The following is a 144,179-nucleotide window of genomic DNA, read 5'->3' as shown; positions in this document are numbered from 1 at the left end:
ATTTAAAGGAGCTGATGTTATAAAGACAAGTAACCAAAATAGTTCAGCATGGACATAAATGATTAGATGGAAAAATTGATCAAAGCAATACAGAACTCAGAAATGATGATGTCAATATAATCATTTGATTTTTCACAGCCACCAAAACAATGCAATAGGGCTAACCCAGTCTTTTTTTTTTTTTTTAAAGGGTGCTAGAACAACTGGATATCAAATGTCTCAACCCTTATTTCAAACTGCAGAAAATAACTTAATTGTTGGATCATAGTATTAAGCATAAATGCTACAATTATAAAATTTTTGAAGAAAACATAGGAGAATATCTTCATGACCTGGGATAAAACCAGGATCTCTAGCACAGGACATGGAAAACAACAGATAAAAGCCCCCCCCAAAAAAAAACCCCAAAAGAATCAATGATTATAAAATAGACTTCTTAAAATTCAAAACTTCTGTTCATCAGATGACATCATTAAGAATATGATTAGGCAAGTCACTTACTGAGAGAACATATTATAGAACAAGAACACCTGACAACAGTAACAAAGGCAAAAAAAAAAAAAAAGACAAATATTGGAAATATTTTCTAAATTATTTTTGGCTTTTGGGTTACTTAAAAATACTTTGAAATTCCACATATTTTGATTTTTTTCTGGTTATAACGTTCTTATGAATTTCTAATTTAATTCCAACCTGGTCCAAGAACATAATCTGTGTGATATGAGTATTTTAACTGAGACTTGCATTATTGGGCAAAGATAGAACAGTGTATGTACTACCTTGGTGAATGTAAAATGTGTACTTGAAAAGAATATGCATCCTGTAGCTATTGAGTATAACATTCTAGAATTATCAGTTAAATCAAGGTGCTTGACACCGTTGTTTTGATCTTTTATGTCTCTACACATTTTGGGGGGTCTTATTTTATCAACTGTATAACCATCAAGTTGGTTCTGACTCACAGGGATCCTAGCCGTGGTATTTTCAATCGTTTCACATGCATGAGAAAGCTGGACAATGAATAGAGAAAACCAAAGAAGAATTGATGCCTTTGAATTACGGTGTTGGCAAAGACTGTTGAATATACCATGGACTGCCAGAAGAACAAACAAGTATGTCTTGGAAGAAGTGCAGCCGGAATGTTCCTGAGAAGGGAGGATGGGGGATTTTGTCTCACCTACTTTGGACATGTTATTAGGAGGGACCAGTCCCTGGAGAAGGGCATCATGCTTGGTAAAGTAGAGGGTCAGTGAAAGAGAGGAAGACTCTCAACGAGGTGAATCAGTGGCTGCACCAATGGGTTCAAGCATAGCAGCGATTGTGAGAATGGCACAGGACCTGGCAGTGTTTCATTCTGCTGTATTTAGGGTGGCAATGAGTCGGAACCAAATGGATGGCACCTAACAACAACAACAATGGGAAACAAGAAATTGAGGTCTCAGCATTTTTATGTCATTTTCAGAAATACCACTACTACACATTGTATGAATCCCCACCATGCCAAACACAGCCTTGTGAGTGATAGAGTGGAGGTATGCAACCCCCTATGCTCAGGTGTTCCTATTCTCCTCTACAGAGTATGTTTTTGTAGGGCACAGACTGTGCACATGGAGGCTGTGTTTTGAGTGATTATACTTAGTGCCCGGTGTGCAGTATGGCACCTTTGCTCTCATCCCTAGCTGGCACCCTCCAATCTAGATAACCTCTATGTTTTTTGTCCCAGGAGAACAATCATCCAGTCACCAGACAAGGTGGGAGAGAAATGGCTTCAGAAGGCAGAATAAGGCAAGGGGTCCGAGGCTCTGAATTCTTCTCTCATAAATATTCACCTCATCCTTCTGATTTCTGCCACAGGCTCACCTCATTTTCAGGTGAATCTGAGGCCGCTAATTCTTGAGCTTTTGAGAAGTTTTGTTATGCAGATCAGGTAGCATCTTGACTTGCTCCAATATCTGTCTAGGATTCCATTTTCTTATACCTGCTAGGGCAGTTATCATTTTCACGTTTGCTTTCTAGTTTTTGAAATGTCATTGCTTTTCTTTCCGTTTATGCTCTCCATTTCCTTGTGTATTCATCTCTTTCAAAATCCACTGTTTTCATTGGGAGAATTTTCGGAGGCAAGGGAGGTAAATCCAAGTATTCATTCAATCGACTGGTTCTACATTAAAAAAATAAAATAAGATCTTGAAAATAAAATTTTAAAGCACTTTTTTGTAATGTTTATCATTTGTTTATATACATGAGGTGTTCTACATTGGGGAAAAAAAAAACTAGAAGGACTGTCATGAGTGTGTGTGGAAAAGAACACAGCTTGGAAGGTTATGATGACATTGTAAATGCAACCTGGATGATAACATTTCTTATAAAGAAGATTACTTTCAAAATTATTTGCTCCACCAGTCATATTCTGTTAATCACATAGAAGATGATTATGTAAATTTTAGATTAATCTAAACTCAACCATTAAAGCAAAAAACAAACCAAAAAGAAAGAAAGAAAAAAACAGTCTAAAATATTTCCGTACCGAATACGTGGTACTCCCAACGTTGTCAATGTCCTCTTCACAGTAGGTGAGCTTTGGAAGAAGCGTTGGCACAGGAGTCCAGGATTCAGTCCTCACTAAACTGACTGAAGTAGAATAAGAGGCGTACAGATCTCAAAGACTTTGAAATTGACTTGCTTTATTTTATTTAGGCTAATATTTTAATATTATTTTTTCCAGAGAATCTTGGTAAGGTAGGAGCTATAAAAATAGAATTTTTAAGATGCAAAACATATTCTTTTCATAATTAATGTTTTAATTTGAGGGGATACGAGGGTGGCTAAATCAATGTTAATTTTATCATTTGGAACTGTTTATCCTGCTGAATCTCTTTAAAATTTTGGCTCTAAATAAATTCCATAACTATATATATATATAAGTTTTTACTAATATGTAAACATCTCTGCAGCTTTCTGTTTGTTTACTGTGTGGGAGGCAATCAAATAGGTGTATAGGGGAACTGAGCAGATCCTTATAAGTGTTAGTAATTGCCTGATGATTTCCTTTCAATTAGCAAACGATTTTTCTTCCTTTGGAGGATGGAAATGAGTATGAGATAAAACAGAATTACAGAAATGTTGAAAATGAGGGAAATCAGCATAAAAGTTACAGGTAAGAGAAATTAACCAAGATTACCACAAAGCTTTATTATTTCACCGTTTCATGCCATGTACTAATGAATTGAAATATCTTTTCCATGATCTGCAGAAATTGGGAAGCCTTTGTGTTATTACAATGGCAAACACAACCTCTGTTTATGTCAGTGGAATTTGGTCATGCAGCCTGAAAAAAAAAAAGTAGAGCATCAAGAATATATTTCTCTCGTATATATTTTGAGAGAAGATTAATGCAAAGACACACATACTCACACAGAATGTGTTTAATTCTAAGAAGAAAAGTTCAAATTCCAAGACATGATGAGGAAGAATGAAGAAATATGACATGGAGAGAGAAGTAGAACTTTCTGTATATCTTCAATTTACATTACATATAATTGGAACTAAGTGGATATCTAAACATTGAGAGGATTTGGAATTGAAAAAAAAATTTAAATTGGAAACGCACTTATTGGAACAAATACAAATTAAGTGTGACTCATATATATGCAGCTTTTCATTCATTTTTACCAAGTTACACAGTATTAAAGAATCCTAATGCACTGATATATTTTAACCAAAACATCAACATATCTATTTATTTCTAAGAACCTTAATTTACTAATTTAGAATAGGATATTTTCTTATTTTAATTTAGGGTACTATCTCCTGGCAGAAAATCAATAACGAATATCAAATTACAGATCACAATGCTGATCAACTAGAAAAACAAAACAAAAAAGTGAAATCAGCGAGGAATATTTTTGTGTATCAATGATACATGTGTTGTCTTTCTATGCTCAGGTTAATTCCGTGTTTAAAATACACACACAAAAAAACCAAAACACAAAGAGATGTGTTTCTTAATCATGGACCAATGATTTCTAGACTTTACCCAGAACATACCTAACCTTTTAAACACACTGATAATGCTAATATGCCTAAATTTAAATGAAATATGTTAGTTACATCCATAGTTCCATTAATTTCCAGTCCTAATCATAAATCGATAAATTGCAAATTGTCTTGCTAGATAACAACTGTAGATGACTAATCTCATTCTCCAATGATTTCTACGAGTAACATTTCAGAGGGAATGTGTTCTGCTTGGAGCTTGGAGCCACCTATTCACTAGCTATCTGTATGTAACTCATTCCTCAGTACTGGTTGAGAAGATACTTTGTGAAAGGCTTTGATTATGAGAATGAACTACGAGACAAACGGGACAGCATATGTTAATAGTTTGGGAAGAAGAAATGTCAATTTTTGCATTTCCGTATAGTGACTCAGAAAATTGCATAGGCTATGAGGAAGGAAGGATGGAAGGTAAGGAAAAGGAGAGAGGAAATTATGTACCAGGTCAAATTGAAAGTATATTCTCTTAGATTGTGTAATGAAATATAGTTAAACCTCTCAAGGTTTATCTAACCTACTTATAGCTAAAAATTCTTAATTCTTCTGTAGAAAAATGGAACACCTGAAATAAGATAGTCAAGCATGATTAGACCAAGAAGGTACAGAACAACATTCGATGTGATGAACACATCACAGAAATTCAGAGTTCAAAATTTTAATCCTTTACAATTTTGGTAGCCATGTATTTTTCATATCACTAACTTGTATTAAAATTCATATATTCTTATGGATAAATAATAGAAAGGCAATTTGGTAAAGGATTGAACAAACTACATAAATCATATAATCTAATCTCAGTATTTACATAGCTAATCATATATATTCTAATATAAACCTAATATATGTTCAATCACTATATACAATATTAAATATTGCATAATTAACATATTAACAGTGTTGACTCTTTTGACCAACGCACAAAGTGTATCTCTCCAATTGTTTAGGTCATCTTTAATTATTTCTCAGCACTGTTTTTAGTTTTCACTCTGTTTCAAATTTTTGTCAGAATTTTCCCTGTGTTATATATATATATATACATATATTTTACTATTATAAAGGGTATTTTTAAAACTTCAATTTCTGTTTGTCCATTACTGTATATAGAATATTGTTGATTTTTGTATATTAATCTTAAATCTTGCAGCTTTACCAAACACATTTGTTCCAATAGTTTTTCTTGTAAATTCCATGGAATTTTCTACATAAATTATTATGCCATTGGTGAATAAAGACTGTTTTCCTTTGAATGACTACCTTCCCTATTTTAACTTTATGTTTTAATATATTTGGAATGAGGAAACTTAAAAAATTTCCAGAGAACAAGTATACTGAAGGGACTAAAAAGTATATATTTAGTAAAAATAATCAGCAGAAGTTAAGAAAATTAATATGAATGACTCTAATTCCCTCTAATTATGGCCCTGAAACTAAATGAGATATGGGTCTTAGATGTACTACCAGTAAAAAGATGTAGGGCTTTTACTTGATGTGATGCTGAAAGGAAGTCTGTGATATGATCTAACTTAAAAAAAAAAAAAAACCCAAATTGATCTTTGCATTTGTCCTTGTATTGGAATAAGGCCATTGCCTTTTTTTTTTTTTCCAACACATAGGTGATTGCAGTGTATTTATATGTTTATTTTTATACAACATGTCTTGGAGAGGAAAAGATAATTGTGGTCATTTATAGAGAGCCAGAATGGGATCTAACACCACTAGGTGGGGAATGCTTGGAAAAAGGTAACTGTTTACTTTGCAGAGAAGACTTGAAGCAAACGGGAGAGGAAGGAAGGTGGAGGATATGACAGCTGATAGTGGCTTCTAAATATCACACAGACAAAAAATATATCCCCATCCCACTACCCAGCTTAATGTTCCTGTTAGTAAACTATATAATAGTGGCATTATTTTAATTCTCTCATTTTTGAAGTTGCAATGTAATGGCATCTGACCCATTAGTACCTTGCTGCTGCAAAATTCTAATCCTGTTTCCCATGTTGGCCCTGGTGGCGATATTTGGCTCTGTTCTTCACAGATAAAGGGGAGATAATAATTAATAATGTTGTTTCTTGAATTTATAAGTATTTGACAGAGCTAAAACTCCTCACACTTTTCAGCATCTTGACAAGTAAATTTGAGACAAGGGGCAAAATTATCAAAAGTTGGCAGTGTATACCATGCGTTATTTACTAGTGTTTATTAGAAATACTTGAATAAGGCTATCAAAACTTGTCACAATCAGATGAAGGGGATTTGTGCTTGTTTAGACATTATTTTCAAAGAAGAATTCAGTTAAACTTTTAAATATTGTAAATACAATTTTATAAAGTTATTTTGTTGCCTTTGTGCAAATCTAAGTTCTCAGGAAAGTTTTATATTAAATTTGCTAAATGACTGACAGAGATATCTTTAGGATATGAAAGAGAAACATTAATATTTTAGCCCATGTTTTTATAGTTCCTCTTTCCCCTATTTACGCTTCTCTCAACATTATTTTCACTAGAAAAAATTATTCTTATTAGTCTTAATGTGGGCTTACATATTTTGGTAAGTATTATAGGTGATTAAAACTGAAGGTATTCTTTCAAGTTCCTAGTCTCACTGAATATTTAGATTAAATTAACTAAATGTGACCATGTTTAGGAAATAAACTGAGCTATTGAAAAAATTTGAGATGTATAATCCCTTATATATAATAATCAAATAATGTATGCATATGTAATAACAATATACTTGATTTTAAACAATGTATTTTTAAAACTACATTAAATAACTAATATTCATAAAATACTATTATGTTCCAGGAAATGTCTCAATTGCTTTACATATATTAAGTCACTGAATTATTTTAGATTTTAATTATTAGCCCCATCTTCTTTAAGAGAAAGCAATGGCACATCAAAGCTCAGATTTGCACAAGATCGCAAACCTGGACGTACTAGAGTTGGTTTCACACTTAGGCTGCCAGGCTCTAGAGTGTATTGGGAAAGTGTTTTACTTCTTTTGTGTCGTAATAACTCCTACTGTGGCACAGCAGTTAAGGCTGGCAGTTTGGTATCCTTACATACTACAACCTGGGAAACCCCATGGGGCAGTTCTGGTCTTCACCACAGGATCACCATGATTGGAATTGATTCTATGGCACCCAAAAAGAACAACAACAACAACAGTGAAGATAAAGAGATATGTTTTTTGACTTTACATTTATGGAATACATTTTATGTAATTAAAATTACTATCCCTATGCATAAGGATTTGACTGTGAGAAATGTACAAAGGTCAGCTCCATATTTTAACTGAGGTATACTTACGTTTCACTGCAAATATGAACAAATATGCATTAAAGCAAACTATTTTTAGTATCCATACTCTCTTAGAGTATGAGGAATCTTCTTACTATGCTAAATAATTCATTTTAATTGCTTCTTTTCATTTCATGTCTGTGCCAAACTTAGAACTTCAAATTTAAATCCCAGTTTAAATATGAATAGCTAAGGTTGCCACCATACATACTGGATACCTCTTTTAGGGAGTTCCCAACATCAGACCACTTTCAAATTCTTTCAGCTGTATGTCCAATAGTACTACTTAATAAACTGTAGAATGGATTTTAAAACATTAGTGAGGTTACTGGATACAATTATTAGATTCAAAGGGATAAACTTGTGGTAGTAGAAGTTCACTGATTTATTCATTTACTCAACTTTAATTCAGCACCTATTCCGAAGCTCATGTCCAAGTTATTCATGGTCATGACCCATCATGTGGAGAATTTAAGTTATGCGTAAAGAATCCACAGTCTTCTTTTACCCTCTGCTTTACAGAAAAACCAACTCTGTGATCAAGCTGCTCAGAAATACTCCCTCCTTTCCCTCCTAGGTATCACTGATATATGATTCTTTCCTAAGTGTGGTGTTTCCCTGACAGTCCTCTACAATGTGTACTGCTTACTGTCCCTCACAGTGCCCAGATTCCAGGTTCGTGTTACAGGAGCTGGCATTTGACTTACTCACCTCTTACTCCTCCTATTATTGTTGTCTGCCAATTTTCTAGTCATTGTCCCCCATTTTTTTCCACATTTATTCTCTACCCAGATCTTAACGATGTGTTGCCTCCAATAAATATGTGTTGTATTTTGACAAGTAGAAAAAAAAGGCAAGTTTTTCAGCCATATGGTATTATCCTATTTAGATCAGCTTGAGAATATTTCAATATATAAAGTCAGGAAATCATATCAAAATTCATCCTTTATATACTCTCACATTTTTTCATATTGGTACATTTATTATTTTTTTTCCAGATAAAACCACAGAAATCTTCTAGGACCAAAGGGTAAGTCCATTTTTATTTTTAAAATTTAATTAAAATGATTGTATTCTCTGAAAAGTACTGGTGATGCTGAGAAGTACCAGAAAGTAGAAGAGTACTAGTCATAATATCTGGTTTAAAAGGAAAAAAAAAATTTTGAGTAGAGGACTGAGTTAAGGAGAATTTCTAGTTCTATGTTGAGATAAAGTCAATGTGAGATACATCAGTCAAGTTATTTTCTGTTAGTCAGTTAAACTTTTTGACATGTTGACCCAGAATGGATATAATCCTCTTTGACAACATTTCTAACAGTCAGATCCCTTATGCACAGGCACAGCAATTTTAATTATATAAAATATATTCCATAAATGCAAAGTCATAAAACATTGCTTGATTTTCAATATTGTCATATCATTTTTGACCATGAGAATTCATTTGATGGGCGGTAAACAATTAACCTACGATGTGAAAACACAAGAACAACACTTTCCCAAACAAAATAATAAATAAATGGGGCGTGGTTGTGGCACACTTGAGAGAGTTCTTGAGACCATATACAGATTCTTGAGGATCAGCAGATTTGAGGAAAATGAATCCAATAATAGATGCAGTTAGGGGCCAGGTAAGAATTATTGCAATACTCCATGTGAGAAAGAATATTGACTTAGAATGATAATAGTGGTTGTAGAGATGACTGTATACATTTGAGACCTGTTTAAGAAGTAGAATCAGCAGAACTTGATGAGGGATGGGATGTGAGAGAATAAGAAATAGAGAAAAATATCTATTTCAATTTACAATCATCTCCATTATCTTCTGGCATTTTCTTTTTTTTTTTTTTAAGGGCAGGAAGCCTTGCCATCAAATTTCCATTTGAGGCTTTGCCAATGAGAAGCTTTGAAAGGCAGAAAGACAAAGCCAATTTGGAGGGCCAAAGAAAGGCAAAAACCATTGCTTCTTCTCCTGTGGCCTCAGGCATAAGCATGAGCTCTGGCAGACATGTAAGTTTTGTAGCTGGTAAAAATATTCCCCTAATAATTTGTCTGCCTGGTGTTATAGGCAGTTGAGACTATTGTCAGAAGTTTTCTGCCATTCCTGCAAGTTACTGATTTTCTAAAATCTAAGAATGAAATTGAGACCTAACAATGGTTTTCCTGACCTTGACTTCCTCCAGCATTCTAAAGAAATTTTAAGCATATCATTTCCTGTACTAAACACCTATCTGCAGGAAAGGCCATGAGGGTTTTTTGTTTTTCTACCTGCTTCTGTCTAAACTGAGTTTGGTACCAGAAATGGCTGACCTACCCTTCAGCCAGCATTGTTCCATTTTTCACTCTACTAATAAGAAACAATTGTGTGAGATCTGGAAGATGAAAGAGAAAAACAAAAGCAATTATTATAGTCGTGGTGGGCAGACCCTTGGTCTTCTGAGAAAGTATTATTCTGCAGTCTCCAGGCTTTATTTATTTTTTTCCTGCAGATTTCCTGTCTAATGCTACAGGCAGCTATGATCATTGACACTGGTTTCCTGCAAATCTGGTAACTTTTCGATTTTCTGGAAACCTGCTAGGAAAGGTTCTTCTAGACCTTTTAAATAAATTCCTTCAGTAATTCTTATGCGTCTATTTCTGTAAATTAAGTTTTATCTCATTTGACTCATTGACTCGATGGCAAAAAGTTTTTCGGTTTAGAGTGATAAAAATCAAACTTCTGTATGTACATCATTCAGCTCAGCAAATTATGTTTAGCAATGACAATATTAGAATATGGGGTCAGAAAATAATGCATGTGGAATTTAGCGAAAAACGACAGCAACAACAAAACATGACAGTGTTTCTTAGGATATCTTGTGGACAACTCAGAGAAATATGGGTTCTGTAATAGTGTTTTTGGAAGGTTTTTAGTGTGTTAATGGAAGCACCTAAATGGAGTTCACCAGTTCATACCCTAAGGTGTGATTATAATGGTCTTTCACAGGCTACTGTTGAATTTTAAGTTTTCAAATATCTGTGCGTGACCTGGATTAAGAAGTAAAAGAGATGCTTTCATGTTTTCAGATGCGATAAAGTCAAGAGAAAGAATAGATTGTATGCTGTTAACGTTTTATTTGTCTTGTGATTGTAGCCACTTGTTTACCACTAAAAGGAGCCCTGCTGCACAATGGTTTTCGCTCAGCTGCTGAGCAGAAAGTCAGTGATTTCAACTCACCCTGCTGCTCTGAGGGAGAAGAGACCTGGTGACCTGCTCCCATAAAGATTAAAAACTCAAACCCATTGTTGTCGAATCAGTTACAACTCACAGCGACCCTATAGAACAGACTAGAACTGTCCCATAGGTTTTCCAAAGCTGTAAATCTTTACGGAAAGTTTTCTCCTGCAGAGTGGCTAGTGGGTTCCAACAGCCTAGGACAGTCTAGAGGGCAGTCCTATTCTCACTTATGGGGTTGCTATAAATAGGAATCAACTCTATGGCACTAAACAACAACAACTTACTACCAAAATTTCTTTTGACACTTGTCAAATGCAAATCTTTATAAGAAGGCATGGTAGATCTTTCACTTGCTTGGCACTTTTATCCAAGTTTAACACAAGACTATATAAAAATAATGCTAGTATAAATTTATGCACTATAAAAGCATGAACGCTTTCAGGCTGCAGCAGTTCATTTAACTCTTATTAACTTGAAATAGGAGGAGTCTATGACCCAAAAAGAGCAATGGTCTCTTTAAACCTAGCTTTAACCATTCCTCTCTTTGGATAAGTGACTTTTGTAAGGATAATTTACGCCTATCCTAAGACCCTAATTTATGATTTCATTGATCACCTATTGAGCACTGTGCCCTGTACTATGCCCAGTGATTATTAAGGAGATAGCTTTTTGGCATGATACATTAGAATCAATTCTGGAAGAGTAATGCATATGAATAAAAAAAAATCAAAGCTAACTAGAGATAAAAAGATAAGTAAACACTTTATCTTCGTATGTCCTGTGAAGTGTCACTAGGGGACTCTGCAAATGGAGCGACTTGCATTTAATCCCTTTTCTAAATGGACTTCTGTGTGCATTTACAAGTTTCTTAAGTGCAAGTGGATAAAGACAGTGCTTCACAATATTTTAGAATGTGCTCTGCTGGTGTTAATAATTTTGAAATCAAGTAGACTGATTCACACTTGACTATGTTTCAAAATAAAATTGCCCATAAGGATACTGTAGTTACATCCTGACAATTTCATGTTTTACAAAAGTTTCCATAATTTCTTTAGTAAGGCAGTAAACCTATTTCACCGTTAAATTATATAAGGAAAAAAAAAATGATCTACAGGCTTTTGCTTTAAAGAAATGGCAGGGATGGCCACAACTTAAATAAGATCTGTATCTGATGAGGAGTACTGTATATGATAATCACTTTACTGATAGTATCCATTGAAAGGAATGGCTGCACTGGGAGAAATTATGGATGAAATGTGGAGTTATATGCCGAAAATCTAGGTTATTTCAAAGTCATACACTCTTCTTTGAACCAAGCCTACTTAAAATAGAACACACTGATAAAATCAGGACTGAAGTAGAATCTCCAGGGGTAAAAATACTTGAGAATCAGGGATAAAAATATCATTGTTGATAAAATGATTAATTGATTGAAAACTTTATCAAACCACAAGAAAACAACTAGACCGGAGCTTAAACGATACTCACCTGGATGTAAAGGACGGAATATGTTTACTAGTTGTAATCATAATAATAAAACCTTAAGTATTAAATATTTTTTTCATTTCCAAGATATTTTCACATTCTCTACCTTGATCTTCAAAAACAGTCCAAGTAAACAAAAGTTTTAATGAATTTAAGGAATTTTGATAAGGACTAAGGAGTGCCTGATCCAAGCCATGATATTTTAAATCACCTCATATGCATGTGAAAACTGGAGAATAAATAAGGAAGACTGAAGAAGAGTTTATGCCTTTGAATTATGGTGTTGACAAACAATATTGAGTATACCACGGACTGCCAAAAGAACAAACAAATGTTCTTGAAGGAAGTACAGCAGAACGCTGCCTGCAAGCAAGGATGGTGAGACTTTGTCTCATGTGCTTTGGACAAGTTATCAGGAGGGACAAGTCCCTGGAGAAGGACATCATGCTCAGTAAAGTAGAGGGTCAGTGAAAAAGTGGAAGACCCTCTACGAGATGGACTGACACATTGGCTGCAACAATGAGCTCAAACAAAGCAACGATTGTGAGGATGGTGCAGGACCAGGCAGTGTTTTGTTCTGTTGTACGTAGAGTTGCTGTGAGTTGGAACTGACTTGATGGCATTTAACAACAACAAAGAAGTTGAAATAGCCATAGGATGGTTATGATTATCTAATTTGTTTTCCTCAGCCCTGTCTCCCTTTCTCAGGTAGTAATCACTATAATTGGTTTTGCATGAATAAATTGAAGCACAGGATTAAAATTACATGCCCATAAGTGGTAGAATCAGTACTAGAACCTGTCTTCCAGAACAAAATCCAAGCAAATTTCTTCTTTTTTTTTTTTTTTTTTAACTCAGGGCATTGAGAAGAAATCATTACCTACAGTACTAACCAAAACCAAACCAAACCCACTGCCATTGAGTCAATTCTGACTCACAGCGACCCTGTAGGACAGAGTAGAACTGCCTCATAGGGTTTCTAAAGCTATAAATCTTTGTGGAAGCAGACTGCCACATCTTTCTCCTGCAGAGCGGCTGGTGGGTTCAAATGGCCAAACATTCTATTAGCAGCTGAGTGCTTTAGCCACTTTGCCACCAGGGTTCCTTTCTACAGTACTAGAGTACTACAACACAGCTGGTTAAAAGTAAAGGGGTGAGGAAAGATATGCCATATTAATATTAATTTAAGGAGGCCTGGTTTTTTTTTTCTGGTGGCACAGAGGTTAAGTTCTTTTCTGGTCACTGAAAGGTTGGTGGTTTGAATCCACCAGATGCTTCTGTAAAGATTACAGCCTTGGAAACCCTATGGGGCAGTATTTGGAAAAAAAAGCTGAAATAGGTACATTAAATTCAGACAAAGCACACTTTAGAAAAAGGTAAATTATCAGAGATTTAAAAAAGGGCATGCCATACTGATAAAGGGATAGATTCTCCAAGGAAACTTAATCCATGTTGTATATGCATCTAACAAAATAGTGTCAAAATATGTGAGGCAAAAGCTGATAGAACTGAAGGAATGAATAGACAAATCCACTATTTAGGCTGAGATTTCAACATCCTTCTTTCAGTAATTGACAGGCCAAGCAGGCAGAAAATCAGTAATGATATAGCTGACCTGAACAGCACTATCAATCAACTGGATCTGATTGAAATTTATAGAATACTCCATCCAATAACAGCAGAATACACATTCTCCTTAGTCTACCATAGTCGATTCACCAAATAGACCACATTCTTGACCATAAAACATACCCTAACACATGTAAAAGGAAGGAAATCATACAAAGTATGTTCTCACACCAAAATGGAATTAAATGAGTAGTTGATGACAGAAAGATAGCTGGAAATTTTTTTTTTTAATATTTGGGAAACAAACAACACACTCCTAAATAATACATGGGTCAAAGAAGAAGTCTCAAAGACATTGAAAAATATTTTTAACCAAATGAAAATATGACAGAATGTCAAAATTTTGGGGATGCAGCAAAAGCAGTCCTTCGAGTAAAATTTATATCATTAAGTGCATGCAGTAAAAAAGAATGATTAAGAAGGATGTGAAATCCTAGCACATTACTTGGCTCTGCAGTGAACAATAATCACGAGATGTAAATGCTCTTCCCTGGCTGTCAACTTCTAAAATCAACACATAGAGCATGGAAGACTTAATTATGGTTATGAAACCAAAGGTACGAACCAGTTTACCCATGTTAGTGATTCAAAAGTAAAGCTACAACCGATATTGGAGCAAGAAGGGGAAAGGGAAGAGCTGCCAATAAGACAAAAAAAGAAAAATGATTAAAAATCAATTATCTAATCTACCTTAAAAAACTAGAGAAAGAAATATTGAAGCCTAAAGCAGGCAGAAGAAAAGAAATAATAAAAATTAGATAAGAAATCAATGAAAGTAAAAACAGTAAAACAACAAAAGCAATAAAACCAAAAGCTAGTTCCTTGAAAAGATCAATAAAATTGATAAACTTCTTGTAGGCCAACCAAGAAAAAGAGAGAAGAGACAAATTACTAATATCAGAAAAGAAAGAGGGATGGTCAGTAGGAATATACAGACAATAAAGTAGTACTATGAACAACTCTATGCCCACAGATTTGATAAATAACACTGACAATTCCTTGAAAGACAAAAGTTACCAAACTCACACAGGGGAAAATAAATAATCTGAATAGATCTGTATCTATTAAAAAAGTTGAGTCAATAATTAATAAACTTCCAAAAAGAAAGCATCAGACTCATAGTTTCACTGGTGAATTTTACCAAACATTTAATGAATAGATAATACCAATTCTCTACCATCTCTTTGAGAAAATAGGAGCAAAAGGGGAACTTTCTAACTGATCCCATGAGGCCACTATTGTCCTAATATCAAAACCAGATTAAGACATTACGAAAAGGAAAGCTACAGACCAAAACCTCTCATGAATATAGATTCAAAAGTCCTTAGCAAAATATTAGTGAATCAATGTATAAAAGCAGATATTGTCAAAACAAAGTGTAAAGGCGGGGGCCAAAATGGCGGACTAGGTGGACGCTACCGCGGATCCCTCTTGCAACAAAGACTCGGAAAAACAAGGGAATCGATCACACACATAAAAATCTACTAACTCTGAACAACAAGCACAGACTTAGAGACGGAAAACGAACAAATACGGGCAGACAGCGACTGTTTTCAGAACTAGGAGCCAGCGCACCAGGCAGGTGACCTTCAGAGCTTGATCTGGGGCAGAGCCCAGGGGGGCAGACGGCACAGAAAGGGGGCCCACCCCTTCCCCCCCGAACCCATCCGGGGAGGAAGTCTAGCAGGTTGGCGCGGGCGGCGTAGGGGCGTAGCCGGAGGGAGAAGCACCCGGGAGGCAGTGACTGATCTGGGAGGGGGGAGAACAGCATCCCAGCTGGGGTGCCGTCCCGCCGGGAGTCAGGCGAGAAGCCGACGGGCCGCGAGCGGGGGGAGGGTCAACTATATTTCCCTAAAGTGACCCCAGGGTGGGGCCCACACGTTCGTGCGGGAGGACGCACACCCAGTCCGCCCGTGTGGCACGGCACACCAGAGGGAGAAACCCCAGGAAGTGTCTGGTCTCAAAACAGGGAAAGCAGCATCCCAGACGGGGAGCCATTCCGCTGGGATCTGGGCGCGCGCGCGCGCGCGCGGGGCATGAGCACGGGGTCCATTTTTATTACCCTGAATTGACCCAGGGGGCGGGCCCACCTGGACGTGCGGAGGAACTGATTGGTTCCGAAGTGCAGAAAGTAGCGTCCCAGACGGGGTGCCGTCCTGCCGGGGCTTGGGCGCGCGCACGAGCGGGGCGTGAGCGCGGAGTCCATTTTTATTGCCCTGAATTGACCCAGGGGGCGGGCCCACCTGGCTGTGCAGGTGACGCCAAACCAGTTCGCGCGAGAGGTGTGGCGCTCCGGAAGGAGAAGTCCCGGGGAGGAAGTGACTGGTTCCCGAACAGGGAAAGCAGCGTCTCAACCCGGAAGTCATCCCGCTGGGATTTGGGCACGCGCACGGGCGGGGCATGACCGCGAGACCTAATTATAATCGCCAGAATAGACCCTGGGGGCGGGCCCACCCGTTCGTGTGGGAAACGCCCACCCAGTGCCCACGAGCGGTGCCGCGCACTGGAGGAAGTCCCCAGGAGGAAGTGACTGGTTTCTGAGCAAGGAAAGCAGTGTCCTAGCCAGGGACCCGTCCAGCCCGGATTTTGGCGAACGGGGGCGGAGCGTGAACGTGGTGTTCAGCTCTATATTCTGTGGTGCTACACTCCTAGCTCTCAGATCCCTCCCCCACCCTCCCCAGGCGACCCCCTTAACATCCGAATACCCGGAGCCAGAGAGAGAATTCAGATAAGGATCTGACTGCATTTTTGTTTAGCTGACTACTTGGAAAATCTAGTTTCCCAGTGATGGCTCGGAGACAGCAGTCCATATCAAACCACATAAAGAAACAGACCATGACAGCTTCTCCAACCCCCGAAACAAAAGAATCAAAATCTTTCCCAAATGAAGATACAATCCTGGAATTATCAGATACAGAATATAAAAAACTAATTTACAGAATGCTTAAAGATATCACAAATGAAATGAGGATAAATGCAGAAAAAGCCAAGGAACACACTGATAAAACTGTTGAAGAACTCAAAAAGATTATGCAAGAACATAGTGGAAAAATTAACAAGTTGCAAGAATCCATAGAGAGACAGCATGTAGAAATCCAAAAGATTAACAATAAAATTACAGAATTTGACAACGCAATAGAAAGTCAGAGGAGCAGACTCGAGCAATTAGAATGTAGACTGGGACTTCTGGAGGACCAGGGAAACAACACCAACATAGCTGAAAAAAAATCAGATAAAAGAATTAAAAAAAATGAAGAAACCCTAAGAATCATGTGGGACTCTATCAAGAAGGATAACTTGCGAGTGATTGGAGTCCCAGAACAGGGAGGGGGGACAGAAAACACAGAGAAAATAGTTGAAGAACTCCTGACACAAAACTTCCCTGACATCATGAAAGAAGAAAGGATATCTATCCAAGATGCTCATCGAACCCCATTTAAGATTGATCCAAAAAGAAAAACACCAAGACATATCATCATCAAACTTGCCAAAACCAAAGACAAACAGAAAATTTTAAAAGCAGCCAGGGAGAAAAGAAAGGTTTCCTTCAAGGGAGAATCAATAAGAATACATTCAGACTACTCAGCAGAAACCATGCAGGCAAGAAGGGAATGGGACGACATATACAGAGCACTAAACGAGAAAAACTGCCAACCAAGGATCATATATCCAGCAAAACTCTCTCTGAAATATGAAGGAGAAATTAAGATATTTACAGAGAAACACAAGTTTAGAGAATTTGCAAAAACTAAACCAAGACTGCAAGAAATGCTAAAGGAGATTGGCCGGATGACCAATAAATAATATCAGGTACCAGCACAATACAAGGTCACAAAACAGAACGTCCTGATATCAACGCAACTCAAACAGGGAAAGCACAAAAACAAACAAATTAAGACTAATTCTAAAAAATAAATAAATAAACAAAATAATACACACAACAGGAAATCATGGAAGTCAATAGACAAACGATCAAAATAATCAAAAAGAGGGACTAAATACAGGAGGCATTGAACTGCCAGATGGAGAGTGATACAAAGCGAAATAGGATACAAGTCAGGTTTTTACTTAGAAAAATAGGGGTAAAAAGGTAACCACAAAAAGGAATATCAATTCCATAACTCAAGAAAAAAGCCAAGAAAAACGTAACGACTCAATAACACAAAGTTAAACATTATGAAAATGAGGATCTCACAAGCTACTAAGAAAAACGTCTCAGCACAAAAAAGCATGTGGAAAAATGAAATGGCCAACAACACACATGAAAAAGCATCAAAATGACAGCACTAAAAACTTACTTATCTATAATTACGCTGAATGTAAATGGACTAAATGCACCAATAAAGAGACAGAGAGTCACGGACTGGATAAAAAAACACGATCCATCTATATGCTGCCTACAAGAGACACACCTTAGACTTAGAGACACAAACAAACTAAAACTCAAAGGATGGAAAAAAATATATCAAGCAAACAATAAGCAAAAAAGAAGAGGAGTAGCAATATTAATTTCTGACAAAATAGACTTTAGACTTAAATCCGCCACAAAGGATAAAGAAGGACACTATATAATGATAAAAGGGACAATTGATCAGGAAGACATAACCATATTAAATATTTACGCACCTAATGACAGGGCTGCAAGATACATAAATCAAATTTTAACAGAATTGAAAAGTGAGATAGACACCTCCACATATATAGTAGGAGACTTCAACACACCACTTTCAGAGAAGGACAGGACATCCAGTAAGAAGCTCAATAGAGACACGGAAGACCTACTTACAACAATCAACCAACTTGACCTCATTGACTTATACAGAACTCTCCACCCAACTGCTGCAAAATATACTTTTTTTTCTAGCGCACATGGAACATTCTCTAGAATAGACCACATATTAGGGCATAAAACAAATCTTTCCAGAATCCAAAACATCGAAATATTACAAAGCATCTTCTCAGACCACAAGGCAATGAAGCTAGAAATCAATAACAGAAAAACTAGGGAAAAGAAAACAAATACTTGGAAAATGAACAATACCCTCCTGAAAAAAGACTGGGTTATAGAAGACATTAAGGAAGGAATAAGGAAATTCTTAGAAAGCAACGAGAATGAAAATACTTCCTATCAAAACCTCTGGGACACAGCAAAAGCAGTGCTCAGAGGCCAATTTATATCGATAAATGCACACATACAAAAAGAAAGAGCCAAAATCAGAGAACTGTCCCGACAACTTGAACAAATAGAAAGTGAGCAACAAAAGAATCCATCAGGCACCCGAAGAAAACAAACAATAAAAATTAGAGCTAAACTAAATGAATTAGAGAACAGAAAAACAATTGAAAGAATTAACAAAGCCAAAAGCTGGTTCTTTGAAAAAATTAACAAAATTGATAAACCATTGGCTAGACTGACTAAAGAAAAACAGAAAAGGAAACAAATAACCCAAATAAGAAACGAGAAGGACCACATCACAACAGAACCAAATGAAATCAAAAGAATCATATCAGATTACTACATAAAATTGTACTCTAACAAATTTGAAAACCTAGAAGAAATGGATAAATTCTTGGAACAATACTACTTACCTAAACTAACACATTCAGAAGTAGAACAACTAAATAGACCCATAACAAAAAAAGAGATTGAAACCGTAATCAAAAAAATCCCAACAAAAAAAAGTCCTGGCCCAGATGGCTTCACTGCAGAGTTCTACCAAACCTTCAGAGAAGACTTAACACCATTACTATTGAAGGTATTTCAAAGTATAGAAAAAGACGGAATACTACCCAACTCATTCTATGAAGCTACCATCTCCCTGATACCAAAACCAGGTAAAGACATTACAAAAAAAGAAAATTTTAGACCTATATCCCTCATGAACATAGATGCAAAAATCCTCAACAAAATTCTAGCCAATAGAATCCAACAACACATCAAAAAAATAATTCACCCTGATCAAGTGGGATTTATACCAGGTATGCAAGACTGGTTTAATATCAGAAAAACCATTAATGTAATCCATCACATAAATAAAACAAAAGACAAAAACCACATGATCTTATCAATTGATGCAGAAAAGGCATTTGACAAAGTCCAACACCCATTTATGATAAAAACTCTCACCAAAATAGGAATTGAAGGAAATTTCCTCAACATAATAAAGGGCATATATGCAAAGCCAACGGCCAATATCACTCTAAACGGAGAGAACCTGAAACCATTTCCCTTGAGAACGGGAACCAGACAAGGATGCCCTTTATCACCACTCTTATTCAACATCATACTTGAAGTCCTAGCCAGGGCAATTAGGCTAGACAAAGAAATAAAGGGTATCCAGATTGGTAAGGAGGAAGTAAAGCTATCACTATTTGCAGATGACATGATCGTATACATGGAAAACCCTAAGAAATCCTCCAGAAAACTACTGAAACTAATAGAAGAGTTTGGAAGAGTCTCAGGATATAAAATAAACATACAAAAATCACTTGGATTCCTCTACATCAACAAAAAGAACACTGAAGAGGAAATAACCAAATCAATACCATTCACAGTAGCCCCCAAGAAGATAAAATACTTAGGAATAAATCTTACCAAGCATGTAAAAGACCTATACAAAGAAAACTATAAAACTCTGCTACAAGAAATTCAAAAGGACACACTTAAATGGAAAAACATACCCTGCTCATGGATAGGAAGACTTAACATAGTAAAAATGTCTATTCTACCAAAAGCCATTTATACATACAACGCACTTCCAATCCAAATACCAATGTCATACTTTAAGGGAATAGAGAAACGAATCACTAATTTCATATGGAAAGGAAAGAACCCCCGGATAAGCAAAACATTACTGAAAAAGAAGAAGAAAGTGGGAGGCCTCACCCTACCTGATTTCAGAACCTATTATATAGCTACAGTAGTCAAAACAGCCTGGTACTGGTACAACAACAGGCACATAGACCAATGGAACAGAATTGAGAATCCAGATATAAATCCATCCATTTATGAGCAGCTGATATTTGACAAAGGACCAGTGTCAGTCATTTGGGGAAATAATAGTCTTTTTAACAAATGGTGCTGGCATACCTGGATATCCATTTGCAAAAGAATGAAACAGGACCCATACCTCACACCATGCACAAAAACTAACTCCAAGTGGATCAAAGACCTAAACATAAAGACTAAAACGATAAAAATCATGGAAGAAAAAATAGGATCTACCCTAGGAGCCCTAATACAGGGCATAAACAGAATTCAAAACATTACCAAAAATGATGAAGAGAAACCAGATAACTGGGAGCTCCTAAAAATCAAACACCTATGCTCATCTAAAGACTTCACCAAAAGAGTAAAAAGACCACCTACAGACTGGGAAAGAATATTCAGCTATGACATCTCAGAGCAGCGCCTGATCTCTAAAATGTACATGATTCTGTCAAAAATCAACCACAAAAAGACAAACAACCCAATCAAGAAGTGGGCAAAGGATATGAACACACATTTCACTAAGGAAGATATTCAGGCAGCCAACAGATACATGAGAAAATGCTCCCGATCATTAGCCATTAGAGAAATGCAAATTAAAACTACGATGAAAGTCCATCTGACACCAACTAGACTGGCATTAATTCAAAAAACACAAAATAATAAATGTTGGAGAGGCTGCGGAGAGACTGGAACTCTCATACACTGCTGGTGGGATTGTAAAATGGTACAACCACTTTGGAAATCCATCTGGCGTTATCTTAAACAGTTAGAAATAGAACTACCATACAACCCAGAAATCCCACTCCTCGGAATATACCCTAAAGATACAAGAGCCTTCACACAAACAGATATATGCACACCCATGTTTATTGCAGCTCTGTTTACAATAGCAAAAAGCTGGAAGCAACCAAGATGTCCATCAACGGACGAATGGGTAAATAAATTGTGGTATATTCACACAATGGAATACTACGCATCGATAAAGAACAGTGACGAATCTCTGAAACATTTCATAACCTGGAGGAATCTGGAAGGCATTATGCTGAGCGAAATGAGTCAGTTGCAAAAGGACAAATATTGTATAAGACCACTATTATAAGATCTTGAGAAATAGAAAAAACGGAAAAGAACACATACTTTTGTGGTTACAAAGGGGGGAGGGAGGGAGGGAGGGAGGGAGAGGGCTTTTTATTGATCAATCTGTAGATGGGAACTACTTTGGGTGAAGGGAAAGACAACACTCAAAACAAGGAAGGTCAGCCTAATTGGACAGGATTAAAAGTAAAGAGATTTCCGAGATAAAATGAAAGCTTCAAAGGATAGCGAAGCAGGGGCTGGGGTCTGGGGAACTTGGTTTGAGAGGACTTCTAAATCAATGGGCAAAACAATTCTATTATGAAAACACTCTGCATCCCACTTTGAATTGTGGCACCTGGGGTCCTAAATGCCAACAAGCAGCCATCTAAAATACATTAATTGGTCTCAACCCACCGGGAGCAAAGGCAAAGGAAGAACACCAAGGTCACACGACAACTAAGAACCCAAGAGACAGAAAGGGCCACTTGAACCAGAGACCTACAATATCCTGAGACCAGAAGAACTAGTTGGTGCCCGGCCACAATCGATGTCTGCCCTGTCAGGGAACACAACAGACAACTCCTGAGGGAGCAGGAGACCAATGGGATACAGACCCCAAATTCTCATTAAAAGACCACTCCTAATGGTATGATTGCGACTAGAGGAATCCCAGAGACAATGCTCCCCAGAACTTCTGATGGCACAGGACAGGAACCATCCCCGAAGACAAATCATCAGACATGAAAAGGACTGGTCAGTGGGGGGGAGAGAGATACTGATGAAGAGTGAGCTAATTAAATCAGGTGGACACAGGAGAGTGTGTTGGCAACTCTTGACTGGAGGGGGGATGGGAAGATAGAGAGAGAGGGAAGAAGGTAAAATTGGCACGAAACGAGAGACTGTAAGGGCTGACTCAATAGCGGGAGAGCAAGTGGGAGAAGGGAGTAAGATGTATGTAAACCTACATGTGACAGACTGATTGGAATGGTAAATGTTCACTTGAAGCTTAATAAAAATTAAAAAAAAAAACAAAGTGTAATAAAAATTGGATAACACAACCAAATGGGAGTTGTTTTGAGTATGCAAGATGAGTTCAACATTTGAAAATCAATTAATGCAACTCATCACATCAACAGTCTAAAGAAGAAAAATCATATGATCATATCAATAGATTTAAAAGAGTGATAAAATACAACACCCATTCATCATAAAAACACTCAGCAAACTCGGAGTAGAGGACAGCTTAGTCAGTTTCATAAACAACATCTACAAAAAAATCCACAACAAACATCATACTTAATGGTCAAAGACTGAACACTTTCCCCCTAAGATCTGGACAAGGTGAAAACATCCCTTCTCACCACTCCTATTCAGCATCACGCTGGAATTTCCTACCTCATGCAATTAGACAAGAAAATAAAATAAAAGGTATACAGATTAGAAAAGAAGCAATACGATGTCTTTGTTCACTGATTACGTGATTGTGTATGTAGAAAATTCCATATAATTGAAAAACAAAAAACTAGAACTAATGAGCAAGTATGGCAAGGTTGCAGGATATAAGGTAAATATACAAAAGCCAATTGGTTTCTTATACACCAGTTCTGAACAACTGGAATTTAAGATTAAAATGTATTACCATTTACAATAGCATAAAAAATGAAATCTTAAGGTATGAATCTTCCAAAATATGTAGAAATGTACAAAGCTCTGATGAAAGATATCAAAGAAGATATAAGTAAATGGGGAGATATTCCTTGTTTATCAACTGGAAAAATCAATATTGTGAAGAATTTAATCTTTTCCAAATGAATGAATAAGTTTAAAAATAGTCATATCTTCCTTGCAACAGAATTCCAAAACATTTATGAAAATACTGCACCCTCAATGAAGGGGAACATACTTCCCAACTCGAGTATAGGCTGTGCAGAGTGAATTTCTTCCCAAGAGTGTAGTGTGGAAACAAAAAAAAAAACAAACAAACCTGTTGCCATCAAGTCAATTCCGACTTATAGCAACCCTATGGGACAAGGTAGAACTGCATATAGGGTTTCCAAGGAGCGGCGGGTAGAATCAAACTGCCAAAATGCTGACCTTTTGGTTAGCAGCTGAGCTCTTAACCATGTGCCACCAGGGCTCCATAGTATAGAAAGGAGGGAAAAAAGAGTAACTTCACAGTGGGGAAAAATGACAAACACTGTCTCAGCCAAGTAATCAAGGTCAACATCAGCAGGGAGAAACCATGTTGATGGTACGTACTCTTGAAATGATATGATGAAAATGACTCTTTACCATGGGGTCTTCCTTCAGAAAACCATGGTCCTATGTAATCATTAGAAAAACATTAGCCAAATCCCAATAGGAGAGTCTACAAAATACCTCACCCGTACTCCACAAAACTGTCAAGGTCATCCAAAGCAAGGAGAGTCTGAGAAATTGTAACGGCTAAGAGGAGGCATCTAAGGAGACATGATCAGTTATTGTGGTATCCTGGATAGGATCCTGGAACAGAAAATTGTTAGATAAAAGCTAAGGAAATCTGAATAAAGTATGGACCTTTAAAAAAAAAAATGTATCGCTATTGGTTCATTAATTATAATAAATGCATCCAACTTATATATAAGATGTTAATAACAGGGTTACTGGGTGTGAGGTATGTGAGAACTCTCTGTACTATCTTTGCAATTTTTCTTTAAATCTAAAATTGTTGTAAAAATACATCTCTCTTAAGAGATGGTGGAGCCCTGGTGGCACAGTGGTTAAGAGCTATTGCTGCTAACCAAAAGGTCAGCAGTTCGAATATACCAGCCACTCCTTAGAAACCCCGTGGGACAGTTCTACTCTGTCCTGTAGGGTCACTATGAGTCACAATCAACTTGACAGCAACAGGTTTTCTTAAGAGAGCGACATCTGGGTTCAGAGTTATGTTATACAGCCAGACTGCACAACACTTGACTGCAAAATGAATGGTACTCTGAGAGTTATGAGTTGTCCTGTCTGTATTGTGTGACTGTGCTCCCTACTCCAGGTGTATCCACCTTTGTTTGGATGACGTAGTTCAGACACCACAACTGAAATTCACTACTTGTGTCTTTGGTGCAAGTCTAGTTTTGAGGTAATTGTCATGTACCTGCAAGGTCAAAAACGTGTCATAAGAAGGTTCTGTTCAATCTCCAAAGAAATTACACTGTGGGGTACGTGAATATGTGATACTGCATTATGTCTACAAAGATCATGTCAGTGCCCATCTCCTCGTCAATTTTGTTCAAACCCAGCTCAAGTACCATCTCCTTTATAAAGCTTTTTCTCACCATGCCTGTCTGCCATATCCCTCACTGGACAGGATTAGAGAGTGAGTGGCTGCCTCCTCCATTTTCCCAACACACTTTACATTCACTTCTGTTAGCATCTGGATAGTGATCAATGTTTTCTTCTCACACACCTGTCTCCTGATGTTGACACCTTGTGTTATTCTCCTTCATGTTGTCAGAATCTGCTATAGTACTAGGCATGTAAGAGGTGCTCAATAAATATTTATTGATTGGATAAATAAATGAAAGATGAATATGTGTGGTGGTCACATGTGAATTAGAACACTGGGATGAGAATATAGCAAAAGGGGTTCTCACCATCTTATGGTGTGACTTTAGCTCTTTACTGCGATGGCACACACACACTCATGCACGCACACACTCACACACACACACAAATAAGCATATACCCTAAAAAACAGTTGTACTTAGAAAATGAGATAATGCAATGCCTCATATATATATATATAAAATGTAAGTTTCATTATATATACATACATACATGTACATATATATTTTTTCTATTTAGTCTACTAGAACCAAATTATCCTAAAAAAAAAAGACATAGGGATCACATGGATATCACATTATAAAGATATCTTAAAGTATTATTCAAATGGATCTTTTGAAGCAACTAATTACTCAAATAACAAGAAAATAACAAGATCTTCTAAAATTTGCATTTTCATCTTTTCATGATGCTTTTAGTAGTTGAGGGACACTTTTATAAAATATATTGTTTTATAAGTAGCTGAATAGTAGTTTAATAGTATGAGAGTTAACTTTTGAAAAGATTAACAGTACTGTGCACTATATTGCCCTAAAGAATATCTATGTACTATTTGATTATTCCAAACCAATATTCCTTGACTGTTTTATTGTTAATGCAAAGCAGTATAGGTATGTTATTTAAAAATTCATTGTTATTCTGGTCTTCTCTGATCTGGGCCAATGTCTTAAGGCAAAGGCTAATTGTAAAAGCCACAACTGAGATCATTTCTACTTGAATTAAGAAACTGCCTGGGAGAAGAGAAGCATCTTGAATGATCCCTATGTCTCTCAGTGGGACTGTTGCCATGTTTAACATATTTAATACATTTAAGCATCCTACCTTTCAGAAAAGCAATTAGTGGTCATAATGGAGTACTCTGATTTACTTAATGTTATATACAGTATGAAAATAAATGAAAGTGATTAGAGAAGGGAAAATTTGGAGCTGAAATCTGCCTCAGGGGGTAGTAGCGTTCATGCTGCAGAAAGTAGCATTTGGCTTTTCAAATTGTGTAGCATGTGGCAAAACAAGAACCAGCTTGGAATAAATAGCTCTGCCCATAATGCTCTTTGAGTTCAAATCCCAAGGTTCCGCAAGCTTTGTGCAACTAATTTAATTAGAAAAGAGAACGCATTATAAAATAGCAAATGATTTACAAGGGCAGAAACCCTTCTGCAGTCTGGAATGTTAACTAAATACTTAAGATATTTCACTCACAAAACGCTAACTATGGCGACCTCAACTCTAGCTATCTCTATGTATTCTGATGAATTGATTAATTAATTTTTATTGATGTTACAAACCCACCAAAGAAATAAAACTGGAAGCCATAAAAAAATTAAGATTTGAATGCAATATAAAATTCTGTCTGGTTTGTTGCTACTTCTCTACACAAGTTCATTTTCATTCTCTTCCTCCAAGCTAATAGTATTTGCCTTGGCACAAATACAGAAAAGCCCGTATTCTTCCTTCTGAGTACAAATTGGTAGAATGCACCCCCTGCTGGGGCAAATCATGGTGATGATATGTCTACTCTTGACTGCAATGTCAAGGTCAGGCTGCATTTCAGCAATGGGAACAGGTAATTTTTAATGCCTGGTGAGAATCACCATAGCGATTTAATGCTAATAACTGTCTCCATGTTTGAACAATTTCTCCAAAATATTACAGAGGCCTTTATGATGTCTTGCTTTCCACCGTGGAGAGCAGAAAGAGAGCACGGAGAGCAGCCACTTAAGCATATATGCCCTTTTAAAATGTGTCTAGGAACGCAGGACTTGATTCATTTTCTTTCTTTCGTATTTTCACTCTTTGCAGATGCTTTATTTCAAAGATTTGTAGGTTTTCAGCTCTAAATTGAATCAGGTGCCATTTTTAAATAAGGAATTTCATGTAAAAAACACCAGTTAAATTTACTTTATCCTTCTAAGTTGACTACTTTCAAAATCAATACCACATTTCAATACGTATCTTGGAAGGTCTAAAATAAAGTCAATTACAATTCAGATGTGCAAAAACAAACAAAAGGAGAATCTCCTTATTTCTTTAACTTGCCTATTTTTCAAAAACCCTGTCCCAGTGGTTTTCAGGTAACTCTTGTTTTTTGTTATATAAGTAGATGCTCACGTTTTCTTTATCATATCTTTTCCCCCCATGAGATGGCACATGGATATATGTGTTGTTGCTGCTGTTGTTAGTTGCCATTGAGTTGCCTGTGATTCATGGAGACCCCATGTAATAACAGAATGAAACATTGCCCGATCTTGTGCAAGCTATGTGATTGTTGGTATGTTTGAATCCATGTTGCAGTCATTGTGTCAGTCCATCTCATTGAAGATTTCCCTTACCTTCACTGGCCCTTCACTTTATTAAACATAATGTCCTTCTCCAGCAGTCAGTTCATCCTGATGACACATCCAAAGTAAGCCAGTTGAAATCTCAGACAATATTCTGTGACCCACAGGGTTTTCACTGGCCAATTATTGAAGTAAATCAACAGGACTTTCTTCCTGGTCTAGGTCTGGAAGCTCCACTGAAACCTGTTCACCATAGGTGACCCTTCTGGTACCTGAAATACCAGTGGCATAGCTTCCAGCATCACAGCAACCCACAACCTATCACAGTACAACAAACTTACATATAGGGTGGCTGACATATGTAATAACCAAACCCAGTGCCGTTGAGTCAACTCCAACTCATAGCGACCCTATAGAACAGAGTAGAACTGTCCCATAGAGTTTCCAAGGAGCACCTGGTGGATTTGAACTGCCAACCCTTTGGTTAGCAGCTGTAGCACTTAACCACTACGCCACCAGAGTTTCCGACATATGTAACAGAGGCTTAAATTACTGTATGAGGACGAGAAAGAGAGCATCTTATAATCACAAGGTGCAGACCTCATGCTCTATCTTTTTCTTCTGGTCTCTGTCTCCTGACCCCCGACTCCCTGCACTGAACACACTGCTAGACAACACCTTAGAGCAGACTCAGCTTCACTTCAGTGCTCACTGGCACTGAGAGTATTTCCAGGTTGGGCACAATTCCCATTTAATACCTGGCCTAGGCAGTCAGCCAGCACCCTTGTAATCGCTGCAGGTATCTCACCACGCAGCATCAGCACCTACGTTCCCAGCCCATATGTAACATGGGTGCATGTATGGGTTCTTTTCAGTGTGTTTGGAAGCCAAAGCAGGGATGGGTAATAAACTTAGACCACTTTATACCTGTCAAACTGTTTTTTCTTGGCCACAGGAGAACATTAAAGGTTGGACCGCCATGGTGGCAGACCCCTTTCAGGGTTTCAAGTAGAAAACAAAGTCCATGTTATACATCCCTTCCCACTGTTCTCACAACCTATTTGATACGGGCCTCTCTCTCAGAATTCTAGCTCAGAGTGAGCCAGGACCAGTTTTTATGACATCTTATTCTCTGGCTTGTGTTTCTTTGTCCCTTGCCACACTAAGCTCTCATACTGTATGTCTAAAACTTCTTTTACATTAGCTCTTGGGTATTCTCTATCCATGACTTACTAATAAAGTAGATTTTCTTCAGCCCTTATAGATTTCTGCCTCCACATGCCTGTCAGTTTGTCGTATTATGGGGGCTTGCATGTTGCTGTGTTGCTGGAAGCTATGCCATTGGTATTGCGATACCAGCAGGGTTGCCCATGGTGGACAAGCTTCAGCTGAGCTTCCAGACTGACAGACTAGGAAGAAGAACCCTGCAGTCTACTTCTGAAAAGATTTAGCCAGTGAAAACCATGAATAGCAGGGGAACATTGATATAGTGCTGGAAGATGAGCCCCCAGGTTGGAGGGCACTCAGAGATGACTGGGGAAGAGCTGCCTCCTCAAAGTAGAGTCGACCTTAATGACGTGGATGGAGTAAAGCTTTCGGGACCTTCATGTACTGATGTGGCATGACTCAAAATGAGAAGAAGCAGCTACAAACATCCATTAATAATTGGAATGTGAAATGTATGAAATATGAGTCTAGGAACGTTGGAAGTCATCAAAAATGAAAAGGAACAAATAAACATTGATATCTGAGGCATTAGTGAGCTGACATGGACTGGTATTGGCCATTTTGAATTAGACAATCATATGGTCTACTATGCTGGAAATGACAACTTGAATAGGAATGGCGTTACATCTATTGTCAAAAAGAACATTTCAAGATCTATCCTGAAGTACAACGCTGTCAGTGATAGGATAATATCCATATGCCTGTAAGGAAGACCACTTAATATGACTATTACTCAAATTCGTGGCCAAAATCACTGAGGCCAAAGATGAATAAATTGAAGACTTTTAACAACTTCTGCAGTCTGTTATTGATCAAACATGCAATCATGATGCATTATTACTGGAGTTTGGAATGTGAAAGTTGGATCGGTAATTGGAAAATACAGCCTTGGTGATAGAAATGATTCCAGAGATTGCCTGATAGAATTTTGCAAGAACAATGACTTCTTCATTGCAAATATCTTTTTTCACCAACATAAATGGTGACTATACCCATGGACCTCACCAGACAGAATTCACAGGAATCAAGTTGACTACATCTGTGGAAAGAGACAATGGAAAAGCTCAATATCATCAGTCAGAACAAGGACAGGGGCCGACAGTGGAACAGACCATCAGTTGCCCATATGCAAGTTAAAGTTGAAACTGAAGAAAATTAGAACAAGTCCACGAGAGCCAAAGTACAACCTCGAGTATATCCCACCAGAATTTAGAGACCATTTTTTTTCAAGAATAGATTTGACGTATTGAACACTAATGACTGAAGACCAGACGAGTTGTAGAATAACATCACCAACATCATACATGAAGAAAGCAAGAGGCCATTAAAAATATAGAAAAGAAAGAAAAGACCAAAATGGATGTCAGAAGAGACTCTGAAACTTGCTCTTGAATATCGAGTAGCTAAAGGGAAAGGAAGAAATGAAGTAAAACAGAAGATTTCAAAGATTGGCTCTAGAAGACAAAGTATTATAATGACATGCACAAAGACCTGGAGATGGAAAACCAAAAGGGAAGAACATGTTCAACATTTCTTAAGCTGAAAGAACTGAATTAAAAACTCAAGCCTCAAGTTGTAATGCTGAAGGATTCTATGGGGAAAATATTAAACAACTCAGGAAGCATCAAAAGAAGATGGAAGGAATACACAGAGTCACTGTACCAAAAAGAATTGGACTTTCAAGCATTTCGGGAAGTACTATATGAGCAGAACCCAATGGTACTGAAGGAAGAAGTTCAAGCTGCACTGAAGACATTGATAAAAAACAAGGCTCCAGGAACTGATGGAATACCAACTGAGATGTTTCAACTGAGATATTTCAAAGGAATACAGCGCTGGAAGTACTCACATGTCTATGCCAAGAAATTTGGATACTGCGTGGCCAACTGACTGGAAGTGATCTATATTTATGCCTGTTCCCAAGAAAGGTGATCCCGCCGAATGCGGAAATCATCAAACAACATCAATATCACACACAGATAACATTTTGCTGAAGGTCTTTCAAAAGTGCCTGCAGCAGTATATCAACAGGGAACTGCCAGAAATTCAAGCCAGATTCAGAAGAGGACACAGAATGAGAGATATCATTGCTGATGTCAGATAGGTCCTGGCTGAAAGCAGAGAATACCAGAAAAACATTCACCTGTGTTTTATTGACTATGCAAAGGCATTTGACTGTGTGGATCATAATAAATTACGGATAACATTGCAAAGAATGGGAATTCCGGAACACTTAATTGTACTCATGAAGAACCTGTACATAGGTCAAGAGGCAGTTGCTTGAACAGAACAAAGGGATACTGCATGGTTTAAAGTCAGAAAGGTGCATGTCAGGGTTGTATGCTTTCACCATAGTTATTCAATCTGTGTGCTAAGCAAATAATTCGAGAAGGTGGAGTATATGAAGAAGAATGGAGCATTGGTGGAAGACTCGTTGACAACTTGCATTATGAAGATGACACAATCTTCCTTGCTGAAAGTGAAGAGGACTTGAAGCACTTACTGATAATGATCAAAGACCACAGCCTTCAGTATAGATTACAGCTCAACATAAAGAAAACAAAACTCCTCACAACTGGATCAATAAGCAACATCATAATGAATGGGGGAAAGATTGAAGTTGTCAAGGATTTCATTTTACTTGGATCCACAATCAACACCCATGGAAGCAGCAGCCCAGAAATCAAAAGACGAATTGCATTGGGCAAATCTGCTGCAAAAGACCCCTTTAAAGTGTTAAAAAGTGAAGATGTCACCTTGATTTCAATCGCCTTGTTTTCAATCGCCTTGTTTTCAATCGCCTCCCATGCATATGAAAGCTGGACAGTAAATAAAAAAGGCTGAGGAAGGATTGACGCCTTTAAATTGTGGTGTTGGCGAAGAATATTGACTATACCATGGACTGCCAGAAGAACAAACAGTTCTGTCCTGGAAGAAGTACAATCAGAATGCTCCTTAGAAGCAAGGATGGCGAGACTATGTCTCACATACTTTGGACATGTTGTCAGGAGGGATCACTCTCTGGAGAAGGCCATCATGCTCAGTAAAGTAGAGTGTCAGCAAAAAGAGGAAGACCCTCAATGAGATGGAATGACACAGTGGGCTGCAACAACGAGCTTAAGCATAACAACAATTGTGAAGATGGCGCAGGACCCTGCAGTTTTTCATTCTGTTGTATATAGGGTCACTGTGAGTCAGAACTGACTTAATGGCACCTAACAACAACAACAGCATAGATTCCTGGGTATGTATGGAATTTGAAATGCTTTTCTCCTTTTGCTTATGGCTTTTAAGTTCATTATCTTCCAAAGGACTCAAGAATTCCATTTTGATGGTTTGATTCTTCATTTGCATTCCCGTTATCACAGTTCAAATTTCCTTCAAACCTTCCACTGTGGCATTTGATTTCCTTTGGCCAACTGTGGTGTTGGTTACGCATGTAAGAGTGCCAATGAAAGAACACACTATTGCATTATATATATATATATTGTTTTTTCCTTTATTTTGAAAATGTAGGTATGTTTATGTATGTGTGCATACAGACAGAGAGATAGAGCTGTACTAGATTCCAGGAATCTGAATTAAAAAAAAAAGAACAAGAAACAATCCATTCACTCAAATTTCTCATAGTCTAATGAGGACAGACATATGCAAGCCAGAAAGTACAAAGTATACATGATAAACCTGATAGCTTGAATACAAAAAACATGTAGAACACGGAAGGAGAGTCTTTACTTCCAATGGGTGCATCTTCAAACATTGCCCGAAGTACCTGACATTTGTCCTCATTATCAAGGACAAGTATATATATGATGGCCTTGTTGATTATGGAAAGAAATTGTTTTTGAATGGGAGAATATTTTGAATAACTGTGTGATCTTGCCATATCTGAACAATTCCAGTAAACTTGGTGTTATCAGGGTGCAAGGAGTTTCATGGAAAGCTGATAAGCAATAAGGCTAGAGGGTTGGCCTAAAGCCAGATAACGGAAAGTAGATGAGCATGCCCCATTGTCTTACTTTTTAACACAATGTAGTAAATTAAAATTTTTTTTCCTCATATTTGGTTTTTAAGAGGATGGTAAACTTTTTAAGAGACTTTAGAATTTCTTGATCATAACATTAAGACCATTAGGAGTTATAATATCCCTGAAAGTGTGTATTACTTTAGCAGTTTCCTTCATAAAAATTAATATGTGTAATTAGAGTATCCAAATGTTTTGACTAGATATATCCTGTTCACCACCAGTTTAATAGTTTTGGACTCTGAACAGGTATTCTGTTTCATATTTAATTGCCAGGTGCTTACTCTTCAGACAAGTAATTGGGCACATTGTTTCTTCAAGGTTTAGTCTTTAAAAGCTACCACCATCAACCATTCTGACAGAGATCAAAATAGTGGGTCCCGGACACAGCGGGAGACAAATGTAGAACAAAACTCAAATTCACAAAAACAGACCATACTTACTGGTCTGACAGTGACTGGAGTAATCCCCCAAGACCGTGACCCCCAGGCTCCCTGCTAAGTCAGAACTGAAGCTACTCTCGAAGTCCACCTTTCAGCCAAAGATTAGACAGGCCTATAAAACAAACGATAACACACATGAGGAACATACTTCTTAGTTCAATCAAGTATATGAGACCAAATGGGCAACACCTGCCCAAAAGCAAAGACAAGAAGGCAGGAAGGGACAGGAAAACTGGACAAATGGACGGGGAGAACCCAAGATGGAAAGGGGAAGCGGGAAGGTGTTGACACATTGTGAGGATTGCAACCAATGCCACAAAACAATTTGTGTATAAACTTATGAACGAAAAACTAATTTGCACTGTAAACTTTCACTTAAAACAGAATAAAGTTAAAAAAGAAAGCCTATGAAACATCCTTATCATTTCAATGCATCATCAGTAAGGCAATACAAATAAGACTATTACTATATGGAACAGTAGAAGGTGATATGTAGAATAAATAGAACTTTCAACATTACAAATTAGCTTAAAACAACTGCGAGAGCAACTCTTTCCCTTTTGTCCAAAAGAAGCACAGGCATTTTTATTTTCTTTAAAAAGAAGCAGGCTTAAAATCATTAATTCTACTGTGTAAATGTTGAAACTATATTAAAAATTCAAAAGCTGTTAAACTAGAGAATATTATATTACTCATAATAAATAGTGTTAAACTTATCCCATTCACCAAATCCTTAAAAACCCCTGGCCCCATCTAGGTCTCTCAGCTAATATTCTCCCCCAAAAAATCATAAATTAAAGCAAATATTTTATTAAAAACATGAAATTTAATAGGTTTTTAATGCTACATTGGAAAGTATCTCTGAAGGGTTATATGTTTCAGTCACTGAAAATGAAAGAATATATATGATAGTGCTCTTAGGGCGAGTACAAAACATCTTCATCTATTGGGATGAGAATAAGGTCCAGGGGTGTAATTATACTGACAGCATATTATGTAGCTCATAGAAAGAAATTTGGAGAAACTTACCCCCCCCTTTGCTACAGAGGTATTTGTTCCCTTACCCAGTTTAGAAATCTTTCCTTCTATTTCCAGAAATATGTACTCCCTATATAATCACACATATAGGGTATTAAGTTGCTTCAAAAGTAATAAGACCAGCTTACTTCTGGGAGAACTCTGGTTTCTTTAGACTTCAAATGGACTGCTTTAGCAAAACATACTGTGAAAATATATTCTTTGAATGAGTCTGAGAACCAGTTATAACTTCTTGCTTGCTTATATATACAAATCTTTTCCAAAAATTATGAATTAAAAAAAATCAATAAATAAGTCTGATGGATTATGACTCCATCCCCTTAAACTGGGTCATTGATATGCTTCTCATGTGTTATTGTGTTAATTTTTCACCAAGCCCATACATCCTGTCTTAGTTGTCTAGTGCTGCTAAAACAAAAATACCACAAGTGGGTTGCTTTAACAAACTGAAATTTACTTTCTCAAAATTTAGGATACTAGAAGTCTGAATTCATGGTCCTGGCTCTAGAGGAAGGCTTCCTCTCTCTGCCGGCTCTGGAGGAAGGTCCTTGTCTCTTTTGAGCTTCTGCTCCTGGGCGATCATCACGTGGCTTGGCATCTCGCTTCCACCATTTCTGTTTCTCTCTCTTGCTTGTTTAATCTTTTTTGTATGTAAAAGAGATTGATTTAAGACACACCCTATGCTAATCCTGTATCATTAACATAAAACAAAGAAAAAAAAAAAACATTGCCAAATAGGATTATAACCACAGATACAAGGGTTAGAATTTACAGCACATATTTTGGGAGGACACAGTTCAATCCATAACACATCTTAAAACACAGTCTCTCCCTGCTCTACATAACATAGAACTCTCTCCTTTGTTTTTATCCTGACTGAAGTGGAAGTATGTTAGAGGAATTCATAAAGTTGGCCTGGCACTCAATAACAATGATGCCTATTATTTTGGCAGCTGGCAAATTTCCAATGGTCATCTGCAATTGCTGTCTTCTTTAAGCAAGGAATGCTGAACTCTTTGAAATGGTAGAGACCATGCAGTCCTGACACTGGAAGGAGAGAAGTTAAGGAAACACGTTGAGTGTTAGTATCTTGCTCTGGTTCTGAAAGCACAGATTATTGCTAAAAATAGGCCTCCCCAAACTAGGTCTGTTTATTTATGCAAATTTATTATATGTTACCTAACAGCATCAGATTAATTTGCAAATTGTGTGAGTGTTGGCACGCAGTATCTAGGAATTTCAAAGATTCTTTTTTAAAAATAGCTAACCCATTCTACTTGAAAATTAAATTATAGAGAAAAAGGGAAAAAAGCCCGGCGCACGATAGTGTACATGTAAATGAATCAGAAAATCCCAAATAGAGGGAAGGACAAAGGAAGACGTATGAGGAAATGGCAAAAGCAAAGCAAAAGAATTGTAATTGCTCTAAATTCTCCAACTGAATTTAGTTTTTGTTTTTTTTTTCCATACTCATGTCTTTGTTTTTCTTTACCTTGTTGATCATTTGTTTGCTGCTAAATGCAAAAACCATACACAGCTATTACTTTGCATGCCTTCTGTGGAGGGACGGTTACTATGAAGAGAAAAAAAAGACATTAGATAATTATGGTGAGTTTGTGTGGCTTTCTATAATAGTGTGAATGCCCTTGAGTAATCAATGTTCCTCCTGTAGCCACAGATGTTCTGAATGCATCGATTCCATGAATTATACGTAGTAATAATGGGAAAAAAAGTTTGAGATTTTATTTTAATTTAGAAGCTTGCTGATTATTAATAATAGTAATAAAATGGGTAAATATGTTTTTGAATAAGTAATGTAATTATACAGATGATACATACATTGCTTACTGAAAGTGAAAAGGACTCAAAGCACTTACTGATGAAGATATCAAAGAGGACAGCCTTCAGAATGGACTACACCTCAACATGAAGAAAACAAATATCCTCACAACTGAGCTAATAAGCAGCATCATGATAAACAGAGAAAAGATTGATGTAGTAAAGGATTTCATTTTACTTGGATCCACAATCAACACCCATGGATGCAGCAGTCAACAAATCAAAAGACGCACTGCATCGGACAAATTGAATGCAAAAGACCTCTTTAAAGTATTTAAAAGCAAAGATGTCACTTTGAGAACTAAGGTGAGCCTGACCCAACCTGTGGTATTTTCAATTGTCTCATATGCATATTAAAACTGGACAATGAACAAGGAAGACCAAGAAGAATTGAATGGATTTTAATTACTGCGTTGGTGAAGAATATTGACTATATCATGCAGCGCCAGGAGAATGAACAAATCTGTCTTGGGAGAAGTACACCCAGAAAGCTCCTTAGAAGCAAGGGTGGTGAGATTTCATCTCATGTACTTTGGACATGTTACCGAGAGGGACTAGTCCCTGGAGGACATCATGCTTGGTAAAATAGAGGGTCAGTGAATAAAAGACCCTTAATGAGATGGATTGACACAGTGGCTGCAACAATGGGCTCAAGCATAGCAACAATCGTGATGATAGTGCAGGATCAGGCAGTGTTTCATTCTGTTGTGCATAAGGTTGCTGTGAATTGGAGCTGACTTGACAGCACCTAACAACACAACAGCAATGCTAATCAACTGTCCTATCTATGTGTATATATAATTTATATGCAGTCATGTCATCTAAAACAACAAGATATCATTGGCAACCTAATATAACTAAAATTCCTAGGTTAATAACCTAAAGAGAGCATGTAAATTGAGAGACAACGTGGTATATTGACTAAAAGCCTGGACTCTGAATCTAGGATGCCGGGGTTGACATAGCAACTGTCCTACTTATTATGTGTATATGTATATATTTAAAAAAAAAAAAAAAAAAAAACAGTTGCCGTTAAGTAGATTCCAACTCACAGTGGTGACCTCATGTGTGCAGAGTAGAATTGCACTCCACAGGGTTTTCAAGACCGTGACTTTTTGGAAGTAGATCGCCAGGCCTTTCTTTTATGGTGCTTCTGGAGGTTTTGACCCATCAACCTTTCAATTAGTATTCAAGCACTTAACCAACTGAATCACCCAGGGACTCTATTAGGTGTATGTCCGGGGGCAAATTACTCAGTGTCTTGGTGTCCTAGTTTGCTCATTAGTATTCTGGGGATTCTAACAGGACCTACCTCATACACAGATGATTAATTGAGCTAACACTTACAGACTTAGAATAGAACCTGAAAATATAAGTGCTTTTTTAAAAAAGAGAGAGATTTAGTGCAGCAGCTTTGTTTGATATAATCAGAACAACTTGAAAGGATACAAACCCTCCAATTTGGGGCCAATAGCACACGTCAATGAGGATGGGCGAGGGACAGCTATGCCTGCAAAGTCTAGAGGGGAGCTGAGCTCAGTTCAGTCTCATCTCAGCATCAAACTCTCAAACTAGCCACATGCTATCACTTCACCTCCAAGTGTTTCATTATTTTTTCAAGCCAGGACATAGATATTTCAATTGCTAAGTTTCTGTTCAAGTTTATCACACAGCATTCATTCTACATGGAGATGCTCAATTCATGCTACTAGTCGATAAAATGTTTGATGCTCGTTATTTACTTCAAATAGAGGACAAATGAATGCCACTGTGAGAAATGTTTAGCATTTTCACAGCTCACAAATTTTCCTAGTATGCACTCTGATCCTTATGTAGAAAATAAAGTAACATGGTGGTGGAGAATATTTTATAAAGACAGAGATTTTGGTGTTGAAAACTTTATTTTTGGATGATTTTAACAGTATGTGACAGTGGGAAATTGTGTCGCTGTTAGTTCAAGTCCGTTCTGACTCATAGTGACCCTATGTACAACAGGACTAAACACTGCCTGGTCCTGAGCCATAGTCACAGTCGTTGGTATGTTTGAGCCTATTGCTGCAGCCACTGTGTCAACCCATTTCATAGTGGTAAATTACTGTACATAAATTTACTACGTGATTTATCAACTTCTAATGTTATTTCTAGGAGTCCTTGGGTAGTGCAAATAGTTAATGCGCTCAGCTGCTAACCAAAAGGTTGGTGGTTCAGATCCAACCAGGGGCTCCTTGGAAAAAAGCCTGATGACTACTTCTGAAAAATCAGCCATTGAAAATGCTCCTCTGACCCACATGGGTCACCGTTAAGTCAGAATTGACTGACGGCAAATGTGTTTTTTTGAAGTTTTATTTCCAGAATTAATAGAACTTAAAACATTTTCAAACAATGGGTGAATTTATGTATAAAATAAATCTGTCAGGTACAGGCGAGTTAAAATTAGATAATTAGCTTTGCAGAGGAAGCTTCCAGAATTATGTAGAGATCATCTGGGATAAGAAAGAAGTTTCTGAACACAGAGGTGTCAGTGTGAGCTGGACAAGTGCCTAGAACTTGCATGAGCCCTGAGATTGGCTCAGATATGAGAAGGAGAGATGATAAAAACTTCCTCACCCGAGAACATATGGCAATGTGCCCTTAATTTTTTATTATAAAAGGAGAGAGGATGGTGGAAAGCAGATAGGAGAAACCAAGGATACAGCTTTTCATTTTGTGTTGCCAAAGGTGATGTGAACAATCTGCTTTGTAATTTAATTTTAATTTCTTAAAATAACAGTAGAAACATAGATATCAGTATCACATTTTAAAAAAGTTTTCTGTTGGGGCCATTGGCATGTTTCTTTTTTCTTTTCTTCTATATAGTCCTAATATAACACAGAAGTACTTTCTCTTCATTTTTTCGCCAAGTGAGCAAACCCAGCTCTTTCTTTTTTGACAAGTTTTCTTGTAACTAGAGTAACTAGAACTAGTAGTAACTAGAAAAGTTTACCACAAAAAAGTTGGTGACCGCTTAATTTAGCATTTTCTTTTCCTCCTAAACAAATGCCAATAGGAGTCACTTTTGATCAAAACACCTCATAAATAATGTATATCTTCAGCAATTAAATTCTTCCTTTGGTAATAATAGAACGGCACCCAAGGGAGAGTCAAGGCATAACAGAAAGCTAATTATTATCTGGGATTAATTGACTTTCTTCTTTCTTTTTTTCCATATTAACTCTAATAATTAAGTAAGGAAATGGGCTTATAAGTATTCCTAAAGGTAAAAATAATAATAATACAATAATAATGATTATAACAATAATACAAACAGCTAAAAATGTCAAGCATTTGCTATATATTTAACATAGGTCTACATTTTTATATGCATCATTTCAGTTAATTCCTAAAACAGCCCTTTAATTGTATATTCTTAATATCCCCATCGCACAGACAAATTTACCAAGAGGGAAGGTTTTGAAGAACTTGCCCAAGGTTACACAACAAGGAAATATTAGCAAGTGGAAAATAATTAAAAATGAACTTCATAGACCACTTACTCTCTAGCATGCAAATTAGGAAATATTATGGAAATATTTACCATGTGAATACTTCGTATCTCCACTCTCTTTCCTAGATAAAACATTCTATAGAATTGCACTTCTATGTATTCACAAAAATAGTGTAGGTTCCATGTATAATCTTATTTTGGGCTGAGGTAAATCACTTAGCAATGTAGAAATCATTGTATCATATTTTAAATATTAAAATGAATAAACATAAAGGAACCACATAAAATAAATGTGTAAACCATTTTAATATGCTCTTAGATGACTTAAGGGCACTATAAATTATATTTACTTTTCTTAATTTTACTCCAGGTTTATATTAGAAAAATTGAATTTTAAATTAATATTTCAACTATATTAAATATCAAATTGATTTGTTATGTTAATATATCCAGTATATTGAGTAGGTTGCAACATGAAGAGAACCATTAGGAACATGTTTTATTTTATTCAAATTTTGGACATATTTGCATTGACTGATACTCTCCTTGGCTGAATTTCAGGCAGTTTCTGCAGCTTCTGGTCACTTTCAAATAAAATTTTAAAAAGTCCCTTTTCCAGTTTTTTTTTTTTTTAGAAAACTTAAACATCCAATGTAAGCTTCTGCCTTTACCCTCCCCTACTCATTCTTCTGCTCCTCGTTCTGTAGGGCCTGGAGAAATAAGAGATAAAGGGCAAGGTAAACATGGCTGTTGCTATCATAATTTAACGGCCAGTGTCCTCTGTATAACGGTGGGACTTCTAGCCTGTGGCACATGAGCACAGTATTCAGAGACACACCTCAGGGACTTGAGGTCCCGGTTCTCCCTCAGCCTGTGTGACATATTCTCGGGATGGATGTATTTATCTCCCTCTCCTGACTTCTGTCTGTGCTAATTTCTCTAGCTGCATCTACTTAACCTATGGGCAACTCACACAGCTGTGCCATGTTGAGCACTGGGAACTGCATTTTGCCCAGCTGCTGCTGTCTCACCTTGTCTGCCATTTCAGACTGATCAGCCAACCATTGAGCTTCAGAACTCTCCAGGCAAAAAGGCAGTAGCAAATTCAAAAAGCATCCGAGAATCTACCATGTGGTTGAGATACTAGTCTTCCCTCTTCCAGAAGCCATAATTTCTGGATAGATAGGTGGTAAATGATAGATAGATAGATGGATAGATAGATGGATGGATGGATGGATGGATGGATGGATGGATGGATGGATGGATGGATGGATGGATGGATGATAGATAGATTGATAGATGATAGATAGATAGATGATAGATAGATAGATAGATAGATAGATAGATAGATAGATAGATAGATGATAGATAGATGGATAATTTAGGTATATAAAAAGCCACGTATTCCTTTCCTCCATTTACCTAATTATTCTCCCTGCCTTTCTCATATTTAATATCTAGTTCCTTTATCTAGCCTATAAAAGTTGAAGATACTTAATAGGTTTTGAGTAGCCCAGCAAGCATAACTGTGCATTTACTCTGAATTCAACTCTAAAATGGAAAGTAGATAGAATCCTCATACATCTTACATGTTTTCATATTCATCACGCTGCACAGGAACTTATTAATTCTATGAAAGATTTTCTCTAGTAATCATCAAAAACATGTTTTGACTGAACGGTATGACTTTCTCAACATCTTTTTCCCCCAGGTTTAACAAGTATAAAGACCTTGAAATGCCAAACTCATATACCATAATTTCTAGAAAGAATCTGAAAAAGCTTTATTGTATCTAATAGCTACCCAGTACTAACCTATTTTGAGGAATATATTAATTCCTTATTTATGTTCCGCAAAAGTCAATATGACTTGTGCACAGGCCTGTAAGTAGAGTGGTATTCATTATTACATTAATCTAAGAAATATTTGTTGGATACTTACTATGAGCTAGAAATAGTTGTGGACAATAACAAATGAAGAAGGCAGACAATTTCTTAAGGTTTGCATTCTAATAAGGGAGAAAGGCAATTCAACAACCCAAAAGTGTGTTCTATACTTTGGGGTGGCTAAGTGATTGTGGAGATGGCACAGGGCCAGGCTGGATTTTGTACTGTTGTACATAGGGTTTCTATGAGTCGGAACTGACTCAAAGGCACCTAACAACAAGTGATTGGATGAAAAACAATGCAGAACAATGCCCAGAGGTGGTAGGTGGGGAGTCATCAGGAAGGCTGTCTGGGTAATGTACAGTTGGTCATAGACCTGAGTAAACTGAAGGAATGAAAAATACCAGGGTTTGGGGGAGTGTTTCAAGCCTGTATCACATCCTGTTAGAAGTCATGAGGTTGGAACCAACTCCCTGTGTGAGTATCAAAAAGTCAAGTATTCCTAAAACCAAACAATAGTTTATCCAGAAAAGAATGTCTGCCTAGAGCATTGTGCTCTTTTAAGATCTATCTATAGGGGATCAAATTGAAAGTATCAACTCCAAAGAATAGATAAGAACCTTGGGGTGGCAGTGAGTTTATATTAATGGGGAAGGAACACCTCAGAAAAGGGGGATAAGAATGGTTGTACAACTCAAAGAATGTAATCGTTGTTACTGAATTGTACATGTAGAAATTGTTGAATTGATGTATGTTCTGCTGTATATATTCTCAACAAAGCAAATAAAATAAGTTATATTAAAAAAAAAAAAAGAGAAGTCCTGGACTAAAGTAACTGAAGTTTAGAGTGGAAGCAGGGAGATTGCAGTTATAATCAGGAACTGAACAGTAGGTGACCTTGTGAGCCACAACAGGAGGGTGATTTGTATTGGAAATGTGCTGGGAAGCCATCAGGATTTCTCAGTGCTGGAAATGAAAGAGATCTTGGTGCACCAACAGAAAAGTGTCCATCATAGCAGTGATGCAGTGTTTTTCATTGAGTCCTTCGATTTTGTCAGGTACTGATTGTGTCGACAGTTCTACACATCTTATTATTTACAAGAACCATGGGAATTAGGTAGCCTGGACCTCATTTTACATATTACAGACTGAGGCCCTGAAAAATTAAGTAGTTTGACAAAGTTCAGACAGTTATAAGTAGTAAAAGAGAACTAATTTAAACTGAGATCTGTGAGGCTCAGTCACATTTGCTGAGTGGACTTATTATTATAGCTAATGTTTTTTGATTCCCATCAGTTGCCCCGAGTTGAATCCAGCTCATGGTGACCCCATATGTTGCACAGTAGAACTGCTCCATAGGGTTTTCATGGCTGTGACCTTTCAGAGGCAGGTCAATCATGCCTTTTTTCCAAGGCACCTCTGGGTGGATTCAAACCGCCAACCTTAGAGTCAGTAGCTGAGTGCTTAACCACTTGCACCACCCCACAACTCTCTGTTTCTTAAAAAAGGACTAAATATTCTCACATTTTAACATTAGTAATTTAAGGTTTACTTATAAACCTGTGAGTCAGCTAAGGGTGATATTTAAGTGCTGCGGGTATTAATGTGAAGCTGTGCTGTTGTCATAAATATCTACACCAATTTAGCCTTTCTTAAAATCTACAAAAATGGGATCTTTCGTACCTTTGCTATTAGGAAACAGCTAATTGTATTCCTGAAACAGCTATGAGACTTGAAAAGAGATGAAATCGCTATTAAGGTATTACCGTGTATAATTTTCAGGAAATTGCAACTTCTAGCCTAGAATCAGATAATATTTTTGATATGGTTTTAAAGAATACTTGTTAGGCTAGCAAATAGATATGCAACCATTCATGTTTTTTTCCTATGCTTCATATGATTAATAGCCCTAACATTAACTAAACCAGAATCCATTTTGATACATCCACTTAGCACCACCAGACACAAACAGTAAACACATTGGGGCTGGTATTGGACCAATATACATTTTTTATAGCTTGTACATCCAAGTTTGCCTGTTGTTTATCAGGCTTTCATCCATGGAAGAATCTACTGTGATGCCCAGAAGACCCTATTTCTTTTTTCTAATCCATTTTCCGTGGATTGTTCAATCTGTTGTTTAGCAAACTCTCCAGTTCTTCGCTCAAAATCATATAGCACTATTTTTAAATATGGAATAATTCATGAAAGTCTCTATAACTATTTGCTTTCAATGTTGTATATTAATACAATAAAAATTTTTTCTCAACTTGTACATTTCTGTTTTATTTGCAAGTTTTTGCTCTTTTTTAAGGCACTCTGGTTGATTTTTTTTTAACTCTTTCCTAATAATGATATGAATACTTAAGGATTTACTACAGTTTATGTTCTTTCATAAACTTTTTATTATTTCCCTAAATCATCATATTTCAAATCAGAATTGCTCTGGCTTTTTTAATGTCATGATATCTATGTCACCAACATAATGGTGCCTGGTTCAAATTGTTGAATCAGATTTCCAAGGAGTGCCTGGAGGATTCAAACTGCCAACCTTTTGGTTAGCAACCATAGCTCTTAACCACTACACCACCAGGGCTCTAAAGTACAGAGAAAAGAAAATAATTGTACTCATCCAACTGCTCTATCCGTAGCTCTAAATTATTTGAAATATTTGATTTAAACATATATGGCCAATTTGATTCAGTTCAGCTTCACATACTATTAACCAGGAAGGATCATATAAGCCAATTTTAAGACTATTGTATGCACTACTTTCTTTTTGATCAAACTATGAATTTTTAATCCCACCTTGGGTAGAATAAAGATCTTTTTTTAGAAGGTGGATTAAAATTAAAGTGTTTTATTATTTTACTATCTAATGTTACCATAAAGCTTTATGTCCAGCAGCTTAGCATTTACTTCCTTCATAATGTTGCAATAAAACTTACTATTGCACCTAATTTTATATTCCATAATAAAAAAAAATGACACTGAAGGATCAGTCATACTCTAAGCTCTTAATGAAAAAGGAAATGCTGAGAATCATATCATGTTTTATTTTATGCTTGGTAAAAGGCAGTACAATTGATCATAATATTTAAGATGAATATTAATTCAAGCTTTAATCTACTACTCATTTCATGTTTCTGTATCATTTTTCATCACAATAAAATTTACTTAGAGATTTTACTCACTTTCCACAAGTTTTATAAAGTTTACATTTAATGATGAACAAATATTGACATGTATTTTGCCACTGTGTTTTAAGATAATACAAAAGTATTCTGGGCTGCATATGAAAATAATCTATGAAAACTCCTTAAACATATTTCCATGTTTCCTTTTTATACAAGGTTGTAATATTATAAACAATACAAATGTATGCAGTGTAGTTTTGATTGATTAATATATACCATGTATCAGTCCAAATTTGAAATCATTTTTAAAATATCAAGCTGGAATGAATCATAGAATCTCTGTGAGGAGTCAGATTATTCATATAAAGAATATAGGTTTTAAAAGATTTATACCATCACCCACATTCTCCTAGGTGTTTATCTTTACTTAGTATCAGGAACTTAATATACATAAACACTTTACTCTTACTTTATAAGTTTAAAAACACAGAAAAACAATGAAATAATATTAAGATGGCCTAACCCAGTGCTTTTCCTAGATTTGCCATCCAAATTTTGAGAATTTGGATTGGATTTTATTGAAGGAAAGTTAGTGGAGTGCTTCAGGGACATGCTAAAGCCAGCTGGTACTGGCACTCAAGAGCTGATTCATAGCATCTCTCCCGAGGTCTGCAATCAGTGACATCACGTGGGCAGCTTGAAATGACAAAAAAAAAAAACCTGTTGAGTTGATTTGACTCATAGGATTCCATAGGGTTTCAAAAACTGTAAATCTCTACTGAAGCAGACTACCACATCTTTCTCCTGGGAGCAGCTGGTGGTTTTGAACTGCCGACCTTTTAGTCAATAGCTTTAACCGCTGCGCCACCAGGGCTCCACGGGGTATTTATTCCAAGGAAATCAGCAAACAATATATACCAAAGAGCAGATTTATCGGTACCTCACGACCAACGGGGGTTATCATCACATGTGCTTTACCTCTTCACCCAAACACATTTTAATGATAAAAAGTCCTTAGTTATTTGACTGCATTGCAGAACCAAACATGCAAGCTAATCTTTGAAAGCGAGGTCCCAAGTCATTAAGGTAATCGTAGCTTTCAGTCTGATCAGAGATTCCCGATCCCAAGGAGCTCAGCGATGCGGCTAACGACCCTGTTCCCTCAAAAGCATAGGTCTGAAGGGAGTCAAAAGGAGGCGCACACGGATCACTGTTCGCTTCTTCGAGCTTTTCTAGGATGAATTTCCTGAATATGTCGCTGTCCGGGCCCACCTGCAGAGACTGCCTGTACAGACTCCGGAGCTCCGAGGTGGCGTGTTTCCGAGTCTTGCGTTCCCGCATAAAGGTGCTGCTCCTCAGCTCTGCGATGTCGTAGGCCTCTGTGTCTTCTTCTCCTCCCCCTTCGTCATCATACCTGAATATATTCTCTCTGAAATCCTCCCCCTTCTCAGGAAATAGAGTCTGTTTTCTTCTTTGTGTTAGACCCAGGATCAAAAAAATAAACCCTGACAATGAAAGCATACCAGAATATTTAATATTTGAGTTAATATTTATTGGCTACAAAGTATGTGCATTGCTCTGAAAGCTTTACATTTATTCCTTGATTGAATCCTTATGATAATGTTATCTTTGTTGTTGCTGCTGTGCAGTGGAGTGATTCCAACTCATGGCCACCCCGAGTGACAGAGTAGAACTGCCTCATAGGTTTCCTAGGCTCTAATCTTTAAGAAACAGATCACCAGGTGTTTTCCCCGGGGGAGCCCCTGGGTGGGTTTAGAAGCAGACATTTAGGTTAGCAGCCCATCACTTAATAGTTCAGCCACCAGAACTATTTATGATATCCATATATTATTACTGTCACCTATTAAAGATGAGAGAAATGGGGCACAAGGACCTTAAATAACATAGCCAGGACCACTGCTAGTAAGTAGATAGCTGGGACTCAAAACCACAGAGCTGGATCAGATCATGTGGTCTGTGATACATTATTAATTTCAGAAATTCCCAAATACCAGGTTTTTAAATCATAAGACTAGTTTGTCCAGAAACAACATGTATTACATAAAATAATTTTAGATATTAAGTAGAAATAAAAAAAAGTCAGAATACTCTTTATTTTAAAGAATACTGTATGTATCAAAGATAGCCAACCCTCACTCAACCTTGGAGCTCATGTAGCTGTTCAGAATTTGATATGTGGAGTTATAACAAATACCAAGTATTAATATTATCATAAAAATAAAAAAATATATAGTATTTTACCTACAACTTACATTTAAAAAATTTGAAATAGTTCTCTTGAAATAAATAAGGTCATCACATGTGAATTCAGGTAGTAGACTTTAAACTCATTGGAAATACGTACTTGATATAGAACACAGTATAATGAATAATTTTCCAATTCATAAATTTGAGAGAGGCCTCAGGAAATTTCAAAGGATGTTACTATTAGTTGACCCATACTCTCCACCCATAAATACTACTCATGTCTTTGCCTGTAAGGCAGCCTCTTGCTGATTTGTAGGATTCTGGGCTTGGTTTAGGTCTCTACCTGTAAGTGGTTCAGTCCTTCAACCACACACTGTTTATGCTTCTTGCTTTTACTACCTAGCTATAAAGTTCTAAATGCAGTTTTATTATGACAGATCACTGAAAACATTTTGAAAACTGGAGCGGAGACAAAAAGTCCAATAACGTTCGGTGGTAAAAGAGAAATGAATGGTTTTAGAAACTTTGAGAAAGATGAGAATGAAGGCAAAGCAAGTCCTGAAACATAGTCAAACTCAGATTGAGTGGCAAGGTTGAGATTCCAGAACCATCAGCTGACAGGATGACTCACAACACTTATGATGTCATGTTTATGTGATGAAAAGTTATCAGGGAAACAAGAGCAGGGCTTAGGTGTTATATACCAGTGTGTTAAAGAAGGGGAAAGGGCTACATTAGATGAATCATTTACAGTCTTGAAAGCTTGACTAAGGCATTTTGGAGTTCAACTATAAAATCAGTAACTTACCTGCTTCTGGAAACAAACAAAATGAAACTGTGTTACTGAGATTTATTTTTTTTCAACACTTTGATTCAATAAGACTCTTTTACATTCTTCCACGAAGCTTGGTGGTGTAGTGGATAAGAGCCTGGCAGTTCGAATCCACCAGCAGCTCCTTGGAAACTTTATGGGGCAGTTCTACTCTGTCCTACAGGGTCGCTATGAGTGAGTTAGAATTGACTTGACGCCAATGGCTTATGCTAACCTTGACTTTCTTTTGTAACGTGTCCAGTCAGCTGCATTATGGTGGTTCATAGGGGAGTGTAGTAGCTATGGAATGTCACTACATCGTTTACTAGCTGCATGGCTCTTAGGAAAGCACGTAACGCTTTGAGTTTCAGTTTTCTCATCTATACAGTGCAGATGATGAGAGTTGTTACTTCAAAAATTTTATTGTTAGAATTAAATTGCATAATGCATATAAAGCACTTAAGACAGTCTCCAGGAGTGTAATAAGCACTCAACAGAAGCTCACCGTTATTATTTTTTATGTATAACTTACGTTTTTTGCAATGCCATGTGTCAAAAACATGCATATACAGATGTCCACATACATAATCACATGCTCCTACCATTCAGGGATCACTGAATTTCAACTCGAAATGTGAATTTATCAATTCTAGTTTTTATTTAGTCTTTTGGGTTTAATAGTTGTAATACATCCAGAAGAGCAATTAAACACACACACAAACAGTACTGCTCTTTTGGAATTAACTTTTTATATATGTATCATGTTATTTTAAATAAATGAAGAGACATTCCACTGAGTACTACTTACCAAATATTATCATAATGCAGATTAGAATAGCAATTACGACTTCTGTCCTGAATCCCATGGAAAGCATACGTTTCTTATTACCGCACGTCTGTGTACTGCCGTAGTCATCACAGTCACAAACATGTATGGTAAGGGTGTTTGTGCTCGTAAGCGGTGGGATTCCATTGTCGGCAATTAAAATGGACATGTAGAAGACAGGCTCTTCTTGAAGGCTGAAACCATTTCTGTTAGTCAAAATTACAGCTGTGTTGTCTAAAACAAAAATCCATGTGCATAATTTTTTTTTATATATACTATAAAAGAAACTCACATGAGTCATAGTACTAGGGGTAATAATGTAGTGGTATGACCAAATAAGATCTAATAAAAGGAAGAGGTGATTTCTGATAAAAAGATAATGATCCACCAAAAAATATCTTTATTCTTTTGACATTACCTAAACTCTAATTCTGTAGTTAGAGGAATTATTTAAACCCATTCCAGATAGGGATAATGTGTGTGGAACACAGAAAACAATTTCATTTGAATTAATTACACGTGATACACAGTGCTTTTTTTAAAAAAGTTGGAAACCATTGTTTTCACAAATGCTGCAAATACACTAGATTTTCACAATTATCTATCAGCTAATTATCTCAAATAGTGTATTTACTAATGAAACAAAAGGGTAGGAAAAATCCTGTTTCATTTCACTTTGACATTATTAATCAATTTTCTATATACAATGCAGAAAATCCTTAAGCCTTTGTCTTGTTGAGTCATTCATCTATATAGGACATTAAAAAAAAAAAAAAAAAAAAGAACAATGTATACTTCAAGCACATTGGAATTGCTCTTCCTTGAATTCTAAAATATTCTAAATAACCCTTTTCAGTGCAATTTCTTGTGTCTCAAAACTATGTTTTTCTTTTACTTTTTTCTCTTTTTTTGATTACTGTGCCACAAAAAATATTTACTGTAGCTATCTGATAAACTTTAGAAGACAACTGTAAGAAAAACCAAAGAAATGGAAATCTCCTGAAATATATGCTTATTTATGGCTTTTTCAAAATCATCTTTTTTAAAACCAATTCTCCATTATGCTCTTGAAGATTATAAAATGCATGTGATTTTGTTTACTAGGCATATTTAAGAGGTAAGAGAAAATTTACATTTTTTTAATATATATTTTATTAAATTACTTTGTAACCAGAAATATTAAACCAAATAAATCATTTTCTTTATGTTTCAATGTGTTTATTTTGCCTTAGTAACTTATTTCATATTAATACAAACAAATCTAAGCTCAAACCTATTTTGTGTATTGGCGTTTGTGTTTTGTAGCCTCAGTATATTTGAATTCCCTTCACTGGGGAATTTGGTAAGGACAAAAGGAAGAGAAGCCCGTCTACCTTTATTCTCCCACAAGACTCCCCAAGGATTGAAACTTCAATGCAGTCGTAAGGAAGGACAAGTTCATGGCCTTTGATTATAAATGCATGAGTAATAAATCCTATGGTTTTTCATATATTTGAGATATAAAAAAAAATTAAACTAGAAATCCATATGAGGACAAAAAAAAAATCTGCTACTGAAGCTATAAAAAAAGTAAACAGAGTGACTTTGTATAATTTAATGTATTCCCACTTGGAGATTAAAGAAATGCTATCTTTTCACACAAAACCTTTTCAAACACTCTTCTTATATTGATAAAATTATTTCCAACATATGAAGGGAAGCAAAAATCTCAAACCAATTTCATAAATTTATAGCTCCTAATTAATGACTCCAAATACCTTTGAATCATTCAAGCTAACATGACTGTAAGTTTTAAGTATATATCATCTCTTCCCCACTCATCGAATGATTGTTGAAGTATATGAGAACATGAAAGGAACCAGGTTGTTGGGGCTTCAATTAAATTTACAGGGTCGTTGAGATTTTACGAAGACCAACAGTCCTGGATGACAAAAAAAGGCACTTTCTTATTTGAAGAAAGGCGGTGAGTAACAACCCAAACTCATTGCCGTCAAGTCAATTCCGACTCATAGTGACCCTATAGGACAGGGTAGAACTGCTCCACACGGTTTCTAAGGAGCGCCTGGTGGATTCAAACTGCTGACCTCTTGGTTAGCAGCCGTGGCACTTAACCACTACACCACGACGGTTTCCAGTGAGTAACAAGGGGCCAGCTTTTCAGTACCTGAATTTGGGTGTTTTCATTTTCATTGTCACTCTTTTTCTCTATTTTTCAACATTATCATGTTGTAGGAACAGTATAAAAACTAATGTTATAAATTTCATTAAAATCAAACATGAATTGAGGAGAATAGTTAAAAATCCTCATGCATAAATGGCATTACCTTGATTATCTATGATTGCAAAACTTGAGTTCATTGTGTCTTCTACAGATAGATTAAAGTAAAAATGGTGTTCTTCTATGGATTCATCTCTATCCACTGCACTGATGGTCTGAATTACCTAGGGAAAAAAAAAGATGAATATTTGTGTAGATGAATATTTGTGTGTCTGTGTGTGTGTGTGTGAGAGAGAGAGAGAGAGAGACTCAGGAAAAAATTGCTGCCGTTGTATTTTTTTTTGTTTGTTTGCTTTTAATATAATTGCTTTACCAAAATCATGAGGGACTTTGCAGAGGATAACTGCCAAATTAGCTTTTGTCAGATTAAAAATACTTTTATTTACCCCTTTCAAAGGAGTGTTATGATATTCCATGATATCAAATTCTTGTGGATGATCAGGTGGGTCCCATGTGCTAACCTTCTTAGAAGTTCTCAAGGTACTGCTGTCTTTATTCAAGATTCCCCCCTCCCACTTTCTGTATTCCTCCCTCTCTTTCCTTAGTCCTTCCATATCTGAATGGCAGCCATTATGATTTGCTGATGTTATATATTTCCTATTTGTATAATAGCATAATTGTGGTTGAGTTATTGGATTCGTAAAGAATTTGTTAAAGTGATGAGCTTTTTAATCGATTTGAGGAAATAATGCATTAAAGCTTAGAGATGATGTACATGATTTCTTTTGACCCATAAGGACTATAAGAAAAGTCTTCTACATCAAATAAGTTTCTCTTGATATCTCACATCACAGAAAGTGAAGTAATGCAGATATGAACAAATCAGTTCTCAGCTAATAATTTTCTTTCAAGACATGAGTATGTTACTTAAGTAGTTCATTATAGTAAAAAAAAAAAAAGAGAGATAGGCTGTCGAGATCACAAAATGCAGTTGTGATTAATTCTGTAAATTCGATTGATTATAGAAGTTACCCTTTTGAATTTTTAAGAATTAAAGAACCTTTAACAAGGTGTCAAACAAACGGCAGACCCAAATTTATGTTATATTTTGAAAAACAGATATCTCTGCACATGAATAAACAGTCTTGTGAAACTACTGCAATTTGTACAGATTTCCTTGATTTATCTTTTCCTCATAACACAATGTTAAATTGTAATATACTATTAAATAATCTAATAGAAGGAAAACATTTTCATTCATTCCATGATTAAAGTAATAAATGTGTACATTGTATCATAATGCTCTTATTTTGATAAGATTTTATATAGGCATAATGGTGGGCAGGAGTTTGGTAGTCCCATATTCTGAATCATGGCTTTGCCACTTACTAATTGTGTGACCTTAGAAAATTTAGTTGTTCCCGAGTTTTAGTTTTCTAAACTTATTTAAAAAATAGAGGAGGGGGGCCAAGATGGCGGACTAGGTGGACGCTCCCGCGGATCCCTCTTGCAACAAAGACTCGGAAAAACAAGGGAATCGATCACATACATAACAATCTATGAACTCTGAACAACAAGCACAGACTTAGAGACGGAGGACGAACAAATACGGGCAGACAGCGACTGTTTTCAGAACTAGGAGCCAGCGCACCAGGCAGGTGACCTTCGGAGCTCGATCTGGGGCAGAGCCCAGGGGGGCAGACGGCACAGAAAGGGGGCCCACCCCTTCCCCCCCGAACCCATCCCGGGAGGAAGCCTAGCAGGTTGGCGCGGGCGGCGTAGGGGCGCAGCCGGAGGGAGAAACACCCGGGAGGCAGTGACTGATCTGAGAAGGGGGAGAACAGCGTCCCAGCTGGAGTGCCGTGCTGTCCGCCGGGAGTTAGGCGAGAAGCCGACGGGGCGCGCGCGGGGGGGGGGAGGTCAGCTGTGTTTCCCTGGACTGACCCCAGGGCGGGGCCCACGCGTTCGTGCGGGAGGACGCGCACCCAGTCCGCGCGTGTGGCACGGCACACCAGAGGGAGAAATCCCCGGAGGTGTCTGGTCTCAAAACAGGGAAAGCAGCATCCCAGACGGGGAGCCATTCCGCTGCGATCTGGGCACGCGCGCGCGCGCGCGGGCGGGGCATGAGCGCGGGGTCCATTTTTATTACCCTGAATTGACCCAGAGGGCGGGACCACCTGGTCGTGCGAGTGACGCCCTCCCAGTTTGCGCGAGAGGTGTGGCACACTGGAAGGAGAAGTCCCCGGGAGGAACTGATTGGTCCCAAAGCGCAGAAAGTAGCGTCCCAGAGTGCCGCCCTGCTGGGGCTTGGGCGCACGCACGAGCGGGCCGTGAGAGCGGAGTCCATTTTTATTGCCCTGAATTGACCCAGGGGGCGGGCCCACCTGGCCGTGCGGAGGAACTGATTGGTCCCGAAGCGCAGAAAGTAGCGTCCCAGACGGGGTTCCGTCCTGCCGGGGCTTGGGCGCGCGCACGAGCGGGGCGTGAGCACGGAGTCCATTTTTATTGCCCTGAATTGACCCAGGGGGCGGGCCCACCTGGCCGTGCAGGTGACGCCAACCCAGTTCGCGCAAGAGGTGTGGCGCTCCGGAAGGAGAAGTCCCGGGGAGGAAGTGACTGGTTCCCGAACGGGGAAAGCAGCGTCTCAACCCGGAAGTCATCCCGCTGGGATTTGGGCGCGCGCACAGGCGGGGCGTGACCGCGGGATCTAATTATAATCGCCTGAATAGACCCTGGGGGCGGGCCCACCCGTTCGTGCGGGAAACGCCCACCCAGTGCCCACGAGCGGTGCCGCGCACCGGAGGAAGTCCCCAGGAGGAAGGGACTGGTTTCCGAGCAAGGAAAGCAGTGTCCTAGCCAGGGACCCGTCCAGCCCGGATTTTGGTGAACGGGGGCGGAGTGTGAACGTGGTGTTCAGCTCTATATTCTGTGGTGCTACACTCCTAGCTCTCAGATCCCTCCCCCACCCTCCCCAGGCGACCCCATTAACATCCGAATACCCGGAGCCAGAGAGAGAATTCAGATAGGGATCTGACTGCATTTTTTTTTAGCTGACTACTTGGAAAATCTAGTTTCCCAGTGATGGCTCGGAGACAGCAGTCCATATCAAACCACATAAAGAAACAGACCATGACAGCTTCTCCAACCCCCCAAACAAAAGAATCAAAATCTTTCCCAAATGAAGATACAATCCTGGAATTATCAGATACAGAATATAAAAAACTAATTTACAGAATGCTTAAAGATATCACAAATGAAATTAGGATAACTGCAGAAAAAGCCAAGGAACACACTGATAAAACTGTTGAAGAACTCAAAAAGATTATTCAAGAACATAGTGGAAAAATTAACAAGTTGCAAGAATCCATAGAGAGACAGCATGTAGAAATCCAAAAGATTAACAATAAAATTACAGAATTTGACAATGCAATAGAAAGTCAGAGGAGCAGACTCGAGCAATTAGAATGTAGACTGGGACTTCTGGAGGACCAGGGAAACAACACCAACATAGCTGGAAAAAAATCAGATAAAAGAATTAAAAAAAATGAAGAAACCCTAAGAATCATGTGGGACTCTATCAAGAAGGATAACTTGCGAGTGATTGGAGTCCCAGAACAGGGAGGGGGGACAGAAAACACAGAGAAAATAGTTGAAGAACTCCTGACACAAAACTTCCCTGACATCATGAAAGAAGAAAGGATATCTATCCAAGATGCTCATCGAACCCCATTTAAGATTGATCCAAAAAGAAAAACACCAAGACATATCATCATCAAACTTGCCAAAACCAAAGACAAACAGAAAATTTTAAAAGCAGCCAGGGAGAAAAGAAAGGTTTCCTTCAAGGGAGAATCAATAAGAATAAGTTCAGACTACTCAGCAGAAACCATGCAGGCAAGAAGGGAATGGGACGACATATACAGAGCACTAAACGAGAAAAACTGCCAACCAAGGATCATATATCCAGCAAAACTCTCTCTGAAATATGAAGGAGAAATTAAGATATTTACAGATAAACACAAGTTTAGAGAATTTGCAAAAACTAAACCAAGACTGCAAGAAATGCTAAAGGAGATTGTTTGGCCTGATGACCAATAATATCAGGTACCAGCACAATACAAGGTCACAAAACAGAACGTCCTGATATCAACGCAACTCAAACAGGGAAAGCACAAAAACAAACAAATTAAGACTAATTCTAAAAAATAAATAAATAAACAAAATAATACACATAACAGGAAATCATGGAAATCAATAGCTAAACGATCAAAATAATCAAAAAGAGGGACTAAATATAGGAGGCATTGAACTGCCAGATGGAGAGTGATACAAGGCGAAATAGAAGGATACAAGTTAGGTTTTTACTTAGAAAAATAGGGGTAAATAAAAAGGTAACCACAAAAAGGAATATCAATTCCATAACTCAAGAAAAAAGCCAAGAAAAACGTAACGACTCAATAAACACAAAGTTAAACATTATGAAAATGAGGATCTCACAAGCTCCTAAGAAAAACGTCTCAGCACAAAAAAGCATGTGGAAAAATGAAATGGCCAACAACACACATAAAAAGGCATCAAAATGACAGCACTAAAAACTTACTTATCTATAATTACGCTGAATGTAAATGGACTAAATGCACCAATAAAGAGACAGAGAGTCACGGACTGGATAAAAAAACACGATCCATCTATATGCTGCCTACAAGAGACACACCTTAGACTTAGAGACACAAACAAACTAAAACTCAAAGGATGGAAAAAAATATATCAAGCAAACAATAAGCAAAAAAGAAGAGGAGTAGCAATATTAATTTCTGACAAAATAGACTTTAGACTTAAATCCGCCACAAAGGATAAAGAAGGACACTATATAATGATAAAAGGGACAATTGATCAGGAAGACATAACCATATTAAATATTTACGCACCTAATGACAGGGCTGCAAGATACATAAATCAAATTTTAACAGAATTGAAAAGTGAGATAGACACCTCCACATATATAGTAGGAGACTTCAACACACCACTTTCGGAGAAGGACAGGACATCCAGTAAGAAGCTCAATAGAGACACGGAAGACCTACTTACAACAATCAACCAACTTGACCTCATTGACTTATACAGAACTCTCCACCCAACTGCTGCAAAATATACTTTTTTTTCTAGCGCACATGGAACATTCTCTAGAATAGACCACATATTAGGGCATAAAACAAATCTTTACAGAATCCAAAACATCGAAATATTACAAAGCATCTTCTCAGACCACAAGGCAATGAAGCTAGAAATCAATAACAGAAAAACTAGGGAAAAGAAATCAAATACTTGGAAACTGAACAATACCCTCCTGAAAAAAGACTGGGTTATAGAAGACATCAAGGAGGGAATAAGGAAATTCTTAGAAAGCAACGAGAATGAAAATACTTCCTATCAAAACCTCTGGGACACAGCAAAAGCAGTGCTCAGAGGCCAATTTATATTGATAAATGCACACATACAAAAAGAAGAAAGAGCCAAAATCAGAGAACTGTCCCGACAACTTGAGCAAATAGAAAGTGAGCAACAAAAGAATCCATCAGGCACCCGAAGAAAACAAATAATAAAAATTAGAGCTGAACTAAATGAATTAGAGAACAGAAAAACAATTGAAAGAATTAACAAAGCCAAAAGCTGGTTCTTTGAAAAAATTAACAAAATTGATAAACCATTGGCTAGACTGACTAAAGAAAAACAGGAAAGGAAACAAATAACCCGAATAAGAAACGAGAAGGACCACATCACAACAGAACCAAATGAAATCAAAAGAATCATATCAGATTACTACATAAAATTGTACTCTAACAAATTTGACAACCTAGAAGAAATGGATAAATTCTTGGAACAACACTACTTACCTAAACTAACACATACAGAAGTAGAACAACTAAATAGACCCATAACAAAAAAAGAGATTGAAATGGTAATCAAAAAACTCCCAACAAAAAAAAGTCCTGGCCCAGATGGCTTCACTGCAGAGTTCTACCAAACCTTCAGAGAAGACTTAACACCATTACTATTGAAGGTATTTCAAAGTATAGAAAAAGACGGAATACTACCCAACTCATTCTATGAAGCTACCATCTCCCTGATACCAAAACCAGGTAAAGACATTACAAAAAAAGAAAATTTTAGACCTATATCCCTCATGAACATAGATGCAAAAATCCTTAATAAAATTCTAGCCAATAGAATCCAACAACACATCAAAAAAATAATTCACCATGATCAAGTGGGATTTATACCAGGTATGCAAGGCTGGTTTAATATCAGAAAAACCATTAATGTAATCCATCACATAAATAAAACAAAAGACAAAAACCACATGATCTTATCAATTGATGCAGAAAAGGCATTTGACAAAGTCCAACACCCATTTATGATAAAAACTCTCACCAAAATAGGAATTGAAGGAAAATTCCTCAACATAATAAAGGGCATATATGCAAAGCCAACGGCCAATATCACTCTAAATGGAGAGAACCTGAAAGCATTTCCCTTGAGAACGGGAACCAGACAAGGATGCCCTTTATCACCGCTCTTATTCAACATCGTACTTGAAATCCTAGCCAGGGCAATTAGGCTAGACAAAGAAATAAAGGGTATTCAGATTGGTAAGGAGGAAGTAAAGCTATCACTATTTGCAGATGACATGATCGTATACATGGAAAACCCTAAGAAATCCTCCAGAAAACTACTGAAACTAATAGAAGAGTTTGGAAGAGTCTCAGGATATAAAATAAACATACAAAAATCACTTGGATTCCTCTACATCAACAAAAAGAACACCGAAGAGGAAATAACCAAATCAATACCATTCACAGTAGCCCCCAAGAAGATAAAATACTTAGGAATAAATCTTACCAAGGATGTAAAAGACCTATACAAAGAAAACTATAAAACTCTGCTACAAGAAATTCAAAAGGACACGCTTAAATGGAAAAACATACCCTGCTCATGGATAGGAAGACTCAACATAGTAAAAATGTCTATTCTACCAAAAGCCATTTATACATACAACGCACTTCCAATCCAAATACCAATGTCATACTTTAAGGGAATAGAGAAACAAATCACTAATTTCATATGGAAAGGAAAGAATCCCCGGATAAGCAAAACATTACTGAAAAAGAAGAAGAAAGTGGGAGGACTCACCCTACCTGATTTCAGAACCTATTATATAGCTACAGTAGTCAAAACAGCCTGGTACTGGTACAACAACAGGCACATAGACCAATGGAACAGAATTGAGAATCCAGATATAAATCCATCCACGTATGAGCAGCTGATATTTGACAAAGGACCAGTGTCAGTCAATTGGGGAAATAATAGTCTTTTTAACAAATGGTGCTGGCATACCTGGATATCCATTTGCAAAAGAATGAAACAGGACCCATACCTCACACCATGCACAAAAACTAACTCCAAGTGGATCAAAGACCTAAACATAAAGACTAAAACGATAAAAATCTTGGAAGAAAAAATAGGATCTACCCTAGGAGCGCTAATACAGGGCATAAACAGAATACAAAACATTACCAAAAATGATGAAGAGAAACCCGATAACTGGGAGCTCCTAAAAATCAAACACCTATGCTCATCTAAAGACTTCACCAAAAGAGTAAAAAGACCACCTACAGACTGGGAAAGAATATTCAGCTATGACATCTCAGACCAGCGCCTGATCTCTAAAATCTACATGATTCTGTCAAAACTCAACCACAAAAAGACAAACAACCCAATCAAGAAGTGGGCAAAGGATATGAACACACATTTCACTAAAGAAGATATTCAGGCAGCCAACAGATACACGAGAAAATGCTCTCGATCATTAGTCATTAGAGAAATGCAAATTAAAACTACGATGAGATTCCATCTGACACCAACTAGACTGGCATTAATTCAAAAATCACAAAATAATAAATGTTGGAGAGGCTGCGGAGAGACTGGAACTCTCATACACTGCTGGTGGGATTGTAAAATGGTACAACCACTGTGGAAATCCATCTGGCGTTATCTTAAACAGTTAGAAATAGAACTACCATACAACCCAGAAATCCCACTCCTCGGAATATACCCTAAAAATACAAGACCCTTCACACAAACAGATATATGCACACCCATGTTTATTGCAGCTCTGTTTACAATAGCAAAAAGCTGGAAGCAACCAAGATGTCCATCAACGGACGAATGGGTAAATAAATTGTGGTATATTCACACAATGGAATACTACGCATCGATAAAGAACAGTGACGAATCTCTGAAACATTTCATAACATGGAGGAATCTGGAAGGCATTATGCTGAGCGAAATGAGTCAGTTGCAAAAGGACAAATATTGTATAAGACCACTATTATAAGATCTTGAGAAATAGAAAAAACGGAAAAGAACACATACTTTTGTGGTTACAAAGGGGGGAGGGAGGGAGGGAGGGAGGGAGAGGGCTTTTTATTGATCAATCTGTAGATGGGAACTGCTTTGGGTGAAGGGAAAGACAACACTCAAAACAAGGAAGGTCAGCCTAATTGGACAGGATTAAAAGTAAAGAGGTTTCCGAGATAAAATGAAAGCTTCAAAGGATAGCGAAGCAGGGGCTGGGGTCTGGGGAACTTGGTTTGAGAGGACTTCTAAATCAATGGGCAAAACAATTCTATTATGAAAACACTCTGCATCCCACTTTGAATTGTGGCACCTGGGGTCCTAAATGCCAACAAGCAGCCATCTAAAATACATTAATTGGTCTCAACCCACCGGGAGCAAAGGCAAAGGAAGAACACCAAGGTCACACGACAACTAAGAACCCAAGAGACAGAAAGGGCCACTTGAACCAGAGACCTACAATATCCTGAGACCAGAAGAACTAGTTGGTGCCCGGCCACAATCGATGTCTGCCCTGTCAGGGAGCACAAGAGACAACTCCTGAGGGAGCAGGAGACCAATGGGATACAGACCCCAAATTCTCATTAAAAGACCACACCTAATGGTATGATTGCGACTAGAGGAATCCCAGAGACAATGCTCCCCAGAACTTCTGATGGCACAGGACAGGAACCAACCCCGAAGACAAATCATCAGGCATGAAAAGGACTGGTCAGTGGGGGGGAGAGAGATACTGATGAAGAGTGAGCTAATTAAATCAGGTGGACACGGGAGAGTGTGTTGGCAACTCTTGACTGGAGGGGGGATGGGAAGATAGAGAGAGAGGGAAGAAGGTAAAATTGGCACGAAACGAGAGACTGTAAGGGCTGACTCAATAGGGGGAGAGCAAGTGGGAGAAGGGAGTAAGATGTATGTAAACCTACATGTGACAGACTGATTGGAATGGTAAATGTTCACTTGAAGCTTAATAAAAATTCAAAAAAAAAAAAAAAAAAATAGAGATACTACTACTTAAACTTTAGAATTCAATTTAAGATTTAATTTCTTAGCTTGTCGAAGAGCTTGCTTCACGATCAGTACATGTCTGTTAGGTGTTTTCTTCATGAAAAGATTCTCTTTCGGGGATTTTCAAAGGAGGGTGCTGTGCATGTTGTAAGTAATCTCATTCTGAGGTTATATATTAAACACGGAAGGAAATTCTGAGGTTCTATATTAAACACGGGAAACCCTGGTGGCGTAGTGGTTAAGTGCTAGGGCTGCTAACCAAAGAGTTGGCAGTTCAAATCCACCAGGCACTCCTTGGAAACTCTATAGGGGCAGTTCTACTCTATCCTATAGGGGTGCTATGAGTCAGAATAGACTCGATGGTAATGGGTTATGGGTATATTAAACACGTGCATCTGAATAAATAAAATGCCTCCCTTTCATGTATGAAAACTTACGAACACTGGAGAGATTTTTAACTTTGAATATGTTTTATAATACTTATAATTAATCAAACTGTCCTATACATTTATGTAGGTAAACTGAATGAGCAGGGTCTCAGCACATCTTTCCAATAAACACACCTTCACTCTGATTTTCTTTGTAATTTAGGCTTCCAATAAAATAAAATATTTTATTGGATTCCACTGTTTTACAAATATAGAAAACTACTAGCATAATAAAATCAGTCGCACATCAAGTATCATTTATACTATTGAACTAACCTTGAACCTGTACACTTTTCATGAAAAAACAAAGCTCAGCATTACACCTCAACAAAAAGAAAACAAAAATCCTCACAACTGGACCAATAAGCAAAATCATGATAAACGGAGAAAAGATTAAAGTTGCCAAGAGTTTCACTTTACCTGGATCCACAGTTAATGCCCATGGAAGCAGCAGTTAAGAAATCAAAGGACATATTACATTGGGAAGATCTGCTGCAAAAGACCTCTTTAAAGTGTTAAATAGCAATTGTTTTCAATTGCCTCATATGCATGAGAAAGTTGGACAATGAATAAGGAAGACCAAAGAGGAATTGATGCCTTTGAATTATGGTGTCGGCAAAGAATATTGAATATACCATGGACTGCCAGAAGAACCAACAAATCTGTCTAGGAAGAACAGCCAGAATGCTCCTTAAAAGCAAGGATGGCAAGATTTCGCCTTACACACTTTGGACATGTTATCAGGAGGCACCAGTCACTGAAGAAGGACATCATACTTGGTAAAATAGAGGGTCAACGAAAAAGAGGAAGGCCCTCGATGAGATAGATTGACATAGTGCCTGCAACAATGCACTCAAGAATAACAATTGTGAGGATGGCACAGGGCCGGGCAGTGTTTCATTCTGTTGTACAGAGGGTCGCTATGAGTCAGAACCAACTTGACGGCACCTAACAAAAAGAACAATGTCTTGACCAGGGAATGTTCATTTTTCTTTTTAATATAACATTGGAAGGTTTTTGTTTGTTTTAATTTTCAAGTAAAATTTTAAGAAAAATTCCTTTGTTGTGTTGCTTGAAGAGGGAAGAAGGAAAAGAGACAGACAGAAAAAGACAAACCCTAGATTTCTACGCTATTTACTTATATCTATTTCCCTGGAACCTATTACTGGTTTATACATTTATAGAAGGAGCAAAGCCAAATTAAATATATATATATATATAAATACACACACACACACACACAAAACAACCATGGTTTGAGGAGCTAGAAAATCAGCAATAACTGGCAGATTTTGAGAGCCTAGATTTTTAATACCCTCTTTATTTTCTGTGTGGAGTTCTGTCTAACATTTTCTGATCCAATATATTCCATTTTAAATTTGTAGTGTTTTGAAACCTGTAATGGAAATGCTTTGTGTCCACACAGACAATCTAGAAATACCACCTTTTAACGAGAGCTTATCTATAGGCCAGACCCTGCATTATGTTAGCTAATCTTCACATGGATCCTATGGAATAAATCTTATGATCGTCCTTATTTTATAAAAACTTATATTAAGCCTCAAGTTAATTATCTCAGGCAAGTAAATTGGGCAGCTCAGCATTTGAATGCAAGCTCATGCTACAGCCGCCATGAAAATGTTTGAGACGTACACCTGGTCTCGGGACACGTTTAGCTTTTAGAGTGATTCCCGCACATGAATACAAAAAGCTGCCGTAAACAACATGAGATACATAAAAATAACAAGCAAACAAAATGCCCCCCAAAAGGCAGAGAAAGACCGTTATAATAAGTCATATAATTGCTATAAAATATAGACCAAAAATAACTGGGATTGGGGGTTGGGAGGGAATAATTGAGTTTTGATATAGGAGAAAGAGACATTTTGCCATCGTGGGAGTACTGCAATTGATAATTATACTAATATTTATATACATATATAGTAACACTTGGGTCGCTTTGAGTCACAGTCTACCAGATGGCACGCGAAAACAGCCGATAACGTATTAACACCTAAATAAAAATATCAATTAATTGGGAAAATGTGATCCAGACAAGGAGCCCTGGTGGTGCAGTAGTTAAGAGATCTATGGCTACCCACGAGATTGGCGGTTCGAATCCATGAGCCGCTCTGCGGAAGAAAAATGTGGCAGTCTGCTTCCCTAAGATTACAGCCTCGGAAACCCTATGGGGCATTTCTGTTTTGTCCTATAGGGTCACTCTTAGTCAGGATCAATTTGATGGCAATGGTTTTTTTTATCCAGACAAAAGAATAGCATATGAAAATCTTTAAGGATGGTATATTAGGTTAAAGCAAATGAAATTAATGTTATGTAGGTCAAAAATGGCCAAACAGTGACAGTTTCATAAGTTTCATAAAGTTCAGCATAATCATTTTATGAAACTACAAATAGTATTTGACTTTAAAGATAATTATAGGAAGAAAGATAATCACTTTTCCTCTATCAATTAGTTTGTACTTTTGCTTTTCCCTACTAAAGGGGACACAGATAAGTCCAGATTAGTAAAATGTCATTCCCAGATTAAATGTCCTGATGAAAAAATCAGACCAATGCTCACTTTTCCAAGAACAATAGGTGTGGCCATTATTAAACATACATTTTTTGACAGTTGGCCAAAGAAACTACTATTGTACACTATGATTTGGAACAATCACTTAACACATTTTAGTTTCATTTTCCATGACTACAAAGCAAGTAGCAGTGCAATCTACCACCATGATTAGAAAAGGGATAAATTGTCAAATAAAATTATAAACTATAATGGAATATAAATTATAAATCAATATACAGATGTTGAGTATTAATTGATATAAATGATCAATTTATTGAAATATACTTAATAAGTCATACCCCCAGTACACCATTTCCAATTGGGCACACTATATGTTCTTCTGGCCATTGCCCGACCACTAAAATCTGACCCGGACATGGTCTACATATCTACAGGATTACCTAACAGAGTGATGAAAAGTAACTGTGGCATGCTTCTGCATGTTTTCTGTGAGATTGGATGAAGCAGTCTGGTTTTATAGGAAAGTCCCCCGGTAGAACTGTCTGAGGTCCACTCCAGAAGATATGTTAGATCTCTCGTGGGGTAGCAAGAGTGAGGATAGAGAGAGATCATCACATTAAAGAGGTATTTAGGAGATGGAATCAATAAGACTTAATGATTGACTGGATGTTGTTGTTGTTAGGTGCCATGAAGTCAATTCCAACTATAGCGATCCATGGGATAAGTAGAACTGCCCTATGGGGCTTTCTAGACTGTAATATTTATGGGAGCAAATCTCCAGGTCTATCCTCTAGCAGGAGCCACTGGGTGGATTCATATTGTCTACCTTTCAGTCAATAGCCAAGCACTTAACCTTTGCATCACCTCCTGATCACTGAACGTGGAGAGTAAAAGATGCAAAGGGAACAAGGAAGATGTCAACCTATCTTTCTTGCACAACTTGTTGAGTTACAGAAACTTTTGCTAGGAATACTGATAAAAGGGCAGACTTGGGAGTGATTTTGATGTAACCATGGAATATTGAGTAAAAACTTTTTGCAGTTAGTTTAATATACAGCTTAAAATTATAGAAGAATGAGCTGACTAGAAATAAAGATCTAGTTGTCTTGATATGAACTAGTCTAGATATGAACTGTAACTGAAACATAGGGGTGAATGAGAAACTAGAAGGAGTGAGTTTGAGAAAAAAATGAAAAGCAGGAGACACACAAATGAGAGGGAGAGGGGAAGATGTGAAGAAAACCAGGGGTCACAATGTGAGACCTCAGAAACTTAGACAAGAGTAAAAAATTACATGGGGATATTGGACAAGAGTATTGGTATGACAGAATAAAAAAATCACTGATATTATACTTCTGGAAGTATGTTTAATATCAGTCAAGATAAAGAGAATCTTTGATTTGAAAACTGATGCTGTTTCCACCAAAAGAAAAGGGCAAATTACTCTGTCAGCTCATTTATTATTCATAAATAGCAAACCACTGAAAGTTCCCCCCTCCTCCTCAGCCCAAACATGTACACATCAAGAAGGAAATCAAAAATTCTTTTTTTACCTATATGGGACATTGAGGAATTGTCTGGTTTCCTCTACTATGGAGTACAACTATTCTGTGGTTGTGATTTTACTTTATAATGAATGAATTAACTATCCAAATAAAATAGATGTACTACAGCTTTTAACCCGTCATTTCATCCAGCTATTTGATCCTGTGGAAAATGAGACAAAAAATAATCTACTTCATTTCAGAATCTTTAAAGAGAAAGACTGGCTGTCAGTATTTTTTTTTTTTTCTCTCTCTAGTGTCATACTTCTTTGAATACAATACAGAGATTAGAGACAAATAACTAACAAAAAAAAATTGATTTTCCAAAACCAGTGTCATACATAAACTATTAAAATACTGGCTTGATAGCAGTCTTTTTGAGACTACAAGAATCCCTACATGGGATATGATGGCCAAATGTTGATCTTCCTTAAATAATTCTTACATAATTGAAATTATAGATACTCTCTCTTCTGTTTAAGCCCTTAAAATTATTTTCTGCACCATTATCAAGTATGTGTTTATCTATATTCTTTTCTATCTCAGGGCTTCAAGGTATTTTTTTTTTTTTTTAAATAATCTATGAGTCGGAATCGACTCGACAGCACTGGCTGGTGGTATTGGTAATTTAGGAAACCCTGGTGGCATAGTGGTTAAGTGCTGCAGATGCTAACCAAAGGGTCGGCAGTTGGAATCTACCAGGTGCTCCTTGGAAACTCTATGGGGCAGTTCTACTCTGTCCTATAGGGTCGCTATGAGTCGGAATCGACTCAACGGCACTGGGACTGGGCTTTTATTGGTAATTTATTTTGGTGTGAAGTGACTATCTAAATTTACTTTTTAAAAAATAATCAGTTTCCTTCTCTGACTCCCCACTAAACTCCATGATGGCACATACTAGTGAGATATTTGACTATTGTTATTGGTACTAATTATATCAGTTTCCTCTTATTATATTTAATGCGTGTGCATTTTGACTTACTTTATTTGTAACCTAGTTCTTATATTTTTTAAATAATTGTTTTGAGCATCTGACAAAAGACTTTATCCTGCTCCTACTCTCATGTGAAATACATGTTGACATTGTTGGTTCTATTACAATATCAAGGGTTCATAAACACCTTATAACCCATTGCCGTCAAGCCAATTCCAACTCATAGAGGACCTATAGGACAGAGTAGAACTGCCCCATAGAGTTTCCAAGGAGCGCCTGGTGGATTCAAACTGCTGACCTTTTGGTTAGCAGCAGTAGTCTTAACCACTATGCCACTAGGGTTTCTAGATCATTCATAATCCCCTTAGAAGGAAATGGATGCCACACTAAGAATTTATAATGTGTGACATTACTCTTAAGTGTTAATATTAACAAAATTGTTTTAATGAAGTCCTACCTATTTTTTCATTTGGTTTTATATTATCTTTACAAAATTCTTATACAGTAGACATTGTAGAGCAGAAGTTATATCATTTTTTAAGAGGAGAAGACTGGTATTCCACTTGATTAGGAGATTATCTCATCTGGGAAGTGTGGGTGCATGCTAGAATAGGTCTCTCGCTATTATCGCACTGTACTATCTCTTTGTTACTGTTGTTCACTGTTGTTGTTGATGTTTTATTCCCACATGAGGAGACACATTTGAATTAAAACCCTTGGGTTCTTAAAACGCATGATTTTTAGACAATGATCAAGAATACCAATCAGTTCATACAATGGTCTGAGACAATCAACTGGGAAGTAATACTCCCCCGAATTAACACTGGAAAACAAATGTTCATTTGTTCAAAGAACACCTTTGTCTCTCAAAAACACAGGACAAAACAAAATAAAAGAAACAAACATGAAACAAAAGACAGCAGCTAAAGAATAGATTAAGGGAACAAAACATATTTTGCTAACTTGTTCATTTTTCTTGAAGTAAAGAGATAAATCCATCAAGTTCACCCAGACACTAGCTATTATTGGGAAAGATGTGTGCTATGTATGACTTATGACTAAATTAGAATTGTAGTAGATAATCCCACTGAAAAAAAATAAAGAAACTTGAATTAAATACCTATGTTTTCTTTGACTCTTTAGCCACGTTACGGGCCAAGAAAGATAATTACCTGGGAATAAAATGACTTATTTGTTTTCTGATATTCTACCACAATGAAGCAATCTCCAGCATTACAAATTCACCATTAACAAATTATCGATTATTTTTGGAAACAAGCAAAATCTTTTTTAAAACAGGAAAACATTGTATACAGTAAAGGCATAAGACATAGACTTCTCCACTGAAATGCTTTTGTATAATTTAAAATTGTTTTACAATGCCATATTTTTCTCCATCCCATCTATTTACAGGTTTACACAATAAAAAGAAAACCAGCAAAGCTCACGGACAATCTCAAAAATTCTCACACACACAGTCACATCACAAACTGTAAAAATCAAGTTTCACATTTCAAAGAAAATCTCCCTAATTGTTTGTGAATACAAGTTTTAAAAATCTTATATTCTAGATGTTAAAAAAAGGTAATAAATGAATCTGTTCCTTTTATAGGATGACTTATTGATTTCTCTGTAATCTAATTGCCAGAAATCGTATTACTTCAAGACTCATTAATCTGGTTGCTCTAATAATCTAGGAGCCAATTTGAAAGACTGCTTTTTTTTTTTAATTGGGTTAAAGATGATTTATTTGGTAAATGGCATCTCCAAATACCCTTTACCTTGGTTATTATTCCTAAATTAAGCTTAAATTATGTTTTGCCCTCTTTTTTTTATATAGCCACTTTGTTAGTATTGCTATATATATATAAATAATTCATCAAACGTGTTTTTATCAATCAGTTGATTGAAATTGATTATTAAAATTATTCAAATGCTTGATTCCTAAAAGGCTTAGTAATATTTTAAAAGAATATATAATAATGGATGTAGTTTCTGGAGTTGATAATAAAGGAAAAATCATGATAATTTCTATCAATGCATTTTTCAGAAAATTATTTGCAAAAAGTTCAATTAAAAAAAAAAAACCCAAGCGTGGGGAAAACATTTATGTTGAAAATAACCTATATGCCATCTGTAGTGGATACAAAGTTCTTAGGCATTTCTTTATTGACCAGCTTACCTATAGGTAAGTATCAGTACCTAGAACTAGCTTTTAAACAGGATAGCGTTTTCTTAACCAGTAAGTCATCTCTGTATATTAATGGTAGAATTACTTTTTTTAGATATTCATAAATAATTATGTCCCTAACTACCTTTTGCCTGTATTTTTAATTAAAATCTATTGACCTACCAAAAAAGGTATAGGGTTTATGAATAAAGTTATTTATATATATATATATATTTTTTTTATAATAGAAAAGATTTACTAAATTTGACACTGCTTTCAAATATTTATTTGTTCTGCAATCTTCTTCATCCTTTGTCTTTTAAGCCTATGATACTTTTAATATATAAAAGTTTTTCCTCTATTTCGTATTCTTGCTTTTTCATATTTTCTGTATGCATTCTCTCAAATTTAATTTTAGAGAGTTCTTTACTATTCCCAAAATTCGAGATTCTATTAGACATTTAGATGAGGTATATTGCCTAAAAACAGAAGTATTTTCTATAATTTTTTATAGCTTTGGGCTCTGTCTTAGACACAGACAGACAGATAGATAGAAAACATCTCTTGTAGTTAAGAAAGAATTAATTTTAATTGCTAGCATCTGAGTACAACATATCTCAACTAGTGTTGAACTATAGGTAGGACTCTCTTTTATTAAAATATATTATTTGAAAATAAATAACAAAAGAAAACAAATCAAAAATCACAAATAAAAAACAAAATGACATGGAGTTTTCCTCAGAGTTGACTTAAACATTACTAAAAATAAAGGGAAAGAGAGCCAGAGAGTGAGCAAGAAAGAGAGACGAGATTTTTTGTTTGTTTGTTTGTTTTCTGGAGACGACTTCCAATTTTATTTATTGAGTATTTCACCTGTCCACACTGATTTTATTCTACCAGTTTCACATATTACAAACCTGTTCGCATTGGCTACTATTTTTGTATCCTATTTTGTTCAACATTTCCATCTATTTCTTGAGGAAACCTAGTATGTTTTTGTTTCATTTTGTTTATCAGTAGCATTAAATATACTACTATATGGTAACACTAGACGGGTGCATTATATACTGATGGCACTCACATTATCTGTCGCTACAATGTCAGTTCATAAACCGTAGTGTCTGTAGTGGGTTGAATGGGAATATCGGCTTCCTCTCGGATCTGAGTAAAGGAACTTTACATCTAGCCATGATATAAAGTATTCTTTCAGATACTTAAAGGACTGAAACCAGCTTCTAGATTTCAGTAGTGATTATCTACAAGTCGCTTTAGAATTATTTGATTATTTATAGTCTTCCTCCTGAAATGGAAACCCTGGCAGTGTAGTGGTTAACTGCTATGGCTGCTAACCAAAAGGTTGGCAGTTCAAATCCACCAGGCGCAGCCTTGGAAACTATGGGGCAGTTCTACTCTGTTCTATAGGGTCGCTATGAGTCGGAATCGACTCCACAGCAACAAGTTTTTTTTTTTTTTTTCTTTCTCCTGAAATAAGGCTGACAAATGGGACTTACTCTGTGTTTGAGCAGTGGACATCTCAGAAAGGTGGCGAGAATCAATAAGATTGGCTTTATTTTTGCCCTTAAAATTATAAACACAATTCCTTCCTGAATACAGAAAAAAAAAGAAAGAAAAAGCATCTCTCTTACTTCTTGTATTATGCAAAACTAGTCAAAGGATGGCTACTTTTCATGATTAGCATGGTGTGGTTGAAATCAGTCTGGCTTTTGGAGAAAGATACAAATTATAATCCTGGCTCAATAATTTATAAACTATATGATGTTGGGAAATATATTTAAACTATTTGAAGCTTAATAAAAATATTTATAATATTTTTTAAAAATAGATTATTTCATCAATTTTTTAGGTGATTTTATATTTAAAATCTTAGCAGGTCACAAGAAACTTTATGCCACTACATCAAATTGGTATTTTTTTTCTCAGAAGAGTTTAACTACCATATAAGTGCTACAGCTGCTAACCAAATGGTCAGCAGTTCAAATCCACCAGGTGCTCCTTGGAAACTCTGTGGGGCAGTTCTACTCTGTCCTATAGGGTCGCTATGAGTCGGAATCAACTCCATGACACTGGGTTTTTGGGTACCATTAGAGTACATTGCCCTGAAATTAGTATTTTAGTTTCTTTTTGAGCAGTTCTACCTATTTTAAACACTGATATTTTATCGTTTTTTCCTTCTTAGAAGCAGTCCAGAACACAAAGATACTGAGCTAGATGTCCCCTGAGACTATGGTCTCCAGCACTCAGCCCGGTAATTGGGTCTCTGAGGGAGTTTGGATGTGTCTGTGAAGCTCCCATGATCTTACCTTGGTCAAGTTGTGCTCACTTCTCCAGTATTGTGTACTGTCTTACCCTCCACCAAGTTACAACTTAATTATTGTCTAGTTAGTATTTTTCCCTTCCCATCCCTTGCTTATAACAATCAAAAATTGTTTCTTTTTGTGTGTAAACCTTTTCATTAGTTTTTATAACAGTGGTCTCATATGGTATTTGTCCTTTTGTGATTTACTTATTTCACTCAGCATTATGCCCTCCAGATTCATCCATGTTGTGAGGTGTTTCCCAGATTCTTCATTGGTCTTTATTGTTGCATGGTATTCCAATGTGTGTCTGTACCATAGTTTATCCATTCATAAGTTGATGGGCACTTAGGTAGTTTCCATCTTTTTTGCTGTTGTGAATAATGTTGCAATGAACATGGGTGTGCATATGGCTATTCTTGTGACGGCTCTTATTTCTCTAGGATATACTCCTAGGAGTGGGATTGCTGGATCCTATGGTATTTCTAGTTCTAGTTTTTTTAAGGAAGTGCTATATTGTTTTCCAAAATGGTTGTACCATTTTACATTCCCATCAGCAGTGCATAAGAGTTCCAAACTCCTCAATGCCTCTCCAACATTCGTTATTTTCTGTTTTCTTGATTTGTGCCAGTAATGTTGGAGTGAGATTGTATCTCGTTGTAGTTTTGATTTACGTTTATCGTGAACATTTCCTAATATGTCTGTTAGCCACCTGAATGTCTTCTTTGGTGAAGTGTCTGTTCATGTCCTTTGCCCATTTTTTAATTGGGTTATTTGTCTTTTTGTTGTAGAGGTGTTGGATTTTCTTGTAGATTTTAGAGATTAGACCTTTGTCGGATCTGTCATAGCCAAAATTTTTTTTCCAGCCTGTAGGTTCTCTTTTTACTCTTTTGGTGAAGTCTTTTGATGAGCATAAGTGTTTAGTTTTTAGAAGATCCCAGTTATTTAGCTTATCTTCTAGTGTTTGTATATTGTTAGTTATGGTTTGTATCCTATTTATACCATGTATTAGGGCCTTTAGAATTGACTCATTTTTTCTTCTATGATCTTTATAGTTTTTGCTTTTATATTTAGGTCTAAGATCCATTTTTGAATTAATTTTTGTGTGTGGTGTGAGGTATGGGTCCTGTTTCATTTTTTACAGACGGACATCCAGTTTTGCCAGCACCATTTGTTAAAAAAGACTGCCTTTTCCCACTTTAATGGACTTTGAGACTTTGTCAAGGATTAGGTGACTGTAGGTGGATCGACTTACATCTGGGTTCTTAATTCCACTCAGTTGATCAATGTGTTTGTCATTGTACCAGTACCAGGCTGTTTTGAGTACTGCAGTCAAATAGTAGGTTCTGAGGTCAGGTAGTGAGACTCCTCCTACTTTATTCTTCTTCTTCAATAGTGTTTTACTTATCTGGGGCCTCTTTCCATATTAACTTAATGGTTAGTTATTCCATCTTGTTAAAGAATGTTTTGGTATTTGAACTGGGATTGCATTGTATTTGTAGATTCCTTTGGGTAGAAACAACATTTTCACAATGTTGAGCCTACCTATCCAAGACCGTGGTCTGTGTTTCCATTTTTGTAGGTCTTGTTTGATTTCTTGCAATAGTGTTTTGTAGTTTTCTTTGTATAGGTCTTTTATATCCCTGGTTAGATTTATTCCTAAGTATTTTTTTTTTTTTTTAGGGGCTGTCATAAATGGTGGAAACTCTGGTGGTGTAGTGGTTAAGTGCTACGGCTGCTAACCAAAAGGTCGGCAGTTCAAATCCACCAGGTGCTCCTTGGAAACTCTACAGGGCAGTTCTACTCTGTCCCATAGGGTCGCTATGAGTCAGAATTGACTCGACGGCAGTGGGGGTCATAAATGGTGTAGTCTTCCTGATTTCCTTTTTATCTTTCTCTTTATTGGTGTGTAGGAATCCAACTGATTTTTCTATGTTTATCTTATATCTTGCCACTCTGCTGAATCTTTTTATTAGTTCCAGTAGTCTTCCTGTGGAGCCCTTTGGGTTCTTTATGTATAGTATCATATCATCTGCAGACAAGGATAGTTTTACTTCTTCCTTACCAATTTGGATGCCATTTATTTCTTTTTCTTGCCTTATTGCTCTAGCTAGAACTTCCAGCACAATATTAAATAAGAGTGGTGATAAAGGGCATCCTTGTCTTGTTCCTGTTCTCAGGAGGAATATTTTCAACCTCTTTCTGTTAAGAATGATGTTGATTGTATAGATGCCCTTCATTATGTTAAGGAATTTCCCTTCTGTTTCTATTTTATTGAGAGCTCTTATCAGGAATAATTGTTGGACTTTATTGAATGCTTCTTCTGCATTGATTGAGATGATCATGTGATTCTTTTGTTTTATTTATATGGTGGATTATGTGAATTGATTTTCTAATGTTGAACCATCCTTGCATACCTGGTATGAATCCTGTTTGGTTGTGGCATATTATTATTATTTTAATATGATGCTGAATTCTATTGGTTAGAATTTTGTTGTCATGAGAGATATTGATCTGTAGTTTTCGTTTTTTGTGGTGTATTTGTCTGGTTTTGGTATCAGGGTTATGCTGGCTTCATAGAATGAATTCAGAAGTATCCTTTCCTTTTCTGTGTTCTGAAATAGTTTGGGTAGTACAGATACAATCTCGTCTCCAAATGTTTGGTAGAATTCTCCAGTGAAGCCATCTGGGCCAGGGCTTTTTTTTTTGTTGGGAGTTTTTTGTTTGTTTGTTTGTTTTACCTTTTCAGTCTCTTCTCTTGTTATAGACTTATTCAGATTTTTTACCTCAGTTTGCATTAGTTTAGGTAGATAGTGTGTTTCCAGAAATTCGTCCATTTCCTCTAGGTTTTCTGTTTTGTTGGAATACAGTTTTTTATAGTACTCTGTTACGATCCCTTTTATTACAGTTGGTTCTGCTGCAATGTCTCCTATTTCATTTCTTCTTTGGGTTGTGTCCTCTCTTGTTCTCTTTTGTAAATTTGGCAAATGATTTGTCGATTTTGTTGATTCTTTCAAAGAACCAACTTTTGGTTTTGTTGATTCTTTCTATTGTTTTTCTGTCCTCTATTTAATTTATTTCTGCTCTGATATTTATTAGTTCCTTTCTTCTAGAGACTTTGGTCTCCTCTTGCTGTTCTCTTTCTCTTTGTTCTACTTGTATAACTAATGTTTTAATTTTGTCCCTTTCTTCTTTTTTGATGGGTGCATCTCTTGCTATAAATTGACCTCTGAGTATTGCCTTTGCTGTGTCACAAAGGTTTTGGTATGATGTGTTTTCATTCCCATTTGATTCTAGGAATTTTTTGTATTCCACCTTTGATTTCTTCTATTACCCCTGGTTTTTAAGCAAGGGTTTTTTTTTTGTTTTGTTTTTGTTTTTTTCAGTTACTATTTATTTGATTTTTTCCCCTTGCCCTGTCTATTGTTAATTTCTAGTTTAATGGTGTCGTGATCAGAAAAGATAATAGGGAGGTCAGCACCACTTGACCAAGGCAAAGTCATAGAAACTTTATAAGCATACACAAACTCACCAAGGGACCGAATTACTGGGCTGAGGGCTGGGGACCATAGTCTTGGGGGACATCTAGCTTAATTGGCATAACATATTTTATAAGAAAACATTCTACATCCTACTTTGGTAAGTAGTGTCTGGAGTCTTAAAAGCTTGTGAGCAGCCATCCCAGATACTCCACTGATCCCACCCTGTCTGGAGCAAGGGAGGATGAAGAAAGCCAAAGGCACAAGGGAAAGATTTGTACAAAGGACTAATGGACCACAGCTACCACAGCCTCCACCAGACTGAGCCCAGCACAACTAGATGGTGCCTGGCTACTACCACTGACTGTTCTGACAGGGATCACAATAGAAGGTCCCAGACAGAGCTAGAGAAAAATGTAGAACAAAATTCTAACTCAAAAAGAAGACCAGACTAATTTGTCTGACATAGACTGAAGAAACTCTAAGAGTATGGCTCCTGGACACCCTTTTAACTTGGTACTGAAGTCACTATTGAGGTTTACCCTTCAGCAAAGATTAGATAGGCCCACAAAACAGAAGGAGATTCAATGGGCACACCAGCCTAAGGGCAATGACAAGAAGGCAGGAGGGACATGAAAGCTGGTAATGGGGAGCCTGGGATCAAGAAGGGGAGAGTGTTGACATGTCATGGGGTTGGCAACCAATGTCACAAAACAATATATTTATTAATTGCTTAATGAGAAACTAATTCACTATGTAAACCTTCATCTAAAGCACAATGAAATAAAGATATTAAAGAAAAAGTAAAAAAGAAAAGGCAAGCTACCAACTGGGAGAATATTTTCAGAAAGCATATATCCAACAAGAATGTAATAACCAAAAGATATTTAAAAGTTTGACAATTTAACTACAAAAAGAAAAATAACCCAAATATGGGCAAAGGAATTGAACAGACATTTCACCAAAGAGGATATTCAAATGGCCACCAAACACATGAAAAGATGCTCAGCGTTATTAGCTATCAGAGAGATGCAAATGAAGACCACAGTGAGATATCATTTCACTCCCATTAGGATAACTAAGATGAAAAAGAGAGAGAGAGAGAAAAGAAAGAAAGAGAGAGAGAGAAAGAAAATAACAGATTTTAGTGAGGATATGGGGAAATTGGAACCCTTAGCCACTGCTGGTGTAAATGCAAAATGGTACAGCCATTGTGGAAAACAATGTGGCAAAAATAGAACAAAAAACTAAAACTAGAACTACTATAACCCATTGCCATCAAGTCAATTCCAACTCATAGTGACCCTATAGGACAGAGTAGAACTGCCCCATGAGGTTTCCAAGGAATGCCTGGTGGATTCAAACTACTGACCTTTTGGTTGGCAGCCGTAGCTTTTTAACCACCATGCCACCAGGTCTTCCAGAACTACCATATGGTCCAGCAATTCCACTCCTCTACAATTCCACTCAGCCAGTAGGAGAAATGAAATCTTGATACATGCCACGGTATGGATGAAGCTTGAAGACATGCTAAGCAAAATAAACCAATCACAAAATGACATGTGTTGTATGACCTCACTTATGTAAAAAGACAAGAAAAGGCAAATGTATTGAGACCAAAGTTTATTAGTGGTTACCAGAGGTGGGAGGGAAGAGGGAAAGGAGGGCTAACAGTAATGGGAAAATTGCATTAAGAGTAGGGCTGCAAAGCAAATAAATAAATAAATAAAGATATTATTGACTTTTTTTTTTAATAGAATAAAACTAATTCTACCTTCAATTATCATATGGGCATTTTGGACACTTTTATAAATCTAGAATACATTACGGGAGCTCAGGGATACTGTTTTTCTCATGCCTTGAACATTTTGCCATTTCATCATCCTAGGAATTGTTTCATCCTTACCCATAAATTTTTCCAAATATGCCCTAGAAAGACTTAAATGATAAGGGAACTGTATGAAGGATGGCCTAGAAGAATGATACAATAATGAAACAAATCTTCACCACTGTACCATTTAAAATTTGTTTTAATTGTACTGCCCAAAATATTACAGCACTTTCAAGAAGATATAAAAGATAGTAGGTAGACTACATTTTAGTCTTATTTTAGCTTTCATTGACTGCAGTTGAAATTCCTCATTTTTCATTTTCTGTCTCTATGACAAAGAAAAGAAAATTGACAGAAGACGACATTTCACAATTACTAGATAACTCAGATGATGAATAGCAAAAGCAGAACCAGCACTATAAACTAAAGATGATGATGAAATTGATCACGTAACCAAAATCTCAGACTTTGAATCTTTGGGTGACTATATACTAGGTGAACTTTCTCAAAGTCAAGAATCAGTGAATGAGCAATGTAACTCCAAGTGCCAAAGAGAAAACATGGTGCCATCATTCTGTTAGTCATTCAAGAGCAAGGACTTCACACAATATTTTGTAAAAATAACTTGGACTATCCTGGTTTGGTAAAAGTAAATGTGACTGTATGTTTTCATCTTTTATAAGATTTTTCTACCAAAATTTACTTGATATATCTTGTAAATTGAAAATGTAGAAGACAGCATGTATCTAAATGTAACTGGAAGGAAATACCAAAACCCAGGGCCGTCGAGTTGATTCTGACTCATAGTTACCCTATAGGACAGAGTAGAACTGCCCCATAGAGTTTCCAAGGAGAGCCTGGCAGATTCAAACTGCTGACCCTTTGGTTAGCAGCCATAGCACTTAACTACTACGCCACCAGGGTTTCTGGAAGGAAATAGATACTGTACAATTTCCTTTTTTTTTTTTTTAATTTATTTATTGTGCTTTAGGTGAAAGTTTACAAATCAAGTCAGTCTCTTGTTTCAAAAAGCCATACACACCCCACTGTGCACTCCCAGCTGCTCTCGCCTTAATGGGACAGCACATTTCTCCTCTCCACCCTGTATTCCCCGTGTCCATTCAACCAGCTCTTGTCACCCTCTTCCTTCTCATCTCACCACCAGACAGGAGTAGCCCACATAGTCTCAGGGGTCTACTTGAACCATGAAATTTTCACCTCACAAGCATCGTTGTCTATTTATAGTCCAGGTCAATCCCTGTCTGTAGAATTGGTTTCAGTAAGGGTTCCAATCTGGGGCTATCAAAGGGTCTGGGGACCATGACCGTCAGGGTCCCCCCAGTCTCAGTCAAACCATTAAGCCTAGTCTTTTTATGAGAATTTAAGATCTGCTTCCCACTGTTCTCCTGCTCCATCAGGGATTGTCCGTTGTGTCCCCTGTCAGGGCAGTGATCAGGGGTACCCGGTCACCATCTAGTTCTTCGGGTCTCAGGCTGAGGAGTCTCTGGTTTACGCGGCCCTTTCTTTCTCTGGGGCTCATATTTATCTTGAGGGTTTGGTGTTCTTCATTAGGAGATACTTCTTAATTACAAAAGAATTCTTTAAATTTTTAGGCCAATGAAAAATACATTTTTCTTATTGTATTTTAGATGGAGGTTTACAGAGCAAATTGATTTCTCATTAAACAATTAATATATATATTGTTTTCTGACATTGGTTGCCATCTCTAGGACATGTCAACGCTCTCCCTGTTGGGTCCCTGTTACCGGCTTTCCTGTCCCCCCCTGCCTCCTGGTCCTGGCCCCTAGGCTGATGTGCCCCTTTAATCACGTTTTGTTTTATGTGCCTGTCTAATCTTTGGCTGAAAGGTGAACCTCAGAAGTGACTTTGGTACTGAGTTAAAAGGGACTCAGGGGGGCCATACTCTAGGGGTTTCTCCAGTCTCTGTCAGACCAGTAAGCCTAGTCTCTCTTGTGAGTTAGGATTTTTTTTTTTTAATAACTTTTATTAAGCTTCAAGTGAACGTTTACAAATCCAATCAGTCTGTCACATATAAGTTTACATACATCTTACTCCCTACTCCCACTTACTCTCCCTCTCTTGAGTCAGCCCTTTCAGTCTCTCCTTTCTTGACAATTTTGCCTGCTTCGCTCTCTCTCTATCCTCCCATCCCCCCTCCAGACAAGAGTTGCCAACACAATCTCAAGTGTCCACCTAATATAATTAGCTCACTCTTCATCAGCATCTCTCTCCCAACCGCTGACCAGTCCCTTTCATTTCTGATGAGTTGTCTTCGGGGATGGTTCCTGTCCTGTGTCAACAGAAGGTCTGGGGAGCATGGCCGCCGGGATTCCTCCAGTCTCAGTCAGACCATTAAGTTTGGTCTTTTTATGAGAATTTGGGGTCTGCATCCCACTGATCTCCTGCTCCCTCAGGGGTCCTCTGCTGTGCTCCCTGTCAGGGCAGTCATCGATTGTGGCCGGGCACCAACTAGTTCTTCTGGTCTCAGGATGATGTAGGTCTCTGGTTCATGTGGCCCTTTCTGTCTCTTGGGCTCTTAGTTGTCGTGTGGCCTTGGTGTTCTTCATTTTCCTTTGCTCCAGGTGGGTTGAGACCAAATGCTGCATCTTAGATGGCCGCTTGTTAGCATTTAAGACCCCAGACGCCACATTTCAAAGTGGGATGCAGAATGATTTCATAATAGAATTATTTTGCCAATTGACTTAGAAGTCCCCTCAAACCATGTTCCCCAGACCCCCACACTTGCTCCCCTGACCTTTGAAGCATTCATTTTATCCCGGAAACTTCTTTGCTTTTGGTCCAGTCCAATTGAGCTGACCTTCCATGTATTGAGTGTTGTCTTTCCCTTCACCTAAAGCAGTTCTTATCTACTGATTAATCAATAAAAAACCCTCTCCCACCCTCCCTCCCTCCCCCCCTCGTAACCACAAAAGTATGTGTACTTCTCAGGTTTACTATTTCTCAAGATCTTATAATAGTGGTCTTATACAATATTTGTCCTTTTGCCTCTGACTCATTTCGCTCAGCATAATGCCTTCCAGGTTCCTCCATGTTATGAAATGTTTCACAGATTCGTCACTGTTCTTTATCGATGCGTAGTATTCCATTGTGTGAATATACCACAATTTATTTACCCATTCATCCATTGATGGACACCTTGGTTGCTTCCAACTTTTTGCTATTGTAAACAGAGCTGCAATAAACATGGGTGTGCATATATCTGTTTGTATGAAGGCTCTTGTACCTCTAGGGTATATTCCTAGGAGTGGGATTTCTGCGTTGTATGGTAGTTCTATTTCTAACTGTGTAAGATAACACCAGATAGATTTCCAAAGTGGTTGTACCATTTTACATTCCCACCAGCAGTGTATGAGAGTTCCAATCTCTCCGCAGCCTCTCCAACATTTATTATTTTGTGTTTTTTGGATTAATGCCAGCCTTGTTGGAGTGAGATGGAATCTCATCGTAGTTTTAATTTGCATTTCTCTAATGGCTAATGATCGAGAGCATTTTCTCATGTATCTGTTGGCTGCCTGAATATCTTCTTTAGTGAAATGTGTGTTCATATCCTTTGCCCACTTCTTGATTGGGTTGTTTGTCTTTTTGTGGTTGAGTTTTGACAGAATCATGTAGATTTTAGAGATCAGGCGCTGGTCGGAGATGTCATAGCTGAAAATTCTTTCCCAATCTGTATGTGGTCTTTTTACTCTTTTGGTGAAGTCTTTAGATGAGCATAGGTGTTTGATTTTTAGGAGCTCCCAGTTATCGGGTTTCTCTTCATCATTTTTGGTAATGTTTTGTATTCTGTTTATACCTTGTATTAGGGCTCCTAGGGTTGTCCCAATTTTTTCTTCCATGATCTTTATCGTTTTAGTGTTTATGTTTAGGTCTTTGATCCACTTGGAGTTAGTTTTTGTGCATGGTGTGAGGTATGGGTCCTGTTTCATTTTTTTGCAAATGGATATCCAGTTATGCCAGCACCATTTGTTAAAAAGGCTATCTTTTCCCCAGTTAATTGACACTGGTCCTTTGTCAAATATCAGCTGCTCATACGTGGATGGATCTATGTCTGGGTTCTCAATTCTGTTCCATTGGTCTATGTGTCTGTTGTTGTACCAATACCAGGCTGTTTTGACTACTGTGGCTGTATAATAGGTTCTGAAGTCAGGTAAGGTGAGGCCTCCCACTTTCTTCTTCTTTTTCAGTAGTGCTTTGCTTATCTGGGGCTTCTTTCCCTTCCATATGAAATTGGTGATTTGTTTCTCTATCCCCTTAAAATATGACATTGGAATTTGGATCGGAAGTGTGTTAAATGTATAGATGGCTTTTGGTAGAATAGACATTTTTACTATGTTAAGTCTTCCTATCCATGAGCAAGGTATGTTTTTCCACTTAAGTATGTCCTTTTGAATTTCTTGTAGTAGAGCTTTGTAGTTTTCTTTGTATAGGTCTTTTACATTCTTGGTAAGATTTATTCCTAAGTATCTTATCTTCTTGGGGGCTACTGTGAATGGTATTGATTTGGTTATTTCCTCTTCGGTGTTCTTTTTGTGGATGTAGAGGAATCCAAGTGATTTTTGTCTGTTTATTTTATAACCTGAGACTCTGCCAAACTCTTCTATTAGTTTCAGTAGTTTTCTGGAGGATTCCTTAGGGTTTTCTGTGTATATAATCATGTCATCTGCAAATAGTGATAACTTTACTTCTTCCTTGCCAATCCGGATACCTATTATTTCTTTGTCTAGCCTAATTGCCCTGGCTAAGACTTCCAACACGATGTTGAATAAGAGCGGTGATAAAGGGCATCCTTGTCTGGTTCCCGTTCTCAAGGGAAATGCTTTCAGGTTCTCTCCATTTAGAGTGATATTGGCTGTTGGCTTTGCATAGATGCCCTTTATTATGTTGAGGAATTTTCCTTCAATTCCTATTTTGGTAAGAGTTTTTATCATGAATGGGTGTTGGACTTTGTCAAATGCCTTTTCTGCATCAATTGATAAGATCATGTGATTTTTGTCTTTTGTTTTATTTATGTGATGGATTACATTAATGGTTTTTCTGATATTAAACCAGCCTTGCATACCTGGTATAAATCCCACTTGATCAGGGTGAATTATTTTTTTGATGTGTTGTTGGATTCTATTGGCTAGAATTTTGTTGAGGATTTTTGCATCAATGTTCATGAGGGATATAGGTCTATAATTTTCTTTTTTTGTAATGTCTTTACCTGGTTTTGGTATCAGGGAGATGGTGGCTTCATAGAATGAGTTGGGTAGTATTCCGTCATTTTCTATGCTTTGGAATACCTTTAGTAGTAGTGGTGTTAACTCTTCTCTGAAAGTTTGGTAGAACTCTGCAGTGAAGCCGTCCGGGCCAGGGCTTTTTTTTGTTGGGAGTTTTTTGATTACCGTTTCAATCTCTTTTTTTGTTATGGGTCTATTTAGTTGTTCTACTTCTGAATGTGTTAGTTTAGGTAGGTAGTGTTTTTCCAGGAATTCATCCATTTCTTCTAGGTTTTCAAATTTGTTAGAGTACAATTTTTCATAATAATCTGAAATGATTCTTTTAATTTCATTTGTTTCTGTTGTGATGTGGTCCTTCTCATTTCTTATTCGGGTTATTTGTTTCCTTTCCTGTATTTCTTTAGTCAGTCTAGCCAATGGTTTATCAATTTTGTTAATTTTTTCAAAGAACCAGCTTTTGGCTTTGTTAATTCTTTCGATTGTTTTTCTGTTCTCTAATTCATTTAGTTCAGCTCTAATTTTTATTATTTGTTTTCTTCTGGTGCCTGATGGATTCTTTTGTTGCTCAGTTTCTATTTGTTCAAGTTGTAGGGACAGTTCTCTGATTTTGGCTCTTTCTTCTTTTTGTATGTGTGCATTTATTGATATAAATTGACCTCTGAGCACTGCTTTTGCTGTGTCCCAGAGGTTTTGATAGGAAGTATTTTCATTCTCGTTGCTTTCTATGAATTTCCTTATTCCCTGCTTGATGTCTTCCATAACCCAGTCTTTTTTCAGGAGGGTGTTGTTCATTTTCCAAGTATTTGATTTCTTTTCCCTAGTTTTTCTGTTATTGATCTCTAGTTTTATTGCCTTGTGGTCTGAGAAGATGCTTTGTAATATTTCGATGTTTTGGACTCTGCAAAGGTTTGTTTTATGACCTAATATGTGGTCTATTCTAGAGAATGTTCCATGTGCGCTGGAAAAAAAAGTATATTTTGCAGCAGTTGGGTGGAGAGTTCTGTATAAGTCAATGAGGTCAAGTTGGTTGATTGTTGTAATTAGATCTTCCGTGTCTCTGTTGAGCTTCTTACTGGATGTCCTGTCCTTCTCCGAAAGTGGTGTGTTGAAGTCTCCTACTATATATGTGGAGGTATCTATCTCACTTTTCAATTCTGTTAAAATTTGATTTATGTATCTTGCAGCCCTGTCATTGGGTGCATAAATATTTAATATGGTTATGTCTTCCTGATCAATTGTCCCTTTTATCATTATATAGTGTCCTTTGTGGTGGATTTAAGTCTAAAGACTATTTTGTCAGAAATTAATATTGCTACTCCTCTTCTTTTTTGCTTATTGTTTGCTTGATATACTTTTTTCCATCCTTTGAGTTTTAGTTTGTTTGTGTCTCTAAGTCTAAGGTGTGTCTCTTGTAGGCAGCATATAGATGGATCGTGTTTCTTTATCCAGTCTGTGACTCTCTGTCTCTTTATTGGTGCATTTAGTCCATTTACATTAGGGTAATTATAGATAAATAAGTTTTTAGTGCATCATTTTGATGCCTTTTTATGTGTGTTGTTGGCAGTTTCATTTTTCCACATACTTTTTTGTGCTGAGGCGTTTTTCTTAGTAAATTGTGAGATCCTCATTTTCATAGTGCTTGACTTTATGTTAGTTGAGTCGTTACGTTTTTCTTGGTTTTTGTCTTGGTTATAGAGTTGTTATACCTTTTTGTGGTTACCTTATTATTTACCCCTATTTTTCTAAGTAAAAACCTAACTTGTATTGTTCTATATCGCCTTGTATCACTCTCCATATGGCAGTTCAATGCCTCCTGTATTTAGTCTCTCTTTTTGATTATTGTGATCTTTTACCTATTGACTTCCATGATTCCCTGTTATGTGTATTTTTTTTTTAATTAATCTTAATTTGTTTGTTTTTGTGATTTCCCTATTTGAGTTGATATCTGGACGTTCTGTTTTGTGACCTTGTGTTGTGCTGATGTCTGATATTATTGGTTCTCTGACCAAACAATATCCTTTAGTATTTCTTGTAGCTTTGGTTTGGTTTTTGCAAATTCTCTAAACTTGTGTTTGTCTGTAAGTATCTTAATTTCGCCTTCATATTGCAGAGAGAGTTTTGCTGGATATATGATCCTTGGTTGGCAGTTTTTCTCCTTCAGTGTTCTGTATATGTCGTCCCATTCCCTTCTTGCCTGCATGGTTTCTGCTGAGTAGTCAGAACATATTCTTACTGATTCTCCCTTGAAGGAAACCTTTCTTTTCTCCCTGGCTGCTTTTAAAATTTTCTGTTTATCTTTGGTTTTGGCGAGTTTGATGATAATATGTCTTGGTGTTTTTCTTTTTGGATCAATCTTAAATGGGGTTCGATGAGCATCTTGGATAGATATCCTTTCGTCTTTCATGATGTCAGGGAAGTTTTCTGTCAGGAGTTCTTCAACTATTTTCTCTGTGTTTTCTGTCCCCCCTCCCTGTTCTGGGACTCCAATCACCCGCAGGTTATCCTTCTTGATAGAGTCCCACATAATTCTTAGGGTTTCTTCATTTTTTTAATTCTTTTATCTGATTTTTTTTCAGCTATGTTGGTGTTGATTCCCTGGTCCTCCAGATGTCCCAGTCTGCATTCTAATTGCTCGAGTCTGCTCCTCTGACTTCCTAGTGCGTTGTCTAATTCTGTTATTTTATTGTTAATCTTTTGGATTTCTACATGTTGTCTCTCTATGGATTCTTGCAACTTATTAATTTTTCCAGTATGTTCTTGAATAATCTTTTTGAGTTCTTCAACAGTTTTATCGGTGTGTTCCTTGGCTTTTTCTGCAGTTATCCTAATTTCATTTGTGATATCATTAAGCATTCTGTAAATTAGTTTTTTATATTCTGTATCTGATAATTCCAAGATTGTATCTTCATTTGGGAAAGGTTTTGATTCTTTTGTTTGGGGGGTTGGAGAAGCTGTCACGGTCTGCTTCTTTAAGTGGTTTCATATGGATTGTTGTCTCCGAGCCATCACTGGGAAACTAGTTTTTCTAGAAAATCCGCTAAAAAAAAAATGCAGTCAGATCCCTATCAGAGTTCTCCCTCTGGCTCAGGCTATTCAGATGTTAATGAAGCCGCCTGGGGAGGGTGGGGGAGGGAACAGAGAGATAGGAGAGTAGCACCTCAGAATATAGCCAGAGTTGCTTGTCTTGCTTGGAATGACTATTATATCTGAGATTCCCGCAGGCGCGTTGCCTATGTGTGCTGGCTGTGTGGAGATTGCCCCCGGGGGGTCTGGCCCTCTGGAGTCACAGTCAGATCCTCCGCTTCCAGCCCCACGCCCAGCGTCAAGGCTCCCCTACTGGGGCGATGCCCTCTCGACTCCAAAATCAGTCGCTGCCTCCCAGGGACTTCTCGTCCCTCCAGCCGCGTGGCCGTGCCGCTCTCGAGAACCAATTCGGCCTCCTCCCGGGGTTAGTTCAGATGGGTGGAGCAGGTCCCCGTGCTTGTGCCGTGACCGAGTGTCCCGGCTGGGACGCTGTTCTCCCCACTCCAATACCAGTCGCTGCCTCCCGGGGACTTCTCCTACCGGCTGCGTCCCACGCCGCCCGCGCGACCCGGCTGGGCCCCTTCCCGGGGTTAGTTCAGGGGGGTGGAGCAACTCTCCGTGTTTATGCCGTACCTGCGTCCAGTCCAAATCCCTGTGGGATGGTTCCCCAGCTCGGACGCTGCTCTTTCTGCTCCAAGACCCGTCACTGCCTCCCGGGGACTTCTCCTACCGGCTGCGTCCCACACCGCCCGTGGAACCGGCTGGTCCCCCTCCCGGGGTTAGTTCAGGGGGGTGGAGCAGCTCTCTGTGCTTGTGCCGTACCTGACTGGTACGCTGGCTCCAGGCTCTGGAAACAATCGCTGCTTCCCCGTATTAGTTCGTTCTCTGTCTCTAAATCTGTGTTTGTTGTTCAGGGTTCATATATTGTTATGTATGTGATCGATTCACTTGTTTTTCTGTGTCTTTGTTGTAAGAGGGATCCGAGGTAGCGTCTGCCTAGTCCGCCATCTTGGCTCCGCCCCCCTACAATTTCCTTTTTAAAAGTAGATTTTTCATTTTATTTGATGTTTACAAATCTAAAAATTAAATGCTTTGCAGTCATGGATCAAAGAAGATAGCCGTTTTCTCTTCCACAAAAATATGAGCTGCCAACGATTTTAAAAACCTCTTGAAATATTCCACTTTAGCAATGTGAATTCATTACCAGAAGTAAAATAATGATAAGCTAGTACTTATTAGAGATGTATTTAGAACTTGGAATAATCATTTTCATACCTTTAACACAGAAAAAAAATATGAAACAAAGTATGGATTTACTGTGTTTACATTATACTTAAATTTTAATAAAATTTTTCACTACTCCTTTATTATTTCTGTAAATTATTTATAAAATGAATTTTTTTGTAAAGAGTACATTTGACCAGAATGCAACTAGTGAGAACCACTTTTCCTGAAGTAGTGAGGGTTAAGGATGTAGACATTTCCTCTTTCAAAAACTGGCCTCTATACATGTCTGTGTCAATAGTCTTATTGTTTTCTCCTACCTTTCTGGTCATAAAAAAAAAAAAAAAAAAAAAACACTCCATTTTGTTTTTGGTAATCTTCCTTTACCTGATTCTGAAATATTGATGTATCTAAGGTCTCTGTCCTATGTCCTTTCATACTCTTATTTTATTTCCTTCCTCGGTGATGTTACATCCTTTTCTAAGTCCAAATATTTTAGAAAGTTGAAAATCTCTGTTTTTAAATCCAACAGGTACTTTTATTTTCTGCTTTTGCCTGACCTATATGTACCAAACCCCACATGTCTGTCAGTTTCTCATACTGTGGAGGCTTGTGTGTTGCTGAGATGCTGGCAGTTATGCCACTGGTATTCAAATACCAACAGGGTCACCCATGGCAAACAGGTTTCAGCTGAGCTTCCAGGCTAACACAGACTAGGAAGAAAGTCCTCGTGGTCTATTTCTGAAAAGAATTAGCCAGTGAAAACCTTATGAATAGCAGCATAACATTGTCTTATAGTCCCGAAAGTTGAGCCCCTCAGGTTGGAAGGCACTCAAAATACGACTGGGGAAGAGCTGCCTTGTCAAAGTAGAGTCCACCCTAATGACGTGGTTGAAGTCAAGCTTTTGAGACCTTCATTTGCTGATGTGGCACAACTCAAAAATGAGAAGAAACAGCTGCAAACATCCATTAATAATTGGAATCTGGAACGTACAAAGTATGAATCTAGAAAAAGTGAAAATCAACAAAAAGGAAATGGAACACCTAAATATCCATATCCTAGGCATTGGTGAGCTGAAATGGACTGGTATTTGGTCATTTTGAATCGGACAATCATATGGTCGACTGCTAGGAATGACAAATTGAAGAGGAATGATGTTGCATTCATTGTCAAAAAGAATATTTGAAGATCTAATCTGAGGTACAAAGCTGTCAGTGATAGGATAATATCCGTACCCCTACAAAGAAGATGAATTAATATGACTATTATTCAAATTTACGCATCAACCACTAAGGCCAAAGATGAAGACATTGAAGATTTCTACCAACTTATGCAGTCGCAAACTGACTGAACATGCACTCAAGATGTACTGATAATTACTGGTGGTTGGAATGTGAAAGTCGGAAACGAAGAAGGATCAGTAGTTGGAAAATGTGGCCTTAGTCATAGAAATGATGCTGGAGATCACATGATTGAATTTTGCAAGACCAATGACTTCTTCATTGCACATACCTTTTTTCCCCCAACATAAAAAACAACTATACACATGGACCTCACCAGGTGGAATCCACAGGAATCAATCGACTACATCTGTGGCAAGAGATGATGGAAAATCTCAATATCATCAGTCAGAACAAGGCCAGGGGCTGACTGCGGATCAGACCATTAATACTCATATGGAAGTTAAAGTTGAAACTGAAGGAAACTGGAACAAGTTGACAAGAGCCAATGTACGACCTTCAGTATATCCCGCCTGAATTTAGAGACCATCTCAAGAATAGATTTGAAGCATTGAACACTAATGACCGAAGACCAGATGAGTTGTCAAATGACATTAAGTACATCATACATGAAGAAAGCAAGAGGTCATTAAAAAGACAGGAGAAAAAGAAAAGACAAAAATGGATGTTAGAAGAGACTCTGAAACTTGCTGTTGAATGCCAAGTAGCTAAAGCAAAAGGAAGAAATGATGAAGTAAAAGAACTGAACAGAAGATTTCAAAGGGCAGCTTAAGAAGACAAAGTAAAGTATTATGATGACATGCCCAAAGACCTGAAGACAGAAAACCAAAAGGGAAGAACACGCTCTGCATTTCTCAAGCTGAAAGAACTGAAGAAAAATTTCAAGCCTCTAGCTGCAATACTGAAAGATTTTACGGCGAAAATATTAAGTCATGCAGTGAGCTTCAAAAGAAGATGGGAGAACACAGAATTGCAATACCAAAAAGAATTTGGTTGATGTTCAACCATTTCAGGAGGTAACGTGATCAGGAACCAATGGTACTGAAGGAAGAAGTCCAAGCTGCGCTAAAGGCATTGGTGAAAAACAAGGCTCCAGGAATTGACGAACTATCAATTGAGATATTTCAAAAAACGGATGAAGTGTTGGAAGTATTCACTCATCTATGCCAAGAAATTTGGACGACAGCTACCTGGCCAACTGACTGGAAAAGATCCATATTTATCCCTATTCCCAAGAAAGGTGATCCAACCAAATGCAGAAATTATAAAACAGTATCATTAATATCACATGTAAGCAAAATTTTACTGAAGATCATTCAAAAGCAGCTGCAGCAGTATATCGACAAGGAACTGCCAGAAATTCAGGTTGGATCCAGAAGAGGACATGGAACCAGAGATATCATTGCTGGTGTCAGATGGATCCTGGCAGAAAGCAGAGAATACCAGAAAGATGTGTACCTGTGTTTTATTGACTATGTTAAGGCATTCAACTGTGTGGATCATAACAAATTATGGATAACATTGTGAACAATTGGAATTCCGGAACACTTAATTGTGCTCATGAGGAACCAGTGCATAGGTCAAGAGGCAGTTGTTCGGACAGAACAAGGGGATACTGAGTGGTTTAAAGTCAGGAAAGGTGTATGTTGTATCGTTTCACCATACCTATTCAATCTGTGTGCTGAGCAAATAATCTGAGAAGTTGGACTTTGTGAAGAAGAATGAGGCATAAGGATTGGAGGAAGACTCATTAACAACCTCTGTTATGCAGATGACACAACCTTGCTGGCTCAAAGTGAAGAGGACTTGAAGCACTTACTGATGAAAATCCGAGATCACAACCTTCTGTATGGGTTACACCTCAACATAAAGAATACGAAAATCCTCACATCTGGACCAATGAGCAACATCATGATAAACGGAGAAAAGATTGAGGTTGTCAAGGATTTTATTTTACTTGGATCCACAATCAACACCCATGGAACCACCAGTCAAGAAATCAAAAGATGCATTGCATTGGGCAAATCGGCTACAGAAGACCTCTTTAAAGTATTGAAAGGTAAAGATGTCACCTTGAGGACTAAGGTGTGCCTGACCCAAGCCATAGTATTTTCAATTGCCTCATATGCATCTGAAAGCTGGACAATGAATAAGGAAGATGGAAAAAGAACTGATGCCTTTGAAAATTGTGTTGGTAAAGGATGTTGAATATACTGTGGACTGCCAAAAGAATGAACACGTCTCTCTTGGAAGAAGTATAATCAGAATCCTCCTTAGAAGCAAGGATGGCGAGACTGCGTCTCACATACTTTGGACATGTTATCAGGAGGGATTAGTCCCTGGAGAAGGATGTCATGGTTGGCAAAGTAGAGGGTTGGCCAAAAGAGGAAGACTCTCAATGAGATGGATTGACATAGTGGCTGTAACAATGGGCTCAAGCATAGCAACAATTGTGAGTATGGGGCAGGAGCAGGCAGTGTTTCATTTTGTTATGCATAGGGTCACTTTGGGTAGGAACCAACTAGATGGCACCTAACAACTACACACATAACACAAAAATGGATAATAGCTCTCTTTATTTAATTTCTAGGTCATTCCACACTCCTGGATTGCTCCTCAACTGTTCTCTTTGCTAGTGTCCCTACCCACTCCCCCCAGCCACTTAGTGTTAAGGTACTCAGGTCTCAGTCTTCAGACTTCTCTTTTCTGTCTACACTTACTTCTTTGGTGTTTCCCCCAAGCTTTAAATTTCAAATATTATATATAAAACTGATAACTTCAAATTATATCTCTAGCATGGACTTTCCCCTGAATTCCATATCGGTGTACCTGGCTGTCTGTATGACCCCTACACCTGGATGACTGAAGTTATAGGCATAGAGATTCCCACTGACATAACAACAACAATTAAGGAGGTACAAGATAAGTCCAGGGTGGTCACTGGACTCAGGTAGTATCCTCCTAGAACTATTTATCACCCAGATCTAGTACTCTGTTCTCAAGCGTCCTATTATATAAATTGTGTTGCCTTCTCAAATCTTCTGCCCAGTAACCTCAGCCCAACTGAGACCGTTCATTGTATATGCAACTTTTGGGGGTAAATAAGTGTTTTTATTGCCCAGGACATTTATAGAAATAAGCGTATAGATTGTTGTTCTTTTTGTGTCGTCAAGTTAATTCTGATTCATAGCAAACCTACAGGACAGAGTAGAACTGCCCCATAGGGTTTCCTACGTTGAAATCTTTATGGAAACAGACTGCCACATCTTTCTCCTGTGGAGCTGCTGATGGGTTCGAATCACCGGCCTATCACTTAGCAGCTGAGTGCTTAACCACTGCATCACCAGGGCTCCTTTATAAAAGATGAAGTAAATTAAGCCTCTTGTTTTAGTTTGGAAATAGGTTGTCTAATCAACAGGATAACCTGAATATAATTATATTATGTAAAGTGTTCAAAATGCTTTGTCATGCTAGTTTAATGCTTCAAATTTGAAATATGTAGTTGTAAAGACTAAAATGTAATCGTATTTGTGATAATTGTTAAATATGTATTTTAACGTATAAGGAAGCTGAATATGCATTAATTGGAAAGTTGTAAGATACATTGATTTTGTTCAAAATTATTTGACTTCTAAAGAAACTTCTTTACTACAGTTAAAATATAATTTATTAGATTTACATGGATTGATCAGTGATATTTTTAAAGTTGCTTATTATATATTGCAAAGTAATGGCAATGTATTTCAAAATGAGCACGTTTTCATAAGTTTTTATATACCTAGTAATTCATACGAAATGGAGTTTCAGTTGTGTTGATATATTTGATGTAGTGGTTATAAGCTATGGGAAAATTTTCTGTTTTGTTCCTCTTCATATTTATATAATGATATATTATTTTACCTTTGTCACCATGATGAATTAAAAACTAATGAAAATGTGATTATTGTACAGAAATACAAAAAAGCATTTTTTCTTTATTGTATTGGCAAAACCAAAAAAGAACCAAACCCACTGCCGTCGAGTCAATTCCGACTCATAGCAACCCTATAGGACATATAAATGAATTACTGCTGAATCTCTAGTGCTAGCAGAAGATTTTTTAAATACTTGAGAAATTTGGAAGTGGAAAACTTGAAGTTTACATGGTATTTACTTTAAAAAATAGAAATTTAAATTATTATATAGAATCTACAACATAAAACAAGTAATTGTTGTTGTTAGCTTCAGTCAAGTCAATTCTGACTCATGACAACCCCATGTAACCGAGTAGAACTGTTCCATAGGGTTTTCTTGGCTATAATCTTTACAGAAGCAGATTGCCAGGTCTTTCTCCCACGGAGCCAACTGGGTGGGTTCAAACTGCCAACCTTTCAGTTAGTAGCTGAACACTTAACTGTTGGCACCACCAATCAATTAAAGTTAGAATAAAGTTTATTTTTTAAATATCTCAAAATTGGAGGATACGTAGCAGAAGTTTTCGCCAATGTATAATGGACATCTCCCAGGCTTTACAAATTTACTCTGGGTTCTTACCTGACCAGCGTCTGCATTTTCACAAACGTAAGTCTCATAGTATTGAGAGAACTCAGGAGCATGATCATTAATATTAAGAACTTGCACGTACACGGGGACTTCAGCAATTTGTTGTACATTGTCTGCAAATAGAAAAAAAATGAATGAAAATAAAGGGTTTTAATGCTATCTTCAGGAGAAAAAAAGTAAAAAACTTCATCAGAAGCTGTATGGCATATTTTTATTTTACTTGATTAAAAGCTAACTGAGAACAAGATCTCTATATGGTCCATCTGTTTATCAACAATACAGCTTAGAAAACAAATGTTCTGCTTAACATATTCAACTCAACCAGTACTTATTGAGTACCATATACCTACCATGGACTTTCTTGTAGGAGCTGATGAAGGTAGTCAGATATACTGACAGCTTGTGAAAATCCATGAATTGTTTGGAGAATTTGTATTACTCGTCTAATCCTGATGGATATAAATACGTATTATTACCCTCTCCAATTTTAACCCATTGTGATGGAATAGATTCTGAATCACAGTGACCCAATAGGGCAGGGTAGAACTGCCCTGTAGGGTTTCGGAGGCTGTAATCTTTGCAGAAGCAGACTGCCACATCTCTCTTCCTCACAGAGGCTAGTGGTTTTGAACTGCCAGCCTTTTGGTTAGTAGTCAAGGGCTCAACCAATGTACCACCAGGGCTCCTTCTCCACAACTTTACTAATAAAAACAATGAGAAACCCTTTAGTTCCTGAAATGGCAGTTAAATGATTTGCCTAAGGTCATAGCTGAACTGGAAGAGGCACTTGAAGAAGCCAACAGATTTTTTATTGCTATGGTATACAGTATAGGTTTTAATAACAAAAATTTAATACAGACTAACAGTCTAAATATATTTTAAAATAAAATAACTATAATAAAGCCTAGGTTAAGCTTTATAGATTGAGTTGGGAAGATTTTCGTAAATGGCCAAGAAATTCAGAATACATGAAGAAATAGAAAGATATGGTTAAATACATTTAAAGTATGGCAAAAACAACATAAAAAGGCCAAGTAATAATAACAACAAAGTTGGGAAAATACTTGCATCACAGGATACAGTACTGATAGCTCTTATTTTTAAATCCTGAAAATTTAAAATAAACTGGAAAGATGCATACAATTGCACTAATTCAGGAAGGTGACATTAAAGGGTAGTGGGGGGGGTGGTTTTGTTTGTCTTAATGTCTTTATTTGTCATCTATATGCTATTTTGTTGGATCCACAATCAATACCCATGGAAGCAGCACTCAAGAAATCAAATGGCCCATTGCATTGGGCAAATCTGCTGCAAGAGACCTCTTTACAGGGTTGAAAAGCAAAGATGTCATCTTGAAGACTAGGCTGCACCTGACCCGACCCATGGTGTTTTTGCTGGGCAATGAATAAGGAAGACGAGAGATGAATTGACACCTTTGAATTATGATGTTGGTGAAGAATATTGAACTTTCCATGGACTGCCAAGAGAATAAACAAATCTGTCTTGGAAGAAATACAGCCAAGAAGGCTTCTTAGAAGCAAGGATTCCGAGACTTTATCTCACATACTTTGGACATGTTATCAGGAGGAATCAGTCCCTGGAGGAGGTCATTATGCTTGGCAAAGTAGAGGGTCAGCCAAAAAGAGGAAGACCCTCAGTGAGATGTATTGACCCAGTGGCTGCAACAATGGGCTCAAGCGTAACAATGATTGTGAGGATAGTGCAGGACCAGGTAGTGTTTCATTCTGTTGCGTGCAGAGTTGCTATGAGTCGGAACCGACTCAGCGGCACCTAACAACAACAATGGTATTTTGTTAATGGAAAAGAACTATATTTGTAACTATAATTACAGCTGCAATTTTGATAGAAATTATAATTTTTCAATTAAAAATTAAAATGTAGAAGGCATATTACACAACCAGAAAGCAAGAAATCCAAGGCCTTTAGGAAATACAAAAAACATACAGGAATTATTATTTTGGGACTTTTCTCTATGGCGTTACACTTAGGGTTAAAATAGAGAACTAAAACCTTAAAAATCAGAAAGATATTTCTAAAAATTTAGAAATGGGATTATCCAGTAAAAAAGGCTCATTTGTTTTAATGGTTGAAACATATAGAACATCTTTTTTTTTTTTTAAGTAGTCAGATAGGAAAAAAGTTTTCAGGTACAAATAAACTTAAGGAAAATTAATAAATACTTTCCCAGTTTTGATCTTAATTTTTTTGGAAAAATTGGCTTAAAATTATATTCAAATTAAACCTTTGCGGCATGCCTGTACATAACATCCATATATCTTCACAGCTTCATCTAAAAGTATTTAGTAGTATTATTCGCTTAGCGGGCATTTTGATAAATGGCTTGGGTGCTTAATTTGGGAAGCTTTCCAGGAAAGAGAATCAGTGCAATTAACTCCATTTGCTGGAAATAGTGCTAAAATGAAACATCTCTTTCCTCCAGCCACCTGGATTGTTATGTTTACAAGCTTTTAAAGGTAGGTAACGTGTAACTAGTGATTCTGAAAACAGTTTTATAGGATGTCTGGTTTCCTGCACTTCATGTGGTTTGTGTATATTACTATCAAAGTTAAATGGCCAAACAATTATTTCCACTATTGATATCATGGGAGTGAGAATTTGCCACAACTATCTTCCCCAACATTGTTCTAAAATTTGTTTAATGATGTAGATTAAAAAAAAAAAAAAACTGAGAGAGAAAAACAGACACGAAGTTTGATTAGTCAGTGTTAAGTAAACTCTTCCTAACCAGTTTTCCCTTAAGACTGAAACGTATCTTCAGAGAGAAGTTAGATCAACATTGATTTTGTGCTTTTCCAAGAATATTTATCTAACTATATATTTCGTTTTGGAATTTCACTACCCACTCTGTATCTTTTCAGCCCTAAGATTAGAATAGTAATGGGAATATAAAATCCTTATTTACCAAAATTTTTTTTTAATTCCAAGAAAACCCATAGTATAGCATCAGAGGCTGATCAGCATAAATTCTTAATTTCTGTAGTTGATAATATTTCTAATCACCTACTTCTGAAACAGGACTTAACTTCTAAGTATTATGTTATAAATAAAATAAATATAATCTGTTTTATGTTGTTGTTTACATAGATTTGAAAGTTTTTTTCCTGACTCTACTTTTTATCTTCTGTTTATAAGATAGTTGTTTAAATACAATTTTCTATAACTGCATAATATTTTTTAAATTTAAAGATATGTTAAATAATTTGATACTTTTTCCTTCATATGATGAATTTAAACATTGGTCTAATGACATTTTCTAAACACTATCTAAAATGGCATGTTTTTATTAAATCTTGTTTTATTCTTTTTTTTCTACTAAATTTGTGTCAATGGCTTATTTCCTTCCTTTTTCTCAAGAGGTGTGAAATGTTTTCAAGTTATTTTTCATTTGTTTTGTTTTTGTATTGCCTGTATTTTGTGTTTCTATCTTCATATTTATAAAATGATAACTGCAATGTACCAAAAAACAACCAACTCCATTGCCGTCAGGTCGATTCCAACTCATAGCAACCCTATAGGACAGAGCAAAACTGCCCCATAGGGTTTCCAGGGAGCTGCTGGTAGATTCAAACTTCTGGCCTTTTGGTTAGCAGCCAAACATTTAACCACTGTGCCCCAACTATAATGTAAATACTTCCGATTTTACTGTTTCTAGAGCAAATTGTTTATTAAAAAAATATATTTTTAGCAAGACAGGACTATGTTCTTTTAAATTTTAATCATCTCTTGAACTCCCATCAAATAAATGTAGTATTACTAGCCAGACATGCTTTTAGTGATTCCTGACTGTAGATGAAGCAACAGCTTCAGGGTGAAAACAGCACACCTGAGAGGAGTCACAGTAAGCGTCAAAAGGGATTTAACTAACATACATGTTGACTGTGTGGCCCTGAGGAAGTCCTGCAATGTGACATAGTTTAGACTCTATAGTTAGGTCATTAACTGAAACAACTTAGTTATTAAGCTCTACTGTTTTTTAGGGGTGGAGCCCTGTTGGTGCAGTGGTTAAGAACTTAGTAGCTGGCCAAAAAATTGCCAATTTGAATCCACCCACCACTCCTTGGAAACCCTATGGGGCAGTATAAAAAATGGAAAAGATTAAACTTTGGTTAAAGTGCATATATTTAATTCAGTAAAGACCAAGTGAGAGCAAGTATCATTTTTCATGTTCTCAATTAAGAAAATAAGCTTTGGAAATAGACGTAACTGTAATAGGAGAGAAGGTTAGCACTCTCCTTGACAAGGATGGAAGAGGCCCTTGGGCCTTACTACACATGTATGGTTAAGACATTACCACCTACTTTGGGAAGTCTAATCACAGTTGGGAACCCTGGTAGAGTAGTGGTTAAGAGCTATGGCTGCTAACCAAAAGGTTGACAGTTCAAATCCACCAGGTGCTGCTTGGAAACTATATGGGGCAGTTCTACTTTGTCCTATAAGGTCATTATGGGTCAGAATCAACTCAACAGCAATGGGTCTTTTTTTTTTTTTTTTTTGGTAATTACTCCCTGCCTTTATCATTTAGGGAATGAGCATGTTATTTAAATTTTTAAATTGCAGGAGCTTCAGATTTACCTTCTGTGAAGTGGTATTTATCTCACATTTTCATTATGAGCTTTAAAAATACTAAAATTTGCAAATTTTAATAAAGTGTCAGGTAGCTAGATAGATGGATAGAGAGAGAGATGATAGATTAGATAGATCAATATTTCGATAGCTAGAAAGATAGATTGTAAGGCCAAATACAAATTGAAAATAACAAGTTTTGATTCCCCCTGTTGTAAATTCTTTCTCTGTCTCTTTGAAAAGGATATAAACCTAAGGTGTTAACTCAAGGACCTGGCAGCCACCTCTTTCATCCTCCCTTATCTCCCAGTTTCCTGGAAGGAGATTAGCTTAGCCTCAGGTGGCCCCAGACCCAAACTGCAAATCTATTTTAGGTCATAAAGATACCAGAAAATTAACATATAACACGAATGTAGTAGGTTCTATCCACTCAGTTATACAAAAAGTCAGGTTTCTTTCAGGCTTTGCAACCTCTTTAGCAGATTGCTTGTGATACATCACATTCTCCTTTAATGCTTATTCGATAATACAATTTTCTTCTCTTTTATATTTGTGGAGAGGTTTTCTGTTGGGAGTAGATTTTGTTCTTAATTATACTTTCCCAAATATATATATATATATATACAAATTTAAAAATCTCTGAATATATATGTGTAGGTTTTTGAGATGTATATATATATACACACAGAGAATACTCAATGTTAGTATGCTATTTAATAAAATGTAATACCTCAAAACTCACCATTACAACCATCTCAGGAAATAGATATTTTATAAATGAATATCTGAAAATACAATTAAGAAGTGACAGAACTAGAGTTTCATTCCTGGTGAATCTCAAATGATATCCATTGATGTTGCCATGGCTGTTGTTTGTTTTCTCCAATACATACTGATTGTAATATCTACAGGGTCGCTATGAGTCGGAATCAACTCGATGGCAACGAGTTTGGTTTTTTGGTATGGTCTTTAGTGGACTCCTGTAGACTAATTTTTTAAACTGAGAATTTATACAGTTATAGTGACTGAATAATATATACAGAGAGAACATTTGGAGCCATGTCTTCCTTCATACAGTGAAGGCTATTGATCACCTGGTGAGCATGGTACAGCTTAAGAGCTGAAATCCAGCCTGATTACTTGTGTTATGCTTTGCTGATTATTAAATTAGATTATTTAATATGTTGAATGTCACCCTTGACTATAATATAAATTGGCATAATTAAAATATTTATTAGATTGTATAATTTTTGTGATATATATGTAAATATACATGTTGTGTGCTGTGGAGTCAATTCCTACTCATAGCAACCCAACGTGACAGAGTAGAACTGCCCTATAGAGTTTTCTAGGCTGTAGTCTTTATGGGAGCAGATCACCAGGTCTTTCTTTCTCTGGAAGAGATGCTGGATAGGTTCAAATCACCAACTTTTCTGTTAGCAGCTAAGTGCTTAACTACTGCACCGCGGGGAGAGCTCCTTGTAAATATACATACATATATTCACTGACCATTTTTATAGACAGAAACTTTGCTGCCCCCATATTTTTATTATTGTTTTTGTTTTAATTTATGCAATTTTAATTGTAATGCTACAATTTACATTCATTGTTAAAGAAAAAAGTTGATCCTGAGATTTTTCCCTTACAGAAATGGTGACTGGCATGGATCTGATAAGAGTTAATCATTTAATTGATGAGGTAGCATATAATTAAATTATTTTGAAATTCCTCATGAAAATAATTTATTCATTTTTTCTTTCTATTCATAAAAGATTTGAATATTTTGTGTCAAATAACGCACATATTAAGTTTTAAAGATTCTGCTTTCTAGTAATTCACACTGAAGTGATGCTAATTTAATGGAGGTATTCTTACCAAAAATCCTTCTCCTTATATGTAAAAATATATAAAATAAGACTAAAGTGGAGAATTAATTCATATACATTTATTAAAAGAGGATCAAATTATAGCCGAAAGCTGTTTCATGGAGAAATGCATTTTTCAAAGATGTCCAGTGTTCCCTTGAACTGAAGTAAAATCTTTTTCTCTGTAGATTTGTAAAGAATGACATTATAAATAATTCGTTCTCAGAAATACCCAATGAGTAAAGCTTCTTGCTTTTAGAATAAAAACCTTTGTATTTTTTGACACCAAAAGCCTTGGCATTTCTTCTGTTGCAGCAGATATTTATTCCATTTTAACATTTGCTACCCCACCCTTTATTGTTTAAAGAGAATATTCAAAACCCAGACTAAAGCCATCCTGCAGTGTTTCCATAGAGCTGTTCAATGTATGACAAAAATATGTGAGAGGTGCTTTCCACTTGCCATTATCACCTGTCACCTGTCCAGTAAAGTGAGGAATAAGATAAATATACATTTAAATGCTTAAAAAAAGAAACATATTCAAAATCACTTACATGAAAGGATACATTCTAGAATATTTCATATTCACAAAACTAATTCTTCAGTGTACTTTATCAAATTCAGTGGCTATATAATGGGAATAATTTTCCTAATCCCTTTGTGCTCTATCTTGAATTAGTAGGAATGACTGAATAATTGAACTGAACGATAACTTTCAAGACAATATCCAAGTGGTAAATCTGCTGGTTTTATCTATTTTTACAACCTAAAAAGGGAAACCTCTGCCTGTCTCTCAGAAAACTGGGTGCTACTGGTTATTGACCATTTGGTTATCAGCACAGCTGAAGCTCTAAATTTAATCTGAAAATGTATCCCTCGATAATGTGATGGAGTCGCCTATTGAATGTTTGTTGTTTGAATCCTTTGTAACCTTTCCCGTAATTGTTTCACTGAAATGTCATTAATGCTAACTGCTGATGTTTTCAACTGCTACCTTGGTGTAAATTCTACCTTGTTATTGGTGTGCAAGAACATCTCTAACATTTTACCCTAGAACTAGAATAAGGCACTCATATTCTGTGTTTGATTTGTAGAATAATTTTTTTTGCGAACTTGTAAAATTAGTCTCAAACTGATTATGGTTAAATGGGACAAAATTCTCATCCATTTTAAATTGTACTAAATTCAATTCTCATTCAATAACTTTACTACTATTTGCAAAGTAGGAAAATAACGTATAACATTAATTATGTACTTCCGTAAAATAAAACGGAAACTCTGGTGGTGCAGTAGTTGAGTACTACGGCTGCTAACCAAAAGGTCTGCAGTTCGAATCCACCAGGCGCTCCTTGGAAACTCTATGGCGCAGTTCTACTCTATCCTATAGGGTCGCTGTGACTCGGAATCGACTTGATGGAAGCCGGTTTGGTTTTTTTTTTTTGGGGGGGGGGTAAATTAAAAATTTTACTCTAAGGGAACGATTCCTACAAAATCAGTATTATATCTTCTCTCCATTCATAACTATCTTTTCAGTGTGAACACGTTTTTGGAAAGAGCATAAGTCTTTCTTTGTTCATTAAATACATCCATTTAAAAAGAAGCCATGTAGAATACATGTGAACTATTGTTCCGTTAAAAAAAAATTGGAAATGTATATTCCATTTATATAGATGTGAATATGTAACCATAAAAAAAGATTTGCCGGCATATTAACCAAATCGTTGCCTCCAATTTGATTTTGACTCATAGCAACTCTGTAAGAGTAGAACTGCCCCATAGGGCTTCCCAGCCTGCAATCTTTACAGAAATAGATTGCCACACCTCTTGCACACAGCAGCTGGTGGGTTTGAACCACTGACCTTTCCGTTAGCAGCAAGACCTCAACCACTGCACCACCAGGGCTCCTGACGGGGTATTACTATAAAATAAGCGAGTTTTAGAAATTCAGATGACTTTTGTTTTATTCCTTGTATTTTCTAGATTTTCCATGATATTTTTTGTATTAAAGATGATTTATTTTTATAATAAGAAAAATTTCCTTAAAAGTATTTAATGAGTAAGCATATAAATAAGCTGTGATATGGGTAACTGGACAGCATTCATTTGAAATAATAAAATAACATATGAATGAAATGATATATATATATACATCATTTAATTCTAATTCCAACAACATTTTAAGCTAGTTTTTTTCCCTCCTTTTAGAAATTATTAATGTTTTACAAAATATTGTGAACCCATGTGTAGTTCCCATAGGAGTACTTACATTTTTCTGTGGCTGTAACAGTTAGGTTGTACCAAGCGCTAACCTCCCGGTCAAGAGGGTTAGTTGTAATGATTGTGCCGTTGTCATCAATACTGAACATTTTGCTGCTGGTGATAGAATACCTACACCAAAAGGAAAACATTTCTTAATATTATTTTCTCCATATAACACTCTTTTTTAGATAAGAGGACAGAATATTAAATGCATGCTCTACACACCTAATGTCGTGCTGAAAAGTTTTCAGAAAGGTACATTCATACATTTAATATGCAACTCAGCTGAGGTTAAAAAAAAAAAAGACTCCAGATTTAAATTGATGTATGCTAAATCTAAACAAATGTCACTCACTCTCGTTGCTAAGAAAGAATTTTAATAGGGGGAATGTCTTGGTTAAAAAGAAACAGGAAAATGCCATTTGCAAAATGAAGATAAGTTCAAATAAGTAGGGATAAAAAATAAGGCTTTTGAGTCTTGGGTTCTTTTATTCAAAGCAAGGTAAAACATATCCTCAGCCTGTTACTAGCCTCTTTCCTATAGCACATAGTTTCTAGATACATCTGTGCATAATGTCACAATTATTTGATTCCTGACATATAAGAAAGGCTTTGTTTTGTCAGTTTCAAAGGAATCATCTGATAGTATTTAATGACAAAAATAAATAAAGAAAATGTTAAATCAGGAAAATGTTACAAAATACAGAGATATGTAAGGTTGTTTCCTCTCTACCTCCCCACCAGCCAAATGAGGGGGCATTAATCTGTCATTCTCCTTATCCCCAAAGTAAAGGATCGTAGATTTAAAGTCCCTTTAGAACCTACATGGAAAAAAAAGCCAAGTTACAAATTCCCTCATACAAAAAAGCCTGAAAAGGATCTCGAACTCTACAATGAAAGAAGCCTTTGAAGTTCTCATCAAGTCTCATCTGCTTGCAAATGATTAATAATAAAAATTAAAGAAGAGTAATAACTCAAGTTCAGTGATGGCTTCTCATTGCATGTATATTCCCGAAAGACTTTGATGATACATCAATGAAGTATGCCATAATTATGTGGCAAAAGATGAGAATATTTTAATCTGCAATTGACAGGTTTCTGAAAATATCACAGTAATTTATAGCCTAGTGTTCAGGAGAGAATTAAAATAGAAATCACAGAGAATTCAGCTTGAAAAGAGTTCAGTTTAACTCCACTCATTTTTAAACATTTACTAGCAAATTACTTAAATACCCACAAGAGGTCACATCTCCTACTTATAAGATTTGTTGATCAAATGAAACAGTTGTGTATCAGTTAATATTTTAAATTAAACGTTTTCTGGAATATCCTGTCTCTGTAAATAGGTCAGACTCCCAAATAAACACAAGAGTTTGATAGAAAGTCATGGTTTTTAGTAAAAATTAAGAACAATGGATGCCACAATAATTAGGTTTAGGGCCAAATGAAAAAAGCAAAACAAAACAAACAAACAAACAACAGATGTAGGCATCTAGGAAGAGCAGATAAGCTAGACAGCTTAACGTGACCGTAGTACTGATGTGTAATAGGTGTCACTTCCCTTGGCCCCTTCTAGAGCCACCAGTTCTAGTCTTTTTATTAGCTTTTCCACCACCTGATTTTCACCAAAAGTTGGCAGTCCGAACCCACCAGCCTCTCCTTGGAAACCCTATAGGGCAGCGCTATTCTGTCCTCCAGGGTTGCTATGAGTCGGAAACGACTCGACAGTAACAGGTTATGCTCACCAGTTCTCCTATGTCCTTTACCCAGCTTTCCCTAAGGCTAACATTATATAAAACCATAGCATTATTATTATTGTATCAAATAAGAAATTAATTGACATAACTATAGACTTTACTGGGATTTCACCCATTCTTCCACTAACGTCATTTTTATTTTCTAATATCCAAGATAGGATCCCACATTGCATCTAGATTTCATCTCCTTAGTCTTTTCCACGGTTTCTCAATCTCCTGGTGTTTCATGACCTTGACATTTTTCTTGAGTACTGTTCAGTTGTTTTGGAGAATGTCCCTCATTTTGAATTTACCTGATATTTTCAAAAGACTAGATCGAGGTTATGCATTTTTGGCAAGAATACCACAGAAGTGATGTGCCTTTCTCAGGGCAATATCAGGAGGTACATGACATGGATCGATCTTATCAACAGTGATGTTAACCTTGGTCAGTTGATTATGGTGGTGTCTGCCAGTTTTCTCCACTGCAGTCACTATTTTTCTTTTTGTAATTAATAAAGATCTCAGGGGCGATACTTTGAAATTCTGTAAATATATGGTTTTTCCTCAAACATTTGCCAACTAATTTTAGTACCCATCTATGGTCCCGGCCCATAATAATTGCCACTTTGGTGTTCTAATGATTTTTTTTTTTTTTTCAATTCTCATCATTCTTCTACATTTATTAATCACAATTCTTCTGTAAGAAGATTTGTCCTTTTTATTTACCTATACCAGAATCAACTCATGGGTATTTTTTTCTATGTGTTATAATCCAAAACTATCATTATATATGTGTTGCTGAAATACCTCCAGTTTTGGACATTGGAAGTTATTCCATTGCAGTTCGTGGGGCCTTTCAACATACTCTCAATTCTTTTTTGAATACTTCCTTACTGTCTGAAACCATCAGATGTGCCAGGCTCATTTCACAGTTTCCCTGGAACAGCTTTGGAATCAACCATTTCGTCAAGGGGTCTCAGTACCTTTGATTGGATAATTTGGGTGCTAGGTGTGCTCTTCTTCTTTTGTTACCTTTAGGGCTCCGAGTGGACAGCAGTATGTGGAGAGTAATACAGATATAGATAAATATCCTCGCTTAAATTTTCAATGGAATTTTATTTTTATGATAACCTGTTTTTACTCACGGTTTAATGCAAAGCTAGTTAGCTGACATCCCAGATATACCTGATGGGAGAATTCCTATGATCCGGATCTGTGGCAGACACATTGCCTACAAAGGATCCGTATGAGTTTCCTTCAGAAATTTCAAATACATAATACGGGAGGAGGAAAACAGGAGGTTCATCATCGTCTTCCACCAGGACCTTAATGGATGCAGTGGAAGCTTCAGCATGGTATTTCATGAGCTGTTCCTCAACATGGCGGTTTTTAACTTTTGCTTTAATAACGTAGTGATTCTGGTGCTCAAAATCCACTTTCTACAGAGAAATACAATGTACACAGAAGACATGGCTTCAGTAACCCAAGGCATTGCTTATGGGGAAGTAAAGTGTTAATTATTTAAGTCTCAGCTGCTTTTCAGTTAGGTTTTACTCTTTAAATGCATGGATTCCTCTGCTGTTATCATAAAGCAATTCTATTACAAGTCACTGTTTATATTTTATTTTTACATTTATTACAAAATGTTTTAGAATAATAGCTATATTTTTAACTCAGGATTAAAATTATACTTCTCGAAGTTTTCTCGAAGCATAAATATTTTAGGGAATTGTATTCAAGGTCTTCTCATAAATGCTGTCTTTCATTTCAAAGTATTTATAAATAAGCTCTTCCAAATATTAGAAAAACTCTGTAATACCTATCTAGCTCTCTAGCCTCTATACTTTTTTTTTCCCCTAAGCCGTAGACCACAGGTTCTCATTTCAATTATTTACTAAAACAAAAGCCTGACTGAGTGTACAAAATAATTTTGTGCATTCCTTATTTAATTTAGCACTATTGTGTAAACAATTTAAATTCATCTACCTTTTTTAATATAACTATTCCTTCTTGAGTCTCATTGTTAGTGATTATATCAAATGTTTGTGAATCATCTTCTATGCTGTATTCCATTTCTGCATTCTCTCCTATGTCATTATCATGTGCCTTGATTGTTCCTATAGACGTCCCAATGGGGGCAGATTCAGAGACAGACAGGCGGTAGAATGCTTTTAAAACAAAATTTGAGATATTTTGCATAAATAATTAACATTAAAAACTCCCAGTTGTAACACACTTTATGGACTGTAGGTAAACCCACCCCACCCTTTCCAATTATTTTTTCTAAATCTCTATTTTTTCTCTCTTATTTTGTTAAATGTGAACATATTCTTAATATCCTGTTCAAGCCTTTATTATGCTCCCAAATTATACCTTATGAATTCCTATCACTAAAAAGAAAAAAATTCACTAGCATGTATAATTTCCAAATTTCTGTTCATAAGCATACTTTCTCAATATTCATGGATTTATTTTTTTATTTTATCCTTCAACCCCCCTAAATTAACATTGGTTAAAAGAGATTTGCAATTTCACTCAAGGTTTCCCTAATGCCTAAATTTACCCACGAATACAAGTATGAATAAAAGGTAGGGGAGGCTAAGAGCAAGTAGATGAGTCCTAGGTATAACAGTTTGATTTTAAGGCCCTGAGACTGGATTAGATAAATCATGGTGGAAATGAAAAGAAAGTTGGATCCAAAGGAGTCGGTAAGTGGATGAAGAAGAGAAACCATGTTAGAATCACAGATGTCCCCATTGTTTTGTTCACAAGAACATAATGGCAGTTCTATTTGAAATACATAGATACATATACAGATAACTGAAGGGTTTTTTCCTTGATTTAAGAGTCACTTGCGTAAACCTCATAAAGAACTATTCCATGCTTCTCAAATAAATTATCATAATTTATGCCAAAGGAGGAGGAAATAATCATACATGTTTATATTCTAAAGAATGAAACTTTTTAGAATTTAATAAAGGAAAACATAATCAACTTTTTTTTTTTTCCTTTAAATGGACTCTTGCTTCCTTTAGAAGCATATAGTAAGTCACTTCATAGATTGCCTTGTAGGATTTTACCTTTTTTATTTTATTTGTTGGTGGAAGGAATGTTATATAAAAGTTGCTGACCTTGTACTGTTTTTAGAGATGGGAGAAACAGTTCAACTTTGCCGCAGTTTTTCATTATGGGAAAATTAAAAGAATTTCGTATTTGACTGCACAAATTAAAAATTGCTCTCAAATTAAACTTGAGAAAACAGTAACACTACCATAAATCTAAAAGCAGATGTTCTAGGCTTACATGTTATTAAGTTTATGTTAAACTAGGGCCCTTCATCATTAAAAACAACCAAAACATTTCCTCAAATCAACACTTGTGTTGTTGTTAGAGACCGTGAAGTCAGTTCCAACTCACACAGACCCTGCATAACAGAACTAAATATTGCCAGGTCCTGTGCTATTCTCACAATCATTGCTATGTTTGAACCCATTGTTGCAGCCACTGCGTCAGTCCATCTTGTTGAGGGTCTTCCTCTTTTTTGCTGACCCTCTACTTTACCAGGCATAATGCCCTTCTCCAAAGACTGTCCAAAGTACCTGAGATGAAGTCTCACCATCCTCACTTCTAAGGAGCATTCTGGCTGTACTTCTTCCAAGACAGATTTGTTCATTCTTCTGGCAGTCCATGGTGTACACAATATCCTTCACCAACACTTAATCTCTGATATTTTCCAAATTTATTAAAATATATATATATCTATATATATCTTAGAGAGGATATGTTGAATATTGTAAGAAGTGTAACGTGATTTCAGTAAGGGAAAGCAGTGTGAGGAGTAAAGAGGCTGCTCTCTAAAGAATTGGACTCGGTCTAATTCTATGAATCCTTAAAAGTGGAAGAAGAGTAGAAGCGCGGTTTGGAGAGATGGAGACATGAGAAGGATTTGATGTTCCTTGCTGCTTCTGAGATGTGAGGGCCACGTGTCCCATGTGTAAGAATCGGAGAAAGATCTCACTTCTCCAGCTATAGTCGGCAATGAAACAAGGTCTCAGTCCTACAATGACATGGAACTGAGTTCTGCTAAGATGGCAATGAGCAAGGAAATGGATTCTTCCTTAGAGCCTACAGAAAGGACGCCCGCCCTGCTGCCTCCTTGGTCTCAGCTGAGTGAGACTCATGTTAGACCTCTGTAAGATAATGAACATGTGTAGTTTTAACCTACAAAATTTGTGGTAATTTGTTACGGCAGCAATAGAAAACTATCAAGCACATTACCCTTTCATTTGTATTCAACTTTTCACGCTAATGAAACTCATCACACCTTCGAGCAATTCTTAACGGATTCATTTTATAGAATTCTAACTTTGTTGCAGTGATATTGGAATGAAAATTCTAACCACAACCCATAATCAATACACTTAAACTTTATAATATAAATTTGGAATGTCTTCTGCTTACTTTTTTTAAATATAGGCTTATTGTCATTAATATCAGAAAGTCTAATTAATACACTCGTTGTTCCAGTAAGTCCTCCAGGTTGACCAATCATGTCCTTGGCTTGAATAATTACCCGGTGTTCCTCTTGAAGCTCTCTATCCATTTCGGAAAATATTCTTATGACTCCTTTAAAAATGGAATATAATACCACTTATTATTTCACTCTTACCATGGTAACTTCCTAGTTAAGTTAATCTCTTAAGCATCCAACCATACAATCAGTCTTTTGACATATGTTGAGCCACTACAATGTACAAGACACTGCCCTGGAGAAACGAAGCTATTTATTTCTGGAAACACCTGGTCTATGTAACTCATATTTTATTAACATATTTCAGTGGTGATTTGGGTTCAGACTTATTTTAAATGAGTATTAAACTCATTGTTGCTTATCTAAGAGAATACAGTCATTCAGATGCAACTGAAATTCCTAACAACATTTTATAAGTAACTACTCTTTACCAGTTTTGTGTTATTTGCCTACTTTAGAATCTTTGAATTATATTTGGCTTCATTCAGAAATACCTGTTGTTGGTTCAATGGAGAAATATGGCTGTCCTAGTAGTAGGCTGTATAGGAGACGAGCATGGTTGCCACTGGAAGGGTCATCAGCATCCCTAGCTGTCACCTGGATGACTAATGTTCCTGAAGATGAAATAAACAGTAACGTGACATTAAGACTCTTGTAATATTCAAACATGATCTCAATTCTGTAAAGCGTTCTTTCTTTTGCAAGTCCAGTGGTAATGTTATCTCTTTATTGTAAAATTAATATCTTTCTACATAGAAAAAAGAATATAACCTTATATTCTTATACCCATATAGCCCCGATTCTCACATACAATGTAGAATTTTAAACCTGTAGCTTTATGACATTATGGAATGTACCTATTGTATAATCTGTGATGATGTGTAACTCCGGATCTTTACAAGATGTGTTATTAGTGAAAATACCAAAAATGATTTTCTTCAAAAATCGTACTGTGAACTGTACCTCAAACAAATTGCAAAATGGTGACAAAATATTTATAAGGATTATTGAAATGAACTTGGAAGAGTATCAAAGTAAGGATGGGCATAACTGTTTTGCCTATTTTATCCCTTTCTATAAATACGTACTTGATTTGAAAAATTGAGAAAAGCAAAACAAATTCTAGCAAATAATGATAATCTAGCAAATACCATCCTCATGAAGATTTAGTAAAAAATATTAAAAATCATAGGAAATAATTATTTGTAATTTAAAAATAACGCTCTGTTTAAAAATATTTCTTTGAATAAATTAAGCTTTTTAATTTTCTTTATGCAAACATTAAGTCCAGCACTATAAATCTTCTTGAAAATCAACATTTGTTGAAATTCCACATTCTATGTCAATAAGAAAGGCATTACAAATGGCTTACAATCAAATAGTCTCTGTGATTTTGTTTTACAATTAGCATCATGAATTTTCCCATTACAACAGAATTTTATAAACTGACACATTCTAATAGGAAGCTCTTCTGTTCTTTAGTAATAAAACTCTTGAAACTTTTACCATGACCCTCAATAGCATGTATTCTTTGCTTTTTTTTTTCTTAGTATTTTTATGTTAAAAAAAAACTGCTGTCAACTGGATTTCTACTTATTGTGACCCTATGGGATAGAGTAGAACTGCCCCACAGGGTTTCCAAGGAACAGCTAGTAGATTCCCATGGCCTACCTTTTGGTTAGCAGCAAAACAATCACCTCTGCACCACCAGGGCACCATTTTTATGTTAGTTATTTGTTGTTTTTTTTTTTTTATTTGTTGTTTACATTGGAGTGCATATTTAACTGAAGAAAAATTTGATGGTAAGGCTGTCAGTCAGCTGCTTTATAAAAAAACTCATAAATTTCAACTGGTTATACTTTCCCTTGATTCAAAAATCAAGAACTATAAAATGCATCAAAAGAAAACTGCCCGCCACTTCCTATGCTAAAGAAACCCACTGCCATGGAGTCAACTTCGACTCATGGCAACCCTGTAAAACAGAGTAGAATTGCGCCATAGAGTTCCCAAGGCTGTAATCTTTATGGAAGCAGACAGCCACATCTTTCTCCTTTGGAGCAGCTGGTGGGTTCAAACAGCTGACCTTTAGGTTAACAGCCTAGCACTTAACCACTTCACCACCAGGGCTCCACCACTTCCTATACTTACCCAATTCCCCCAACCACTCAACGTATAGACACTTGTTAGTATCAGATGTTTTAAAATACATTCCCATAGTAATAAAGAGCTATGACAACAAATGAGTTCATATGAATCATCAACTAGATCAGTTTGCATTAGGCAGGATTTGTTATTTACCTATCCTGTGCAGACATCCTCTCACTCTTTTTACATTTCCTTACTATGTCCCCATTTCATTTCTTTCCATAGGGATTCCCCATTCTTGGTTTTGAAAACTACCAGCTTTCTCTAGCTTCAGGAACCATTGCCAAAATCTTGATATTGTTAATTATTGATCAAAAGAAACTCTTATAATCTGAGATTTTATAGTTCCTAGCCTAATATAATACACATGAGAAATGGAAAGACCAAGAAAAGGAAATGACTCACAAAAGATCACTCCATCCTTCATTTATATGAATACAAGTTATGGCATTAGTTGCTCTTCTCAGTCAAAGGTGTTCTTCTTGTTTGTTTTGTTTTGACACATTTTTCATTGTTTTATTTATATCTGCTAAACAAAACTTATATTTCATTTTCTAATGTCAGTCTGCTTTCTGCTAAATGAAAAACCAAATGTAATCTGGTAATGGATTACATAAAATAATTCTCTTAGTGTGTAAGAAATAAAAAAAAAAAAGGCAAACTCTTAGGAAATTTAGTGATACAAACAGTGTGATACTATAAATATCCAGAATACTTCACTCAAATTAATTTAATATGAAGTTAAATTTCTAAGGATGTTCTTATTGTTTTCTCCTGTAAGTCTTATGGCACTTTTAAAATTAAAAGACTATAAACATGGTATGGGGGCACTCTCTGACCTCTTCTAACATCCCAAGGGGGAAGGAGAATCAAGATCAACACCCCAAGGCTGATTCCTATGAGGTGGAGGTCAGATATGCCTTCTACCTCCACCATCCTTACCAATTCCGACACCAACCATTCCTCCCACAGCACTCTCTACTTCTCTACTGAGTTTGGTAACTCATTGCAATAACCACACAGAACTCGGAGACCATACTTACGGTTATGGGGTTTATTAGGAAAGTAACAGGTTACAATTCAGGTTCAGGAATGCTCAGGGTACATGTCTTTTCATCTGGACAGCCTCTTTTCAGCTGTGCCCACAGGCATGCCTGTCTCTGGCTCCTCAGCCTCTGCCCTGCTCTGGTGAGTGTTACAAAACTCTTTTAGCTCTGCCAGTAAGTACCCTGAGACACTGCACTCTGCCAGTAAGCCTAGGCCTGAAGATTCTAAGCTCTAGCTTCTTGGGTCAGCAGACCTAGTTTCACCAAGTGCCCAGAGGCACCTCACTCCTTCAGCAAGCCTCCTGCCCAAAGGCACTCAGCTTTCTCACTCCAAGGGCTGGGAAGTCCACCATGCTGTCTCCTGGCAGTCTCTCCTGCTACCATTTCTCTGTCACTGCTTCTCACCATCTTCACTATTACAGGTCTCTCTTTCTCTTGATCTCCTGGTTCCAAAAACTTCTCAGTACAGGGATCCCACGTTTCACCCTTGGCTCTTCTCCCTTGGTAGTGGTGAGATCTTCTCTTTGCTCTGGAATTGGCTCTTTTTTTAAGTCTAGTGGGATGGTAAAACTGACCAATCCCGTTGGTGGGGCACAATTACCTTATTTGTACAGTCCCTCCCAATCACTTGCATGGAAGTTACAAGACCATGATGAGAAAGGCCACACACAAAAGCAATCCATTCCACTGCAAGGACCAAATATATAGAATTGGTATGATTCCACTATGTTTCAATGACTCTTAGTGCTCGATAATGAATCAATAGCTACCCAGTCTTTATGTGTGTGTGTGTACATATATATCATACTACCATAGAAGAAAAAAGAAATGTAAATCAAATTAAGATGATAAAAATATGTAGTAATATTTCCAAAAAATTAGTACATATAGTTAGTTTTGCTTTAAATTCTTACTAATGATTTGGAAATACTGTCTGTAAAATTCAGAAGGTTCATGTTGTTGTTGTGTGTTGTCAAGTCGATTCCAACTCATAAAGACTTTATAGGACAGACTAGAGTTGCCCCATAGGTTTTCCAAGGCTATAATCTTTATGGAAGCAGATTGCTACATCTTTCTCCCACAGAGAAGCTGTGGGTTCAAACCGCCAACCTTTCGATTAATAGCCAAGCGCTAACCAATGAGGCACCAGGGCTTCTTAGAATGCTCCCCCGCCCAAAAAAATCTTGTTGCCATTGAGTCGATTTCGACTCACAGCAACCCTATAGGATAGAACAGAGCTGCCCCATAGGGTTTCCAAGGAAAGCCTGGTGGATTTGAACTGCTGACCCTTTGGTTAGCAGCTGAGCTCTTAACCACTTCACCACCAAGGCTCCAGGACGGCATTGGCAGTATTCAATTCTTATATCATCTCTGCCTGGTTTTTCAGCAATTTGGAGATAACATACCTAGGTGTGGTTTTGGGTAAGTGTGTGTGTTGACTTGAGTTTTATTGAGCTTGAATTTGTAGCTTGATATTGTTTTTCAAAAGTGGAAAAATTATTGCCAATTATTACTTCCAATATGTGTATTTCATCCTGGATGGCCCCGAGTTAATCAGTTGGATGGCCTTAAAAACAGAGTTGAGGCTCTCCCCAGAGACACAAGGGATCCAAGCTTGTGAACAACAATTTCAACCTTTATGATTTTCAGTTGGCTCATGGTCATTGCTTCTTGACCATCTTTGGACAACACCTTGATCCTGTACCTATGGGGTTTCAGTAAGTTCATGATCTCTCTTGCCTGATGGCCTGCCCCAAAGACACTGGAGATGCTTAGCCATCTCCATACTTGTGTAAGTCAATTCCTTGAAATAATTCCACATACATGTGTATCTATCTATATGTGTATGTACATATATATATGTGTGTATGTGTCTGTGTGTATATGTATATATGTATATGAAAGAGCCCTCAGGGCACAGTGGTTAAATGCTCAGCTGCTAAAAAGGTCGACGGTTAGAACTCACCAGCTGCTCTACAGGAGAAAGATGTGGAAATCTGCTTCTGTAAAAATTTACAGCCTTGTTAAACCCTATGGGAAAGTTCTGCTCTGTCCTATAGGGTTGTTACGAGTAAGAACTGACTAGAGGGCAATGAAGTTGGGCGTGTGTGTGTGTGTCTGTGTGTATATAGTACTTGTTCAGTTTTTCTGATCAAACCCTGACCATTACCATTGCGTGTTCTATCTGCAAACATTATACCATTTCCCAAAAGACAATATATATTCCAATTCTTCAATGTCATCCTCTGAGTTTGTAAGGCTAGAAGTTTTAATTTTATATATTAAATTAATTATTTTTAATATTTTTGCTTCAGACCTTCTATTATATTTTATAGTGATTAGACACAAAAAAGTCTTTATATTTCCCTTGTAGTTTACCACTTTTAGATCTCTTACTCATGTAGATCTAAGTTTCTTTTTTATCTCTTTCTGTACTCCTTCTGTGTGAAGAATTCTAACATTTCTTGTAACACAAGTTTCCTGACTCTGATTTCTCTCAGCTTTTGTATCTCTGAGTAAATATGATTAGTTAAAATTCATTTTTTGAAAGACATTTTTGCTCAGGTTAGAATTCTTGGCTGTCTACTTTTTCTTTTTTTTCAATCTAAAAATATCACTCTATTTCCTCTTGTAATGCATAGTTTCTGAAGAGTGGTTTGTTGTAATCCTTGTGTTTCTTTCTCTGAAGGCAATGTGTCTCCTTTTTTTTTTCAAGAATTTATTCTTATTACTGCTATCAGTCATTGAATTTCAGAGGCTTTAAGATAATGTGAATGTGTTTAGATTGTTGTCTTAGGCTGGATTCTCTAGAAAAGCAAAAGCAGTAAAGCTTATAAATATATATATAGAGAGAGATTTATATCAAGGAAACAGCTCACACAATTGTAGAGGTGGGAACATCCCAAGTCCATGAATCAGGATAGAGGCTGCAGGGGTTGGTGAACTCAAGATCAGCAGGTCGGAGAGCAGGGCTGTTGCTCACAGCAAGGCTCTGTGAAGATCTGTGGATCCCAAGATTAGCACATAAGCTGCTAGTTCAGGTCCCAAGAACCAGAGGTCAGATGAACAGCAGGTAGCTGTGGGATCCAGAACAGGCAAAAGCCAGAATATCCACTTATATTCAGATGCAGCCATACACCCAAGGAAACTCCCTTTCAACTGATTGGCTACTCACAGCAGATCCCATCACCGGGGTGATCACATATAAACACTGAGAATCATGGCGCAGCCAAGCTGACACACAATCTCAACCATCACATTTTTTTAATTTTTTTTTTTTTTAACTTATTTTGCTTGGGCTTTTTGAGTGTCTTCAATCTATGCTTTCATTATTTTTTATTTAAAATTTTCATTATTTTTGGAACATTCTTGGCCTTTATCTCTTCAAACATTTGTTCTGCCTTGTGTTTCACTCATCTCCCTTTGGCCTATTGTTTTACCTATGGTAGGCTGTTTTATATTGTCTCATAGTTCTTAGATGTTCTGTTCTGTTTAATTATTTATTTATTTATCTTTTTAATTTTCCCTCAAAGACATTATTTCCAAACAAGGGCACATTCACTGGTAGTGGGGTTTAAGTCTTCAGTGTATCCTTGTTGTTGTTGTTTTTGTGTGCTATTGAGTCAGTTCTGACTCATAGAGACTCTATAGGACAGACTAGAACTGCCCCACAGAGTTTTCTAGGCTGAAATCCTTTTTTCTTTTTTTTTTGCCTTATTCTTATTTTTTCTTTTTTAAAGCATTATTTATATATATTTAAAAAATTTTTAAATTAGGTTCTTATCAAACAATACACAAATTGTTTTGTGACAATGGTTGCCAACGCTGCAATATGTCAATACTCTCCGCTTCTCCACCCCAGGTTCCCTGTTTTCATCTGCCCAATTTTCCTGCCCCTTCCTGCCTTCTCTTCTTTGCTTTTAGGCTGGTGGATCCATTTAGTAATTTTTACAGAAGCAGATTGCCAGGCCTTTTCTCCCAGACTGTGTGAGAATAACAGAACAAATTACTCTTTGTTAAAGCCATTCACTTGTGGTATTTCTGTTATAGAAGTACTATATAACTAAGACAGAATTTGGTACCAAAAAAGTGGGGTGCTGCTCTGACAGATATCTACAATGTGGAAGCAGTTTTGAAACTGTGAATGGGTAGAGGCCGGAACAGTTTTTTAAAGCACTTAATAGTAAAAGCTTAGACTGCCTTGAAGAGACCATTGATGGAATTATGGACATCAAAAACAATTTCTGGTGAAGACTCAAAAGGAAATGAGGACAGCTGTTACACTGGAGATGGCAGACGGCAACAAGGAGCAGTAGAACTAGGAGACCAGTGCAAGACAGTGCTAGAGCTGACCCTTGGAGTGAAAGAGCTGAGTGCCTTTGACAGGCCTCCTGGAAGAGTGGTATGCCTCCAAGCACTAATCAATGCAGCTAGGCTTGCAGACCCACAGAGCAAGAAAGTTGAGGGCCTTCCTGCTGAAGTTTACTGGTAGATTGAGAGTGCCTCCAGGTACTTATAGGTAGAGCTAAAGAGTTTTGGAACACTTGCCCCAGCAGGGCAGATGTGGGCAGGGAGGCCCAAGGGGCCAAGAAGTCTAGGAACCAGGAAGCAGAAGCTGAAGAGACAAGAAACACAGGAAGAAGAGCTGTCTCAGTCTCAAAGGGTAAGGCCACAACCTCTGGGGTCTCAAAGGGTGGAGCCATGGCATTTGGCCTCCAAAGGGTGAGACTATAGCCTCCTAGGTTTCAAAGAGTAAGATCTTCATCAACTTGGTTCTGGAGTATGGGGCTGCCTTTCACGAGTACCAGCGGGATGGGGCCGAGCCATTGCCTAGTGCTGAGGGGGTGGGGTTGCCATACCTAAGGGGCAAAAGAGCAGGGCCTGCTGTGCCTGAGGGGGTGGAATCGCCACTCAGATGGACTAGGATAATGGGGCTATCCAAATTCGAGGAAGCAGAGTTGCCATTCCAATGAGCCTGGAAGGCAAAGCTGAAGCCCATGCTCGAGGGGCTTCCACTCAGAATTTGGAGAGTGTGGCCAATACCTAGATTATAGAGGGCAGGGCCATTGTTAAATAGTCTCAGAGAACAGAGAATTATTTTCAGGCCTTGAGAGCTAATATAATGTGTTCTGCAGACTTGCTTGGTGCCTGTTATCCCTTCTTTCCCTCCAGTTTCTCCCATCTGTAATGGGAATGTCTAGCTTGTGCCTGTTCCACCATTGTATTTTCGGAAGCAGGTAACTTGTATTCTAGAATTCAGAGATGAAGAGGAATTTTTGGATTTTGGACTTAAGACTTCTGCTATGATATGATGGGGTGAATGTGTTTTACACGGGGCAAGGACATGAATTTTGGGGGAGCCGATGGGTAGGATGCTATGGATTAAATTGTGTCCCCCCAAAATGTATGTCAAATGTGTGCTAGAATTGTGTGATTGTCCACCATTTTGTCATCTGATGTGATTTTCGTTTGTGTTGTAAATCCTACCTCTGTGATGTTAATGAGGCAGGATTCAATCTACAAGATTAGGTTGTATCTTGAGTTGATCTCTTTTGAGATATAAAAGAAGGAAGCCAGCAGAGAAACAAGGGCCCTCATACCCCCAAGAAAGCAGTGCCTGGAGCAGAAAGAGTTCTTTGGACCTGGGGTTCCTGTGCTGAGAAGCCCCCAGACCAGGATAATATTGATGATGAGGACCTTCCCCCCAGAACTGACAGAGAGAGAAAGACTTCCCCTAGAGCTGGCACCCTGAATTTGGACTTCTAGCCTTCTAAATTGTGAGAGAATAAATTTATCTTTGTTAAAGACATATACTTGTGGTATATCTGTTATAGCAGCACTAACTAAGACATAATGCTTGGTAAAGCAGAGGTTCAGTGAAAAAGAGGAAGACTCTCAATGGGATGGATTGACACAGAGGCTACAACAATGGGCTCAAATATAGCAACAATTGTAAGAATGGTACCGGACTGGGTAGCGTTTGCTTCTGTTGTATGTGAGGTCGCTATGAGAGTGGAAGGAAACCCTGGTGGCATAGTGGTTAAGTGCTACGGCTGCTAACCAAAAGATCAGCAGTTCGAATCCGCCAGGCGGGCCTTGGAAACTCTATGGGGCAGTCCTACTCTGCCCTCTAGTGTCACTATGAGTCGGAAACGACTCAATGGCACTGGGTATGAGTGGAAACAGACTTGATGGTACCTTAGAATTAACAAGTTAATTTCTGAATCTTCACATCTATCTATTGCAAAAGATCTTTATGAATACAAATTGAACATGATATTTGTCCGTTTTCTCAGACATAGTATTTTGCAGAAACTTACTGTTTACAGGTGACAGAGGAAGTAAAATTGTACCAAACAAGTCAAGGGAAAATAATCATAGTTTAGCAGTCTGTGAAAACTGCATTTGGTGATAGATATTTTTATTTGTTATGATACAGATAGAAAATTATAATGAGGTAATGGCACATTAACTTAAGATAAAATATTTAATGCGTTTGAGTAGAATTACATATAAAATTACTCTTTTCCAAGGCAAAGGTAATATGCTATACCCTTTAAAAGTACGTGTAAATTTTGAAGACTGAAAACACCATTTACAGCATCAGTAACTGATTTTCCAATATATCAGACCTACTTTCCCCAACACTGAGTAAAACCTGATAGAAGAATGGTGTGGTTCTGTCAATATCGATTTATGTGGATTTTAGTGTCAGCTAGCACTAATACAGAGGACTGAATGAGTCTTATCCAAGTGTGATGTTAACATGAGTAACCAAACTTTATTGGATGAAGTCTTCTCATGACGCATAGAATGTTATATCTTCTAGTGATTATGGGAGGCACAAAGCATTAAAGAGTGGTAAATTTTTATATGCAGACTAATTCTGGTATCATGTAGGCACTAGGAAAGCCAGGAACCTGTAGCAAAGACATTTTGTAATTATAGCTTACATTTATTATAGAATACCTACACATGCATGCCAGAGTTTATTATAGTGTTTGAATGCTTAAACAGTAGATTTCAGAATGACTCATTTATTTTAGTATGAAATATATATATATACTTAATTCAGTGGTAAGAAGGTTAAGAGACTTTTCATAGAATGAAGATATAAATTGTCTGATAGGAAAGTGTTTTTTTTACATGTAGTTTTGCTACATGTAGGTTTACTGTGAGTACACTTGGATTAATCTTGAGAAAATACTGAGTTGTATAAGGGTCAAATTTAAAGCAGCTCAGATAAAATATTATTATTTTGACCCGGACTTTGAATCTGTGATTTTTGTAACAATAACAACAAATTAATAATGGTTAAATGATCATGTGAGGTTTTTATTTTCAGAAAACCAAATTTATGATGGAAATAATGGTATGCATGGTACATCTACTCACTCCTTCACATTGAGAACTGATTTTATTAGTGTGGGGACTATTATTCATTTACAGGTAGTGATTGATCCATCCTCGCTGCATTTATATTTGAGATGCAGTTACTTTTCAACCCAGAACCTCCTAGTGAAGATCAGGAAATGCATGATATTTTGCTACTTGTCACCCTAAGATTTCCGAGTATTCTTCAATTGCTTTGTTTTTCTTCCATTATTACCTGAAAATTAGGTGCTCCTTTTTATTCTTATGTTTTATTTTTGACACCTCTACTTTTCATAATCTGAAATAACAGAATACAGGTCAAATCAATCAGACTAGGTTTAAGGAAGCAAATGATAACATATTGAGAGGGAAAACGAGAGCAATACACCCCAAGCTCATTTATTTTCACTTGTGTTTCCAAAAGGGGATGAGATTTGTAGATCTACTTTTCAAAGTTGATGAAGTGCTTTCAAGAAATAAGGATTTTTATTTTTCTGAGAAATTTCTGTTACACGTGGATGTCTATTACAACTTATCTAAATATGTATATGTTTTGCATTAGATTCAACTTTTTTTTTTTTATAATGGCTCTACATCATGACATAATTATGTTATATTATTGATCTTGTTGTTAGTTTCCATCAAGTCTATTCAGGCTCATGGTGACCACAAGTGAGCATAGTAGAACCTCTCATAGGGTTTTCCAGGCTATAACCTTTCAGAAGCAGATCGAAGGAGCTATCTTCAGAGGTGCCTCTGGGTGAGTTTGAAGTGCCAACCTTTTGGTTAGTAATTGAGCACTTAACTGTTTGTGCCACCCAGGGACTCCTATATTGAAGATAAAATGAAAAAACAAACCCTTTGCTGTCGAGTTGATTCTAACTTAAAGTGACCCTAATGGACAGAATACAACTGCCCCATAGGGTTTCCAAGAAGCTCCTGGTGGATTCGAACTGCCAACATTTTGGTTAGCAGCCATAGCTCTTAACCTCTACACTACCAGGGTTTTGATAGATATTATTAAGGTGAATTTTCTATAAACTTTTCTAAAAATAATAAAGCATGCAGTTTAAAACACTTCTTTAATAATTACAGAGTTCAGAATAACCCACTTCATTTGCATTTCAACTCTGACCTCATTGTAATAGAAATTCCTAACTAGTAAGCTGCACACAGTCTTGCTCAAGAGTACTCTCTTTCACTCTCAGAAGCACCCTGATTTTTGTAATAGATAAAACATTCACCATCAGTATAAAGAAAGTTGGATGCTTGATAAAGTTGAAAATCATAAACTCAGTCACAACTGCTATGAAATTTGTGGATGAAGGATATTTATTAGGTAAAATAAATAAATAAATAAAACTCCCAGGAGTGTGGATGAAAATAAATATGGACTGATAATATTTACTGGGCAATAGATTTTCCTTGCTTTCTCTACTTAAGAAAATCTATAAACATAAATTTAAAGGAGTCAGGTTTTAAATTTTCTTTTTATATATACAAATACATACATGCATACAATCGTATATATATGAATAATAAATCAGTAAAATGTGTTAGTGAACTAATGACCATTTATACTGTATAAACTATATATATTTCTCATTGTTGTTTTTTCACACAATGTGACCTCACTTGTTAGAGCATGATTTAGTAGAATTTGTGCTGATTTGCAGAAAATAAATTACCCAGGACTCTGCTTTTTAAAGATCATGAAAAGGAGGATAAGATTGGTATTTGCCACAAAAACTACTAGATACAACTAGGGATTAGGAATGGCATAAATAGTTGAAGAAGGCTTAATTGCTTATTATATAGCACACTAAATCTAACATTTTAAATGACTTCCTTTTTTTAATTGACTTGCTAATATTTTAGTTATAACTAGAAACCATTATTGAAAGGCAAGATAATCTCTTTGTATATTGTTATTCATATACTCTAAAAATGACATAAACTCTCTCTGGATTTTACATCCATTGATATCCTCTGTTCATCTCCTGGAAACACTGGCAGTATAGTGGTTAAGAGCTAGGCTGCTAACTAAAAGGTCGGAAGTTTGAATCCACCAGCCACTCCTTGGAAACGCTATGGGGAGTTCTACTCTGTCCTTTATGGTCGCTATGAGTCAGAATCGACTCGACAGCAGCAGGTTTGGTTTTTGGATTTTTTATTCATCTCCCAAATTAGGCTAACCACCTATGTCGTATTTTCCATGCATTTACCATTCATTCAATTACCCCTAACCAAGGCACTCGATGTCCCCTGGCCTAAAAAACCAAAAAAAACAAAAAAAGTTGCCATCAAGTCAATTTCTACTCATAGTAACCTCACAGAACAGAGTAGACATGCCCCATAGGTTTCCAGGGTTGTAAATCTTGATGAAAGCAGACTTCCACATCTTTCTCTCATAGCGGCTGCTGGGTTTGAACCACCAGCCTTTCGGTTAGCAGCCAAACACTTTCACCACTGCACCACCAAGTCTCCTCCTGGCCTAATAGAGCATATATTTTATTTGGAAGAAAAAGAATAACTTTGCAAATCGAGAGTGACAGATGGGAAACCATGATGTTTATCCCAATTTCACTTGGAAGTTTTAGTTTGAAAGCAATCCTCTCTCAATTATAAGTGCAGTCAGTGAAAGCCCACCACTCTTTGGAAATAAATATGTGTTTAATAAGCAACAAGTAGTTGGTAGATTTTTTTTTCTGATTGACATCCTCAAATATTCTTTGCAGTAATCCAATCCAAAGCTAAGTTCAAAGTGCAGACTCAAATATAATAATTGTCACACGGCTCTAATACAACAAAAACATACTTAAGAAAAACAATGGGCAATAAAATGTTTACACTGGTCTTTGTAAAGGATAAAATGGGTGCAGAGAGGAATTCAAAGCCAGGTCAACAGTCAAGCAGTAAGAGGACACGTTTTGTATAGGCATAATTCCGCCTCACCCCCCAGACCTTTTTATTTCGATGGCAGCCAATTCTTATATATTATCAAAAATACTCTTATCTACAGCTATTATATTTGAAGCATTAATAAAATACCATTGGATTTTGACAAGGAGCTTGAACATGAATACAAACATGAAAAGATGTCCGACCACTTTGTTTTGTTTGGGGTCTTCATGTCACATGTTATTTGATGCATCTGATAGTGTTTGTCTTATAAATTGGCCTTTCCTATTTTTAGGTGCCTGTCTTATATCATTACCTTATTTGTCTTTATGAGATACAAAGTTTCTTTTTTTAATATAAAATCTTAAATTTAAAAAATAAGGTATTAGTAAATCAACAAGCCAAAAAACTTTACAAATCACTCAAACATGTTTAACATGTTCAACCTGTCTTTCTTTTTTTTTTTTTTCTATTGCTTTAAAGACTGGGTACGTTTTAATAGCAAAAATAATGTACAGTACCATTTCCACAAAATGCTTAACAAATAGTATAGATTTTCAAGTATTTTCTCTGACATGCTTGTAGGAGGAAGAATTAGTGTAGAACTTTAAATAATTTACATCTCCAATAATATCCTGAAAGTTTTAAATCTGTTTTCATTGTTAATATAGATTTGATGTAAATTAATATGCGATACCTTCTGGAGACATCTCTGGTACAATGGCCTCATAAGGTTCATCTAGGAATTTTGGTTCATTGTCATTGATATCCGAGACTCTGATGACAAATTCAGACTCAGGTTCCACAGCCCTTCCAGTAGTGGTGTCTATTACCTGCGCTCGCAGAGTGTAGAGGGACCGTTCCTCTCTATCGAGCTTCTGTACAGCATATATGTCACCTGTCCTTTTGTCAATGTCAAAAATACTCCCAGCTCCATCTCCCAAAAGCTTGTATTGGAAAGAGTTGTTTCCATTGTCAAAATCAGATCTTAGCTGCAAATACAAAGAGGACCAATTTAGTTTCCAGAAATGTTGAAATGGACAAATTAACTCGAATGATTTTATTTTAAGGCTATTAAGTGTTCCCCAAGTTAATGATTCTATGTAATTTCCATATTGTTTTAAATCAGGTGAAATATTTATTTCAAGATTAAAATATACTTCCAGGTAGAGGAAGGAGTCATTGAATTCTCAATGTAAAGAACTATACAAATTTTATGACTCTAACTAGATAATTCCAATGAGAAGCTATAATAACTGAAAAATCCTTTTCCATAAATGGTGCACAAGAAAGTTGGTTCAAGTTTGCATTATGATTGAATTCTTGCTCACTGAAAGCATACCCTCAAATATTTATATAGGCTAGGATCTAGAGACAGATAGGGAGATAGCCATCTAAGTAAACTTAAATAGTCATGTTCTGTCGCTAGGCTGAAAATACATAGAAAACATGGAAATATTAGGGAAAAAAACTAGGGAACATGATAAGAATAACCTTAGCCATCCATTGGAAGCATCCATTGGATACTTCTTACATGCCATAAAAATCTACTAATTGCTCTATATTAATTGCCTCAATTCACCCTCATAACATTAAAAATGAGGGTGAATTGAGACAATTAATATAGAGCAATTAGGAGGTGCATATTACTAATATCATCAAACTCTTCTACAGATAAGAAACTTTAGGCTCTGAAAATTTTTAAAAACTTGAAGAAGTCACATGGTTTCAATATAAACTCCCAGTGTAGACCACAGACTGTCTGATTCCAGATTCCACCACCTAACCACTGTGTAACATGTGTTTTGGCCCTTGACTTTTAGCCAAACCAGATTTAAACTCTTCCTAGATACTCTACTCAATTGCCAAATATGCCTTTCCTTCTGCCCTCATTCTTTTACTTTTTTTTAAAGCAAATTTGTTTATCATTCATAACATCATAAAGGGCATTATTTACAATTTTGAATTTTATGTGAAAAATTGAGTCACATTTTGATACATTTAACATCATTAACATAAACTGTTTTTACACAAAGGAGGCATGTCACCATCCCCTAAATATTGTGAAAGTATGGTTTCCTTGACTCTCTCTTTAAGAATATACCCCTCTTCAAAGTAAAGAGCTTCTCTGAAAACTCACAAAGTTAACCAAAATAAAGAAGCTTCTAAACAAAAGATTCCTTTTCTGATGGCTCTATTTAAAATTAATTATTCTGGACTAATTAGTTAAAGTTTTAGTGTGATTGGGGATAAAATCTGAAGACACCTAAAACATCTAATTTAGTATTTTAATAATGTGTTGAGTATCAGTGTTATGCAGTGAAAGAAACACACTGCGGAAAATAAAACAGTCATATCAACTTTCTGATTATAGTCTTTTAATCATGTAGTCTTTCATTACTCATAAAAGGAAAAGAAAGTCTGTATGCCATAACGTTAAGAAAACATGAAAAACAAAGAAAAGTACACTACAATCAATACATCAAATGAAAGCAATGCACGTTCTTTGTTTTGTATATTTAGTTCATATATGTAGTTTGAAATTTTTATTCAGTGTTAAACCCGTTGCCGTCGAGTCAGTTCCGACTCATAGCGACCCTATAGGACAGAGTAGAGCTGCCCCATAGAGTTTCCAGGGAGCATCTGGTGGATTCGAATTGCCTACCTTTCGGTTAGCAGTCATTGCACTTAACCACTACGCCACCAGGGTTTCCTATTCAGTATTAGAAGATAAATTAAAATTAGTACTGAGTAAATGTACTTCAAGTATACTCGCAGTGTAATTTTTATAGACCAGTGGGCTTGAGATTTTTAAGGACAAAGATACAAGGAGAAAAAAAAAAAAAACTGTTCTAACAGCTACCCCTAAAGACACAAATCAGATATATTAAGCTGACTTCAATCTCCTGCACTGTAGTATTACGAAATGTTCCATACTTCCATTCACAGAATGTTTTCTCAATTAGGCAGTTACTATGAATTTGGAAAACGAATGTCACTTTAAATTTTCACTCAATTGTGCTTCCCAAACTTAACCTCTTTTAATTAACAAATGGATCACAAAGCAAGTTATCTTGGACAAAGCAGCTACGTTTAATCTTCCCTTGCTCTTTAATGGCAAGCACCACAACACCCACTATTGCTATCTTTTAAACCAGTTATCTGTATGTTCTTTAAAGCCCAAGGCGGTTGTAAAGAGGGAAAAGTTCTGTTAGAGTATTTTCATAAAGATTTTCACGGAATGAAAAAAAGAAAACCAATCACTGTGTGAAATGAAGTAGGAAGTGTGTGTAAGGAACAGAAGCCGACTAACAAACTGGAAAATGTGACAGCCACAAAGGTAGTTTGAGTTGGATCACGCTGGTCCACTTCCCCGCAGCGCCTTGTTAACTGAAAGTCACCAGCGGATGTTACCTGTCACCCAGCCAGTGACAGGCAAGCACCTGGCGCTCTGCGGGGTCCCTTGCAAACAAGGCTGGGGAGACTCACTTATAATAGCAGGCACTTCACCAGGGTCCTCATTTACACCTCCACGCATGCCCCTGTGGTTTACCTGGAGTCCTCTTAGAAAATAAAAAGGGGGGAGGGATATTACTTGTTATAGCAGGCACACTGTCTCTCTCTGCCTTGAAATCTGTTTGCCTGGAAACTCAGATCCAACACTCAGATGTTGGTGGAATGTCTGCATACACGTTTAGCTAATTGGATAGAAGAGCTGCTATGGAAACCAGACGCTATGCTAACAGGGCAGCGCTCTGGAAAGGGAGACAAGAGACTTAATGGATTTTGAGTGCTTCACCCTTTGGGCCCAATTAAATTTTAGCGCCAGTTAATTAGCAGTTAAACTTATTTCAGTTCGTCCATCTAGAGAAAGAGCGTTACGGCAAAGGCCATGATATTGTAATTACCTTTGTTTAAAGAAAACCAAATAATATTAAAAACCAAAAAACATAAATAGGAGATATTCCGTTGCATTAAAGGAATTTTTTCTAAAATATGTCCACCTAAAGTGAAAATAATTATCCTTTGTCCTCCAACTTCACTGTTCAAATGAAGTGTGTGGGTGCCTGTCTCTATTTAACCGTAAAAGGATTTGGTATTAATCTGCTTCATTAAAAATTAATGAGGGGTAAATCAACAGCTACTTAGCATAATGAAAATCAGGCTAAATATTGTTAGTTAAAGATATTGTTCTCAGTGTGACTGCTTTGATCCGTTACCAAAAACAGCACCATCAAATTTCCAGATGTTGATAAACGAGGCTGCAGTTCACACAGGAGACTGAAGCGAAATTTGAAAACCTGAGCTCTCCGTCTCCCACGAGGTTTTAGTGGATGTTTTACGTGCTTGTAAATCTGAAGCTATTAATTATGCTGGCGTTTGCTGCTTTCTAATGGTTCCACTGAAAAAAAATGTAGAACTGCATCAAATACCAAATCTTCTTCGGCAACCCATTCATTTACATTTCATACGAGGCTATTTAAGGCAACACTTCCGAAGATAGTTACCTGGCCAACGTGATGACGAGTCGCATTCATTTCCTCGGGTACAAAAAACTGGTTCCACACCCAGCCACGCTTGGCTCTCAAATGAGATCCCACTGGCTGCTTAACTTCCTGTGTTTTCGAGTTTTCTGTGGCTGTGAGGCAGGGTCGTAGGAGAGTAATTCCGACCACAAAAGGTATCAATAAGCAACAATTCATTCTGATCTCTCTGCGGATTTTAGGTGGTGCTCTTCAGAGGAAAGGCGGATGGCGAAAACAAAAATCATGTGTTACAATCTTTTTTTTTTACTCTTAAGCATATTTCATATCCCTAAAGCATAAGAAATAAAACAAAATTTGCCATAATCACAAAAAAGGCTTCCTCATATAGTTGCCAAAGGCAGGTTACAATTTTTGCCTCCTTAAACTAGTCTGGCTAAATAGGACAAAGACATATATACTTAATTTATCTTCCAATTAAGCAAGTTAGTTTTATTTTGTAGTTCAGCTATAATTTGACTGGAGTAATGACAAATTTTTGTGCAGGCACAGTTCATTTTGTGAACTGCAGTCTTAAATCTGCCTGCCAGTTGAGAAGTTGCTCCTGCACTCTTCTTGATTGACAGCTGACATTGAAATAGATTTTTTTTTGTTTTTGTTTTGTTTTGTTCTTTAGCCTGCTTACTTCCACCTTTCCATCTCAGTAAAACTCAAACTTTCCTGTTGAAGCAACAGCCAAGCAGGGGAAAAGGTGTCAGCTTTCTCCTCTGTGTACTCAATAGAAATAAACTTTCTCATCCAATTTCCTAAATTAACATGATTTGTGTACTTAAATAGACAAAAGGACAATTCAGTTTAAAAGCCTGGTGGGATTTAATAGTAAGTTATTAAAAAAAAAAAAAGTTATAGTGATGCTATAAACCACTCTTAGAAAGCCTGTGCAAGATATTTACTTTGCTATATTATGAAAGTTAGGGGAAATAAGTGTTTCATCTTCACAAAGAAAGAAGACTATTTATAGAAAACAAATTAAAAAATTACAGTGCCTGAGTAAAAATGGCTCAATATTTATAATATGTGAGATGGAAATGAAAGGTATCTTCCAATATATTTATTAGACCTCTTATGCTATATGTAGATCCCTGGGTAGCACAAACAGTTTGTGCTCTACTGCTAACCTAAAGGTTGGTGGCTCGAACCCACCCAATGGCACCCCAGAAGAAAGGCCTGGTGAGCTGCTTCTGTAAAAATTACAGCCCAGAAACACTATGGAGCAGTTCTACTCTGTAGCACATGAGGTCACCATGAGTTGGAAAAATTTGGGTTTTTTTTTGTTATTATATACGTATAATCCCAATCTACTGAGTTTTATATTTAACACTTTCATTGACTCAAAGGTATCCCTGGGTGGTACAAATAGTTAATGCCCATGTCTGCTAACCAAAAAGCGGGCCATTCTAGTCTACCCAGAGATACCTCGGAAAAAAGGCCTGGTAATCTACTTCTGAAAAGTCAGTCATTGAAAACCCTGTGGAGCACAGTTCTACTCTGACACACATAACCTCATCCTGAGTTGGAATCTACTGGAAGGCAACTGTTTTTTGTTTTATTTTTTACCTGAAGCTGATCTAAGCAGCAACATTTGAGTTGATAGGTATTTCTTATTTTTATCTCAATGATATAACCAAATTTCTCAATGTTACAACCAAATCGAATTGTTTGGGATTCATGAAGGTTTATAGTTTTGCAGGCTCTATAATACAGTATAATACCATATAATCAACAGAAAATTCAGAGTCCATTTATGTGCCAGGAGATTTTTGTATTATCCTCTTGTACAAGTTTTAAATCTTCCCCATATATTTTTGAACAGCCCCTAAGAGATTCCTAGGTCTTCATCTCTTGTTAGGGGAAGTTGTTAAAAAATACCTAATTAGGAAGGGACACATTCCCATGCATGGGGATCCTGTGGTCCCTCTGCAGTCCCTTAAGCAGAGGGTTCTTTGTTACAAGTTTAGTTAATGAGGGTCTTGGGGCAATTCAGCAGATGTGAAAATCACACATGAATTACATCCTTATGTTGAGTATTTGAAATTCAAATAATATCTGTCGTCAAGAAATTGCTAAAATATATATTGCTGACACCTGATGAATAATAAAAGCATTTGGAACAAGCACATTTTTCTTCAGAAGGATGACATTTTGTATAAATTTGCACACATTTGGAAAACTAACACTAATATGAAGTACAGCTCTGATCTTCGGATGAATAACATTCTTTTGTTTATATTGTCATATTTTCAAACTTTTAAAAATAGGAAGAAAAAAAGTAATGGACTCCTATATACTCATTACCCATTACCCAGCTTCAATAATTATCAACACATAACCAATCTCACTTCCCCCATTAAAATATAAAGTCTGATGGCACATCATTTTATCCATTAATTACACACACATACACACAAACACATTCTCTCTCTCTCTCTATGTATATATATATATATATCAAAGACAAATCTAAAAATTAGGAATAACTCTTTAGTATTATTAAATATCCAAATCAGTGTTCAGATTAAAAATCTTTAAACATCTTTGACTCAGGATTCAGATATGCCCACGGAACACAATTTGTTGATACACCTCCTAAGTCTCTTTTAGTTCATAGGAATTTGTGCTCTATTTTTAATTTTTCTTTACATTAGGTGTTCTAAAAGCAAGGTTGTTTGTACTATAAGAAAAAAAAAAAACCCAAACCCAGTGCTGTCTAGTCAATTCCGACTCATAGTGACCCTATGGGACAGAGTAGAACTGCCCCATAGAGTTTCCAAGGAGCACCTGGCAGATTCGAACTGTGGACCCTTTGGTTAGCAGCCTTAGCACTTAACCACTACGCCACCAGGGTTTCCCATCTACTGGAAGGAAGTATAAATAGGATAAATTGAAAATAACACATGAAAAATGAAAGACAAATTTCGATACTAAATTATATCCCTGTCAACTTGGCTAGGCCATAATTCTCAATGGTTTTGCAGATGTTATGTAATCATCCTCCATTTTCTGGTCTGATGTGAGCAGCCAATCAGTTGAAAGGGGTGTTCCCTTGGGGATGTGGCCTGCATGCAAAATATATGGATGTTCTGGCAAATCAATCTCTCTTCTCTCTCTACCTCTCTACCTCTCTATCTACCTACCTACCTACCTGTCTGTCTGTCGGTAGGTCGGTCTGTCTGTGTGTCTGTCTATCATCCATCTATCTATCTATCTATCTATCTATCTATCTATCTATCTATCTATCTATCATCTATCTATCTATCTATCTATCTATCTATCTATCTATCTATCTATCTATCTATCTATCATCTATCTATCATCTATCTATCTATCTATATCTATCCTGCCTCCAACTTGTCATCCTCTGTCTTTGGTTCTTGGCACATGAGCCAGTAGCCTGCTGCCTGACCTGCTGTTGTTGGGTTCATCAGCCCCTGCCACCACTTGAGTCAGAAGCCTTCAGGCTGCTTCCTAGCCCACGGATTTGTGTGATCCATTTCCTTGAAATAAATCTCTCTCTATATATTAATGTATATGCTCCACTGGTTTTGTACCTCTGAAGACTCCTGTCTAAGACAATATCAATGATATAAGTGTTTCAAATTTACAATAGACCCTATGATATTTTTGATACGAACAATTTGGCAAAATAGTAAGTCCAGTAACAGAAAAATGACAAAATGTATTTTGATACTTTGATGGTAAGAAGTGAAATTGATTTAAAAGTCGGAGTTTAGCAAAATCCGTCACATTTTTCTCCCTCTAAAACAACGTAAGAACCTCAAATAATATTTGTTAAATCTGGGTGATCGATCCACCATATGTTATAGTATTTTCAGCTTAAGTTTACAATTGAAATATTTCATAATTAAATTCAAAAAATGAGAATAAAAATATCATTTTATAATTCCAGATTTTAACAAATGCAGGTATGAATGCTCTTTGATCTGAACCTCTTAATTAAAAAAAAAAAAATGAGTGAAATGTTAGCAGTGGTTCTATCGGAGTAATGAAATATTGTGGCTTTGTTTATACTCTTCTATATTCCAATTTTTTTATAATGGTCGTAGGTTTCAGGGGAAGGGAAAAACGGTTCAAATAATGGTCCACATCTGACTGAGGAATGATGGCAGCTGTCAACAGTGCTACACTGTGAAAGACACTGGGCTGAGTCCAGGCTAATCAGGAGAAAGTGCGACCAGTTAGGAATGTCTGAAAACGGCCCCAGACTAACAAGCAGTGGCATTTCTTTCCTTCACTCACCATCCTGGTTATATTTTCCAATCGGGCTACTATACTGATAAAACCCTGCATAACAATTCTATATGGAAACATCCTTGCAAACTTTGTGTCTCATGTTAGTGTGTTTAGATTTATTCTCTTCTTTCCAGTATCTAGATACAGATTTATTAAACCAAATGCAGAGTGCAATACATTTAAAACTACATAATGTATCCAAAGTAAAATAGAAGTAATATTAGCACAATTTTATAATAAAATAATTATATTAATATTTGCTTAACACTATCACCAGGAGACGCTGGGTGGTGCGAAGGGTTAAGTGCTCAACTACTAGCTAAAAGGTTAGCAGTTTGAACTCTCCTAGACACACCTTGGAAGAAACTCCTGGCAATTTGCTTCTTAAAGATCACAGCCTTGAAAACTGTATGGAGCTCAGTTCTACTCTGGACACATTGGGTCTCCCTGAGTCTCGAAATCAACTCGACAGCAACTGACAACAGCAACGTCACCGTAAACAGTATCAACATATTGTTTGTAAATAGAATCATATGATTTTGGTATTGCAAAGTATATTTCATATAACATATTACATTCACACATTAAGGAACTTACGTTCAGAAATGTAAGTGACCTGCCCAATATCAAATAGTTATTTAGCTAGGACTAGAAACCTGATTTTAGGGCACAGAATATAGGATGACCACTGTGCTTTACTGGACATAGGGAAGGAAATTAACAGATATCTGACATCATGACACCTGTCAGTGATTGTCCATCTTCTTTAAATTGAATAAAAGTCCATAAATTGTGTTTTAAGGTTTGGACCAGTCTTGAAACTATACATTATAAAATGTTTTTGATTATCTCTTTTTAGAACATCTTATTTCCCCTTGTTCTAAAGACTCTTGAGGTCAGAAAGAAATGGAAGAATAAGTCAGAATGATGGATTTGGTGGTTGTGTGGCAGAAGATAAAAGTTGAAGCTTGAGAAATGTGGATAGGATAAGTAGAGAAACATAATCCTATTTGTGATTGCTTAAATATCAAGGGAAACTAGGCAGCCTTCAGAGTGGCACTATACATAAAGACTTTGAAATGGCTTCCTCAGAGCCACTGGTAGGAAATATAGGAAGAAATAGCGGTGGATGCTACTTGCATACATATGTGAGAAGGAAGCAATATTTTCAGTGCAAATGTGAGAAGAAAGCACTATATTCAGACCAACAATTGCAATCAATCATGTGCCCAATTCTTTCCCTGGAAACACTTATTTCTAGACCCAGCATGTGAAAGCTCTTTCTCTGTCCCATTGATGAACTCTAATTAAACAGATAAATTTTGCATATTTATTGCCTTGGAAAAGTCCTGTGCTACAAGTGCAGCAATATAGACTCAGATTGCTTGTGTAAGAGCCTCTGATGTCCTTTTTTGACATTATAAAAGCATTGGCCATTCACTGTTTGAATGATTACTAGGGTGTGGAGCTTCAAGGGCCATTCCATTCCTTGGTTGAATATTATAAACTCTATTCTATAGCAGTAGGGAGGACTGTGGATTAATAAAAAGCATATTTGGAATGTTAAGCACTGCCAATAACAGGCCTGAGTGTGTGAAATGTTCTAGAATGAGAAGAGGCAACTATCAGTTCATGGAACACATTTTGGCAGTAACTTATTTTCTTAAATCCAGTGTCTTTTTTTTTTTTTTTTTTTCTCTCCACAAGCTCCCAACACATGATTTTTTCTTGTCATCTCAAGGTTCAATCTTCGTATGCCTCTGTGTTGAAGATTATCCTAAAACCCCCTTGGGACCATATTCCTCATTATACATCACCAATGTTATTAATCTGATAGAACTCAATTATGTCTTTGCCATCTTTGTAATTGGATTTTAATTTAGCCATTGTTGTGTCCATAAGCTATTTCTTAGACTTATCTTCCTGTGTAATTACAATCAACCCTGTAAAATATTTTCTTTTCTTAAAATTTTGTGTCGTCTTAATGTTCTTGTGAATAAATACAGGCAAATAAAGCAATGCTATTATATTTTAAAAATGTATTCTAATATCACAGGTTATTTTGGAAGGTAAAGCTACATATAAAAAAAAAAAAAAACAACTAGTGCCATCGAGTCGTTTCTGACTCTTTTATAGTTGTCATTATTATAGTACCTTAGTTTTATTTTATCTTTTAAAAACACTGTAAACTCTCTGAACATCCTAAACATATTAATTGGGAGAAGATACATTTAATTGGTCTCACAGTTGAAAAAGAAACAAGTAAGAACAAATTACAAAATTCATATTGACATATTATTCAGCCATTAACTTTGGTGCTGTAAGGTAATTTAATGGCATGAAAGGATGGCTATAACACAATGTTAGGAGAAAGGGATTAAATATATATTAAAGACTCCACTGTTTTTAAGAAAAAAAGATCTAGCCAACGCAGAGAAGACTATGCCTTGCAATGAAAATAGCAATCATCTCAGAGTTGAGAAACTTTTACCGAATTTAATTTTTCCCTTATGTGTATTGTGTGTTTTCATATGCATTTAATTAATACATATATACATAATTTCATAATAATATATAAAATATTTTATATAATAAAGATGTTTTTACCATAAGGAAGACCAAAAGAGTCACTACCTACAAACTCTGTGGTTATTTTCCCAAATATGTTGTGATTAAAAGGTCTCTAAAAGCAGCTTAGTGGAGTTAAGGGTGTCATCGCTGGAGTAAGGGTGTTTGAAAATCTAAGCCAGCTCCGTCATCTACTAGTTGTATGACCTTGGGTTTATGACCTTGGACAAACGGTTGAACTTCTCAATCCCTCAGTTGTCTTACGTGTAAAATGAGAATAACAATGGTGCCAATAAGCAACATCATGATAAACAGAGAAAATATCAAAGTTGTCAAGGGTTTCATTTTATTTGGATCCACAATCAACACCCATGAAGGCAGCAGTCAAGAAATCAAATGACATACTGCACTAGGCAAATCTGCTACAAAAGACCTCTTTAAAGAGTTGAAAAGCAAGATGTCACTCTGAGGACTAAGGTGTACCATGGTATTTTCAATCACCTCATATGCTTTTGAAAGCTGGAAAATGAATACAGAGGACTGAAGAAGAATTGATGCCTTTGAATTATGGTGTTGGCAATGAATATTGAATATAGCGTGGAATGCCAGAAGAATGAACAATGCTGTCTTGAAAGTACAGCTAGAACACTTCTTAGAAAGAAGGGTGTCAAGACTTTGTCTCACTTACTTTGGACATGTTATCAGGAGGGACCAGCCCCTGGAGAAGGATGTCACGCTTGGTAATGTACAGGGTGAGCAAAAAAGAGGAAGACCCTCAACAAGATGGACTGACACAGTGGCGACAATGGGCTTAAACATACCTATTATTGTGAGGATGACACAAGACCAGAAACTGTTTTGTTCTTTTATTCATGGGGTCATTATAAGTCAAAATTGACTCAATGGCACCTAATAACAACAAAAACATCCCATTGGCTTGTTTTCTTCATTAAACGAGTTAATACACCCAGAACATTGCCTGGCACATATTAAGAGCTGAAAATGTTTTTAACCAATTGCCTATGGATGAGTGGTAAAGATCTAATGAGATTTTTATCTCTCCACTTAGAAACATTCAGCTATTTTTATTTCTGCAAACAATACACACACATAAAAAACTTTGTAAATGACTATTGCATAAAATAGTTTAGAATACATTTTCCCTAATGTCTGTGTTCTACATATATTTTCAAATGCTTTGAATGACATCATATTTTTCCAAGCATGGCTAAGGGACTATGACAAATAAACACCATCATGCTTGAAGTAATACGTGATATTGCATGGACATACATAGGCTGAAAATGATCCCAGTGTAAGTCAGAACAATTATGTTTTCAAAGAAGACTAATTATGACGAGGGATGAAAAATATTATAATCTATGCACATATACAGTTTCAAACTGCATCTTATTAGAAATTGTCTTTTCTATGACCTCTTCTTGGTTACATAAAGATAATTATTCCATCTGTGAAAACGTATAAAAATATAATGTATTCTAGAAGGCTTTTGGAAAACTGAAATATTTCAGCTCAACTGAACTTAGCTACTCATAGGGAAAAGCAGATGGCAATTAATATAATGTCTCTTTTTTTTTTTTTAATCTTTAGAAAGCTTTGAAGTAGACTTGGCCAAAACAATATATCTTAAGACATACTATGCAACAGTCAGGAATTTCTAACCTTTCAAAATAACCCTCAGGAAAATGCTTAAAATCAAGCTTTATAAAATGTTACTTAATAAAAAAAAAAAGAAAGAAAAAAGTTGCTGACCATCACTTGGGAGAAGCAGGTCTACCTTCTTATACTGGCATCTAAAGGTGCTAAGCAAACAAATACTTGAAAGTTTAAATGTAAAAAACAAGCAGGGAAATGTAACCTTTAGAATCTTTTCTGATAATATTGTTATGGTAAATGCTGTTGGAGGCGCTTCACAGTTTTCTAATTTGAGTGATTCTTTATACATAAATAATAAATAAATAGGAGTCTTTGACGTGACTACAAACCTACACTCAGCTCTTTTTATCCATAATTATTGTCATGGATTAAATTAATTATGTCCAGAGTTGGGGAGAAATATGATGTTCCCAGGGACAAGTACATTTGCATGTTAATTTCAAAAACACTCTTTCATAGAACAGCTCAAGACAAGCCATTTCCAAGTTCATGTATTTAGGATGGTTGAGTAGGCTAAAACCACAGCCATCTGTATAATTCAACTAATTCTCTCTTGTGTCAAGGGCAGTTTCGGTTTCTCTAATTCAACCCAACCCTGAATATTCTAGAACATTTTCTCCACTTCATCAAACAGTTGATCTATCTAATAGCAGAGAGAAGAAAAACTGGAGAAGATGGAGGCAAATAGCAGAAAGAAGAGACAAGGATAAATTTATATGCCTGTATTTCCATATTCCTTTACAATTTAACATACATTTTAACAATCAATATTTGTAGGTACCCCAGAATGGCTTTATAATAGAAAACTTGCATAAGCTATAGGAAAAAAATGACAATATTAGGTACTGAATTAACACTCCTGCTATTTTTTCACTATTTTTAAAGCAAGCCCTCAGGTACTTCCATCCTGAGTTTTAACATTCCTGATGGTTTCCTCATTTGTCTATTGTATTCAGACTGAGATGCATTCTTCAAGCGTTTGGTGCCAGGATATTTCACATGTGTGCTTCTAATATGTGAAATATTCTGATCAATTTTGTGTATCCCATTAAAAAAAAAAAGAGATAACTGGTAAGAAATCTTCAGCTCTTCATAGCTATAATGAACTACTTTTAAAATTAAGATAAGCTAGATGCAAAGACCATGAATTTCCTGGAAAATAATCCATTTTAGATTTTACTTTTTCCCAAAGTGTATGTTTTTCCTTTCCCCCTTAAATTGTAGTTGAGATATTATGTTATTCTTTTGAGTTATACTTGATTTTTTCCCTTGTTTTATAGTTATTTTATAAATACAGTGATACATATTTCATTAGTCTTGGTAGTAGTCCCATGAGGCAGCAAGCAGCAAGTTTTATTTATTTATTTATTTATTGTTAGCTGTTTCTAGTTTGTGATGTTAATTAACACTAAAATTATACCATTTAATAGTTGGAAACTAGTCAAGTCATCGTAGAAGACATTAAATTGTTACCGTTAAAGAAACATTTTAATTCATATATGGTAATAAAGATAGAAGTTGGTTAGGAGTAGTAAATATGAAAAGAGATACACAATTAAAGATACAGTATATATTAGCACATTCATATTTTAGTAGTGGCAATTCTAATATTCCCCAAAAAATATTTTAAGTGCACAAATACGCTTAATACCATTCTCATTGCATATTGTATAACAAGTCCCAACACTCAAACATTCAAGATGAATAATTTGGAGTCAATAAAAATAACATAGATAGATAAATAGATACCAAAACCAAACCCATTTTCCAAGGCTGTAATCTTTATGGAAGGAACCCTGGTGATCCAGTGGTTAAGTGGTCAGCTGCTAACCAAAGGTAGGTGGTTCAAGCCTACCAGCTGCTCCTCAGAGGTAAGATGCGGTAATCTGCTTCTGTAAAGATTATATCCTTGGAAACCCTATGGGGCAGTTCTACTCTGTCTTACAGAGTCATTATAAGTCAGAATCAATTCAACATCTTTCTCCAGCAGAGCCTCTCGTGGCTTCAAATTGCCAACCCTTCAGTTAACAGCCAAGAGCTTAACCACTGAACCCTCAGGGCTCCTTATGATTATACTAATATGTGGGTAAGTGTCAGTTTATATATCCATTGCCTACTGAGGGAATTGTATATTGTTTTCTTTTCATTCCTTTAATATCAGTTGTTTAATAAATAGTCTTTTGTATCTTTCCTTGTATCCATGTTTGGAACTTCTCTAGTAAAGACACTAAGAAGTTAAATTTTTTAATTCATATTTACCATGATTCTATTGCAAACAATCCGAGGATATTGTCATCACCATCATCGTTATCTTGTCTAACAAGTTGAACACTTATTCTGTGAGAATTACTATACAGTGAGTGTGCCATACTTTAATTGCTTTGAGTCTTACAACAATTCTGTGGTATATGTTCTACATGTTGTAGTTATTTTATAAATGCAGAAAATAAGCATGTAGAAGTTAAGCAACTTGGCCTAACCAAATAACTACGGATGAAAATGGCATTAAACTCAAGGAAACTGCTTCCCCTAGAGCAGAAGGAACGAATGTCCTTGGAGGAATCATGCTATGGAATATGGAAGCCATTTTAGGAAAGAAGGTGTGTGCTAAAATTGGTTGGCATTTATCTCTAGAGATTTATACTATATACTATACATATAAAAAAATACATATACTACGTATATATTATATATATATGAGAATGGTATTTGGCATATTTGTGCACTTAAAATGTTTTTGAGAATACATATATAAGTATATATTTATCTGTAGAGATTTATACTATATACTACATATACTACATATATTTATAGTATAACACATGCATACTATAGAGCATATTTTATACTCCAATCAGAAAATAATGGTGAACAGCAATATTGTATATATATTTACATACTAATCATTTACATCTACAGCTTCAATACTATGTAAAATATTTCATAAAACATATTCTAAATGGAAACAGAAAAGAATGAAGTAAAACATAAACATATGGAATTCCTCATATTTCCCCATGGCTCAATTAACAGCCTTGTGTACCCCCATGTTATGTAAATATCTACTTGTAGACAGCTCTGACGGTGGAGGAGCGCCACTGGACCATTTGGATACACCAGCTCCATATTTTCCACCTTACCCTGCTTTGGGTTCATCATTTTCATTCTCTTCAAGAGCACAGTTTTTCACTGATTCTCATACTGACTTGTACTCTGTAGTTGTGACCACACACTAGTAATTCCCTGGTGGCTGATTTACAGCTAAAATAAATAGCATAAATTGAGAGCATATGCTAGTATACAAAGGTATGTCATAAAGTAGAGAATTTGGTCAAATGAACTTTATAATTCCCATGTGGTTATTTTTTAAATTAGTTTACTTCTTTAAATCCTTATTTTATAACACTGAGTTAACGATGACCATTATGTAGATGCTCTATTAAATGTAAATATATGCACCTCTGTAGTACGATAGGAAGTATTTGATACAGGCTACCTAGAAATGATTTTGGATTTATATATCCAAGGCGAATGTGCAAAGCTTTTATTATGTGAAATGAATGAATTTGGCAGGAAACAGAAGTAGAGGTTTGCCATAGTTAAAGGATCTGTGACTGTTTAGAGATATCAGATGGTTACAACTGCTACCATAACATGTCATCATCACATCTAAATATAAAGTTAGAAAAAAATGCTTTCTAACAACTTAAACGTTGAAATATATTTGTCTATCTACCAAGTACCTGTCTAATCTATAATTTGCCACTTACATTGAGTTTCATCTTAATATTTTCATTGAAGGAAAATATACAAATCACACAAATCTTGTATATACAACTCAATGACTTTTGCTTGCTTGCTTATTTAATCATTTATTTATTTAAACTTATTTTCACAGCTACCTATTTAACCATCCACCATATCAATATATAGATCATTTCCACTACCCCAAAGACTTCCTGTGCTAACCTAAGCAGTGACTCTCACTAAAAGAAACTTGTAAAGCATGGTCTTCAAGAAGAAAGGGGATGACTCCACCAAAGGACTAATGGACCACATCTACCACAGCCTCCACCAGGCTGAGTCCAGTAAAACTAGATGGTGCCTGGCTACCATCACTGACTGCTCTGACAGGGATCATAATAGAGCTCCCAGCCAGAGCTGGAGAAAAATGTAGAACAAAATTCTAACTCAGAAGAAAGACCAGACTTGCTGGCCTAACAGAGACCGGAGAAACCCTCAGAGTATGGCCCTGGACACTTTTTCTACTCAGTAATGAGGTCACTCCTGAGGTTCACCCTTCAGTCAAAGATCGAACAGGCCCATGGAATAAAACAAGACTAAAGGGGTGCACCAGCCCTGGGGCAGGGACTGCAAGGCAGGAGGGAACAGAAAAGCTGGTAATAGGGAACCCAACGTGGAGAAGGGAGAGGATTGACATGTCGTGGGGTTGTTAACTAGTGTCAAAGAACAATGTGTGTACTGTTTGATGAGAAACTAATTTGTTCTGTAAACCTTTATCTAAAGTACAATTAAAAAAAAAAAAAAAAAACAGAGAGAGAAAGGGAATGACTCCAGAACGAATATGATCCCAAAGACAATCTCAAATGAAGGAAAATTGTTCTCCCTCACAATTTAACAAAAATACAACTTAAATGATATGCTTCTCTAACTCAAGTATTAAAAATTAATATATTTTTTGAAAAGACAAAATTTATTATGCTGAAATAACATAGATTTATCTCATAGAAGCAAAAATAAATTGGAATGATATTTTTGAAAGTAGAAGAAAGTGTGTTTCATGAGCCCTAAAGATTTCTGAGCATTCTATCTACTAATCTCGCTTCTGAGACTATCTTAAAGGAATAAATGATATTTAGCAATATCCGGCAACAAAAAAAAAAAAAAAAAAAATTGAGCTATTACTACTTTCATTGTTTATTGTATCCAAAATTGGAAGTGTAACTGTTGAGGCTAGTTGAGTACTTTTTGATGTATATACTCAATCAAATTTTTAAAGAAGTTAGATGGGACTATGGCAAGGATATTTGGAGGTTCATTTAAGTAGAAAGATTTCGTGGTTAACAATCCTCATGCTGTCAGGAAAGTGGAGTTCTACAGAATGGTGTATTTAATTGGAAAAAAACCATGTTAACAAATGAAAATAAACATAGATCTGGTTTCTAACATCACTAAAAGAAACCACAGCAATTACAGCAGGACTTTTGCTTCTCACTAACACTAACAGGCACTCTTAGTGCCCCAGATTTGGCTTTGTGTTTTTCTTTAATTAAAACAGCCAGTGCAACACGGTGACTAGCTGAAGAGAAGTTTTATGAGTGATTCTCAGGAAACAGAAGAGAGTGGGCTGAAGAGTTGCTGGGTAGGGTGGGGGGTAGAACTAGAGCTGAGGTCCACAAGTAAAAGAGCCTTTCAAAGAATTTGCTAATAAAATAAAAACAGCAACGTGAGGAGGTAGTCCTGGGGAATGTGGGGGTGGAGTTAAGGAGGATTTTTTTAAAAAGATAGAGCATACATTGTTTGACAGCCTGCTTTTATAATAATAAAAATAACAAAGATACTGTTGCAAAGGAAAAAAATAAGCCAAGCGTTAAAATAAGCACTTAGTAAGTTGTGGTTATTATGATGTAGTGTAATAATGGTCACCCTTCTCCTCCTCCTTATAACAATAGCTTTTGTTGATCATTATTTTCATCCTCAATAATTATCATTACTGTTGTTGTCATTATTATTAGTCCATGCTTCCCTAAAATTTGAAAATAAATACCAAAAAAAAAAAAAACCCAAACCCGCTGCCATCGATTCTTTTCCGACTCATAGTGACTGTATAGGACAGAGTAGAACTGCCCCAAAGAGTTTCCAAGGAGTGCCTGGTGGATTTGAACTGCTGACCTTTTGGTTAGCAGCCATAGCACTTAACCGCTATGCCACCAGGGTTTAATTCAAATTGACAATCTCACAGAATATTCCATGTGCCATAATTACATTTGTTCAAATTCATTTCAGAACTGAAAAAGTAAAATTAAAAAGGGTTTATTCCATTGTAGATTATAATCGTTACTCTCAAAAACTTTAGCATTAAAACTATAGTAAAATCAGGCATCCTAATATGGTATGTGCATTTCAAAAGACATATTTTTAAAGTAAGTGAGAAAATACTACTATTTTGGTACAAAATATTTTCATACTAATATTCCTTTAAGATAAGCACCCACAATGCAGCAACATTGCATTATATTTCTATAAATAATTTAAATTTGATTGTATATATCAGTGACTTTATTAAATTCATACTCTATGCAATAGCATGGCATTTTAACAAATCTGTGTAGCCTTAAAATTATCAAAGGAGTATACACAAAAATAGAAATTATTTGTCTATAGACACTTCTCTCTCTCTCTCAAGACATATATATGTATGTATGTATGTGTATTTTATTATTAACACATTTCTTGAAATGAAATCTTAATAAACCAGTAGAGTTGGGATTATTATATAGCCATTGGATAAAATAACACAAACACCAAATAAAATAACATTGGATAAATTACACAAATAGAAACAGTGTCTTGCATATCCCCAAAGACAAAAGTCTTACTTAGAAGAGGGAATTTATATCCATCTGAAAAGTGATGTTGCAGCCCATTTGTTTTCCATCAAACACTGTGGGTGCAGGGTTATGTTTTGGTTTACCAGTTCACAAACAATTTCAAGCACTGTCAAGAAGTATTTGCTTAGTGACATACAAAAATACTCTGTTCAAAATTCAAGCAGCGATGTGTGTCTATACCCCTTTTATCTTTTTTAGTGTTCTACTTACTTTTTACCTTTGTCTTAGAATTTGGTAGTATTATCTTTTTATCTCCACTAGCTATTTTTAAGAATAAAGTAGACAGCAAACTCTCTGGAACAATTTAGGTATAACCCAACATGAAAGCAGAAAAATGGTGGCATCCCCCTTTCCTATGATTTATGCCCTGTTTTCTTTCTCATTTCCACAGGAATGACATTTCTAAATTTTGCACACAGAGAAAGAAAATCACCTAGGTTATTTTAAGCCCTGACTGATGTGTCAGAAATTATATTCACTTTAATATACTATCTTGCAAATTTACAAAGGTCATTCATCATGTAAGTTCTTATAATGAAGCACCAGATAAAATGTGAGTGTTCTGATCCTCTATGTTAATCAGCCTCTGTCCTATAAAAACATTTCAAATTTGACTTCATATGTCAAAACAGAGTTTCTGAATATTATGTATTTTTGCTTTAATATTATGTCCTGCATTGATGATTCTGAATTTTTTTTATTGAGTAATCAATGAAACAAAATTCTAACTAAACCATTTCTCCTTTTCTGATATTAGAGCATTAATTTGTGAGGCAAAAATTCAATTAATGGATCCTACCAGAAGCTTTAAGAGAGTATGTGTCATTTGAAAAAGAAATCGACGTGTTACACATTTTGGACAGGTAGGTTTGTCAACATTTTAGGTGGGTTCTGATTATCGAGTGGTAGAGAGTGGGTAACAAACTCTCTAAGGGTGTAGTTTTAAAAAGGGTCAAATGTGTCAGTAACTGGCAAAGATAGCTCATTTTTGTAAATCAGTGGGTTGTCATCAGCATTCAGAGAAGGAAATGATTGATTCATATCAGGTTATTAATTCCCATATTTGTATCATGTTTCAGCCTCAATTGTTATGTCAAAGTGAACGGATATTAAAGGAAATCATCATGACAACAAAATATAAAATTCCATTTTTCTCATTCATCAGCATGTTTCTCAAATTCTCGTTGGGAGCAATAAATCTCAATCTAAAGAAAGATATAAGAAAAGATCACTATGTCCTTTCAAACATTGTAGTGCATTTATTCTCATTGCATTACTACTCTATAACATGATAAATGTCACTTTATATCCCTTTGAATATAGCAGACTATTTAAAGAGCATATGTTAAGATTATAAATGGTTAAAAAAGCATTAATTTATATTTAACTGTGGATTATAACTTCCTAAAGAATGAGTCTGTTTTTTTAGAATGCATGCATGTGTTTTTAAATCACTTTCAATTTATAATAACTTAATTGAACTAATGGAACCATTTCCTGGTGATAAGAACCTTGGAAGGATTCCAAAGGGGAAAACCAAACAAAAAACCTAAGCACATATAATACACTTTAAAAGTCTAAAATTTGTGTGCACGTGTGTGTGTGTGTGTGTTTGCTTAAGCATAAAAAACCCAAAAAACCCACTGCCGTCGAGTCGATTCTGACTCATAGCGACTCTATATGACAGAGTAGAACTGCCCAATATAGTTTATTTAAGCATAAATGTATAAATATTTCACTAGGATACAAGTAAATACCTTACTGAACTGTAAGACTTTTTAAATGCAGATATAATTTACACAATGATCTGAAGCATTTCATTCATTATTATATATATTATTATTATATAGTGTTGGTCAAGTTGAAAATATATGTAGAGACTGCTAGATTATACAAACTGGCTATTTTTAAAAAAACTTGAATAATTCTAGAGTTTAAATTTTTACCGTTTATTCATTTTAACAACTTTTGTTGGTTATGACATTTAATAAACATAAATTTTCAATTTATGTTGGAAATTAGTATTTTCAAACTAAAAGTTATATTAAGTATGCATCTTTGAATACTTATGATACTTAATACTTCATTTAAAATATTTTAGATTTGGAATAAATAGTATTATACAATTTTTTATTGTTTTATCACTTTAGTTGATGTTGCAAATACATCCAAAATATAAATATATTACTGAATTTGTAAATATTTTATCTAAATAACATCTTCCTTACAGAAATGTGAATTCAAATACAAATTGATAGAGCTAAAGAATAAACTTATGTAATCTAAGTAGAACACTTGTGGTTATATCTAGTATACTTTTTTTCCTAAGTACTTCATTTCCTTTTTTTTTTTTTTGTAATATTCTACTAGACTAGATAGTTATAGATTTACTAAATCACTTTGGAGAACTTATTTTGAAATATTTTATTAATGTTAGTAATCCAGTTCAATTTACATGTACCAAGTTCCAAATAAAACAATGTTAAATATCTGCAGCAATTTCTATTTTTTTTTAATTTACACTTTTGTGTCTTCCTTATTTGAAGAAATAATGTTTCCATTGCATATAATGGATATAACATATCACCAAATTTATATATGTATGTGTTTATTTTCACAATAATGCTCAATAATTTACTTTTATTAGAATTCTTATAGAATTATTTTTTGTAATAATTTTCAGATGTCAACAGAAAGTTTGATAGAAAAGAACCTGGCAAAGAGAATAATTATCTTTCCACCAAGAGAATAGATTGTCCTCTAAAGAAATATCTGTCATTTTTCAGATATGAAGGAGATGCCATACTGAATAATATTAAGAAATTAATCATTTATTATACTAAAAATGTTTCCTCTGAAAAGAAATATATTTCTTATAGCTCCGTTGATGCCAACTCCATTGTTTATAGCAATCAACAGTACAAAAGTAAATACATGATAAATTAAAAAATAAAATTCTGGAAAGAAAAAAAATTGCAGTAGTGATACATTTCTCCCAGGACGCTGAAATTTAAAACATTCCCAGATATAAAGCAGCATTTATTTCTCAATCTGTAATGTAGCGATGACAAATCGTTTTCACAAACACTTTTTTTATAAAGTGCTCAATACACATTTCCAAATTTTAGAATTTTTAGATATTTTCTTACGTACTAAGTGTAAACTAGCACCAGCTTTTCAAGCACTTTTTGTCCCAATATAGCCATTAAGAAATCATTGGTATAATTCATAATAGGCCCGATTTATCAGACTTACCTGTGTAGCTTTGAATTCTAGGAGTTCTGCATAGATTGACATGCAAAATTCATGTTCAAACACATGAGGAATAATACGAAAGTTCTTTTTTTATTTTTTTCCGTCTTTGCTTCACAGGCTTCTCAGCAAACGTTCTATGTACCACATTTCTCCTCGTTACAGACTCTTGTGCTCTGGTACCACAAGATTCCCACTATGTCATTGCTTACAGAGTGCTATTTTGGGTTTTCCGAGTAGAGCCATGAACACTGAGCCTTTTGTGCAAAATATCAGAAGGCCACTCTGATGTTCACTCCTAGTCTGGGATGAAAATACAGACAGCTCCAGCAAGTAATATGAGCTGATTGTTGCCCTTTTTTTTTTACAACAAGCAAGAAGAAAATAAAGTACTTATACACTTGAAGGGATAAGGGGAGAATTCAACTTATGCAAGAGAACTCTGCCAGTGGAAAAGACAATCCCTCTGCTTGGGGATTAGCTGATGCAACAAATGATCAGTTTAAAGCAGGCACAAGAGTTACTAAAAAGAGAAGAGTATTTCCACTGTGTGACTATGCCTTCTGGCTGTTTCTTAATTCAGTCATTTCTGCTGAGGAATCAAGACAAAAACGGAATGAGAGAGCAATGTCTAAGTCATACTTTAAATCCACTGTGGTTCCTTGGTTTATTTATTAGCTAAAAATACCTGTTACTCATATTTATGATTAGATTTTGTTATAAAACAGTTATCTTTAGTTATCACAGAATACATCATTATAATGTTCTGTGTGGTTCACTCAAGCTGTTTTTAGTTAAAAGTCCTGTTTGAACCAAATCAGTGTTAGATTAAAAAAGAACATGAACAGTCTTTTGAATGATGATTGATGTCTATCAAATTCAATATTTTTAAGGTTTAAGTATGCGGTTATGGTGAAGAGACAGCCTCTAATTTCAGAAACATACTTAAGTCCAGTAATATTGGTAATATATACATGTTTGTAGCTTGTTATTATAACAAGGATGGTAGGAAAGCAATTACAACCAATGGCAGGTGAGAAGGACTAGAAACAGTATGCGATCTTGGACTTATGCCTTCTTTCTTAATTCATAAGAACCAAATTTTATGGTTACTGTTTGCCAAATAGTGTTAGGGGCCTTTGTAATATGTAGCCAAAAAAAATCTTGTTCAGTAAACATTTTTCATAGAGTGCTACTTCTTAAATTTCCTATCCAAAAGCTCAGCAGTTCAGAACCACCAGCTGCTCCTTGGAAACTCTATGGGGCAGTTCTACTCTGCCCTATATAGTCACTATGAGTTGGAATCAACTCAACAGCAATGGGTTTGGGTTTTATATATGTATATCTTATTGTTGTTGTTGACTGCCATGGAGTTTGTTCCAGCTCATAGTGACCCTATGTACAGCAGAACAAATTCCTACCTGGTCCTGCGCTACCCTTACAATCATTATTAAGTTTGAGCCCATTGTCGCAGCCACTGTGTCGGTTCATCTTGTTGAGGGGCTTTCCCTTTTTCACTGACCCTCTACCAACCATGGTGTCCTTCTCCAGGTACTGATCCCTCCTGATAAGATGTCCCAAGTACATCAAAGTCTCACCATCTTTGTTTCTAAGGAGCATTCTGGCTGTACTTCTTTCAAGACAGATTTGTTCATTCTTCTGGCAGTCCATGATATAGTCAACATTCTTCGCCAAAACCATAACCCAAAGGAATCAATTCTTCTTCTTCAGTCTTCCTTATTCATTAGCCAGCTTTTCATGGATATGAGGAGATTAAAATACCATGGCTTGTATCAGGCACATCTTAGTCCTCAAAGTGACATCTTTGATTTTCAACACTTTAAACATGTCTTTTGCAGCAGATTTGCCCAGTGCAGCAAGTCATTTGATTTTATAACCTCTGCTCCCATGGGCATTGATTTTGGATCCAAGTAAAATGAAGTCCTTGACAATGTCAATCTTTTCTCCATTATCATAATGTCATATTTGTCCAAGATATAATCCATACTGAAGGCTGTGATTTTTAATCTTGATCAGAAAGTGCTTCAAGTCCTCTTCACTTTCGGCAA

The 144,179-nt window shown here is 36.4% G+C and overlaps 1 protein-coding gene and 1 non-coding gene across 2 annotated transcripts; one reads left to right on the top strand and one right to left on the bottom strand.

Moving 5' to 3' along the window:
• Nucleotides 1-45,466: 45,466 nt before the first annotated feature.
• CDH19 (cadherin 19) lies at nt 45,467-123,916 on the bottom strand. Its single transcript, XM_003406256.3, has 11 exons — nt 123,695-123,916; nt 119,884-120,178; nt 106,215-106,334; nt 105,651-105,815; nt 103,176-103,357; nt 102,375-102,628; nt 99,458-99,579; nt 90,713-90,834; nt 50,878-50,995; nt 48,536-48,787; nt 45,467-46,213 (listed from the first exon to the last, which is right to left on the bottom strand). The coding sequence occupies exons 1-11, from the start codon at nt 123,887-123,889 to the stop codon at nt 45,723-45,725; spliced, it is 2,316 nt and encodes a 771-aa protein (XP_003406304.2). The 5' UTR covers nt 123,890-123,916; the 3' UTR covers nt 45,467-45,722.
• On the top strand, nt 94,963-95,087 carry LOC111749687 (U6atac minor spliceosomal RNA). The gene has a single exon (XR_002784885.1). It is a non-coding gene; the product is annotated as a U6atac minor spliceosomal RNA (small nuclear RNA).
• Nucleotides 123,917-144,179: the final 20,263 nt, after the last annotated feature.

Source organism: Loxodonta africana, chromosome 11 (genome assembly GCF_030014295.1).
Source record: "Loxodonta africana isolate mLoxAfr1 chromosome 11, mLoxAfr1.hap2, whole genome shotgun sequence".
Classification (NCBI taxonomy): domain Eukaryota; kingdom Metazoa; phylum Chordata; class Mammalia; order Proboscidea; family Elephantidae; genus Loxodonta; species Loxodonta africana.
Note: the sequence above shows the minus strand (reverse complement) of the source record. Positions and strands in the feature narration are given on the sequence as shown.

What these genes read in the sequence shown, in the direction of transcription:
- CDH19 (XM_003406256.3), bottom strand. Translation starts at nt 123,889, where the DNA reads ATGAATTGTTGCTTATTGATACCTTTTGTGGTCGGAATTACTCTCCTA. An exon ending in CTCGTCATCACGTTGGCCAG is followed by an intron (nt 120,179 to 123,694) that starts GTAACTATCTTC and finishes TTGTATTTGCAG; the next exon opens with CTAAGATCTGATTTTGACAA. An exon ending in CTGCATTATGATAATATTTG is followed by an intron (nt 46,214 to 48,535) that starts GTAAGTAGTACT and finishes TTTCATTGTCAG; the next exon opens with GGTTTATTTTTTTGATCCTG.